Source organism: Procambarus clarkii, chromosome 49 (assembly GCF_040958095.1).
Source record: "Procambarus clarkii isolate CNS0578487 chromosome 49, FALCON_Pclarkii_2.0, whole genome shotgun sequence".
Classification (NCBI taxonomy): Eukaryota; Metazoa; Arthropoda; class Malacostraca; order Decapoda; family Cambaridae; genus Procambarus; species Procambarus clarkii.
Window position 1 is genome coordinate 18,501,066 of NC_091198.1, and position 144,179 is coordinate 18,645,244.

The following is a 144,179-nucleotide window of genomic DNA, read 5'->3' on the forward strand; positions in this document are numbered from 1 at the left end:
AAGTTCACCTATAACATAAGAATTTATATTAGGCTTCTAGATATGAAGCATAGTACCATATTAACTATTTCCAACATTTATGCTTCGACATTTTGTTTCAATTATGATAATTTATAATTATAATTATCAATTAATAATAATTAATTATTATAATTATGAACTCATGAACAAAATGATTTGTTCGTCTTCCAAGATGTTCTTGCATGGCACGTCGAAATTCTCGAGAATTAATGGCATATCTTTCAATAAGATCCCTGATAATTATGACCCCCAAGACTCCTTCACAATCTGATTTAGCAATTTGGCTTTTGATGACCAAACCTCACACCAGAAGATGAGGAGACGACGACGTTTCGGCCGTCGTCTCTCTTTTTACCCCTTTGACTTTTTTATTTGCTTGGAATGTAAGCACTTAAGTATATAAATATATTAGTGGGGTTGTGGATTTCATCCCCTGGTGTGTCTTCCATTTGAGTTGTCCATTTCAGTTGAGTTCATTCCATTTCCATTTCCAGGACTTCCATTTGAGTTGAGTTCCATTTGAGTTGTCATTCCCCCGTCTCACATTGACTTTTGTTGTTGTTTTAGATTCAGCTACTTAGAACAAAACTTCCAAAGTAGCACGGGCTATGGCGAGCCCATAGTGGACTTACCTGGCACAGGAGCGGTGCTCTGCATGTTGACCTCTTACATTCCGCCCTTCCTCTCACCTCTCCCACAGGACAAGAACCGTGTGGAGGAGAGTCTGGACATCTTCGAGGACCTGCTCGACTATCCCCCCTTCAAGGCCACCCCGGTCATACTCCTCCTCAACAAGTCCGATATTTTCCACAGGAAGATCCAGTACCACAATCTCAGAGATTATTTCCCCAGTTATGATGGTGAGTAAGATCTTCAGTAAGCCAGTCAGTGTATCTGCTCGTAAGATCTTCAGGCACAACTAGGTGAGTACAACAACTCACTTAGTAAGTGAGTACAGCAACTCACTTAGTGAGTAAAGCAACTCAGTAAGTGAGTACAGCAACTCACTTAGTAAGTGAGTACAGCAACTCACTTAGTGAGTACAACAACTGAGTATAACAATTAAGTGAGTACAACAACTAGGTGGGTACAACAACTAGGTGGGTACAACAACTAGGTGGGTACACACAACAAAAGAGAGCAAGCTTGGCTACCAAACACACACTTCCTGTGAACTAGGTGAAGAATCCACCTGCTATTATAACTCATACTATATATTCCATTTGTAAACTTATACCTTTATCTGTGTTCGCCATCTTCTTTACTAATAAAAACAAAAACATGGGCAGGATGAGTGGGATGAGGTCGTGGAGGTGGAGTGAAGTCTCTTTGTTGACCAGACCACACACTAGAAGGTGAAGGGACGACGACTACTCAAATCGACTTGAGAATGGTCCAGGACGGACCGAAACGTCGTCGTCCCTTCACCTTCTAGTGTGTGGTTTGGTCAACATACTTTAGCCACGTTATTGTGACTCATCGCCTGCATGAAGACTCTCTATTCTCACCCCTTTCTTCTCCCCCCCCCGTCCCTCTATCTACCCCTGCCCCTCTATCTACCCCTGCCCCTACTTCTCAACCTCCATCCCACGCCCCTCAATAAACTTCACGCTCCCTACACTTGCACCTGCAGGACCCAGCGACGACGAGCTGACGGGTCGGGACTTCATCGCGGGGCTCTACAAGGACGTGGCCCTCCGCCATGGGCGCCACTTCGTCGTCCGCTTCACAGAGGCCACCAACACCGAGAACTTCATGGCCATCTTCTCCTTCATCAGAGCTAACGTCAGTAGGAATATTATGAGCCGAGGCGGCCTCTTCTGACGCCAAGAACGGCGGCAGGAGAGCGATGAGATCGTCAGCGGACACACGTTGGGCTTCAACGTTCAGTCAACGATGCCTGACGTGCTTAATGTCCCCCTAGGATCAATGCAGCTTGACAATCAATATTCCGATATTCTATGCAAGATCAAAATCGGTTACTACTATGTAAATGAAATCGTCTATTGGTCTAAGTGTCCCGCAAATGGAAAAGACTAAATAAATGACATATAAACTGCCGTGCTGAAAGGAAACGCGAGGAATTACAGTGTGGAGTAGACTGTGGTGGGAGAGTCACACTGTGATGTGTAGTATACACACTGTGGCGAGCATGTGTGTGTCCGCCTGATGGTGGTGTCAGTGCTGGCGAGGTGCTATAGCTGCCTCTTGCTCAGGACCCCGCCTGATAACTCGCCGAGGACTCTGGAGATAACTTGGTGATGACTAGATAGATAACTTGTACAGACTCGATAGATAACTTAGTAATGACTCGAGAGATAACTTTGTGAAGACTCAGGAAATAACTTAGTGATGACTTGGGAGATAACTTAGTGATGACTGGAAATAACTAGTTCACTTGTGTGTCAGAAACTGATTATGGCGAAATAAACAAATAAAAATAGCCTGTTGTTGTTGCCCTGTTATGTATCTACTGTTGATTGTATTATAGGATGAGTGTATGCGAGGGCGACACAGCTGACCATATGTAGATGATTTAGAGGTTGTGGAGCGCCCAGACGGAGTGAGAGAGAGTGAGGCAGTGAGGCAAGTCACACTTTCCGTCACCTGAATGCTCTCTTATCACCGGAAAACCCTTAAGCGTACTTAAAGAGCTTTAAGACACAAGTAGAGTCACCACCCATATATGTGTATGTGTGTGTGTGTGTACTCACATACTTGTGCCTGCAGGATCAAGTTTTAGCTCTTGAACCCCGCCTTTTTTAAGCAGCTGGTTATCTAATGTAATGTCTTGTGATCTGTTTCTCTATCACATCGATCTGCTTTTGAAATTGTGAATGGGGTACTCTTCTACAACGTGATCATCTAGTTCATTCCATTTTCCCATTACTCTTATGCTAAAATAAAGCTTTCTAACATCTCTATAACATATCTGCGTCATGCCTTCACCCATGCCCTCTTGTTCTCTTGTATACATTTAAACAAATTCCTCTTTTCCACTATATCACTCCCCCCGAAGTATTTTAAACGTCCCTATCATGTCTCCTTTTCTTTCTAGCACTTGGGACAGACAACCTTGGACAGGCAAACAGATAGATAAACAGATGGACAAACTGACTTTATTATAGATAGAACGAGAACCCAGTTACACCCGCATCCCCCCCCCCTCCCCACAATTTTCACCCTTTTCCCCTATTTACCCCATCTCCTTTCCCCACTGGTCCCTCTCTCGTCCTCCACCTCTTCCTCCCCTCTCCCACTTTCTCAGAAGCTTTAAGAAGCACTGAAACGACTGTCTCAGAAAATATATTACTCAAAACTCAAGGTGGAACACACTAAATATTTCGCACGTGATGCCTGGAAGTGCATGCTCGTAATTCTTAAAGCATTTTACTTAGGCCTACCCTGGCCAGCCTATGGCCGTCCCGTACCCCCAAGCCGCGCTCCCTGCAAAGTTGGATGAAGCACGTCCTAAGCATCAGACCTCCAACCTTCGTCAGACAGACATAAACAGACGAACATTCACTCTTACTTTTTTTTACGGGCTCACCATAGCCCGTGCTACATGGACACTTCGTTCTGAGTAACTAAATCTAAAATAACAACAACAACGTCACTCTTACAGATACAGATAGTTCAAATTATTGCTACACGTAATAAGTGATTTATTGATAAATAACACATGATTTAAATTGTATCTCTGATCTAAATTTTACTTCTCATAACTTCAATTAAGACATAAACAGGCAATCCTTGTAGATAATAATGTTACGTTCTCGATAAAAACTATAAATATCATCGATATAAAGATAGTGTAAATATAATGACTCAAGTCCAGCATTCACTATTTTAATATACATATATACAGCAATTAAAATACAATACAGCATAAATATACATTGTGCAATTAACAATGCAGTTAGAATTAGGTTATACAATGTAATTACAGGATTACACAAGGAGCAACCGATAACCTATTACGGTAGTTTAAACATGGCCATTAGGCACTACCACTCACAGGATGAGTATGGGGTGCACAATAAACTACCGCTCACAGGATGAGTATTGGGTGCACAATAAACTACCGCTCACAGGATGAGTATTGGGTGCACAATAAACTACCGCTCACAGGATGAGTATTGGGTGCACAATAAACTACCGCTCACAGGATGAGTATTGGGTGCACAATAAACTACCGCTCACAGGATGAGTATTGGGTGCACAATAAACTACCACTCACAGGATGAGTATTGGGTGCACAATAAACTACCGCTCACAGGATGAGTATTGGGTGCACAATAAACTACCACTCACAGGATGAGTATGGGGTGCACAATAAACTACCACTCACAGGATGAGCATGTGACAAATTCTCTTTATACATATGTACATAAATTATTATACACATCAGAGATGCATGATAATTACAATCACAAGTATGTATACAAGTATAGTTTCATGTGTGTACACCTGTACACACATCCATGTGCACATTGTGGGTCTCCACATATGGTCAGGAGGAGAGGTCCAGGAGCTGAGGCTCAATTCCTGCAAGCACGGTAGCCTTCATGCGTGCGCGCGCGCGCGCGCACACACGCGCACACACACACACACACACACACACACACACACACACACACACACACACACACACACACACACACACACACACACACACACACACACACACAGCGACAGGTGTGGGATTACCCTGCACTCCCAAGCTCACCCACCACACCTGAGTTAAGTCCCACAGCACATTTTGGTCAAGAACCTCGAGTCTTGAGACTGATATCAACCTGCCGGTCATCCGGACTTCAAAGGACCGCGAGTGCTCGTAAACACCTTTACAGAGCGAATGAATTAACACTTGTTAAATAATGAACCTACTGCATGTGTGTTGAACACATGTGTAAGCTGTTCATCTAAGAACACTTGGGTCGGGAAATGCAAGACGCGCCATGCGTCATAATAGACAGTGCGAGAGCTTCAGTTCCCCAGCTGTGAGTTGCGGTTGATTATACCGTGCATTTCCACGTAGTGGCTTTCGGGGGGTTCTCCCTGAGGCTCGTCGAGCCACGCCTTCTGCTTCTGCTCCAAGAGGGAGAGAGGCTTAAAATTATCGTAATGATCACGTCTATATTCCGGCTCGTCTTCCTTCGCGTTGGCCTTAAGGTTCTTGTGTTGGTCGGTGGACGAGGCTCCCGAGGTGGCGTTGTAGCTGCCGAAGGTCTGGGGGTCGAGTTTCTGACGGAGGCGAGCCAGTGTGTCCTCCCCGAACTCCTCGTAGACAGGGTCGGGGTCGCTCTTCACCCGGCTCCGCCACAGCAGCTGTGGATAGAACGACAGCGTCAGTTGTGCGCTCAGTGATATATAATAACAAATACCGCTAAGACAAATGAATACCACGCGCGCACACACACACAAAAGCGTTATATGACAAAGAGTACTGGGAAGACGGGACACCACGAGCGTAGCTCTCATCCTGTAACTACATTTAATTACACACAGAGGCGCTGGTGGCAGAGTGGACAGCACGCTGGATACGTAGTCCTGTGGCCTGGGTTCGATTCCCGGCGCCGGCGGAAACAGATGGGTAGTGTCTTTCACCCTGATGCCCCTGTTATCTAGCAGTAAATAGGTACTTGGTAGTTATACAGCTGTTATGGACTGCTTCCTAGGGGTGTGTTTGTGAAAAATGTTAGTTAGTAGTTAATAACAGTTGATTAATTGACAGTTGAGAGGCGGGCCGAAAGATCAGAGGTCAACCCCAGCAAGCACTAATAGGTGTATACACACACAAAGAACGCCAGGGCGGTTATCTCACAAGAAGCTCTGACCGGAAATGCGCGTAAGTTTTTAATAACGTCATCAACGTTCTCAAAACTAGCGGACACAAGAACATACTTTTGAAATATAAATAAGTATCCTTTGAAAACATTATTTACAATGTGCGTAAGACCAGTAGCCGAGTATGTTGCGCCACCACTGAACACACTACCAAAAATAAAAATAAAATTTTGAAGAACCAAATAGCTTCTGGAAATAAGAAGCCTGAGCTACGATGACAGGCTAAGAAAACTGAGTCTCATACACTGTAGGAGAGACGACCAACAGGAGACATGATTCAGACGTATAAGATACCGGGAAGAATAGACAAAATATAATAAAAATAAATGTTTGTTTACAAGTAAAGAAGAATAAAGCATACAATAACAGTGAAGAATTCCTTCAGGAGTCAAGAAGAGAAGTTCTGGGGGTTGGTATCACACCAGACCTGTCCCTTGAAGCCCACATCAAAAGGATAACATCAGCGGCGTATGCATGGCTGCCGAACATGAGAACTACTTTCAGAAACTTGTGTAAGAAATTATTCAGAACCTTGTATACCTCATATGTCAGACCAATACTGGAGTATGCGGCTCTAGCTTGGAGTTCATATCTAGTCAATCAAAACGAAGTTAGAAAAGGTTCAAAGGTATGCCACCAGTCTAGTCCTCGAGCTAAGGGGCCTATCAGGGGAAAGCGCAAAGTCATTACGACTATATAGCACTTGGAAGGGGTCAGGATAAGGATTTGGGATGGGACGGAGGGGAAGGAATGGTTATCTTGAGGTTATCTTGAGATGATTTCGGGGCTTTTAGTGTCCCCGCGGCCCGGTCCTTGACCAGGCCTCCACCCCCAAGAAGCAACCCGTGACAGCTGACTAACACCCAGGTACCTATTTTACTGCTAGGTAACAGGGGCATAGGGCGAAAGAAACTCTGCCCATTGCTTCTCGCCGGCGCCTGGGATCGAACCCAGGACCACAGGATCACAAGTACAGTGTGCTGTCCGCTCGGTCGACCGGCTCCCTAAAACATTATTGTCAACAGCATTTGGTGTTCCCAGGCGGTCACCCATCCAAGTACTAACCAAACCCAACGTTGCTTAACTTCGCTGATCGGACGAGAAGCGGTGTTCTCAACGTGGTATGGCCGTTGGCATGGTGGTGCCCAACCACTTGTACGGTCGGGGATTGAACAACGATCTGCATAAAGCGAGACCGTCGCTCTACCGTCCACCCCAAGGGGTTGAACTGAGCTACGAGGAAAGATTACTGGAGCTGAACCACACAACACTGGAAGACAGAATAGTTAGCTAGGGGAGACTAGTTAGACTAACTACAGAATAGTTAGCTATAGGTAGTGATCTATCACTATAGATCACTACCTATAAAATTCAAAGAGCAACTGACAGAGTAAAGACAAACTATTTAGTACGAGTGGTACACGAACACGGGACACAGGTGTAATGAACACATGAACTAGGTGAACATTAGTTGATAGGAAATGCGCTCAACCATGTCTGTCCCACCCAGGATTTGAACACTTAAATCCAGAAATGTGTTAATTTTTTTCTTAATAAAAAACTTATTACCCAAATGAGCCACAGGGACGTTGGAAAGAACTTTTTCATGTGTCAAAGTAGTTAACAGATGGAATACATTAGGCAGTGATGTGGTGGAGGCTGACTTCATACACAGTTTCAAGTGTAGATATGATAGAGCCCAGTAGGCTCAGGAACCTGTACACCAGTTGAGTAACAGTTGAGAGGCGGGACCAAAGAGCCGAAGCTCAACCCCCGCAAGCATAACTAGGTGAGTACCGGTGAACACTGATAAAAGAGATGAGCCGCAGAGACGTAAGGAAGCACTGGCAAGAGTGTGCGGGCGTGGGGCGCCGCAGGTGGGGTGGGCGGGATGGACTTGAAGAAGACAATTGTAACGTGAACATTACGCGCCTTACACATATACAAATACAAAAGAGCAGTGAATGAGTACAAAGGGACTAGAAGAGAAGCAGATAAATATTTAATTGGAGGTCACAACTATGAACCAGACACACAAGCAATTACCAAAAGACATCAAGCCAGGAAGACTGCAACACACCATAGGTGCTGAAAGAGGTATCGGGCCGATTGAGTAGAGTTCTTGACGTCCTCTTAAACTCTTCACTGCAAATAAGTGAATTACCAAAGATATAATGCTAAAAATACACCAAGAAGGAAAGCAAGAGCCCTCAACTACAGGCCACCATCACTTCGAAGTATTTCCAGCATGGTGCTGGAAACACAGATACGCTACACGGAGGCGGGCACCACACTGGCAAATGTCCACACAGCCTTCAGGAACCTAAGGAAGGAAGGAAGGAGACCCGCGGGATACTATACAATAATGTAAGACCCGACATCAAGATTCTAGTTCCGGCCTGGAGCCCCAGTCATGAATGACACAGGATGAGACAGAATGAGATTTCTGGATGAGTTCCAGAGATATGTTACAAGGTTCGTTCCACAATTAAGACGACTAAACCACAGCTGGAGAGACTCAACCTCGCCACACTGGAGGAAACACGGGGCATATGATAACAAAGTACAAGATATTTAAGGGAATTGACACAGTTAACAACGAGGACTTATTCAAAATGAGAAACAGAAGGACTACCAAGAGCCAACCCTCAGGGCAGCCCCAAGAGCCAACCCTCAGGGCAGCCCCAAGAGCCAACCCTCAGGGCAGCCCCAAGAGCCAACCCTCAGGGCAGCCCCAAGAGCCAACCCTCAGGGCAGCATTATTTATGACTGACAAGTTTCGACTCGTCTGGCCGAGATTATATATGCCTACTGGGACGAAGTGTAGTTATTTATAGTTCAATTCAATCTTTATCAATCAAGTGTAGTTCAATATAGTTCAATGCGCAACACATTCATGTTTTGCTTACCATAGACTTTGTTGCAGGAGGGACCGGTGGGGCGTGGTTACTGGCAAGGCGTCGTCGTCTGCTGATGACAATGTAGACCCAGGTCAACACCACCACCAGCAGGAAGACCGCGCTCAATATACACCCCAGCAACACCAGACGATACTCCGCTTTAATGGGCAGAAGCTTGGAAAAGTCTGAAGTGTAGCAGTCGAACAGCATCTTAGATGGTCCTCGTACAGAGATGACGAAGCCCTCGAAGCTGTGGGTCCGCCACCACCGTCTGGAGTACATGGTCCTAGTCAGGGCTCCCACTGTCACTCGCAGTCCGTGTCTGTCTTTCCCGTAGGTGACCACGTGTCTGTAGTACTGTACTTCGACCTCCAGCCACGAGTCCTCAGAGTCAGTCTCCAATTCCCCTTTTCTAATGACGAGGTTCTCGGGTGACATGTATGGATCATTGATGTTCCAAATGTTATCAATCACCATGTTGAACACCAGTTCACGAAATTCGGGGTCTGGTTTGATGAAGAATCTATACTGGGACAACCGGACTTCTTTAATCTTATGGAGCCCCGATCCGCTTGGAGACTCAACTTCAGAACAATTTTCCACAGTTTCTCTCCTGCTTCTGACCTTATGTTTGGAAAGACTTAAGACATTCATCGCCAGATCTGTGTCGTACCCTTCTTCACTAATGCTGCCAGAGGCAAGACTTTCCTGCTGCTCTTTTTGTAGCTGGCTAATCAGAATATCACGAGACAATTGGCAATTTACAAGCGGAATACCCATCATTATACAAAGTAATAAAATCTTCAAATAGATCGTATGTGACGCGCTGAACTTTGTCGTTTTCTTCTCCATTGGGACGAGTTCGGGAAGAATGCGACGCACCGCCAGTCAACACCCTACTTGGCTACTTTCAGTGTCGAGGGCGAGGAGCGGCAAGCGTCAGTGGTGGACTGAGGTGAGGAGAACACGAGTGAAGACAGGAGGGCGAGAGCTGGGCCAGCTGCAGGATGTGAGTCACACAGGCCTCACCTCAGGAACACCATTGACGTAAACAACACAGACCAAGGACTTCGGTTTTGTTTCCGGACTCGTTTCGCCCGCTGGTCCTGCCAAGAGCTCCCAAGCCTCAGCTCTTGTGCTAGGTAAGTATGACGGGCTCACCATACTTTCATATGTGCTGCTTGGAACTTTTTGTTCCAAGTAGCTGAATGTAAAACAACAGCTCCCAAGAGGCATAGTATTTGGAGAACTCGACCCCATCAGAGTTGCACTCAACATTATTTACGTTAATTTTTCTCAAGTTCATTAATCTTAATGTGTTGTGAGCCGAGACAGTATTTGCATAAGCCTTGGAAAATTACACAGGCCCCATATTTTATAAATTTTGTCTTTATGAAAACACAGTCACGCATACTCATACTAGTTATCAAAATTTAGACAACATAGTCTGGCAATACATGACACCAAATTTGAGACAAAGTGAAACACAATCTCTTTGTCCCATCAACAACCAGCGCGATCGTTTAAGCATATCACCTCTTCAAAGATTAAAATAGATATTATATGAGGTTGGATCGGAAGTTGGGAATCATTCAGAACATAGTTTTCAAGAAGACAGGAAGGTAAACTGGAATGGAACGTATCCTGACGTAGGAGTGGAGTTTACATCATGTCGGGGTTTCTAAGCCTCGCGTATTGAATGAACCAAGAGCTATCTTTTGAAGTGTCGAGGACTCTAGGAGGGGGCGATAGTTAAGATGTTGTCCTACTAGCACTGTCTCAAACCATGAGTGCGTGATCCATCCCATGACTGGTTTTATAATTGATGGCGATCACAGTCACGTGTTGGTGCAAGATGGCAGTGGTCACGAAGTAGCTACAACCCTCCTACACTAACAGACTTGTGATCTGGAGGCTCAATACCGTTACAGGACAAACGTTTGAGCAACGTTTCCTTCCACCTGATGCCTGTGGTCACAAGCAGTAAATAAGCACCTGGGATTTACGCAATTGCACCGCTCCTGTGCCAGGGAAGTCCACTACGGGCTCACCATAGCCCGTGCTACTTGGAACTTGTTCCAAATAGCTGAATCTATAACAACAACATACGCAATTGTGGGTTGCATCCTAGGGAAGGGGAGTAGTTGGCCTAGGAAGACCTCAATGAGACCAACAGACATCCTGTCCCAGACTACGTGAAGCAACTGCAGGCAAGTCCTTATGCACGGACAGTAAGTGAACCTATTGTTAGCGTGCTAACGAGGTCTTGACGATCAGGTCTATTATATCAGAGATATAATAGCCCTGATTATATCATTCCCAGCCCTCCTTCCTCAGGAGCTGGGGTGGTCGTAAGTACCCCCTGACATACTACTGCTTCCCCTGGAGTAGCACTGCTTAAGCTAACTCTACTTATACAGCACAAGCACTCTTTAAACAGTGCCGGCAGCACTATCAGTAGACTAAGCTTAAAACAATTCCGATGCTCTATATAAGTAGACTAAGCTTAAAGAGAGCCAGTGTCATGTGTCAGTAGACTAAGCTTAAAGAGAGCCAGTGTTATGTATCAGTAGACTAAGCTTAAAGAGAGCCAGTGTCATGTATCAGTAGACTAAGCTTAAAGAGAGCCAGTGTCATGTATCAGTAGACTAAGCTTAAAGAGAGCCAGTGTCATGTATCAGTAGACTAAGCTTAAATCGTTAATTATAAAATCGCGTCAGCAAACCCATTTGTTCTCTTACGTCACAGCAAGTTGTTCATCACTTTTTCCGGTGATACTTCTTGGGTACACACGCCCTCCCTCGTGCTGTTGTGGCTCCCTGGGTACGCATGCCCTCCCTCCTACTGATTTTCTCATTATACATCACGTTAATGTGATCTCTGTGATATGCGATATATGATATATATTTTTTTTATGACCAAACCACACACCAGAAGATGAGGAGACGACGACGTTTCGGTCCCTCCTGGGCCATTTTCAAGTCGATTGTGTTAAATTTACTTGATAATGGTCCAGGACGGACCGAAACATCGTCGTCTCCTCTTCTGGTGCGTGGTTTGGTCATCATATATCTTCAGCCACATTATTGTGACTCATCGCCTGCATACATATTATATATACTGAGTGTGAGTGTGAGTGTGTGTGAGTGTGTGTGTGTATATATTATATATATATATATATAATATATATATATATATATATACAGTATATATATTGTGACGATAATCTCTTTCAAGAGAGATTGAGCCTGCTCTTCCTTCCCTACATAAGTACGTAAATATACAAGATAATATAGAAGATACGTCCACCAAGTATCGCCAAACGTTTCGCCCAGAGAGCAAATCGTATCCAGCACACCGTGACACCTGCTACCACCGCCGTAACCAGCAAACTGCTCATCCTCTGCCTGCCTGTCACTGATTGGCTGGTGTCTCGTCGCACCTGCCCTCCGCCTCCGCCACAAGTCGACGTCTGGGCTGCAGTGCGCCAGTATCGTCAGAATATCTCAGTGCTCCAAGCAGTTGACATCTCTCGCTGGTAGACTAAGCCTTGGCTTTCGTGTACTAAGGGAGGTGGCAGCTCGAAGCCAGTATTCAAGCACCACTAATATTTTATTTTGCTATCACTGTAACTTACTTGTCTTAACGTAACTTTTCATTTGCCAGTGATTATTCATATTATTTTGTTTATTGACTTGTCTTTCATATTTTTATGTAATTAACTTTATTCATGTCTTGTTTTTCTAGAGTAATTAAAATTTCATTGTTTATATACTTGTGTTTTGTGTGTCTTCCCATTACCTTACCACAGACGAAAGGACCAACTTTTCTCTTTTTTTTTTTGATTATATGACGAGGCCCTGCCCCTAGCTTTTGAAACAGCCGAACACCAACACTTTACCGTCATATTATATATATATATATATATATATATATATATATATATATATATATATATATATATATATATATATATATATATATATAGTGTGTATATATATATATATATATATATATAAAATATATAGCATTTTTATATATATATTTATGTTACAGGTTCGTGCCGATAGGCTCTGAGACTCTGGGCGCCTGGGGTAAATGTGCACCTAAGTTCCTGAAGGTGGGCGAGGAACTCATTGGGAAAACTAGAGACCCAAGAGCGGCCAATTTTATGTTCCAGCGCCCGAGTGTCGCTGTTCAGAGGGGAAATGCGTGCTGTATCTTGGGTACGCACACGACCTTCGAAGAGCTGGACAAGGTCTTCGAACACTGATTGTTATATAAGTGTGTGTGTGTTCTTTAAACTGTAGCAATTGCAATAAAATCAAATAAAAAATATTAAAAAAAAATAATAATAGGGGTGGTAGGAGAGGAAAAGATTAAAGTATTCAGTGAAACTCCACAAGGACTTCTCTTAACACTATTTTCTTCTTCGAGGATGTGGGTCCCTTTAATTAAACCAGTGGTGGTACCCCTAAATTAATTAAATATATATATATATATATATATATATATATATATATATATATATATATATATATATATATACATATACACAAAAATTCTTACATTAATGTACAGCCACTAGCACGCAGAGCATTTTAGGCGAGTCTTTAATCCTAATTTTCCCTGGAATACGACTTGCCAAATCAATTATCAGCTAGGTACCCATCCACTGCTGGCTGAACAGAGGCTAGTCAAGGATTGGTGTCCAGTCAGGATACAAACCCAGGCTAAATCCCTCACGAAGCCTGCATGCCACTTCTTGACCACTTTTATGTGGGTGCGAGTATTTTGGGTCATCTTGCTGAAGTATCAGCATGATGCAGCATTCAAGGATACTTATTTATACTAAATAATACCAACAATTTTATTGTTTTCCATCATATACATTGGTGCATTCATATTAACAAACAAAAGATAAACAAAATGTACCGAAATAACCAAAAATGTCAAAACATGTGTCTCACAAACTTTTACCTTTATCTGGACACCCAGAGGTACCAATTGGTTCTGATAATTGAGGTTGCACTGTACTGTATACAAATTTGAAAAGAAACTTCATTGAAGATGTGACACTGACTGTAAGAACGTTTATCAAATCTTACATTTCATGCATCATCTTTAACTACTGTGTAGCAACTTTGTAGAGAACTCTGCTGTTTCTTATATCACAATCAGTACTTTGTGCTGTGTTTAACTTAACTTCCAACTAAAAAAACCATCTCTAACAATGTTGCCTGAGAAAATATCACAAATAAGTTTTATCCCTCTTGTGATTCAACCAACATAAATCATCTTTAGTTAACTTCTGTTACTTAAACTTTAGTCCCACAACTACCCACCACTGATTAATATTTTATGTAACCATTAGAACATTTCCATCCTAATTTTAAAACTTTAGCTATATTTATGCACAGAGCTACTGCTTCCAAAACCTTTAATGATAACAAGAATTGTTTTGTATCTTAATAGTCACTTAATGAAGTAGTACGTGAGCGATAAACATCTTTCATTACCTACACTATAGTGGTGTTGCAGTAGCCTCCTTAGCCTCTGTAAGAGCACGAGGCTTATGGTACAATACTGCCACCTTGACACCCTGGGGAAAAAATATAATGAATGAAATGAAGCGCCTCTTAGTGTTACCATGGTAGTTCACATATATACAATAAAATACATATTATATATGGGGTGGCAGAAGACAATATGTGAGTACGTGGGTGCCCCACAAGGCTCCCCGGGATTCTACATATCCTCTTCTTCGAGGGTCCCTACAAATGCAACCAGTGGTGGTACCCCCCTATACATATACATATTTTATACAGTACATGTATAATAGCTCACCTGAGAACCACAAAATGAGATCACAGATCACCAAGAAAATAGAAGGCAATACCACAGGTGCACTCAGAATCATAACCAGCGATAACACTATTGCCCCCAGGAACGCCACGACAGCACAGGCTCTACAAGACAAACACCCATATTGAGCTTCAGACAGTAGCAGGGATATCCAGGAAAATGTTACTGGCATAGAACTCTTAACTGTTCAAGAATCTGAGGTGTACAAAGCAGCCATGTCTTTCCCAACAGGTTCAGCGGGGAACTTCATAGGCCTAAGACCCCAGCACATCAAACATGCTGAACCCAGTGCTTCGAGATGCCACAAAGCTCCTTCTAGTGGAACTTACCAGATTCTAAAATGTGTGTTTGGCTGATGGCATCCCTGAGGACATCAGGCCTCTCTTTTATGGAGCAGCACTCTGTTGAAAAAGGATGGAGAAATCAGGCCCATTGTCATTAGCAACACCCTCCGACGCCTCATAGCTAAGGCTGCAGCGAGATCAATTAGCCAGGAAGCAGCCACCTTACTGAAATCTAATCAGCACGGGTTTGCGATCCCCCCTAGGATGTGAAGCTGCAGCACATGCTTACATTGCTAATATCTCGGACCAGAAGGCACTAGTAATGCTCGACTTTAAAAATGCCTTAAGTCAGAAGAGACACTGTCCTAAAGGCTGTACCATTTCCTTCTCCTTTACCCATTCATCCAATTGTGTTGCAGTTGGGACTCAAGCTTCTTTTTTGGAGAGCATGAAATAGACTTCTGTGAAAGAATTCAACATGGTGATCCCTAAGCCCCCTCCTTTTGTGCTAAGATATCAAAGAGGTCACCAACAGTCTGGTAAGCAAGCTAAACATAGGGTACCTGGATGATGGCACCCTCGCTGGAATCCCAGATACCATTTGGAGGATATAAGTAAAATCCAGGAGCAAGCAGCAGCCTTGGGCCTCATTCTCAATGTATCCAAATGTAAAATAGTCTCCCCCTCCCCACACAGACATCATTGTCAAGCCACCTGACTGCAGCCTCCTGGGTGCCCTCATTGGCCTGCAAGCAATCGAGGAGGTCCTAGATGCAAAAATCACTAACCTAAGGAGAAGGCTGGACAGGATTGACAAGATTGATGCCCATGATACTCTCTTTCTCCTTACAAGAAATAAGGAGGAAAGTTTTCAGTATATCTATTGGTATAAATAAAAGATTTTTTTATATATACCAATAAATAGGTCTATTTGTCTCTCCCTAAGATGACTTACTTTCTGAGGTGTTCTCCATCCTACAGCAGCCCTAAATTAAATGAGTATGACACCCTTCTGCGGTCCATATTGTAGAAAGTCCTGAACCTTCTGTTGGACAACTCTCAATGAAAACAAGCAACCCTCCCTTTAAGACTTGGCAGCCTTGGTGTCCACATACCCCACAGATTGCTCTACCAGTCCCTTTCTCCTACCATGCATCGTACGCATCCTCCGTATGCATCCTCCCATGTATCGTACGACCTCGTGAGATATCCTACCAGAACCTGAATGATTCAGCAGGAATACACGATCCTGCTTTCACCAAATGTTCAAATCAGTGTGATGCTCTTGCAGCCCCAGCACCCTGCATAGATCAAACAAAACACAAACAGTCCATCTGGGACCACTCACTAGTGGAAAAAATACCCGATGCCATGCTCAGCGCTAAAACATCAGATAAGGACAAAGCCTGCTTCAGAGCAGTGCCTGCCCCCCATGCAGGGGACTTCCTTCTGGCAGAACCAATGTCAGCAACAGGCACGCATCTAGATCCAGAATCCCTTGGTGTAGCAGTGGCCCTCTGCTTTGGTGCCTCAATTCACACTGAATACAAGTGTATTTGCAAAAGGTTGAAGGAGACCAATATGGACTGCATGGGTTGGACTGCAGAAGCTCCAAGGGCTGGCATGCACGATACAACGAGATTAATGACATCATCAAGAAGAGCCTTGCGTCAGTTCAGAGAGAACCTCGCATCCTAGTAGGCCAAAACCCAGATGACCCCACACTTCGCCCAGATGACATCACACTATACCCCTGGAAGAAGGGCAAACAGCTGGTGTGGGACTACACATGTGTACCCACCCTCGCTGACACCTACATACACTTCAGTGCTGATCAAGCAGGTGGGGCAGCCAACCACAGAAAAATAGCAAAATCAGTCAAATACAGGTGATTGGAAACTCGATACACCTTTGTTCCCATAGCATCCGAGATGCTCAGCCCCTGGGAAAGGAAAGCCTTGGGATTTCTCAAAGAATTGGGTTCTAGGGTCGTTGACATCACCAGAGACCCAGGGGTTGCCAGTTTCTTATTTCAGTGCCTCAGTATGGTGATCCAGAGGGAAAACACTTGCTACATCCTCGATTCCTGTCCAGAAGTGAAGGAGCTTAAAGAGATCCATAATTTTTAAACACTCATTGCATTAAAATATTCTTGGGGTCTTGTCCCACTCTTAACCGCTCCTCTCTTATAGACTAAATAATTCCGAAGTCTTCTTGGCTCTTGAATATATCTCTAGCTATATAAAAATTTTCATCGCTACTCCAGTGAAATTGATGCTGTGAATTGGATAGTATCTTAGGTTTCTTTCCATATAATTGTTTATTTGTCAGATTTTTCCACATTCCTCATTACTGTACTAATATGGGTTTGTCGTTTAACAGTGGCAGAAAAAACAATTCTTTTACATACCCGATGTTCAGTAGACCTAACAAATCCTCCATTAGACGTGACAGTGATAGCCCTGTGAACGTGACCTGTGCCAAAGATGATCCTGGAAAGTTCACGCACTCTGCCTCCAAGTTTCAACTTATCCTGCGGAAAAGGCATCATTTGTGATATATATTTTGAAATTAAATTTACAAAGAATCTAAGAATGAAACTTAACACAATATTAATATATTAACTACAGTATATCAATGCTAAAATCACACTTTCAATATTATAAAATAATCACCTTAAAGTAATCTTCTCCTTTAACAATTCTTAGCCTGGTTACCAGTTCTTGAGCACGGGCTTTCTCACCTGCTCCTCCAATAGTATTGACAATCTCAAGAAAGTGACTAACAGCCTCTTGACACGCGAGTAGTTCTCGTCCTGAGGATTTATTAATGAATTACAATTAAATGTCATTGATGTACAGTATTTCCAAGAAATGGGCTATGTGCATGTCCAATAGTAAATGAAGTAGGGTAATGAGATATTCAGTGACCTCAACTATGCTCTAACCAAATTCGACAGGAGTAATAAAATCTTTCAAGATTTTTTACAAAGTATTTATACTGATTATCATAATAAATAGCAAAGTACAGTATCACAAATAATTTTACAACTCAAATCTATTACCTATAATATGTGCTTTTATGAATGCTTAAACTATTGTCTAACCTATACTTTATTCAAAAGTATAAATATAAAGTACCTAATTTCACCTTCATATTAACTCACCTTGTGCTATCAACTCACATAGCACTGTATATATTTTGTGCTACCCACTCACCCAGTATATTACAAAGTACAAATGCAACTTCACTATAATTTCATTTTCTCTCTATATGTATGTTTGTTATCATGTGTATTCAAATTCTGTTACAATGTACCTATCATTATGCTTATCTGTTAGCTTCCCAAAATACTGTGCTAATGGCTGTGCATGAATGTACTATTCATTCACATACTGCAAGAATGTACTTTAACAAGCCATTGTACCTAATTGCATATGAATAAATACAAATAAATTAAAAGACATGAAATAATGATAGGTTTTGGTATGTAATTCTGAACAAGAGACTGAAGATGTGTGTAATTACAACACAAAATAATAGCTGCAGGATGAGAGCCAAGTTCATGGTGTCTTATCTTCCTTATAATAATCTTCATATTAATGTTTGAAATTTCTGATGGTTTTGGTATACATTTTGGTATCTGAACAGCACCCAGAGAAATAAGTGAACCACGGAAAAAAAGGTAAATGCATCACTACCTCGACCAGTCCAGTCAAAAGGCATCCACCGTGAAAGCCTTGGGGCCATGTAGCCATGAATGGAGCCACATAGGAGGGAAGGCATCCGCTTATATTATACTGCCCTTAATTTCAAAAGCATTAAGCATCACTTCAATAATAGCATACCTGGTTCCAAATGTTCAACTTTCTGGGCATCTGGAAATCAGCACCAGGAATCCCACAGTTCAATGGTACATTACACGAGGACTTATATTGGTTACCTTTTGTATTTCAATATTTGACTCGACCACAATATATTCAGAGCTGACATTTTTGTGGCTTTGTCCCGTACGCTAGTGCAGGCACTATGGATTTTTCTAGGCGCTAGCATCTATTTACCTATGAATGCCTGATTATGGATAACTTTACGCTAGCCAGGTGGTCAACTACTAATTATCAGATACCTCACTGTCTATTTAAGGCTGAAAATAACTTTGAGCTAGATTTTGAGTGTTTATGAATGAATCTTCATGTGGTTCTTCCAGGCTGGACAAAGAAGCCTCCGGTGTCTCACCTTTCCCTATTAATGCCCCAACGAAAGCATTTTGAAAAGTCCCTCGCTGCACGAGGGAGTGAATCGTGGCCCAGCAAGTGTGATGACATATCCTTGTGAAAGCTGCATAATGCCTAAGGGAGCAAACCGAGTCGTTTTTAGCTTACTTGAACACACCAAATTACATGACTCCAAGGCTCATATTTGAATCTTGAAACAATTAATAAAAACATTAAAGAAATATTAATAAAAAATGTCTGAACCCCCAAGTAATTTTGTTATGACCCAATATATTTATTCCATAAAATGTCAAAACTGGGGACAATGGAACTCAAACTTATATTACTTAAATGTTACCTGAAGCCATCCCTTCAAGATGCTACCTGAAGCCATCCCTTCAAGATGCTACCTGAAGCCATCCCTTCAAGATGCTACCTGAAGCCATCCCTTCAAGATGCTACCTGAAACCATCCCTTCAAGATGCTACCTGAAGCCATCCCTTCAAGATGCTACCTGAAGTCATTTCTTCAAGATGTTACCTGAAGCCATCCCTTCAAGATGCTACCTGAAACCATCCCTTCAAGATGCTACCTGAAGCCATCCCTTCAAGATGTTACCTGAAGTCATTCCTTCAAGATGCTACCTGAAGTCATTCCTTCAAGATGGCAACATTAAAAGATACACACGAGGCCCAAAAACACAAGTCTGGCTGATGTAACAAGTCTCCCACCAACCATTTAACAAATATTCATTAATAGATAAAATAGAAACCTATTTCTTACCTTTAAAGTAATCTTCAAGAGTTTTTTTTACTGGATTGTTTCTTTCACACTCTGCTTGCTCTGTAAGAAATCTGTCCTTAAAAATAAAATTGGCACTGCCATTTGTTGTTGCAGTTACATAAGCAATCATTGCTGTTACATCAAGATTAAGTTTATTTATTGCTTCTTCATCCTTGCTCGTTATATTTTGGACTTTCAAATCTTGGACTTGAGCTGGAATTGTTGCATTTACTTCAGAACTTTGACAACTCTCTATCTTTCTAATCACTGTAATTCTGTCACTAGAATCCTCGTCCAATGCTGGTACCATATTTGACTCTACACTTTCTAATGAGCTGTCATCAAATTCACTCACTTTCTGCTTGACATATGTATTATTAAATTCACCATTCAGATCCATAAATTTCATTTGACTTTCCCCTTCAACTGCTACACTGCAATCAATAGTAGTTGTGGTTTTATTTTCATTGATATAGTTACTTTCATCACTTGAATATTCATACTCAGAATCAGAGTTCTCACTTTCTGTCTCCGAATCTTCCTCCACATAGTCGGGCAGCCCTAGTTCGTGATCGGGTATTATTTCTCCTTTAATTTCTACACCTTTGTCTTCAAGACTTCTTGCTAGACTCTCACTCACTCCACTACAGAACCAAAACACAATCTGAAATATATATTAATTATAATACTATACTACATACTTCTCAACAACATAACATTTTATTTGTCAGAGGTGTGTCTGTGACCCAGCGCTACAGACACTGGCGACACTGAACATAGAGTAATTATTTCTGACATGATGTGTATAATATGGGAAGGTTTGATATCCTAAAGTATGTATGATGGGGCTTGTCAAAATGACGCGTGACTTGTTTGTTTTTATATAGGCCTATATCAGTATCATATGATACTGTTTGTATCATGTCTATATAATCATGTTTACCTTTGGGGTTGAATAAAAAACTGGGTGGTGTTGTGCACAAATCAGGAAGTCATCAGCAACGTCATCAATAGGTTTGACACCATTCCTTCCGCCCAGAATGAACAGCAAATGCAGAGCTTTAGGGTTCCTCTTAATTACCTGTAAAGCAAGACAAACATCACTTTAATTCCTTAGTACAGTACTCAAACCTACAAAATTAATTAGATATATTTGATCATATGAGTATATATATGAATGAGTACATGATTGTTACGAGTTCATGGAGTACTGTACATCAAGAACAAAGAATAATGCATTTTAAGAGAATAATAAACTATTCATTTTACACTAGAGGGAATAGCAGCAGCAACAGAAGTCTTTGACTTAATGAAACCTTACTTAAATTGCTTTTCCTAGAACACGACTGTTAATCACTTTACAACTAGGTCCCAAAATACTTCCATGTAAACAGGGTAGAACATTGAAGGATTAGTGCCCAGTCTTCTGGACCTTGTCCAGGACCTGAATGAAAATTGTACTATGCTGGGATCATAATGAGTACAGTATAGAGTATAATGAGCATAGGATGATGATAACAGGACATTATACTCCACGTACTCACTAGACCTTGACCATAGCCTGTCAAGACTCGCGTACACAAGTTAATACACTCACCTTTATCCACAGTTTCCCGCCTTCTCCCACTACATCAACAACTATCTTTTCAAAGCCGTTAATGCAAAATGTTTGTAGCACTTTTGTGGCCTGAAATAGTCCAGGAATTTTATTAGCATCTTTTACGTGAATTGTAACAAAATTTACTCATCATAAAAATTAAATGATTAACATGTTTCCATATGCTGAAAACAGCTGCAAATATTGGGATTCAGTGAAGAATTACAAAATACCAAGACAGTATTGTCGATGCTCGGTAATCTGAATCATATGGGTCCCATCCCGATTCGAGTCGGCCAAACATTCGAGTAAACCAATTTTTGTCAAAACCTGCATGACACTCATGAGGGACATGCAGATTTCTATTTAAACTCACATTTGGAGTTGCTGCAGCTACTGATGCAATTGCTCCCAGCTGACCAAGATTGGAACACATCACATGCTCTTCTTTCAACTCGCTGCCCCTTTTCAAACCCTAAAAAGCAAAAAAAAAAAGAAAAGAAAAGCAAAAAAAAAACAATGCTGGTATATTTAATTATTTGCATATTTTCACTAAAAACTATAACATGTGTATAAATATGGGAAGAGAATAATCATAGCCAGAAAATATGAGGGAGCCAAAAACTAATGATCACAGTAAATAAAAAAGTGGAGGAAAGCAACAGTAATTAAAAGTTTATAAAACAGTATTTTTGGAGAGATACAGTATAAACTAAACATAATTATCTATATTTTTTAAAATACTGTTTCCAAACTTATCTTCCAGGATTATAACATACTCTTTGATATTACTAAACTATATACTGCATAGCAAAAATGCCATAAGGGACTTGTAAGCTTTTTAACCCTTAAAGTGTGGTAATTTGCTAGGGTGATGCAGTTATGTGTTGATTTTAATTATTATTACCCAAAGTTTATACAATGATGTAAATACTGTATTGCCATAATACATGTTTACGATACACTGTACAGTAATGGAGTTAACCTAGACCCATGACAAAAAATTCTGCTATTGCTTTTAATTGGTTATTTTGTGATGAGGATAGTGTGTATCAATAGCCCGCAGCTATTGTTATTATAATTTGGTTCCTCCCACCAGTGTTTGAATCTATTTCTGGACAACATTCTCAGACACAATAGCAGCAGAGAATTGGATTGCAAGACATACTGTAACCTTATTATATTTAGTAGAGAAAAATTATAATTTGTCTCAATGCTTACCTTATTCAGAAATTTTATTTCAGCTTCTATTCGTTTCCTTAATTTACTCGCACCATTAACACTTTTCATCTCTAAATTACACACTTGATCAAGTAAATCCTTGGCTTCATTTATCCTGTTTAAGGCTAGCTCTGCTGCTTTCCCGCCCGTCTGCTTGGAATAAATCAAGTAAATACACCACATTATTAATAATAATAATAATTTATTTAGGAACAGTACATACATAGTTGCACAGTTACAGTACAAACATTCTGTTAGATTTAAAGATAGAGGTAGTACATGCAATACCTAAAGCCACTAGTACGCATAGCGTTTCATAGCGTTATTATAGTTCGGTACATTACAAAACTATTTAGGACAATTAAAAGTATAGTACTGGTCTCATGTAGGTGATGTACAGTTATCAGTGTCTCTCCTTATTTACGTTCCTAAATCATGTTCAAAGTTTTGTCAGTGTAGGGTATTGTGGTGTTATCCATACGAGGGCGGGAAGTTAGGCTTGGTGTTATGTCCCCGTCCCCCCCCCCTCCCGTTCCCCGTGGCATTGCGGTAAGACACTGGTGTGGCGCTTCACCAGCGCTATGGCCTGGGTTCGTATCCTGGTCGGGGAGGATTGACTGGGCGCCAATCCTTAACTGTAGCCTCTGGTCACCCAGCAGTGGATGGATACCTGGTTGTTAAACAATATATCTGCTCGTATTCCAGGGAACATAGATTTAAGGACTTGCCTGAAACACTACGTAGTGGCTGTACAAGAATGTGAGAACTCGTATATATAAATAAAACACAAAATTGTCATCTCTGGGGTCTTTAAGTCTACATGTTGAGGTGTTAAGAGGGAGGTGAAGGACCTCCATAATCACTACTATAGTCGCCTCCAGTCATACTCCAGCTCTCCCAAGCATCACACTCAACAAATCAACATTACCAATTAGTACATTAATTGGTATATTAAGATAAACAAGGTTAAAAGCCCAGAGACTGACCATTGTGGTGGACGGAGTCACTGTGTACACAACACACCCAATACCTTCTAAGTCACTTCGTATACAACACCATTCGCCAGACACCTCTACCCTAATCTAGCTGGATACAAGACACTCCGTACATTGACAACATCGCACACTAATATTTTTACCACTTCGGACACCAGCTTTAGACGTTTCGCATATGTGTACGTGTTCCATATTAAAACGACAATATAATGCTATTAACAATTAAAATCTTCTATTTAACAGGCATATAGTTAATAAATGAAGTTTAGTGATGTAATAGACATAATCCGGAGTTGGTAAGGACGCCGCCCGCCAGCGTAAACACAACACACCCGAATGCCCACAAACACGATACAACGCACAAAACACAACACTTCTGTCAGTTTTTGGATAAACTCCTTTTATATTTATTATGTGAGAGTTATACATGTATAAAATGATAACTATTATAGGTAAGCGCCTAATATTTAATATTAATCAATAAAAAAGAAGTCAGAAGCCACACGCCTGTCTGTACATGTCTTTTGTGTAAAAGTATTTTGGGCGCTCATGTACTTGTGCGCTAGCTGGCGTTCACAACTGTTCTCGCCTACAAGCATTAGAATTAAACAAACATTTATTTTTTCATTTATATACAAGAAGAGAAGGCTACCCTTGAGTCTGTAATATTCATCTGATCACTGGTCTCCCATTTGGTCCTCATTGCTTTATCTTACTATTATTGAATGTCAATAACCGTATTATGCAATTTCAATTTCTTCTATTTCTTTCTTTATTATGCACCCCATACCCATCCCGTGGGCGGTGGTGTAAAGGATTACAGAGGCACATAATCAGTTCAGGAACTGAACCCTCTAGTTCGTTTAGCTAAGCAAATAACAATGTTTGACGCTAGTTACAAAATTATTAATGTTGTATACACATGTACACACACTCATACACACACATATATATATATATATATATATATATATATATATATATATATATATATATATATATATATATATATATATATATATATATACGTATACATATATACATACACATACATATTTAATCACCTACACAAATACACACATCAATAATTTTTGTGTCACAGGTGATCAACAAGAGGCTCACAACAGTCACTATAAAAGGCACTTTGCATCTATAGTGAGTCACACAGTTACTAGTCTTGCTGCAAACCCACCCAACTGGGCGGCAGCTTTACAGTCATGTGCTCCACACCCACCCACACCCACCCAACTGGGCGGCAGTTTTACAGTCATGTGCATGCATTACCTACAGTAAGCAAATTTTGGATTCTTCGCTAAGATTTCGGGCAGCATATCATTATGAATGAAGTACTTACACATTTCATTATGCAACTTTAATAAAGTTGTCCTTCAGCCTTTTGTAGTGTTCAGCTACCCTTATCTTCTGTATGTTCCTCACATTACCAGTATACACAAACATTGACATGTAGGGATAGAGACTCTCAGGTAAGTTAGTAATTTAAATGCACAGTAGCAGTCCTAGGCGTTCAATCCCCGATCGCCGTCCAAGTGGTTTGGCACCATTCCTCCCCATCCCATCCCAAATCCTTATCCTGATCCCTTCCCAGTGTTAAATAGTTGTAATATATATATATATATATATATATATATATATATATATATATATATATATATATATATATATATATATATATATATATATATATATATATTTATATATATATAATTATACCAGTATAATCTAATAATATATACTGGTCTAATAAAATAATTAGACCAGTTAATACTCTCACTCGTTCTGTTAGGATATGTTAGCTTGATAAAACTGACTGTTCATTGTTGAGAAATGTGTTAACAAACAATATATCTGACGTTATCAAGACTGTAGCTTGCTTAGCAAAAGGAACTTTTGGTGTCCAATAGCTGTTGCACACAAGAGGCAACAGCTTCTAGCTCTACAAGCGGCAATATAAAATAGAGAATAGGCGATTGTTTTCACTCATAGTGTAATAAACCCACGGACCCACCCACCCGCTGAAGCCGTAAATACCAAGACATTACTTCCGTTTAAAATTAAGCCGGAATAATCCTCAGGTATGTGGAGGATGAGGGAGGCCTTTGATCAACCGCCGACTTCCTGCCCCGTCGACGGGGCCACCAGCCCTCAGCCAAATTCTTGTGAAACACGTATGTGTGTGTATTAAATATTTTAATTTATTATTTCCAAGATTTAGCTGTTAGCTCTTGGACCCCGCCTTTCTAAGCGTCGGTTGTCTAATGTACCGACTCTCGGCCTCTTTTCCTCCATCATATCTGTAGCGAGTAGATTATCCCAATAATATACTCGCTCCAAATATAGTGTTAATATTCCTGTCAACCTTTGGAGATGAATGAGGTGAGGCGTTGCCCGGGCAACACGGTGAGGTGTTGCCCGAGCAATATAAGCAGCAAGAATAGCAAACATTAACTAGTCTACTTTCAAGTGTGGTCTAGAGCAGACACTTGCGAGATACTGTACCAACGCTCAGTGCGCTCAACTCACACCAACGTATCACCTGTGTACTTCTGTATATTCGACCAAATATATATATAGTATCTTAGTGTCTGTGTTTATTTGTCACCATACTTTACGTAACAATAGAACCGTTACATATCTAAACAACATATATTTTTATCTAACACACACACACATCCCCAAGATGCAGCCTATAGCAGCTTCCTGACTTTCAGGTTCCTATTTACTGCAAGGTGAATAGAGGCATTAGTATGTGTATGTTTGTGTCTGTGTGTGTGTGTGTACGTGTGTGTGCGCGTGTGTGTGTTTGTGTGTATACTCACCTAGTTGTGGTTGCGGGGGTTGAGCTCTGGCTCTTTGGTCCCACCTCTGAACTGGCAATCAACTGATGTACAGATTCCTGAGCCTACTGGGCTCTATCATATCTGCATTTGAAACTGTGTATGGAGTCAGCCTCCACCACATCACTGCCTAATGCATTCCATCTATTAACTACTCTGACACTGAAAAAGTTCTTTCTAACATCCCAGTGGCTCATTTAGGTACTAAGTTCCACCTGTGTCCCCTTGTTCGCCTACCACCCGTGTTAAACAGTTTATCTTTATGTACCCTATCAATTGCTCTGAGAATTTTGTAGGTAGTGATCATGTCTACCCTTACTCTTCTGTCTTCCAGTGTCATGAGGTGCATTTCTCGCAGCCTGTCCTCGTAACTCATGCCTCTTAGTCCTGGGACTAGCCTATTGGCATACCATTAAACTTTTTCAAGCTTCGTCCTGTGCTTGACAAGGTGTGTGTGTGTGTGTGTGTACGTGTATAACACACACGTACTTATGTGGTACGTATGTACTACATAATTGTAAGGCGTTTGCTGAATTAGAAAAGTCGGCTAGCAGTCCACCCTTAACGACACAATTAACTCATTACATAAAAAAAAATACGTGGCTGTGCAACAGTGTGTGGGAATTGGGGAACTGGTGTGCATTTAGACGACTGGTGAGGACCAACAATGACGTAGAAGGATGGCACCAGCGTCTGAATCAATGGGCAGTGAGGGACAACTTGGCTTTATATATTTTAATCCCCTTACTGTACCGTGAGGCGTCCCTGGTAACCTTGCAATACCAACTGGTTTCTGATCAAAAGCTAAAGTCCAGTCGCCGCAAGAGCAATGAAGAGAAACAGGAACATTTGTGGAAGCTTTGGGACCGTTACGAGGAAAAACAGATAAGCACCTCACAGTTCCTCAAGGAATGTTCGCGTTTTATCCCAGGAAGTGCCTGAACTAGAATTAGAAAACAGCAGTCTGTTTACTGGTTGTTATTTAACTTAAGTTAGTTGTAAATGATAATGTAAAAATAGCCACTGAGAACTGATGAGTTGCCCAAGACTTTTGCTCGTAAAGAGGGAATTGATTACAAACTTGGACTGCCTTTGAGCAGCCTGAGAGCAGCAATATCCCAGGAACATCAGCTAAATTTCGGAGACTTGAAGCAAAGTGAAATTCACACCAGTTACTCCATCTATCATCATTCTATTATGCAGGAAGAACCGCACGTCTATGGGTCATCCAATAATGTTAGCAGACTTCTAGATGTTACCACTGCTAGGCTTAGGTTCGGCTACAAGTACCTCTGGGAGTTTGTAACATCTGCTGATGTAGATTTGACTATCAAAATTTGCTTACTGTAGGTAATGCTGCACATAACTGTAAAGCTGCCGCCCAGTTGGATGGGTGTGGAGCAAATGACTGTAAAGCTGCCGCCCAGTTGGGTGGGTGTGCAGCAAGACTAGTAACTGTGTGACTCACCATAGATGTAAAGTGCCTTGTATAGTGACTGTTGTGAGCCTCTTATTGATCACTTGTGACACAAAGATTATTGATGTGTGTATTTGTGTAGGTGATTAGATATGTATGTGCATGTATATATGTATACGTATATATATATATATGTACATGTATGTATGAGAGTGTGTACATGTATATATATAATATTAATAATTTTGTAACTAGCGTCACAAATTGTTATTTGCTTAGCTAAACGAACTAGAGGGTTCAGTTCCTGAACCGATTATGTGCCTCTGTAATCCTTTACACCACCGCCCACGGGATAGGTATGGGGTGCATAATAAAGAAAGAAATAGAATTGAATTGGTCTGATTAAGACTTTATGACTATGTAATCTATGTTTTGCTCCACTACTTACTGGTTGAGTATGGGGTGCATAACAAATAATAGCCTCCTTCGGGGGCGCCTTGTTTCTAAACGTGTTAGTCTTAAATCCTTTAATCTCAAATCTTGCTACAATGTACCTCTTAATATATGTTATGTACTCTCGCAACCCAATGTACCTTCTTGTATATAAATAGATTTCAACTGTAAGGGGGTATGGTTTGCACCTTGTTATTCTAATAATGGATAAATAATTCTAATAATGGAAGCGCTAATTATATGAACAAATGCCATGTATTTATTCAGATGATAACAACAGCGAACACAAACCAGCGCATATACGAACGGAATGGTTTGTATGTACAAACTTCTCAGTGAACGAAGTTGTTTCTAGCCCGGTATCCGAAATTGCAGTATACGACTTGACCAGTCCCCATCTAGCTCAACCCAACCTAACCTAACCCAACTGAGTTCCATATATCATAACCTAAGGTAATACAGCTTAGCATAACAATATATACAATTTTAACAAACAGAAAAGAAGTTTAATCGAATCGTATTTTGTTCGAAACGACCAGTCCGTTGAAACCCAAAAGCACCCAAAGATACCCAAAGTAAAAGAAAGCTACTCAAAACTACCCAAAGCTACCCAAAGTCACTCAGAGATAACCCCAAACCACCCAAAGCTCCCCAAAGCCACTCAGAGCTTCCCAAAACCACCCAAAGCAGCCCAAAGTTACAAAAACCTACCCAAAACTACCCAAGTCACTCAGAGCTACCCAAAACAACCCAAAGCTACCCAAAGTCACTAAAAAGCTTCCCAAAACCACCCAGACACTCAGAACTACCCAAAACAACCCAAAGCTGCGCAAAGGTCACAAAAAACTATCCAAAACTACCCAAAGTCACCTAGTGCTTCCCAAAACCACCTGAACCTGCCCAGTCACTCAGAGCTACCCAAAAAAAAAAATAAATAAAATGTTTATTTAGGTAAGGTACATACATACAATAAATTTTTACAAAGAATGGTTGACTTATAGGTAGAGCTAGTACATACAATGCCTAAAGCCACTATTACGCAAAGCGTTTCGGGCATGATAAACTTAAATGACAAGCTTAATACTAATTGAGCATAATGAGTAGAATGAAAACAAGAAATGAAAACATAGATGAAAAAGCAGCACAAATACAATTATGTCGACAAACAGCGCTCTTTAAAAAAAACAGGCATTGGTTGACAATAGAAGGGTAAGGTAGGTTACAGGGAATTTATTAGGTATAGCTTCGTTTTTAACTTAAACTGGTTGAGAGAGGTACAGTCTTTAACATGGTTGGGAAGGTCATTCCACAATCTGGGTCCCTTGATTTGTAGAGCATTTCTAGTTTGATTAAGTCGTACTCTAGGAATATCAAAACTGTATTTATTTCAAAAAGCTACCCAAAACGACCCAAAGCTACCAAAAGTCACCTAGTGCTTCCCCAAAACCACCTGAACCTGCCGTCACTCAGGGCTACCCAAAAATACCCAAAGCTACCCAAAGTCACTCAAAGCTACCCAAAACAACCCAAAGCAACCCAAAGACACTCAGAGCTACCCAAAACAACCCAAAGCTACCCAAAGACACTCAGAGCTACCCAAAACCACGCAAAGCTATCCAAAGTAAAAAAAAAAGCTACCCAAAACAACCCAAAGCTACCCAAGGTCACTCAGAGTTACCCAAAACCACCCAAAGCTACCCAATGTCACTCAGAGCTACCCAAAACCACCCAAAGCTACCCAAAGTTACTCAGAGCTACCTAAAACCACCCAAAGTTACCAGTCATGAAAAAGCTACACAAAACCACCCAAAGCTTCCCAAAGTTACGAAAACCTACCCAAAACCACCCAAAGCTACCCAAAGTCACTCAAAACTACCCCAAAACCACCCAACGCTATCCAAAGTCACAAAAAGCTACTCAAAGTCACACGTAGCTACCAAAAACTATCTAAAGCTACCAAAAGTAACTTAGAGCTTTTTTGTGACTTTGGATAGCGTTGGGTAGTTTTGGGTAGCTCTGAATAAGCTTTTTGTAAAGCTTTACAAAAGCTCACCCTTAACATTGACAAAACGTTTTATATTCTCTTTGGCAATAAATCCTCTAATCAGATAAATCTCAAAATAAACAATACCCAAATTTGTAACAAATTAGATGGCAAATTCCTTGGCGTTCTCATCGACCACAAGCTGAATTTCCAGGGTCACATTCTAAATATATCAAAAAAAGTTTCAAAAACTGTTGGCATTCTTTCTAAGATCAGATATTATGTACCCCGCCCTGCCCTGGTTACTCTCTATTACTCCCTCATCTATCCATTCCTCAACTATGGTATTTGTGCTTGGGGTTCTACTACCCAAAATCATTTACGTCCTCTCATTACCCAACACAAAGCTGCTATTAGGACAATAACCAACTCTGGCCCCAGACATCACTCGGTACCCTTACTCAAATCTCTGAATATGTTAGATATTAAGTCACTGCACATTCTCTCTTGTGTATTATACATATATAAAACGCTGAACTGTAATGCCAATCCTGACCTCAAAAGCTTCATTGAAGGTTGTAACAGAACCCATGAGCACCACACCAGGAATAAATACAGTTTTGATATTCCTAGAATACGACTTAATCAAACTAGAAATGCTCTACAAATCAAGGGGCCCAGAATGTGGAATGACCTTCCCAACCATGTTAAAGACTGTACCTCTCTCAACCAGTTTAAGATAAAAACTAAACACTACCTAATAAATTCCCTGTAACCCACCTCACTCCTTTATTGTCAACCCATGTCTGTTATTTTATTTTATTATTATTATTTTTTTTAATCAACACTGTTTGTCAACCTATTGTATTTGTGCTGCTTTTTCAGTCATGTTCCCCCTTTTTTTATCTTTATTTGTATTTGTTTTCAACACTTTTTATTCTTTATGCTCAATTAGTATTAAGTTCTAGATATTAATGTTTTTCTTGCCCGAAACGCATTGCGTAATAGTGGCTTTAGGCATTGTATGTACTAGCTCTATCTATATATCAATCCATTAATGTAACATCACTTGTATGTATGTACCTTACCTGAATAAACATATTTATTTATTTATTTACTTTATTGTGACTTTGGGTAGCTTTGGATAAAATCCAAACTCTACAAAACCCTTCAGCTTAATATATTTATTTATTATTATTGTTGTTACTATTATTAGTATTAATATTACTATTATCAGTATTATTACTGTCATTACTATTATTCTTATTATAATTATTATTTATTATATTTCAGCGTAGAAAGAAAGGAACCAAGTGGCCAGTTGACTCAGCGTTTGTTTACCTGCTGTAGTCAACATGGTCGAGCTCGGATTTTAACTTCGAGATGTTTTTAATATAAAACTTGCTCTTTAGTAACTAGTAACCATGGCTGCTGGTCCGATAGCGGAGCGTAACCAAGGTTTGTTATGTAAATTTTGAGTTTAGGGTAAATTTTTGTTAGTTTTGGACCAGAAATGTTAAAGTGTTTACTGACGTGCTCGACTTGATACATACAGCTCCAAACAAATTAATATTAATTAGGTTTATATGTTGACCTGCTTAAGGCTTTTGATACCTTTAATTAAAATGACCTTCACAAACTACAGTATTATAGAGTTAAGGGGTCACTACTTATAATATTTGCGATCTTGGTGACAGGCATTAATTAATATGTTTCTGTGAATGGTGCTGCTTTTCCCACACTGCCAAATAAGCATTGCATAGTATATTTGGTCCAGACTTTCTCATTATATCAGTGACATACCAAATACCACTAAACACCTTAAGCGAATTCTGTTTGCGGACACAACCTTCCTTTTCTCTCGTGCCAACCCACTTACTCTAGACAGCGAATACTGAACTCAAAAGAGTTCATTTGTAGCCGACTGCTAACTCACACTCAACATTGAAGAAACTTATTGCATATTATTTGGAAACAAGTCCACCAATCAATGTAATCTGACAATTAACAATACTAAAATTTATAGCAAGGAAATTCGTTGGTGTTCGTCATGACAGCAAATTGAATTTAAGTTGACATATACAAATACATAAATGTAGTTGCGCTAGATTGGATGTCATACTCTGTACATGTGGATGAGGTGTGTGTTGGGTCAGCCTCAGGGAAGGGTTGGTTTACTTGTGTAAAGAATGTAGTTAGGAGATGGTCCAGCATCTTTTCTAGTGCATTTTCAATTAGATAATCTTTTAAAAAAAGATTAGCCTGTTAGCTGACACCTTTATAACATTTTGAAAAAGGCACTAAAATATAACTGTTTTATCCAAGAAAATACAATTTTTATGTGACTAATTGTGCCTTTTTTCTCCTCTAGATGCCACCATATATGTTGGAGGTCTTGACGACAAAGTGTCAGAAGGGCTACTTTGGGAATTATTTGTTCAAGCTGGACCAGTGGTGAACGTCCACATGCCCAAGGACCGTGTTACCCAGCAGCATCAGGGTTATGGCTTTGTTGAGTTTATGGGGGAGGAAGATGCCGACTATGCTATAAAAATTATGAATATGATAAAGGTGAGTGTCTCTTGAGTAATTTGTTATAAAATATCTTGGGGCTTGTTTATCTCTTTCATAATCTATAATAAGCTTATTCATGTTTGGAAATATTTTGCCATTTGATAAAGTAGGAAGTGAGGGAGGCATGAAACGCTATGCGTGCTAGTGGCTTTACAAGAATGTTAATTCAACTTATTTTCTATATTCTCTGTTAACCCCCAATGTAACTTCTTGTATATAAATAAATAAATAAAAGGGAGGAGATATGCATTAATATGGCCAGGATATATCTCATACCACATTTCTAACCAGACATGTGTGAATTGGCAACCCTAGTTTGCATGGTATTATAACCAGTGATTAAGGTAGTTATTCACTTTTATTCATTGTTTCAGATATGGAAAATTATACATACATTGCTGTGTTCCAGAATTTCATGGAAACTTGTGAATATTGCTTACATGTGCAATCTTTTCAACAGTGTAGCAATTTGAGGAAAAAATCAAATAATTTGATCTTGTTTGTGTTGTTAATCAGGTTCCACATGGGTATTCAAGGAATGCCCTCTGTTTAGCACAAGTTTAGCACAAGAAAATTATGAGCATTTCTTTTATTCTGAGTGGTCTCCTGAGTTGCTTCATGAGCCAACAGCCAGGGGCCACCCAGGACACTGCAAGTAGTATTGCCTTATAATTTAGAAAGGGGAGCTAGTGGAGTGCTTCCCCATCTCATTTCTCATTTATAATTTATTTCTGAATTTGCTAATTTGTACACTATCATCAATAAGTACATTAGTTGTACTAGCTATCATACTAACTGTTAATGCTATAGTTTAATGTGGAGTAATTATGAGATTGGCAGTGGCTTTAATTTGCAATTGTAAGCTACATTGGCACCCACTAATAGAATGGAAAGGGCCTTGATTCCCATGAAATGGGAACAGTCTTTTCTAGTTTGGATAAAGATGTGCTTGCTGGCACTTTCAAAATAACCATCTCATCCACATTGAACTCATGCTCAGAAAAGTAGCCAGCTTCAATAATCACTTTTATAGTACAGTATGTACAGTATGCGTATACAGTATGCTTATATAGTATGCTTCGCCATTTCAATAATCTTGGGTAATATAAATTTTAGCTTCTCTTAATATGAGCAAACCACCAAGTACTTAGACCAGATTTTTCACTCATTGCATTTTACTGGCTTAGTTCTCGAGGTCATGAAACAAATGATGCACCTACACCTAAATTAGTAATATTTGAAAGGTATGTACTCATTTAATTGTCATCTAATTATATCTTCCTAATTGTGCTTGAGGGGGGGAATGAGCTCAGGCTCTTTGGTCCCACCTCTCAATGTCATTCAATTGTTGAACAGGTTCTTGAGCCTATTAGGCTCTATCATATCAACATTTGAAACTTTGGTGTTGATTCTGGTACTGTACCCATTCTACATACCCAGCAACTTTTCCATATTTCCTATTAATGCATCTTCCTCATTAGCATAGCTGCATTTAAGTGGTATGATGTATTATGCCATGTCTTTAATATCCACAAGGTCCTTGTATAATGTAAAATTAATTGGTGGCCAGGCCCGGAGTTTTGTTAGTGTTGCAACATTTTTATCCAGCTTCAGAGTGCCTTATTATATTCTTTGTCATCCCTAGTGTCATACCCCTTCTCTTCATTTATGGAGCATCAGTCGTAGTCCATTTGCTAGCCTCTTGGAACCCTCAGTGGATGAGGTGGAGTGATAAGCTGTCAAAGAAATGTTTTAAGGAATTTTGTCATTGTGAGTGCAACAACACAGGCTAGCTGTAAGCTTTAATACAATTTAAACTTTGAAAGTTTGGATCAGGCTGAGTTTGTTGTATCGAAGTTCCACTGTATTACTTAGCTGTGGTATTGCGTAACTAGTCAGTTTTGGCTCTTTCCTTAGGAACCCTTTATCACTCACTTTGATAAGCTGATGAATTTATTCACATTTATAATTATCTGTGCTGTAATGTTAAGTGTAATATTTGGCACTGTCTTGGAGAAGCTGGTTATACCAATTCTTGAACATAACTTGCTTTCTAAATCTTGTATATAATTAGGCAGTTAGTATGTATATACCTGACATGTCATGCCATCTCAGACATATAGTCTAGTGGAGATAGCAGAGGGTGACTTAGGAAAAGGGGTTAGGATATCCAGAATGAAGGGAGAAAGTTTAGCAGCATATTTTTGTGGATTTAATTATATTTAAATTCCCACAATAATTCTTTGTGAAAGTGAGCCTTGAGAATCTTTCCATTTGACTTTTGTACAACTTATAAAATTTTGTTTGCATTGGCTTTAAATTTAACTGAAGGAGGGGAGAATAAACACCATAAACCTCCTGCCAATCCTACTTCATATTCATCAAGGCTTTCCATGCATCTTAAATTTTTTGTTTGCTTGTCTTCCCGATCAGCTTTTCTTCTTTTTATGAATGGTCTGTGCTACATAGCCTTCCCGGCTTGGTGCTTTCTTTGATGATTACTTACGAATGGTCTAACGTGTTATACATATTTAATAATGTTTTCAGTTATTTGGTAAGCCCATAAGAGTCAACAAGGCCTCTGCCCACCAAAAGAACTTGGATGTTGGTGCAAACATTTTTATTGGCAACCTGGATCCAGAGGTGGATGAGAAGCTTCTTTATGACACCTTCTCGGCTTTTGGAGTCATCTTGCAAACACCGAAGGTAACAAACTCTCGAGAGATTTTCAGTTAATTATCTGTCCAGACTCCTAAATTAGGATATTTCATGATATGCAGACGAGGAGTCAGAATAACGTGGCTGAAATATGTTGACCAAACCACACCACACACTAGAAAGTGAAGGGACGACGACGTTTTGGTCCGTCCTGGACCATTCTCAAGTCGATTGTGAAAATGGTCCAGGACGGACCGAAATGTCTTCATCCCTTCACTTTCTAGTGTGTGGTTTGGCCAACATATTTCATGATATAATTGTCCATAGTACTGTATGTTTCCACTCTTGCTGTGGCTGGAAAATCAAGAGGAGCATTGAAACACACCACTATTCTTCTTGTGTTTATTACTCAAGCAAGCTGGCACTAGGAAATCATCTTCATATTACCTTTATTATCTTCTCATCATTTCAGTGTGTCAACTTCCTACATGTATTACCTGAAATAGGTACTATAAAAAATATTATAATTTTGAACTTGAGCTGTAATTTAATTTTAAATATGTCCTCATGTTTGTGTGTTCAGGTATTGATTCATCTAAAGCAGTTTAGCATTAATCTTAATAAACAGGATACAGTAGTACACATTTGTACTATATTCTACTAGCCACACATTTTAAATATGCACAAAACCACTGGAGGTGACAGCCATATCTTGCACACACACATATATGTATGGACGTGGAGGAAAAACATTGTCCATTGACTTCGGACCCTTCTCTCAATTTAATGTGTACTAAATGTTAATTATTTTAACATGGCAGCTGTGGACAAATTTACGTATCTGTACTGTAGATGGAAGCAACATTAGAAGAAAGAAACAGCTGAAGAAAAGTATTTTTCTTGTCTTAAAAATACAAAATTCACAAAATGCATCCAGATGACATCTCCATTTTCAGTGAATCAGGGATAGTCCCATATTGTTTACCGAATTGAGGTTGCACTGTGCATTAAACAGCCAAGGGCAATTACTGTTACAGTAGTGGGAAAGCCAGATTGGGTTAGGAAGGATATGATGCAGAATTTTGAGGTTGCCATGTATGTGTGGGATGTTGCATGCTTCTCTGGCAGTTATAGTCGAGTTGGAGGTACAGTACTATACAGTACTGTACTTGGTTTTTCATTTTTATTTTTGTGGCTGAGCACCAAACTTTTTTTTTTTGTTCTATAATGCACCATTCTGGGTGTCTGGTCGTGTGTTTCTACAGTTTAAGGATCATACATACACCTGGAAAAGAGTAATTTGATGGTGATAAATTAGAAGTTGATTGCAGTCATGAAAAGCCAAATGTTAAAAATCTGCATTCCAACTGTTTTTCTTTAGTTAACTAATATTTCAACACATGACAGTAGTGCAATACTGTATATATTACTGGAAGAACTGGTGGCATTTATGTAGCTTCCTTTTATCCAGTAATGCAGAAGCTATTAGTTTTTTTAGGCACAAGTGATCAAGCACAAGCAACTAAACTACTGCTGTAGTCTTTCCTAACACATTTTATAGACATTATCATTATTGGGCATTACTCATTATTTAAATGTTTTATTTCTTTGCAGATTATGAGAGACCCAGACACAGGCAACTCTAAAGGCTATGCATTTATAAATTTTGCATCCTTTGAAGCATCTGATGCTGCTATTGAAGCAATGAATGGGCAGTATCTATGTAATCGATCCATTAGCATATCATATGCCTTCAAGAAGGATAGTAAAGGAGAGAGGCACGGTACAGCAGCTGAGCGTTTGCTTGCCGCTCAAAACCCATTATCACAAGCTGATAAGCCTCATCAATTGTTTGCTGATGCTCCTCCACCGCCTACACAGTCTGCTCCTCCTCCTCCTGCACCACCACCACCTCCATCAGCTGGAGTTGGATCAAATGCACCCCCTGGAATGTCTGTGCCTCCTCCTGGCATGCTAGTCCCACCTCCACCTCCAGTACCACCACCACCCGGCACTTCTGCTTCTGTTCCTCCTCTCCCTAATGTTCCACCCACAACTTCTATACCCCCACCACCTGGATCTGCTCCTCCTCTTCCTCCCATGCCTCCACCACCATCAAAACCACCTCTTCCTGGACAGCCCCCTCTTCCACCCTCTGGTCCCCCAGGGCCTCCTATGTCGGGGCCTCCAACAACCAACTCGGGACAGATGCCACCATATGGACATTACCCACCACGTCCTGGCATGCCTCCACCTCCTTGGCAAGGTGGGCCTGGCATGCCACCACCACCTGGTATGCCCCCACCACGACCTGGTCCTCCAGGAATGCCGCCTCCACCAGGAATGAGACCACCACCACCAGGATGGAGACCTCCACATCCAGGTGGCCCCCCAAGGCCTCCATTTGGAAGACCACCTTATCCTCCAAGAGGTCCTCCTGGGCCGCCACCAATGCCTGGAATGGGACCACACATGCGTGGTGGGCCACCACTACCTCCAGGCCCTCCCCCATCTGGAGGACCTATGCCTCCTGGTCCTCCCCCACGAGGAATGAGGCCCCCACCTCCTGGGGTACCAGTTACTAGTGGTCAAGGTGGACCTCCTCCCCCAGGCATGGCTCCGCCACCACCACCACCTCGTCCACCATTACCACCCCCTCCTCCAGGGGGAGAAAAGTAAATTCTAGAAATCAGTCTTTCAAGAAGTCTAACATGGAATGGGTTAATTTTCCATACAAAAATTTTAAATTTACTTGTACTGTATTGTAAAATATTCTAGAAGACTGATGACTATTAAATTGTACACTGTAATGTAAATTACATTTTTAATAAATAGTGCTTAAAGTAGCATGTTTTTCTTCACCATTTGTATTTAAAGCTGTCCAGTTGTCGTTCATTTAGATATACAGTACATTGTACATTTCATGATATATTAAACCAGTGAAAAGATCTTAAATATGTATTTACCAATCTTCCAGGGATTCTTTCTTGTTAATACAGTATAGTGTATTGCCTGAAGTAAAGCTTAAGTCATAGGAATTTTTCTTCCCACTAATATTTAAAACTTGAATTAATGATGTTCTCTTGGAAGGGACTAATGTGAATTAAATTTCCTAATTTAGATAGCAATATTTTGATGTGAGGGTATTTGTTAGTTATTTTTGTGTACTGTATATTGCTGAGAAACCCCTTTTTATGAAAGCTGGATGAGTTGCAAGGAAGCAAAATAACTAGATATGAATAATATGTAGAAAAATTGCCTGCCTGCATATAGTCCACATCTAGAGATACAGCAACTCTCTTTAAAAAGCATTTGCCAGTCTTCTGACCATTTGTGGCGGTCATGTAGACCTGTTTGAATGACCATCTTCCCACTTTAAATAAATCTTAGTGTCATCTGTGAATTTGATGATGTGGTTTGCTTGTAAGGAGTAACGGCTTCAAGCTCAACAAGCCATAATGTAGGACTGAGAACAGATGCTTTTCCACTCACAGGGTTATAAACCCATGGAACCGCCTACCCGCCGAAACCGCACATGCAAAACTGTAAACTTTTACAATCCAAATGGAAAAGATGAAGAAAAATGGGGGGAAAAAGCCGACGGCTTTTTGTTCTCGTAACCTGAACAGAAATTTACCTGTTCTCCCTCAGGTAAATTCAGGTAATATTCACCTCGTCATATTAAAGGTCCCGGTAGTACAGTCGGGTTTGTTCTCGACTCGCAATTGAGAATTCTGGGTTCGAATCCCGGACAGGACAGAAATGGTTGGGCACGTTTCCTATCACCTAATGCTCCTGTTCACCTAGCAGTAAGTAGGTATCCAAGAGTTAGTCAGCTTGTTGTGGGGTTGCATCCTGAGGATGGCCTCGATATAAGCCTAACGTGTATAAATATACTGGCTGCCTGTCCCGCGACACAATGAATTAAATATGACAAAAATGGTTGGTCCCAAAATGAACCCTTGTGGTACTAGCTTATCAAATAAGGAAAATTGATTTGTTTTTTATATTGACATAGTGATTATTAAATTAGGTGCACAATTTATAAAATATAATATGTTACTATATAGTTATGTTGGCCAAGATGTTTAAATGGTGCACGAATGAACGCCATCATTCCCGCCAATTTTGTTTTTTCAAATAAAACTAAAATTGCCTTGTTATATACTGTTTAGAATATTCATAGAAACAAATAAAGCTCATTATATTATAGAACACTACATAAAAATATAGTTATATATGAATAGCAAATAATTGCAAAAAATGTTTATATGAATGAACGAAATGGTGCGTTTAAAAAAACAAAATGATTTTACAAGAATTATGGTTATATAAAGAGCTAGTTAGAAATTTAAGTTTGTATATTAATATAGTAAGAAGCACTTTACTTCTATGGCGGCTCGTTATTGAGTAGTTTCCTTTTTTTATATAAGAGGGATAACATATTGGTGAGCAAGATATAAGAGTGAGGGCCAAGAGGGGCAGATACGCCCTTCTTACAGGTGGGTCACTCGGCCCAGTATTGGAACCAAACAAAGAAAATCTTGATGTGTCGCCTCGCTCTTGTTTGTTTTCTCCATGTAAACTCCTCGCAGTACCCAAGACTGTTTACGTAAACTTCCCTCGAGTGAGTAAAGTACGAGTTTAATAGGAAAGGTCAAGTAGAGGTGTTATAGTGATGGGGTAAGGTGGAGAGAGGAGCAAGACGGCCACTATAGGGGCTGAGCCTTCCTTCTCGCCTCATTGATTTAGCTTGTCCCATTACTTTAACTATCCCTCTCACACACACTTAAGGCACTCCACGGCCTCTTAAGTGCCGTGTATATACAGGTGTGTAGACGGAAAACAGGCTGGCAGAGCGCCTGTGTTAAGAGGCGGTTTGTTAATTGCCAAACTATCATTTCTAATTTCCCTCCCTCGGTCATCCCATTGATAACTAATTAAATGCATTAATAGATGGTTTTTACGAGTTGATGGTAGCTTGACAAGGCCTGCCACTGCCAGCTGTGTTCACTGCTGGCACTGTTTACATACAGGTTAATGGGGGTTATGTCGTATTTGGATTTGTTGTGTATGTGATCATCAAGCCATGTACTAGTTCATGTCAATAAAATGCACAATGGTGCATTCTACCACTGACCTGACCACACCACTGACCTCATGTCAGTGGTGAGGTGGTACTTGTAGCACCATAGACGTATGTTGATATACTGGGGTGACTTGTTTTGAGCATTTGAGCACATGTAGGCATAGTCCTGACATCGGTGTATCTGTGTTCTTTAGTAGTGTTTTCGTGTTTGTAGTGGCAATTTATTTTTCACCCTATCCCATGTGTCCAGAGGCTAATTACAGGATGTTCATCTACAGTTTGATTTTGTTGGTATTTGCATTTGATTTGGAGATGGTTGATTTTGATGTCCTGATGCTAGAAGTGGGGCAGATTTTGGTACCAATACTGTATGTGGATGTCAAGTATTACCAGTAATGCCTTTCTCTAGAAATCTCTAAGTGTCATCCTACAGTTTAAGTATTGTATGTGCACTTGATAATAAAATTAAATACATTAAACAAAATATAACTCCTGAAATTTGGTGATAGAAACGTTTTTGAGAAATATGTTCTGAGTTTTTTAAATGTTCAATTATTTATTCAGCAAGATTTCTACTCTATACCTTTTATGTTTCAATATGTTATTAAAGTACAGGGGTATGCCTCGGAGTTCTTGGTATTTGTTTGGTTGTCTATACTAAATATGCTACAAATTATTGAAGTTTCTAGTTCAGTAATTGTGCACATTTGCCTCCCATACATCTAGTAGCCATAGAGGTCCCAGATATGAACCATTTGTTGGCTTTAGATCTAGGAAATATATAGCTCTGGATAACTTAACACTTCTAGTATCTACCCTTAGGCCTAAATGTTAAATGAAAAAAAGGTGAAGAAAAGTGTTATTCGTTAATGGAGGGGCCACTATACTCTGCTTTAATTTCATGTCACAGCAATATGCCACTATATCGCATGTTGATATACCATATATCGCTCTTGCTCTTGTGCAATCTTACCATGTATTCTGTAGGTATTTAAGGTGATATGAAACAACCTTTTTTGTTTTGTTTTTAATGTAAATTTTCATTTTTGTTTAGGGGGAACTAATCATCTCCAAGATGGCAGATGGGATGCTGTCATTATCATGGAACAACCACAGCACCACATTTTGCCACATGCTGTCACAGCTAAGACATAAGGTAAGGTTTCATTATTGTTTAAACATTTAAATAAATTGCATTTTAGTACATTTATATATACGGTATTTTCTAATGGATAGGATGCACGGTTTTTTATCCACCACCAACCCAATATATATGTTGTATTAACAAGCACAAAATTGTATGTTTTCTCTCACAAAACTACTTAAACATCACTTTCAATAAATGTATGATGAAACATACTAAAAATGATATTCCCCATATGGTGCATCTTGTACACTGGCAGACACGACATTTTCATTTATTTTATATATTTTTTGTTAAACATATTTCACATTACTAACTTGATCTGTCCAGCTATATCTTGTTAACTTTTTTCCCATATCATCTCCCTTTTCTTGGGGCAATGGCCCCCATATAATGTAGTCCCCCTCTGTACAGTTCATGTGCCCGTTGTGTGTCGAACATGCCACACCGGGTACCCTGAGTGAGGCAATGGCCCCCATCTAATGTAGTCCCCTTCGTACAGTTCATGTGCTGGGTAAACTGCAGTAGTTGTAGGCATCTTTCAGTCTAAAGACTATGGAGTTGCGCCCTGACAGGGTACAAAGCCTGGGTAGGTAGATATGGAGGAGAAGCTGTTACCCATGCAGCAGGTCCCTCCTCTCCATGTTGCTGAAATTATCCAATAGAAAGGCAAATGCCAATACACATGGTTCCAGCAACGTCGCAGGAGCTGCCAGAACGAGGTTGATGTCAACAACGAACTGCCTTGGAGGCTCCAACTCCGGATTTTTCCTCGAGGTTGACTCCTGAAGCTTTTCCCGAAAATGGGGTATGGCCGCAAGGCAGCGGAGGTTTAAAATCAGGGTTTTCCTTCCCCTAGATGGGCTGCCTTCCCAGGCTATCGAGTCCCATCTACCCGGAGCAACTGGTTTTAAGGCGCCAGAGGCACGCTCTTGCCCCTTCTCCTGTTGGTAAAAGCAGTTCTGCCGGACTTAAAGACTGAGCCACCTGTGCAGGCCAGGAGTTGAACTTGGTTGTCAGAGGCTATTGCAGATGCATGCCGTATAAGAGCATTTTATAGGTCATGGGAGCTCGTCCCCCATTACCACCTCCTGGCTATGACAACCCCTTGGAACCCAGTATATAAACCTTGGTAAACTGCAGTAGCAGCTGGATAAACTGTAGAAGTAGCAGGGTAAACTGCAGGAGCAGCCGGGTAAACTGTGGAAGTAACGGGTAAAAGGGCACAATTAGCTGGGTTGTGGTGCAAAAAATTACGAATTTGTTCATTTTTAGACATTACTGTTAAGAAATTGGGCAAAGTCTTGTAACAAACTAGGCTGGTTGTGAGAATTATTCCAGAAGGTTCCAGAAGTTTCGTGTAGGGACCTGACCTCAACAACACACATTCCCCTGGGGATTAGCAGGTCTGAGTCACAAATGGCGGGCGTCTCTGTTCATAGTTGCGTATAATGAATCATCCTATAGTATTCAGTAATTTAGAGAAATTAGCCTTTTATTCATTTTGTATTAAAATTGTATTGTATAATATTACTGGGTACAATATCAAGAGTATTCTAATTATTGAGTTAAGTCACCATCAGTGACGTCACGAATCAGATCTAAGTTGTAAGGCGGAGTGACCTGGCGGTCATAGGTCATCAGAGTTGACATGTCTACTATTTCTCAAAGTTCAATTAACCATTTTGGGGAACGGGAACAACTCTGCCGTTAGATGCTTGTGTAATTTAACTTCAGTAAAATAATTCAACCAGTCTGGATCAATTAAGTACAACAGAGGTTAATTGTTATAACTTAAACCTTGCTAGTAACTTGGTAAAACTTAGACTATGCGGAAGGATACAATGCTCTAGTCTGGGGAAGACCAGACGAGGAGAAATTAGTGTGGACTCCAGATCAACTGGGGGAGGTCAACCCATCTCACCTCTCCCCCAAGACCAGCCCAACATCTTTAGCTGGTCAACATAGAGGTATAGTTGCTATTGTTATTTATAGGGATAGTCAACTCATTGCCGTTCAGGTCAAGTAGGGAGTGTTAAAGTGACAGGGAGTGAACATATTTAGATTTTGTTTTAGTTTTCTTTTAATAAATTAATTAGTTAATAATTTGCATTTTATTATTTCCATGTGTTTATGTGAACTTGTCCTGGTCACGTGGTCCACACGAGGCAGAGTTGGATTGGGCGCCGATTCTAACATCGAGTCGGAATTCATCATTCCCGTGTAATTAATTCCACACTCCAAGTTTCCAAGGTCATCGGTTACTAGTGGGGATCAAGCCCCAAGGTTGATTAATTAGCATGATCGATCCAGACCTCGATCATTGCTTAGAGTTACTGGTCTGGTGGTGGCGGCGGAGGCGACTCTAGGGTTTTGCTCAAAGTCTATGTCACGTCATACGGGTTGTAGAATCCTAAGTCGGTCAATCGTCTTAGGACCACGTGGCGTGGAGTCGGCTTTAGTAAAAGTTTTGGACTCCCTTGTAGAGAATAAAAAGTAATAATACGGGTAGAGAGGGAAAAGAAGGAAAGATAAGTCGAGAAACCCTACCCGTGTTACAGTCTTCAGCATTGGGACACAGCTTCAGAGCCTGTTGATGTAAACCAATGCACAGAAAAGCTACTGAGGCCATCCAGTAAAGAGCTTTTCATTACGTTTAACCCTTGATCATTATCACTGACGATTTAAAGAAAACATTATATACTTTTGTCATTTTTCAACATTGACTTGCATGCTCTCACAAATAGGGTACAGGTGGTAGTTTCTGAAATGCTTTCAACCTCTTGGTTCTCTGCTTTGAAAAGCAATAGACAAATAAAATATACTGTGATTAAATTCTAAAATAGCATTCTGGAAATTTCTTAAAAGGAAACCAGTCATTTGTGTATTAATAAAATATTCTATCAGTGAAATACGCTATCACATAAATTTTTCTCTTCCTTGTGAGAATAATCTTATGCCAAGTCTTTCTAGACATATGACTTCCTTTCAGTTCCTTCTATTGTTAATGACTTTTAAGATACACTTGAAAAATTTGCTGAGCTTCGTGTAATAGGTTGACTTCCACACACAGTTGCCATTTGCTTGCACTGAGAAACTAGAATGTGTATGGCTTAAATTTGGTATTGCTTTAGAAAACTAAAATTGTTGTAATATTGATTATTTAAGGCAATTCAATCCATTGGTCTTGATACATATTGATCTCAATTTTTTAAATATCACATTTAGTAGGACAATACTGTAAGACAATATTAAATGCAATATATATATTTAATAGTATGTAAATTGAGACAAAGACTGGATAAATGTTTATACTGTACTTTAAGTGAATATCAGTACCTGTACTCTTATAAAGAGCAGCTTATGAGATTCCATCACAAACTAGTGACAGTCGCATAGTTAGCCCACAGCCTGCCAAGTATTCATGTCTTGGTTAATCACTATCTTGGAGTATGAAGGAAATGGTACACAAGTGACATAAAAGAAGGAATATTAGGAAAACGACTGGCACAAGGGGGAACCTATTAACAGTGTATGTAATATATTGTGCTCAACATACTTGCATAATCATTATATGACAGCTTTGAAATTAAATACTGTATGTAATTTTGTTTCTTGTTTTAGGAAAAATATACTGATGCAACTGTGGCATGTGAAGGCAGATTCTACCCAGTACATAAACTGGTGCTATCAACTTGCAGCCAGTATTTTGAGGACATGTTTGAACACACATTGGGGAAGCACCCAGTTGTATTGCTGCAGGATGTGCGACGTGATGAACTAGAAGCTCTCTTAAGCTATATGTATGCTGGTATAGTGAGTGTTGCCCAGAGAGATTTGGCTCGTCTTATTAAAGTTGCAGAGTTGTTGCAAATTAAGGGCTTGGCTGTTCCAGATGAAATACCGGCTGATAAGAAAAGTACAGTGAATAACCGCAGTTTAAGCAGTGAGAGGTCTAGTCCTCAGTTAAAAATGGCTCGTGGAGTAGAATCTATTGATGACATAAACAGTCCATACCCAAAGAGAAGACGAAGAGAAGATAATGAAACCTCATCTCATGGAGGATCATCTCCTACACGTGCTTCAGATTCTCCCAAAGGATCTGCACATACTAGAGAAAGTAATCAAATGTTAGAAAATTCAAAAGCTAGTTATCAGGGTGAAGGAGAAAATCTAGAGGATGTGAAGGAGAGATTGGAAAGTGTGGAAGATAGTGCTTCTGACAGAGGGGACAATAGTGAGAGAACAAATGCAAACAAAACTCGGCAGAGAGGAGAACAGCAGCTCAACCAGAGACTTACACATCAATCTGGCTCCCAAGACTCCTCTAGAAATCAATATAAGGTCTGTAAATCTTTAATTATTACAACTTGCAACATTTAAATGTTTGTTTCATTTTGAATATTTTAAATTATATTAAATAGCAATCTTTTTTAAATGAATAACCTATAATAAAGTTGTTATTATTTGTGATAATTCATGTTTATTGTACTAGATTATATTATTTCTTGCCTCCTGTTGGCTTATATTTTAAGTCTTCCTCTGTACTGGTAGTGAGCGAGTACTGGGCTCCTGTTGTGCTGCCGCCTGGTGACGGACAGATGCTACTAGGAGGGTGCATGACCTAACACTTGGATGGATTGTTTGTCGAGTTGTTTGCTGCGCTGTTTACTTTTTGTGAAGCTTGCAGTTGTCTGTTTTGTGTCACTTCTTGTCTGAAGGGCTGCTTTTTCATTGAGTGATCATGGATCCCCTGCTCTCTGCAGCTTTTTTGCAGGGCCTAGGTTTTGGCCTTTGGTCCCTGGTAGGCATTCGGTGACTCACAAGGGCTGATATGTTTATAGGTGTGGAGCTATCTCATTGTGGCTAGCAATAGGCAGCCACCAAGGCCCCTCTAGAGAGAGGCATTTCATCACGTTCAGTAGTTTTCTTTGTACTGGAATGCATCCTTACTTTTAAGTAATGCCTAATTCAATTTAATGCCTAAGCAATCTCCATTTAATTACAGGATGGTGGTGATGAGGCGATAGTTATTAAGGAAGAGGCATGGGAGGATCCAGGAGATAACCAAATTAATTCTCTAAATACAAGTATGAGCTATGACCCTGCTTCGGATGAAATATCAGGCAGTGCCATTGATGGAGCTCAAGATGACTCCACCAAGTTATTGCTACCTAAAGAGTATGAAAGCCAGGGCCATCACGGCCACTTGGCGCAAGCACTGCCAGAAGTAGTTGTTGAGGCACTAGCTGGGCCCTCGGGCATGCATGAGGTTAGTTTAATATTGTATTTTCATGAATTTTTCTAATTTTCTCATCGAAATCTGGATATTTGTATAGTTGAATTAAATACAGTATACATGAAGTTTGCCAAATTATACTCTGGATTGTATTTTTGTTTACATGTACACCACAGCTGTATTTCCTAATTGTCATAGTTACTGCAATGTCTCCACAAGGTTCTGTATCACTAGTTTCAGGTGAAACACAGCAACTTCTCTTGTCTGAATTAATTTGTGCTAATGTTCCCTTCGTAATTCTGCAATTGCTGATACCTCAAAGTTTTCTAATTTTCTGATAAATTTTGTCACTATTTTAGACATGTTGAAGTAAATCTCGCCAGGAAAGCTACCTCAATCTTAACTTTCTTTCTAATATACTCTGTAACAATTGAACAGTCGTGTGTGATAATTTCAGTGACATGATTATAAGTATTCTTTTTACTCTAGTACCTTCATCTAATACCTTATCCAAATAGCCAAGAAAGCAGAGGAAGGAGTGGGTGTGGCACAGCTGATTGATCCACACCAGCTGGGCCACATCCACTTCTTCCCCTGCTCTCTCTTCTTGCTCTCTGGTCTTATCTAAGGAATATTGCATTAGTGGTCATTTCAGTGATAGTTTCTACTATTGCTGTTACATCTGGGTTACATTAACAAATTAGTTAATTTAGTGTATTTATTATGCACCCCATACCCATCTTGTTTGGGGGTAGTGGAAATGGTTACAGAGACACATAATGGGCTTAGGGACTGAACCCCACAATTCATTTAGCTAAGCAAGTTACAATCTTGATGAGCTAGTTACAAAATTCAATGCACGTAGTCACATCAACAATGGGCTCTAGACCGACCACAAGTCAATTTCTAATTTAAGCAACTGACATGTGTGGAGAGCTAGTGTCACAATTGATATGTTTATCCTGCACATTCCTCCCCATCCAGTGGACAGCGATAGGTAGGTTACAATCACTCGGTTATTACCTACAGTTAGCAAACTGGGAATATTTGGTCAAAACTTCTGGCACCAGATCCTTTTGAATAAAATATTTGTTGACTAGTCTTTTGTTGAGTCTATCACCAGGCACCAGGAAAATTACACCTAGTAATCTTCAAATACATACAATATACAGTATGTAAATGATCAGTCTTAACTGAATGTTATACTGTATTTCTTCAGTGGCTGGGTGGAGGAGACTTTACTGCAGGACTCTCAGGAGTAGAAAATTACAGTGGGGAAGGAAGTCCACCCACTGCCGACCACCCGCAGCAGCACCAGTTGGTAAGTGTTGTACCTCTTGCTTCACAGAAAAGGTTGCCATTGATGGCCATTTATGTGTAGATTTATAGATTCTGACTCTTAATCTTGAGAATATAGCCTTAGATCAATGGATTTATATATATTGAGCCAAATTCAATTTATTATCTAGTAAGATTTTGTGCTTATAAAGTTCTGTATATAAAGAACCATGATGGCATATTTTTCTGTTGTTGTTGTTGTTGTAGATGTTATGAACTGTGGCGAATTCACTTGTCATTCTTGACACTTGTTGCTTGTGACAAGCTTCTGTACTTGCACAGTCTTAAGTTGCAAAAAGCATGAGCTTGCCTGTAGTTAGTTCTGTTCTCGTGTTTGAAAACTAAATGTAGAATCATAAAACAGTTTGTGCTTTCTCCATTTTGGCAGACTTTGAGGCATATTACATCAGCTGATTATTCAAATTCAATATTTTGAATGACAAGTGAAGTTCCTTGTATATTCAGTGGTTTACATGTTTATTACTTGATTGGTTGTTGCTTGAGAAATGAGTGTAAACGTACGATCATCTGGTTCGGTCAAGAATTCGTTGGTAATGTAAATATTTATTATGTCATTTACTTAGAATGCTGTTGACTAAATCATTGCTGTTAGACTTCTTTTTAATATAAACCCAGAAATATATATGCCCAGGTAGGTAAATAAATTATTGCAAGCTTTGTGTTTAACTGATTAGAAAGTTCAATGCAGTGTTTTAGTCGTCGGCAAATTACGTAGAAATCATTTACAATACAGTATTTTAAAATACTGTGCAGTATTGGTTGATACTGATTATTGATTGTGTGTGTACCATCAGCTCTGCAGAAGGTAAGTGCATCATCACCTCTGCTGCCGTTGATTTGAATGAGTATTTAATTTTGTTGCCATGTGTTTGTATACATTTTCTTTCATCGTGCCTATAATTTAGTTTTTAACAATGCAAGAATTCTAGCTCAAGGATATATTGTCTTTTCTCTAATGTGTGTATTTAGACATATATTTATTGATTCATGACCCTTGCAGTTTTTTGGATATTAATTTCAACCACAGATTGAAAAATGAATGAAATGGTAAACTCAAAGAAGAGATATCAAAAGGAAATTTATTCTGCAACTTTGTGTATACAAAATTGTATATGTCTATATAACTTTTGTGTATACAAAATACCAAGATTATTTAAAATGACTGTGATCTTACATAATTGTTATAGATATGAATGTGAATTGCAAAAGAAAAAATGGAAATCACCCATTAATAACATATGTCTAAAAAAGGTAAATGTGTTTTAGATTAACTTGTTGAACAATGTGGGTAATGAAAAGTAATTGAAGTTCTTGACTACTGACTATACAATAAAAAAAATACTCAAATATTAATATTCTGTATAGTGTGAAGTCTAATATGTATGACACGTGATCTAATATACACATGAAAGCCTAATATATGCATTGTTAAATACAGTACCCTAGTATTGAACTGAATGAACGTATCCTGGCCGGGAAAGATTTATTGGGTGCAAATCCTTAACTGTAGCCTCTGTTTAACTCAACAGTAAAACGTGTACTTGGTTGTAACAACGATTCTTCGCGGCGGGGATCGTATTCCAGGGACCTGCCCGAAACGCTACGCGTACTAGTGGCTGTACAAGAATGTAACAACTCTTGTATATATCTCAAAAAAAAAAAAAAGATAATGGACATGTAATCAAAAGCTTACCGAATGCTGTTCAACCTTTCATAGTTTGCTTTTAGTCTTAAATTGCCTCTTACAAAGAGATTAATAAAGCTCAAAACTATTATGCTAAAGCACCACTTGGTGTACCAATGAGCCATCCTACTAGTTACCGTTTTGTTATTTGACATGCTGTTGGTGTGTAGCCTATTGAGATTGTTTATACTGTTACTAGACACAGGTTACTGTATAACCCGTGCGTAAAAAAGCAATTGTACTATACTAGACATGGGCATGACAGTATAACCTATGCATAAAGAAGCAATTGTGCTATGCCAGACATGGGCATGACAGTATAACCTGTGCATAAAGAAGCAATTGTGCTATGCCAGACATGGGCATGACAGTATAACCTATGCATAAAGAAGCAATTGTGCTATGCCAGACATGGGCATGACAGTATAACCTATGCATAAAGAAGCAATTGTGCTATGCCAGACATGGGCATGACAGTATAACCTGTGCATAAAGAAGCAATTGTGCTATGCCAGACATGGGCATGACAGTATAACCTGTGAATAAAGAAGCAATTGTGCTATGCCAGACATGGGCATAACAGTATAACCTTTGCACAAGAAGCCATTGTGCTATAAATACAGCTGAATACACTGTTTTAACTGAAGTTATTTGATATTCATATTTCAGTACTGTATAAACCAAATGAGTATCCAAGTTAATGTCCTCTTTACTACCAAAATACTCTTGCATCTATTGCCATATCAGACCATAAAATTTCATGCTCTCTAGCACATTCTAAATTCACTTCACTGAACATTGTGTTGCTCTTAACTCAGTTCACTGTAATCACTTGATTTTATTATATATTTATTAATTTGTTTACTGGTTTATTTCCTTTATTTATGCTCTTAAAGTACAGTAGTATGTCGTCAGACTGCTGAACCACTTCATCTCTACTTTTCGATTTTTGGCACCGTTGTTTCCTTAGCTTGAACTTATGACCTCTTGTTTTTTGAGGTTGCCGCTTTCAGGAATTCCTTTGTCAATTTGGTCGATTCCTGTTATTATTTTGTAAGTGGTGATCATATCGTTTCTTTATTTTCTATTTTCTAGTTTTGGCATATTTAACGTCTCTAGCCTCCCTTCATAGCTCTTGTTTTAACATTCAGGAAGTCATTTTTGTAGCATGCCTTTGCACCTTTTCCAGTTTACTGATGTGCTTCTGGAGATATGGGCCCCATACACCTGCTGAATAATACAATTTTGATGCTACAAAAGTCATGAACAGTTTCTTTAGTATTTCACCATCCATGTGATTAAGTGATTCTGAAGTTGGAAAGTGCAGGTATGTGCTCACGCACAATGTCCTTTACATGTTCCTCTGGTGGCAACCCATCGAGAACCACACTTAGATCTCTTTCTTTGTAAGAATTGTTTAAGTCCTTTCCTTATAATTTGTAGGTTGAATGTGGTCTATTTTCTCATATTCCACTTTCATAATTTGACATTTATTCGCATTGAATTTCATTTGCTACATTGTGCCCCAAGCACTTACTTGATCTAGGTTAATTTGAAGGCCATCGCAATCATCTAGGTTTCCTATCTTCCCTAGTAGCTTATCATCAGCACACATATTCATATAATTCTTTATTCATTCTGGTTGATCATTTATGTAGACGATGAACATTACTGGTGCAAGAACTGAACCCAGTAGTACTAAACTAGTAACACTCTTCCAGTCAGACAGTGCCTTTAATTGCTGCCCTCATCTGCTGGTCAGTTAGATAATTTGTCATTCATGTCAACAGTCTTCCTTTGACCCTTCTAGCATATTCCAGTTTCCAGAACAACCTCTTGTGTGGGACTGTTAAGTCTTTTTTTTGGGGGGGGGGGGGGTCCAGATACAGTCAACCCAACCATCTCTTTCCTGTAGTATCTCAGTGGCTCTATCATAAAATCTAAATAGATTTGTTATATAGGATCTTCCTGTTTGAAAACCATACTCTTATTATGTCATTACTCTCCAGGTGTTCTACCCATTTGGTTTTAACTATTTTTTCTAGTGTCTCCGAGTCACTGAACTATTTACATACGGTAATAGGTTTTGAACTGTGCTGTTTCTGTAGCCTCTTAGCTAAAAACACATTGCTCACTAGTCAGTTCTATATGATATTGCTGATTTGTTAAAGAGCAGAGTGTAAAATAGTACGACTCCTTTCTCCAGTAACAATGTATACTATATAGTTAATTTTGGATTCATATACTGTACCTATTTTCAACGAAGCAAATAGTTAATAACAAATAAGTAGGCAAATAATGACTGCCTACTATTACTATATTCCCAGCAGTCATTATTTACAGCAAGTGGAACTATTCGTTACTGCGTCTATATTCACAGTAGTCGTGATTTACAGCAACTGGAACTATTTGTTACTGCGTCTATATTCACAGCAGTCGTGATATACAGCAAATGGAACTATTTGTTCTGCGCTATGTTCACAGCAGTTGTGATTTACACCAACTGGAACTAAATTTCAATGTAGTCTGAACCTTGATCATGTAAGGTATTTTTTTCCGCTTATCATTGCTCTACAATGAAAAAAATATATGGACAGATTTATTGCTTGTAGTTTGACTTTGCATTGTAGACCTTAAAATTATGCAAATTAATTATAAATTGTGCAAAACATGTTCCAAGAAGATCTGAGAATTATGTTTGCATTATACAGTACTTGAAAATAATATGACAATTGTTATTGTGTTTAGTTGAAAAGTTGATAACTGAAGTACTGTACAGGTATCAGTACTATTAACCTAATACTTTTTTAAAGGAAAAGTTTTCAGTGATGCAATATGTTATACTTCATCTTGTAGAAAGATTTTTAAGTCATTAAGTTACACAATATATAATCAATACTTCTTAATATACTGTACATGGAAACTGTGTTGTGCGCACTCCAAGTTTCGCTACTTGTCATCGGTTATTAAGGGGTTTTCTTACTGCAAATAGTCGAATACATTTTTATGAGTGTTTCCAAATAATACAGTATATAAATTACTGTACTAGTTTTAATATAAAAATATATAATTTGAATTTTTTATTTTTTTTTAACACTTTAGTCCGGGCATGACGCAGCATTGTGTCATCCGTTTACTGTCGGTAATCTCGGGGATGACGCAGCATTGCGTCATCCACTAAAATAATTGCCAAAAATCAGGTTTTTATCCAATTTTTTTGGGACTGTTTGGTAACTGTCAACAAGCCGAATGCAATCTGTGACTACAATACAAACATGAAAGGTGTTGATCACTTTGACCAAATGATCAAATATTATCACTTCATAAGGAAAACTCACAAATGGACGAAGAAAATGACCATCTATTTTGTGCAAATGGCTATCTACAATGCTTATGTGATGTACAACTACTACACAAAAAATTACTAGACTATAATACTACATATACTAAAATACTAAATACTAAACATTTGTGGGCAGGAATTGGGAGTGTAGCTGGAAGGCGTCTGGGCGCTCACTCGCGGCTAACGAGTGGCCCGTCTTCAACTCGTCGGCGAATGGAGCGTGACCAGGTTTTTTATTTTATATGCTAACGTTCCTCTAGAGAGTTCTATTGCGAACCCATTGATACCAAAATGAAAGACCTAGGACAAAAATTGAGGTGACCAGAGTGAAAAGAGTGAACACATTTTATCGCTTTTGCGCGCTCCTGGGTAACTCGTTCGCACTTTCTCTGTTTGCTGCGGGTAATTAGCTGGGCTTTTGGAGTTTATATGCATTTAGTGCTGTAGAGAATTCTATTGCAAACACAATGATACCAAATTTATTCTCGTAGGACGAGAATTAAGGTGACAAAGTTGAAGAGAGTATACACTTTTCAGAATTAACGCGCGCTCCCGTGAAACCCTGGGACCCAAATCGCACAGTTGAGGGGTGGCGTGCGGGGCACGTCAAAGTGTTAATATAACCTTATCTTGAACTAATATACAGAATATTGAAATCTTAGCTCCTGATAATTTTTCACTAAGAATTTACCAGTCGAATTGCAGGCGATGAGTCACAATAACGTGGCTAAAGTATGATGACCAGACCCCACACTAGAAGGTGAAGGGACGACGACGTTTCAGTCCGTCCTGGACCATTCTCAAGCCACACAATCGACTTGAGAATGGTCCAGGACAGACCGAAACGTCGTCGTCCCTTCACCTTCTAGTGTGTGGTCTGGTCACCAGTTGAATTCTTTCTTTTAGCAAAGAACTCCAAGATACAGTATATTTAAAATATTTACAGTATATTTATAGAACTCCAAATACAATATATAGTAAAAAATAGCGTAGTTTTCCATTAGAGCAATAGGATATTAGGATATGAAAATTAAAAACTGATATAAACTAATTAAACTTAAGTTGCATAAAATTTTTCACACCCACAGCATTCTCCATCAATAGGTTCTGGGGATATTCTAGATCAAGATCACTCCCAACACAGTTCATACAACATAGATCTGACTTGAGTAGGACTCAAAAGGCCTGTCTGTAAGTTATATCTTTGTGGCAGTGGTTACTTCATAATTCAAAATATCCAGCTGGGGTTTTCCAGCTTTCTCTGCCGACTAGTCTTTATTCTACCCAGTATATCTGCTACACTATTATGTACTGTAAAACTCTTTAAGTTGTATTTCTTAACAATCAAGTTGATATTTCTGAGAAAGTTGGAGTGGAGTGGTCAGTGACAAGTGAGTGCTTGAGAAGAGTTGATTGACATTGCTGGATGGGCGATTCTGTGAAGACAAAAGGATGTCATTCAATTGTGAATTATTTCTCTTTGTGTTCTATCTGCTTTTACTCAAATTCACTTATTAAAAAAAAATACTATCTACTGGACTAAAATATAAGGTCTTAATATTAAATGAGTGTTGTAAATGTTAGTGATTAATGTGATTGAATGGGTATTTAATGGTTTCAACCACTTTATAGTGCTGCATTTAAGTTAAAAAGTCCTTCAGTATGTTGAACCATTCACTGCCGATTGCTTCATTTGAATTAAATGTGCAACACCAGTAATCAGGTCATACAATGTTTTTTTCCTGCTCTGGTTGTTGACACACACTAAGCTGGAGTATGTCCAATTTATGTGGTCATTTAATGTCTGGTGATAGTGTGCTGTATTTGTAAAAATACTTGTTTCTTACTTGGAACTTACCACAGTTAAATATAAGAAAAAGACAAATGCCCTTACTCATACAGTAAGTAAATATCACTTGAAGACCTGATTACACAGTTTAAAGCAGCATGGGATGGACCCCACACCTCAAGAATGGCAGCACATTCCTGCCAACTATGCAGCACTTATAGATAATATACTTTGAGAGGTTAATCCCGAGAAGATAGGCATGATTCAAATAATGCAGAGTACTTTTGCAGCCAATAGTTTTTGTACGATACGCTCGTGTATAGTCTCAGAATATTTTGATCACCCCGTAGGAATAATTTTCTTTGTTCAGCCTACTCTTGAGTGCTGGTTTGTAAACAACAAATACATTCACTGGGACTATGTTGGCAAGGCTTCATGTTGTGTGTATGAATTGGTTTGCAGCATCAGTCAGTGTTAGATGATCAGTGGTTGTTCAGTGAGCCAGTTTATTATTTGTACTGTTATCACTACAGTCTGTTTAATTACCGATTTCTTAATTTTTCCGCTACGTTCGGTTTATAAATGAAAGAACAAAAAAAGTTCGGTGCTCGTGTATGCATTAAATGTCTGCATAAAATACATACAGTACAGTATTTATAAAATATCTCTCGTTTTCTATTTTCTATATAAATTTATTTCAAATATTCTATCCACCACTCTACATTAATTTTCCTCAAGAAGCATATATAATCGTGTGAGTATTGTGTGTGGGACCAAAGGGTGGGATGATACTAGTGTTCTTTGCCGCACCTTCCTGCTGTATTGACACCACACGCCCCAACAAGGCCAACACCTTGTGCACCGGCAGTGTACTGACCCGACACATAACAAAGTATGAAGCTTGTACTCAACCCTCTAGCTTTTCTTTACTTAATTATTAAGTAACAGTAATTTATATTTATTTTACACTAAATTTGTATGTGTGAAGTTGTTTATTTGTACAGTACTTTGTGTGTGGAGGCAAGTGTTGTTGACAAGACACTCGTATCAAGTGGGGGGGGGGTGTTTTTGTTCATTTAATATTTATAAATTAATTATTAATGCTTAAAATATGTGAAGGCAAAGACTGCTTAATGTGGTATAACTTTATTTTTAAATATAATTTTGGTTTAAAATGTGTTAATTCAAAATATTTTGTGGTGGAAAACTATCAAGTGGCAAGAAGATTTAATCCAAATTAAACCATGGGGGTGGTGGGGATGAGTTTGTGGTACATGTGTGTGAAATGTAATTTAACAAGATTTACCACAAACTATAATTTATGCATAAATTTTCCATATACAATAGTGTAGCAAGTTAACAAGAGCCATGGAATGTGTTGTCTGAGAAGACAATTCAGCTTTACACTACACTACACTACACGATTTGTTCAATTCAGCCTTGTGTAAATCTCCATTAAGGCGTCTCTTTTGACTTAACATAAATCTATTACCACTTTACTGGGCTTGGGGAGTAGAACAACTCCGGAACCCTCTCCAGGTATACTTTTAATCTGTTCGATGGTGGATTCTAGTAATAATTATAATTAATAACTGAGTAAGGGGTTTGATGACCCTGTAAGATGCACACTCCTGGCCTGATAGTCAGGTGTGTGTGTGTATCTGATTTAAAAATTAAACAAAAAATGACGCTAGTTAGTTGCCGACGGCACCTGACACAGTAAAGTGCCTCCCAATACACTATACACATTGCTAACTAGCCAGAACACTGCTTTTATTATCAGAATCCTGGCCACTAAATCCTCAATATAAATTACTTCCCACAATTTTTTTTTTTTTTTTAAAGAAACATAAGGTCCCATTTCATGATGCATTCATGCACCAAAGCATGGCTGTGTGCTGTGGATGTCTACCTCATGCTGTGAACATCATAACCAGCATTGGGTTCAATGATACTTGAACCTTGTACATAATTTTTATCAATCAGGATCTTCTATTACCTGGTTGATACCTGGTTGATGGGGTTCTGGGAGTTCTTCTAATCCCCAAGCCCGGCCCGAGGCCAGGCTCGACTTGTGAGAGTTTGGTCCACCAGGCTGTTGCTTGGAGCGGCCCGCAGGCCCACATACCCACCACAGCCCGGTTGGTCCGGCACTCCTTGGAGGAATAAATCTAGTTTCCTCTTGAAAATGTCCACGGTTGTTCCGGCAATATTTCTTATGCTTGCTGGGAGGACGTTGAACAACCGCGGACCTCTGATGTTTATACAGTGTTCTCTGATTGTGCCTATGGCACCTCTGCTCTTCACTGGTTCTAATCTACATTTTCTTCCATGTCGTTTACTCCAGTATGTTGTTATTTTACTGTGTAGATTTGGTACTTGGCCCTCCAGTATCTTCCAGGTGTATATTATTTGATATCTCTCTCGTCTTCTTTCTAGTGAGTACATTTGGAGGGCTTTGAGACGATCCCAATAATTTAGGTGCTTTATTGCATCTATGCGTGCCGTATATGTTCTCTGTATTCCCTCTATTTCAGCAATCTCTCCTGCTCTGAAGGGGGAAGTGAGTACTGAGCAGTACTCAAGATGGGACAACACAAGTGACTTGAAGAGTAAAACCATTGTGATGGGATCCCTGGATTTGAAAGTTCTCGTAATCCATCCTATCATTTTTCTGGCTGTCGCAATATTTGCTTGGTTATGCTCCTTAAACGTTAGGTCGTCAGACATTATTATTCCCAAATCCTTTACATGCTGTTTTCCTACTATGGGTACATTTGATTGTGTTTTGTACTCTGTATTATGTTTATGGTCCTCATTTTTACCGTACCTGAGTACCTGGAATTTATCACTGTTAAACATCATGTTATTTTCTGATGCCCAGTCGAAAACTTTATTAATATCAGCTTGAAGTTTTTCAATGTCCTCAGCCGAGGTAATTTTCATACTGATTTTTCTGTCATCTGCAAAGGATGATACGAAGCTGTGACTTGTATTTTTGTCTATATCTGATATGAGAATAAGGAAAAGCAGCGGTGCAAGGACTGTACCCTGAGGTACAGAGCTTTTCACTGCACTTGGACTAGATTTTATATGGTTGACAGTTACCCGCTGAGTCCTGTTTGACAGAAAACTGAGTATCCAGCGTCCTACTTTACCGGTTATTCCCATTGACTTCATTTTGTGTGCTATCACGCCATGGTCACATTTATCGAAAGCCTTTGCGAAGTCCGTGTATATCACATCAGCATTCTGTTTCTCTTCTAATGCCTCAGTGACTTTGTTGTAGTGCTCAAGTAGCTGTGAGAGGCACGATCTTCCCGCTCGAAATCCATGTTGGCCTGGGTTGTGAAGGTCATTGGTCTCCATGAAATTGGTGACCTGACTCCTAATCACTCTCTCAAATACTTTTATGATGTGCGATGTTAGTGCAACTGGTCTATAATTTTTTGCCAATGCTTTGCTCTCTCCCTTGTGTAGAGGGGCTATGTCTGCTACTTTAAGTGCATCTGGTATCTCCCCCGTGTCCAAGCTCTTCCTCCACACTATACTGAGTGCCTGTGCTACCGGCACTTTGCATTTCTTTATAAATACAGTACAGTATTGAATTCCATGAGTCTGGACCTGGGGCCGAGTGCATGGGCATGTTTTCAATTTCTTTTTCAAAATTTAGTGCGCTCGTGTTTATATCAGTTATATTTACAGGGGTTTGAATATCCCGCATAAAGAAATTGTCTGGATCTTCCAGCTTCATGTTGTTTATTGGAGTGCTAAACATGTCCTCATACTGCTTTTTTAGGATTTCACTAATTTCTTTGTTATCCTCCGTGTATGAACCTTCACTTGTACGAATAGGTCCAATACTGGCAGTGGTTTTTGCTTTTGATTTCGCATATGAGAAGAAATATTTTGGATTTTTCTTTATTTCCTGAATTGCTTTCTGTTCTAACTGCCTTTCTTCAGTTTCATATGAGTGTTTCAATTTCCGCTCGATTTCTTCAATCTCCCTATTTAAATTATTCCTTCTTTGATGGGAAATTCGTGTCTGCATAAGCAGTTCCGTTATTTTTTTCCTACGTTTATAGTGTCGTCTGCGTTCTCTTTCTACGTTAGATCTCTTTCTGGCTTTCCTCAAAGGAACATGTTTCAGACAGACTTGATACGCTTCTGAAGTCAGTTTTTCTATTCCTTCTGTAGGACTTGTATTATTTAGAACAGTTCCCCATGGAATGTTTGTAAGTTCCCTGTTTATTATCTCCCAGTCTATGGAAGAAGCTGCTGTGACCAGAACAAGCCTCACATCTAGCTCCAAGCTTCACCAGTGTACCTTCTGTTCATATTACACTAACATAGCTAAATAATTGCAGTTACTTACTTGTTTCATCATTATTAAGTAATGTTGTGAACATGAGCTGCATGGTAGTGCTGTGAGCTGCTGCTGCATGCACTGCTTATGGTTGCTCTCTGTACTGAGGCACACTCATACTCATGAGGAGTGGCCAAGATTTTTTTTCCCCAGTTGGCGTCTACTGGGCTCGGGCAGTAAAAGAACTCCCGGAACATGCTCCAGGTATGCTCTGTTTAATGGTAACCTGAGGGAGATGTGAGCCCCATGTACATGCAGGAGTTTAAAATCTTACGCTGAACTGTTATAATATCCCAGACTGTGTCGCACAGCTTATGGATAATTAGCAAGAACATCCCTGACCCTGTTGTGCAGTTCAAAGGTTAAGGAGATGAATGAGATGAGATGCATTTATTGAGTATCCGGCAATGAATGGGTAGTAGAATCCTGCTAGACCTCTGAACTTTTGCATATCTTCGACAGCATAAAACATGGGATAGATTTGAACCATGTTCATCTTTGAGTCAACAGTGATGATGACCTAGAAATTTATCTCTTATTATTTCTTTTTGCTGATGCTACATGTACCAAGTTTGATATTCAGGATAGCTTCATCTAGTTTCTGAAGACCATATTCTAAACTTTGAAAGTAAGTCTGTACATCCCTAGACATGCTTTTGAGGTCACTGAGGTAAACTATGGAGGTATTACTGTATCGTCAGTCTTTGGAAGAAGTTTGTCATAAGTCTCGAAAAAGATATAGTAATGTTATGCAAGCCAAATGGCAGTGGTAATGGCCTTTTTATGCTGTCAGTCAGCAAAGTTGGCATCCTGTGTTTATAGATGCCAAACCACATAACCATGATGCAGTCTTTTAGAACACCTCCATCCACTAAAAATGTAAATATTTATTTTTATGTTTTTCTTAAATTTTGAATACAAATGAATAATTCTATTAGGTTTTTTTGGTTAATATTTATATTTTTTTTTTTGCACATAGTAATATTTTTTGGTATGATCATATATTTTTTGCTTTCTCCATAGCATTTCTCCATAGCTGGTGTCCAAGGGTTAAAACAATTAGATTTTGAATGGGCAGGTTTTATATAGACAAGTATAATATACTATTATTGAGATAATAGGACACGTAGAACAGTTACTGTTGAATATTGAAAGCATATCGTTTCAACTACGATACTATCATCATAAATCGTTAAATTTCGTACATTATAAAGCTTTCCATGTGATCCCTTACTCTTAAAAGGGGGGTCGGGTCTTTTGCTCCTCTGTTGACACTTCCTACCCATAAAATTAATTATTTCTTGTACTGTACTTCTAATTTGAATTTATTATTCATCTTTTATTTTTCTAATAACATTCTTGCACAATCTTTTTAAAAGCAATTATGTACCATTCATTTTTTTACACATGCATTCATTTGGATTGTTTTTGTTATTACAGTACTTTAATCTTAAACAATATGGTGCGTGCATAGCCCATATGTCGATGATTTTGTTGCTTAAAAGGCAGTAAAGGCTATAGGATTGAGGCTTTTAGACAAAAACCAAAAGTAACTTTGGACTTGAGAAACATATATATATATATATTTACAGTATATTGCTTACAATAATTAAGTGATAATGCTTTAATAGCTGAATAAATGAAATAATAAGTGCATATGATACACTTTCGGTTAATGACAATAGCCAAACATCTCCTACAGGCGGGAGATGACAGGGAGAGACCTGGTATGGAAGAAGCTGCTGTGACCAGAACAAGCCTCACATCTAGCTCCAAGCTTCACCAGTGTACCTTCTGTTCATACTTCACCCCCAGGAAAGACCATTTAATTATGCACATTCGTACCCACACAGGAGAGAAGCCATTTGCGTGTCCTTATTGTCCATCTCGGTTTGTCCAAAAAGGCACTCTGAGCAATCACATCCGTACTCATACTGGAGAAAAACCATTTTCATGCCCCTTTTGTCCACAAAGCTTTGCTCGAAATAGTCATTTAAGAAGTCATATGTCAACTCATAAAACTTTCATTGCTTCATCAAATTCTTAAGAAAAAATTAGTTGTTGTTAATTACATTTTGATTATACAATATAAAATAATGTAAAACAAATGCATAATAGTAAAGCAGGTAATAATATAATACAGCATACAGTATATGAATTGTCTTGCCAGCACCTGGAAAGGATCGTCTGTTAAACTTGCAGTAAAGAAAATGTTTTGCATACTTATTTCTATTTGTCACTCATTATCAGCGACTGCCATCATTTTTTTTTTATGCTTGATAAGGTGATTGGAGTACTTACTTATGGCTGTATTGCCACAGTTGAGAAGGCTTGTATATGATTTAGGTATTACTGTATGTGATTTTAAACAAAACTACAGTATTTCTGCTCTGTGAACTGTAGCTAAACGGTGCCTTATTTATTATCCATCACGTCGGTATTGTTGGTATTTGAAAAGTCAACTTGCATGTAAATACTTGGGGACTCTCCAGATAAGCAAGTCGGATTAACTATGATAATGTATATATACTGTACATAGAATTTTTTAAATTTTACACTAAAAAAATTAATTGGTTCTTGGCTAAAAAAAAAAAAAAAAAAAAAGGCTGTAATTCTGGTAAGGAAGGTGATATAATTTGAAGCATGAAGGAGTTGATTATATGCTGCTGAGAATGGACTGAAGCTGGTAACTGGTACCTTCTGCTAGAGGCATGGAGTTTCCTATATTGTTGACTGCTGATGAAATTAATGGATCACTTAAGGAAGCAGGAAAGTAAGGGTCACTTGAAGGAAATCCAGAATAGAACTGTGAGGAGTAAAGGTGCCATAGGCACAATTAGACAACACTGTATGGTCATCAGAGGTCCACAGATGTTCAATTCTCTCCCAGCACACATTAGAAATATTACTGGAACAAAGGTGGACTTGTTGAATAACCTATTAGATAAGTTCCTGCAAGGAGTGCAGGACCAACTAGTTTGTAGTGGATGTGTGGGCCTGCAGGCCACTCCAAGCAACACCCTATTAGACCAAGTTATCACAAGCTGAGCCTGGCCCCAGGCTGGGCTCGGGAGTAGAAGAACTCCCAGAACCCCCTCCAGGGGTTGAGGTATGCTCCAGGCAAGAAGCAGTACTTGATAATGAGAAATTTACCAAAGTTTTAACTGTAACCATGAAAGTCTCAAAGAGTTCCCAGCTAGATTTTCTGGCAATACAGTATATACTGTATATATTGCTTAAGATTTTTAATCATACCATGATCCATGGGCTGGTTCAGGGAAGTAATATTAATGTGAATTACAGGAAGAGACCTGATCCCTTTAAAGGCTCTAGGATATTTGCTTTTATCGATTGCCAAGCGTTTACTCTAGAGTATAACGGCTGCATTCAAACAGCACAAAACACTAATTATCTTAATGAATTATCTATTCTTTTTGTTCCTGCATAAATATTGGTTTTACCAGTGTGAGTTAAAGTGTAGCACTTGTAACCTGTTGCTATTTTACACAAGTCTTGTTTGCTCTATGTACCATTTTATTTGGTGCTTTTTATCATGCATTAAAAGGGATTTTAAAATATGCTATATACGTTCTTTTATCCATTAAACCAAGCCAGTATTTTTGTCTTTGATAATTAAAAAGTTTCTGATACTTTCGCTTGTTTTCATTACTGCAACTTCATTAATGCAACTTAATGTGCTAGCCTTCATTCAGTTCTTGGGCTTTTTATGGATATAACATAAGAGCTTGGTAATACAAATTTTGGTAGTCTATTTAAATTCGCATTCGTTGTTTTCCAGTAAACGGTTACCCATGAAACTGGGGGGGGGGGAGGGGGGTAAATGGTAGGAGAAACTGGGTTGTAGTAAAAATAATTGTGAATTTGTTAATTTTTGGACATTCCTGGTAAGAAAGCTGGCAAACTCTCATGGAGGTGGGCCCTGTATGATTCGGATTACCCAACATAGACAGTACAGTACAGATATCTGTTCTGTGAAATTTTAGGCCTTATTTTAGTTTTTTGTTTTTATTAGCACTAATATAAAGTTTTTATTTTTTAGCTTATTTGAGAAAATTTACATGTCGGAAGAGTTATTCATTTTAAATGAAACTAAAAATCAAATGTATGGTATGTATATTATATTATACAGTACCAGTATGTAGTTGCCTCAAGGTTTAAACCATACTTCTCTACTTCCAAAATTGATAGGCAATATAGTTATTATGCAGTCTTCCTTTTTTTTTGTTTTAGCACAATCATATACAATCATTTCAGTGCCAAAATTATAAATACAGTACTGTATAGAACAATTAGTTGCCGTACAAATGTAAAATAATTACATTATATAAGTCAAAGTTTGTTATACATCCAGACACTAAACAACCCCCTCACTTGCCCAGCAAGACCCTCCCTCCCATCTAGCCTCCCGCACCATCACCACTTGACATAGTACAGTACCTTTCATTTGTTATGGATTGTTGTATTAATGTAATTGTATTTCTCCTTTATGCAGTAGTTGCTTGAATTGCTTCAGTTGGTTTATCTTGGGCAAATACTCATTGTAAATACAATATGCATCATCACCTACTCTGGCAGCCATTTGTATCTTAGCAGCGAGTAGAATACTACATTAACAAGTATGTTCACGATGAGTCACAATAACGTGGCTAAAGTAATTTGACCAGACCGCACACTAGAAGGTGAAGGGACGACGACGTTTCGGTCCGTCCTGGACCATTCTCAAGTCGATTGTGAGAATGGTCCAGGACGGACCGAAACGTCGTCGTCCCTTCACCTTCTAGTGTGTGGTCTGGTCAAAGTATGTTCACTCCATCCCATACCAACTCTGCATCATACTCTACATGCCAACATCACCCATTGCCACTTTCCACATTCAGAAACAACTTCTCACACTTGCTATCAATCCCCACATATGCTGACACTCCTTACAGACACTTCCAATATTTGGTGGCACTTCTCATATGGAAGGGGTTCAGCTGTAATAAGCAAAGGAGACTGCTGCAGGCCCGAGCAACCCACTTAGGTAGCATGGAGGGTATGGTGATCGCAGCGTCTGCTTGAGAGTCAAACTCCACTTTGTCTTGCACTCCAAAGAATACTTATGAGCTAATGATATTCGTGTTAATGTCATCGCTCTCTCCTGTATTAGAAAATATTACAAGTAACAGTTTTTGTGCACAGTTAATAAATGGTTGAACAAATCCACAAGGGCTATTGTGATTTCTGTGTGTTATAAATGGTTGTTTCAGTTCACTTCATATACCTAGCTGAATACCTTATGATTTTAGCGTGTGACATTCTATTCATAATTCAGGCACATTGGATGCACAATTTTGTTTATGGGGCCCAAATCAATTCATTAATTTTGTTCTGTATTTTGTAAGTTTTAATGATGCTGTATTGCCATTTTAAAGCCTAGATTATTCTGAGCTTTATTTAAACAAAAATTGGTCGACCCTTAAGTATTTAATTTAATTTTTTTAGTCTCAAAAACATCTGGAGGGGCTGAATGGTGGCTCCCTGAAGCTAGCTCATTAACATATTTCCACACACATTAGTCACATTGGCTTTAAGCATCCTGAATGGCCTAATGGGGTCAAGAGCCAGAACCTGCCTCCCCCCCCCCTCTCATGGAGGAACAGGGAACATGGGATTATGCTTACCCTCACCAAGAAAATATTCAGAAAGTAAGAAAAGCAATACAAACAACCACATGGTTCACAGAGAAAAGAACTGAGGCAGTAAACACAAACAATTCACTCGTGGACTCCTCCACCTTCAAGTCATGGCTGGCCACCAATTGCTGGAAGCACCACAGAGGAAGCTCCCAGCTTCCATGTTATCAGACCCTTAGTCCTGTCGTTGATAGCCACGAGTGTGAGACCACCTGCTATCACCAGCTTTAGTGGGTCAAGGTTTTTTCTAAGATACTGTAGTGTGGGCTCTTTTCAATTCTGACCAGTGGGAGCCATTTGTTTTGTGTATGGTTTACAAATTTAGTGTTTGCTTCACCAGTACATTTTTCCATGCTCCATTTGTTGTGTGGACATAACTTTTGATTCCCCTCAAGCTGCACATGTTTAGGCAGCCCTTCCTTATTCGCTCATTTAGTGTTCCCCTACTATGACAGAAACTTCTCTGAAGAGCTCAGGAGTTTGCTCCTGAGAGACCATCCTATTGTGCAGTGCATTGGTCTTCAACTCCATTGCATGGCCCTGTGGGTGATGGAAATTAGGGTTTATTGTTATGGTGTGGTGCATTGAGGTTCAAGTGCTTGTATATATATGGCATGCTGCCGACACCCTTCATAACTGCATTTATCCCATAGGCCGTGTTCAGTGTCAGTTCTCCTGGCAAGCATTTTCAGTGCCTGGGTGTCCCACTTGGCCCTTACCATCAGATCCTGGCAAGCCCCATAGGTCTTTGGTGTATATTTTAACTCCACCCATTGAGCCTGCACTGGCTACTTGTGAGTTTGAGGGTTGTCTGCTGGTTTTTCTAAACTTTTTTTTTGTATCTTTCTCTCTCCCTGTTGAATAGGTATTACCTTTTACTCCATTGTTTGGAGACTGAGCCTAGATACTGGTGTTATCCCTGAAATTTAAAACAGCAGCATTTGCATCACTTCACAAAGGAGGTACAGTAGTAAAGCACATGCAAAAAAACTGTAGACCAGTAGCTATCACACATCATATATATCTTTGAAAGTGTGCCGAGAAATAAAATCACAAAACACATGGAATCATAGTGTTTACATAACCCTGGGTACAGGACAGGTAGTGATCCTGCCTCATACAATTCATACAATTGCTACACCACTATGATGTGGGCTTATTTGCCATGGAAGATAAGCAAAATGTTGATGATACACAGATTTTGCAAAAACCATCAACAACTGCTCCTCCCCAAGTGTCCAGTTAGGTTCTGCAGATGAATCTTGTTTCTGTCATCCCACTTTGTGCATTCGTTGGCACAGGCAGACTTCATTCAGTTCCTTCTGCGGGATCCAGACAACACTAACTTGGACTCTCCCCCCCCCCTTCTTGAGTTCAGGTCGGCTTCCACCTTTTGGCTCTGGTATAAGGTTCCTCGTATTTCCTTGATCGCTAACAAGTTTCTGTTTTCCTTAAGGGCTGAGCATGAGTAAAGTTATGTCCATTTTATTTAACAACTATGATGTTGATAAACACATTGGACACAAGTCTCTGTGGAAATTTTATTTTGTTTGTAACTATGAGTTATTAGATAATGTTCCAGTGGTGTGGTCAGTTGTAAGCTGTTCTCCATCTCTGAGGCAGCCTAGATGGCCTGGCTTCGGTATCTGTTAATTACCTAATTGTAGTTATAGGATGAGAGTCTTGTTTGTGGTGACTCGTCTTCCCAGTGTTCTTGGTCATGTAACACTTTTAAACTACTAATGGTTTTGGCTTCCACCACCAAATTTGTTCCAACCATCTACCACTCTGACCAGACCACACACTAGAAGGTGAAGGGACGACGACATTTCGGACCGAAACGTCGTCGTCCCTTCACCTTCTAGTGTGTGGTCTGGTCAACTTACATTAGCCACGTTATTGTGACTCATCGCCTGCATACGTCTACCACTCTGTTTCCAAAGGAGAACTTTCTAACATTTTTTCAGTACTTTTGTTTCCTTACCTTGAATCTATGACCTTTCGTTTTTGAAGTTGCGGATTTCAAGAATTCGACATGGTGATTCCTGTTACTATTTTGTATGTAAACATAATGTTGCCTCTTTTCCTGATACAGTATATCTACTAGTGTTGGCATATTTAACATCTCTAGCCACTCCTTGTAGCTCTTTGTTTTCCAGTTCCAGAAGCCATCTTGCAGCATGTCTTTTTCCATCCAAGGTATAAGCCCAGATGCTTGGGGCCAGGCTCATTAAACTTTGCAGGATGCCTGGTGGGTATTAGCGGGACTGTAATGTGTGTGTGTTTAAGGTGAGGTCGGCTTCCATGGCAACCTTTAGTGTTTCATCTGTTCACACATGTTTAATGCATGTTCTGATGGCAGCTTTGCATTCTGGGGTTCCCAACACTTAAGTGGCACCGTCCACATCAAAAGTGTCACTTAAGTGACACTTTTGGGTTGATCCGGGCACCATCCCATATAGTACCTACATATTATATATTCATTCATACAAACACATACATCATATTATGCTGTAGCATGCATATATTTTATTATTAGCTAAGGTTTATGGTAAACAAAATTTATTTCCAAAAATATAAAATACAGTATAAGAAATTTATAGAGAAAATAAAAATAATTTACAATTAACAAGAAATTAGTTTTAATACCCTAACTGTGCCATCTGGGAAGTACTGTATGTCCATAGGAACATTTATATATTATATTTTTCTCATAAGAAACAACTGGTTAAATATTATGTAAACTTGTGTATTATAGAAATATAATGAGCCAATACGCTACTTATTTTAATAAGAATTATATTTGGGCTTCTTTTTGTAGAGACGAGTACAGTAATAGTAAATGGGTTTGAGAGAGTGTGAGTGCCTTAGCAACACAGTAATTACTGACACCAGTGTTTGAATCGTCAGAAAGGGGGGGTACAGTGTATCATCACTGTAATGAACCCCTGCTGTAACTAATTCCTGGATGGTCTGAACAAATTGTTAGGAACTGTTGTTTTGTAGAATATAGAAATGTTCATTTCAGTGAGGATTGTTCGCTCCAGCCACTGCCTAGCCAGGCCATCATGACTCGTCCCTGCCTTACACTAAATGCGTACTATACACAGCTGTCCAGCATTGAAATAATATATTAAAACTTCAAAATAAAAGTAATATATGAGAAATTATGGTACACATTTTATTATCCCACATTAATAACTAAAACCTATACTGTACTGTACCTAAAATTGCTGAAACAGATGTAGTAATGTGCCAAAATTATGCTCATTTATACCTTTTTCAAATCTAGCATCATATGCAGTGTATATGGCTTTTTTAATAAGTAAGATTTCTCGCAGTAGAATTCATAATGCTGAAGGTGATAAGAAAGAGTGGAAATATTTGTATTGAAAATTTACATAATACCAAGTGTTAGGAACCTCCAACTCGCTGCCTGGATGCCTACTGACTGGGGTGGTGGTGGTGGTGGTAAGCAACCAGTTCCCACCACCTTCCTCCATCTCTCCCTCACCACCACTCATCAGACCATTCTTCTTAACCACTTTGTATTTTTGTTTGTCCTATAATTATATCATTTCTAGGGGGGCACCCCCCCCCCCATGTTGTTCTCTGAAGCTACCATCTCTGATAGTGTCATACATTGCAAAATATTACTCTATCATATGCCATAGTCAAAATGAAGAATTCATAATGCAGTACATGAAATTTTTCTAATTACAGTATATCAAGACTGATAGTTTAAATCCGTGCCATTATGTAATATACGCTCGCCAATGATTGCTCTATCATATACTAGTACCATGTTCAAAATGATTAATACGTAATAAATATAGATTTGAGGGATGGATTTGTACTTGCCTAAAAGTGCTTGAGGGGTTATTATGAAGATATTTCACTGCATTACTCTCCTGATAAGGTAAGTCACAAACCTTTATATCCATTATATTAAATGTAGGCCCATAGATTTTTTCCCCTTATGGAGGAGTTGCCTGGGGGGTTGACAGGTTAAATGAAATCCCTTATGGAACAGATCAGCCTCCCCACACATGGTTTGTTCAAACAAGAACACACTTTGTGTGGTTGAAAAACCTCACTACGGTGTCATTGGTGGTACCCTCTGCATGATCGACATGCCCATGAATGCACACTTTCGAGCAGCTGGACCTGGCGCTCTAGCATGACCACCTCAGACATCACAACTATGTTTGGCCTCACTCTGCTTGCGCTAACGTCACCTTCCAACCTGTCCTACAAAGAAAATCGCTTTTTGCTCATATGCATTACATAAGACCAAAAATTGTCGTACTAGAAAATGGATGTGGCTCGCAAAAGTGACAGACTGTTCCGTTTTCCGTTTCGGGTAGCCATCTATGCCGTCATTAAGCAGGTGCTTCCTCATGTTCACTGTCCATTTTTAGTAGAAATAGTGTGTTGGAAGGAGAAATTTTGTGACCGTTGACTGATAAATATTCCTCCACATCACTTAGGAACTCCTTTTTGTTCGAATCTGCAATAATTTCGGCCCAAGAGAGAGAGTGTGCGTCCTGTGCTCACACTTTGCTTTTTTTAGTTGGATATACATGTATCATACATGGTTAAATGACGAATGATTCGTAAGAAGGACACCTGGATATGCTTGTTTTTTTTAAGATGACAGACATCCCTTGTAGCCTTGAGGGAGTGACTGACACCCTCATAGAAATAGTGGGACTGTTGAATAGGACGGGACACTTTAAATCTCCTCCAGGTGATTTGTGCAGCGCAGCCAATCACCTGAGATTGATTGGAGTATTACAAAGGTTAAAGTTCTAAGTCACCATGGTTGTTGCAACATTTTCTAGGTGAGTGAAATACCCTATGTATTCTCTAAGTTGGATAAATAATTTAGATTAATGTGTGAATGGGAATGCTATTATAAGTTAAGTATTTTCTCTAAGGGTAGTTCTGGTAATTCAAGTTCTGCATGAGATAAACGTTTTGAGACTGTACATGGCTTTCAAAACCAAAAAAAAAAAATAGAATTTTTATGGTGGTAGTTTAACTATTTTTGTTTATGTAATTTACAGAAATATTTCAGTTCATAACTGGAATTAATGACATAATTGTCATCATTTCTGACTTTTGGTAAATGACAAAAGCCAAACATTTCCTACAGGCAAGAGAGGACAGTGATACACCTGGTGTGGGAGCCACAGGACCCAGGACAAGTCTTACTTCTACTTCCAAGTTGCACCAGTGCACCTACTGTTCGTACGCTACTTACAGGAAAGACCACTTAAAGATACACATTCGCACCCACACAGGGGAGAGACCTTATGCATGCAGTTATTGTCCTTCTCGATTTATTCAAACAAATGCACTTCGTAAGCACCTCATTACTCACACTAGGGACAAAGTAAAACTTCATCATTGTACCTACTGTACATATTCCACTCCAAAGAAATCCACTTTAATTATTCATATGCGTACCCACACCGAAGAAAAGTCATATTCATGCCAACACTGTTCTCTTCGGTTCTCCCATACTAGTACTCTTCAAACTCATATTCGTACCCATATTAAAGAAAACCTTGCATCGTGTTCATTGTGTCCTCAGATTTTTGAGGATCATGAAACACTAAAAGCACACATGTTAAGTCATTCATAATTGTTTTATGTTTAATGGTTACTTAAAGATTAGTGAATACTCTTTAAGAGTATTTTAATTGTTTTATGAAATGGCTTTATGTCCAAGCATTCCTTGTAAGTTATATTTAAATGTTCGTAGGAATGGTACAGTGCACACACCAACTGAATATTTATTTTCCTTACTGATGTTTCTAAGTTATTTCTTATCCATTTGGAACGATATTGTATTGTACAGTAGTTGAAATAATTCTTAGAAATATCTAGGTACCTGTACTAGTCTTCCTTCTTGTTCTTCAGAAATGTGTGTTTAATGTACGTTACTTTATGAATTAGTGTATTACCTAACACTGAAATAATCAGTACCTGGTTCATGTGTTGCTCCACAAAGTAATGTGTTGTGGGTACTTATGTGTTCATAAACATCCCCTCCTCTGCTAAGATAGTACATATTGCAACAATGGTGTCTGTACAAAATACAGACATATTATCCAGTAATTATTCTCATTCTTTAGTACCTTACTGTTTTGACATATGGGAAACAAACATCACATATAATACAAAATATATTTCAGCAGACCCTAAACAAACCAAAATCTAACCTCGTATGTATGTGTCAAGTTCTGTTTGCTTGATAGCAAGACCATTTTATGTCTTATACTATATCATTGCAGAAAATATTATGAAATACAGACTACATTGATGACATCAATTACTAATGGTTTAGTTTTGGTTTAGTTTTACCGATGTTGGCACAGTTTGGGAATAATAGGCATATGGTTATGTCTGGTTAGTTTTGAGTTTGAATATAAAAAGTCCATATCATGTATATTAAAACTAAAATATGTATCAATACACTAAGTTACAATTTTTTTTTAAATATAATATTTATAGTAATTAAATTTGTTGGCCAACTCTGGCTGTTAGCTGTGACTCACACAAGTATATATTTACAGTATGTAAATTGTACCTAATGGCCATGTTACCTAACAGAATATCCCTAATGATTTACTTAAAATTTTCAAAATTGTTAACTTGAATATTTTTATCTTTTATCTATTTTTATCTGTTAACTATAGATATTTTTTATATAAACTATTTTTTCATCTGAAGGTATGAAAAAATAGCCACCAGACTTAACCTAAACAAAAAATATCATTCCTTAACTATATAGTTGTAGGCAAAACTAAATAAATAAGAAATTATTGTAAACAATATAATTTGTGAATTACATAAAGTGCACAATATAGAGTTAAGGAGTTAACAGTTTTCTTTAGGTTAGTTTTGGATAAGAAACAGTTAATATAATTTGAACTTTAAAGCACTGGTTCTCTCCTGTATGGAATATTGTTCTATGCTCACATTCCCTTGCAAGGCACACAAAATATTGGTCTCTTTACTGCCTGTATAGATTCAGTCAAGCATTCAAACTATATGAACCATCCTGAGCACTCGATGTATATTTCTTGGTATGACGACAAAGGAGATCTTCATTATATACAAGTGAAAAAAGCTTGGAAAGACAAGTTCCAAAATTAAATAATAAAATTGCTGTATAATAGAGTGAAAAATATAGTAGGAAGTGTGTATTAACCCTAGCAAAATGTAAGTGGTGCCATAAGCACAATTAGAGAACACTGTGAACATCGGATGTCTACAACTTCAACCTCCTATAAGCAGATATAAAAGATAATGCTGGAACAAAGGTTGAAGCATTCAACATCTTCAAAACTTAGTGAGATTGTTTGGTAATAGAGGACACTATGAGCACAGCTCCGGTCCTGTAGCTGCATTTTGGTAACTGCACCCAAGAAGTTATGTTGTAGGTAATTAAAATTGTGCTAGCTTAGCGAGTTTTTTTTTTTTCATATTGTCTGGGTTGTTCATTTTAGATTTATGAATTCAGTGTAGTACTTCAGAGTATGGACTGGTTTTCATCAAATAGTTCATCTATTATATATGCTGTAGACAATTTGTTACAATAGACAGTATGAGCTGTCTTAGCAGTAGGATATAAACTTACATAAAACATAAATAGGATATTCATCATTAATAATAATCCAATCTTAGTGTTTTGTGTGTGTAACTAGAGTTTGTGATAATGAATGTTAAGAAATCAAGTTTACCCAAAAGCTAGTAAACTGAACATTGAATATTTGTATATGTTGTATATGACTTGGCCATTCCAAAGCATTTCTGACTACAACAGTTTTAAGAAACTGAAGCTGACAGTATTATGCAATAAGTATTTTTATTTAAGAATTATTAAAGTTTAAGTTTCAGTCAAAAAATATTTATTTTCTATTAGACATTATTTTACTGTAGTATTATATTATAATGTTAATAAAGTTGTATAAATTGGTGTCAAATGTTATGCAAATGAAAATAAATATATTTGCTTTTGAGAATTAACCTTTTTAACCAAAATTTCACACTTCCATGACACATGTCAGCATTCTAAGGTTAAGCTATCCTTATATATTCTATCATTTATCATCTGCATTTGCTGTCATAGAATACAAATAATTATTTATAATTTGTATTACAACCTGGCTATATAGTTTTCTGCTACAAGAAATTACACCTACTTCATAAAGTCTTTATTTAATTTATACACGACTAAATTAGGGATTCATTAGAACATGTAAATGATCTTAATGCAAAGGTTCATAAGTAGGTGCCCCAGGTAAAGATACGTTAAGGTTTTATATGGGTAAAGGAAAATGGTGGTGTCGGGCAATATATGAAGACCATCTCCATGTGTCGGGATCGTTCTTTCAAGGTATAGCAGTACAGTATATGTATACTTATGTACAATATAGCAGTACAAGGAAAGTTTCTATTTTTTTTTAGGCCTTGTAGCCCATTGGTTGCAGGTTTTAGAACTATCTTAACGTATTGTCGGAAGGATTTTCACATTGTCAGAAGGATGGGCTTGAGCATTACCTCAAAAAGGAATAAGCATATCTGCACCAAAATTTCTAAATACTGTACATAACCTGATACTAGGGTATTATTCCACAAGCCTTGGTTGTAAGTTGTTGACCAGACCACACACTAGAAAGTGAAGGGACTTCCCTCCAAAGGGAAGGGATCTCTCTCTCTCTCCATGTCCCTCCCTTCTCTTCTCTGCCTCTAACAACTACATGCTGCCGCTTGCTCCTAGTCATTGACACTTGCAAGGCACTGAAATTTGTACTTGCCATCGAGAATAAGGAACAGACCAGCTCACCAATTAGTATAAAAATAATGGCAAAGCAGAGGAAATACTGTAGTACAAAGTGGACATAGAGTAGTGAAATGGATGACAATGCCTTCCCAAGATGTACTAGAGATTTGAGGAGTACAGTTCTTATTTAGATTTAATGATATCCAGTACAGACTGGTGGGACCGCAAATATCACCACCAGGAACCCAAAGCAAGTCATTATTATAGAATGAAATACTGTATAAAAAATGATATTTAACTGGAAAGATAGGTGATAGCACAGTATAAAAATTTGAAAGTGGTTTGTGGCAAGGTGGTGATCCCTTTGTTTCCTTTGCTTGAATCTATGAATGCTTTTTCTTGAAGTTGCAGGTATAAAAGTTCCTCCTTATCTATTTTGTTGATGCCTGTTACTATTTTGTATGTTGTGATCATGTTGCCTCTTCTACCTTTGGCATGGTTAATACCTCCATCCTCTCCTCATTACTCATGTTCTAAAATTCCAGCAGCCATTTTGTAACAAGTCTTTGCACCCTTATTAATTTGTTTACGCTTCTTGAGATATGGTCATCACATATGAATATGCAACATGGCTGCTGCATATTCCAATTATGGTCCCAAATGTTGCTTGGACAGTTCTTTTAACATTTTGCACCCATATAGAGTACAGTGGAACCTTGAGTGATGAGCACCTCAATTTACGAGGATTTTGAATAACGAGCGCGCCGATTGCCGACAATTTGTCTCGATTAGCAAACTCTTGTTTGATTAATGAGAAAACCACATGGTGCGTTCATGCTGCTTCTCGCACATTCTTGGACGCCTCCATCGATGCAAATAATTTTTTTTTTTTAAAGATGCTGGGATGTAAAGGGGTGACTGCTGTGATGTTACAAAGCATTGAATTTTTTTGTAGAATAAACAAAAAAATTTAAAAAAAGAATAAATGTCAAAATGGTATGATCAGTATGTCAGGTAGGCTGCTCCATGTTTCTTAAAAAAATAAATTGAACAAATTTGAAAAAGGGAAAAATGTCACAAAGGTTCGTTCAGTGTGTGCCAGGTAGGCTGCTTCATTATTATAAATAAATAAAAAATACAAAACAAATTGAACACATTTGAAACAAAGAAAGATTGTCATAATGGAGCATCCTACCTGACAAACACTGAACAAACCTTTATGACATTTTACCTTTTTTCAAATTTGTTACAGTAATTTTTTTTTTTTTAAGAAACATTGAGCAGCCTGCCTGACATACACTGAGCGAACCTTTTGCTATAAAAAAATGAAAAAATTAAAAAAAGTGAACAAAGTTGAAAAATAACAAGTGTCATAAAAGTTTGTTCAGTGTATGTCAGGTAGGCTGCTCCATTATTTAAAAAATCGAATATCATATTGATGTTTTTCGGTGGTGGAACTGATTATTTTTATTTCCAATATTTTAAATGGGGAAGTTCATTTTGAAAGACAAGCATTTCACACGATGAGCTCGGTGCCGGAACAGATCAAATTCGTTAATCGTGGTTCCACTGTATTTATATGCAGTTCTGAAATTTGCAAGTGTAGCATAATGTTCCTCACAGTGTCCTTTGTGACCCCTGCTTGACCCTGCAAGTGGTGACTTTGCACATGCAGGGTTCCTTTATGTGACCCTGCAAGTGCAAGCAGGAGGCCTATTCAGGAACCAGCCTGCAGGGATGCTGAGCCCTGAAATCATTACGCGGTAACCCTCTGGTGACAGCTAACTATCCAGAACCACTCCTAGATCTCTTTCCTTGTGAGAGGGTTTTTAATATCTTTTCACATAATTGTAATTTAAGTGTGTGTGGCCTGCTTTCTCCTATTCTGCATTCCATTATGTGACATTTCTTTATATTGAATTCTTTCTGCCATAAGTTGCTCTGCTCATTTTTGTCTAGGCCATTTTGGAGGGCAATACAGTACAGTGATTTAAGTCCCATGACTACTCTTAGCAGTTTTGCATCATTTGCAAAAATATTCATGTAACTGTATTCCTTCTGGTAGGTCATTTAATATAAACATTGAACATTAGCAGTACTCTGCTAGTGACATTTCTCCAGTCAGATACATTGCCTGCCCCCTGATCACTGCTTACATTTGTTTTAAAAATATTCTCATCCAATTTCTCGGTCACTCCTCCAGTGTGTTCTAACATCCCAAAATTTCTCTTGTATGGGACTGCCTGTTAAAGGCATTCATCAAATCCAGGGGGTGGGGGAGCAAATTCACAAAGCAGTTACCCAAGTACTTACGAGAGTGTACATCTTTCCTCAATCTTCGATGCCTTTGGTTAAATTTATTAAACGGTTTACAAGCATGAAAACTTCCCAATCAACTGTTGTTATTGTTATAAACAGCCTCCTGGTGCTTCCGAGCTCATTAACTGTTTAATAATACTGTAGTAAACAAAATGCCAAAGATTGAGAAAAGATGTACACGTTCGTAAGTACTTGCATAGCTGCTTTATGAATCTGGGTCCAGGTACAGTACAGTATATGCAATTGGCTCAATCTTCCCATTCTTCCAACATTTCTCTTGCTTTATTATAGAAATAAAGTATTGTTACATAAGACATTCCTGTTCGAAATCCAAAATGACGGTCCATTATTATGTTTCCAAGTACTGTACCTGTACTGTAAGAGTTCAGTAATCTGAATTCCAGTAATCCTAATCTTCAGGTACTCCGAATGAATTTGTGATCGTTGTGCATGAGTAAACAATGTGAGTATCCAAGTTGTGGTAACTAAATTTTTTTTTAAATTTGTTAATTTTTGAACATTCCTAGTAAGAAATTCAGCTTACTCGAATGGTGGTAGGCCTCATATGATTCTGATTACCAAGCGTAGACAATAATGTCAATTTCATTTTAGTTATTTTTTCTAGTGCCTTTACTGTAATACTTGTCAATGATACAGATTATAATTTTAGTAAGGCACGGATCTTTGTAAGGACCCATCTGCTGCTTACACTGTCATTTGTGGCTTGTGGGAGATGGGTGTACTTTCTAGGATTGTTTATCTGAACTACAGTATATGGGAAGGACCCCTGTTGACCACTGTGTTCCTGGAATGCCAAGTGGTTTGAGCATCTTTTCTCTTAGTTACTTACATCATCAGAATGTCTTCTAGCATATTACAGTACCTCTTAAATTCAGTTTTTGGCTAGGGTATGGGGCACCTTACCCTTCTTGGGCTGTCATCGGTCCTACCCTGTCTCCCAGACTCTGCACCAAACTTTCTCTTGCAGTTCTCTGACATCTTTGTCCCCAGATAATTCACTTTCTAGCTTACTTCAGCAACTGGCTACAACGTTCATCATGAAAAACATAAATGCTCAGTACAGAGTAATTTCAAGAGTCAACTGCCAGTGGGTAGTCTTTGTCTCCTTGCCCATTCAACTCTTCCTAACAATTGTAACTGATAAATAGTAGTTTTATCTGTCGCCTGATACATTGTATAAGTTTAAGGAATGATATTTTTGTGTAAAAGTATTGGATTTGACTTAAAGTTATATAAAGAGTACACTTTTTATCCAATTACCCAAATATGTGTGGGACTGTGCCATGGCAAGCCTTTTCAAACAATTATATGGTAAATGAACAAATCCACAAGGGCTGTGATGAGGGTTCGAACCTACGTCCGGGATTAACCCAGACGTGCGTTATTGGAATGCCTCATCGCGGCCCATGTGAATTTGTTCATTTGATATATATATTTATCACGCTATTGTGATTTCTGTGAATTATACAGTAAACTTCCATTTGAAACATGGCCAATTATGCTTTACTGGTAACCAGTAATCGTGTTGCAATAACTATAAGTAACAAATATCAAGAGCTAAATACACTGATTTTTTATATTACAAATGGTGGCAATCTATCACCATGTTCCGCTGGGGCTAGAATATATATCTCTTAAGTTATCCTTCAAATTTTCATGTTTTATGGTATTGCAAGTGTGAAATATGCCTACAATATGCAACACTTTCATCAAAATATCAATCATTGAATAACAAATTAATTTATAAACTTTCACTAAAAAATGGTATAGACGTGTAGTGACCACAGGAAGCAAGAGCCTTCTGTGGCTCCGCCCCTGCATGGCGACAACAGTAGGGGCTCGCCATCTGCTTCACATTTTGGATTTGAGAATCACTTCAAATATTTAATATTTCATTGTTTGATACTCCACATTAATCAATATGGCTTTGGGTCAGTTGTGGGATCCAAAAATTTTGTTGTAATGGAAACTCAAGCTTTAGTTACAATCTTAATGCCATGCTCAGATTGCTTTAAGCTTTATATAATAATTTAGTTATTAGGACCTTACAGTAAACTGTATTGCTTGAGAGTGGTTACTTTGGTCAGAAATGGCTGTGAAAAGTTTTTAAAATACTTGGAATAAATACAATACAGTATAACATTTTTGAATATGACATTTAGTCATACAGTATTTTTAAGCATTATTTACTCAAAAATCTTGAAAATTTTATCTATGGTTTCAACATAAAATTATATTCAACATAAGATTATATTTAACTTTTTGACCCTAAATAAGAAGCCGTCTCCGACAGGGACGAGCGGAGAGTGGCAATGAGGGGCCTAGCAGGGGAGGAGCCATTGCAGCCAGGAAGACTGTCGTTCCCAACATCAAGTGGCACCAGTGTCCATACTGTTCTTATTCCACTCCACGGAAAACCCACTTAATTGATCACATTCGTACTCATACTGGGGAGAAGCCATATGTGTGTCCATATTGTCCATCTCGGTTTGTTCAAAAAGGCACTTTGAATAGCCATATTCGAACCCATACTGGTGAAAAACCATTTATGTGCCCACTGTGTCCTCAAAGTTTTGCTCAAAAGACTAATCTTAGAAGCCATTTATGTACTCACATGGGAAAAATGCCACCTGTTGGTCAGTTCTAAAAGATTAAACAGTAACTTTCACTAGGATTCTGAATGTCTTGTAAACTGCTACATTGTTAACAGCAAACTGTGATGCACATATTTGAATGACTATCATTTACTTTTCTATTTTTGGGCAATCTCCAAGGCGTAGTGGTAGAGCACGCACCCGGCGCTTCGCAAGCGCTTTGGCCTGGGTTCGTATCCAAGCTAGGGAGGATTGATGGGGCGTCAATTCTTAACTGTAGCCCTCTGTTCACCCAGCAGTGAATGGATCCCTGGTTATTAAACGATTTTGCGGGTCGAATTCCGGGGAAAAAATTAGGATTAAGGACCTGCCCGAAACGCTGTGTGCGCTAGTGGCTTTACAAGAATGTAAGAACTCTTGTATACATAAAAAAAAAATTACTTTTGATAATTTTTTTTGACTTGTTAAGCAACAGTAATTGAGCAATAGTACTATTTGGCTTTTATCACTTGACACAATTTCTAAAGAAATGTGAGTGTTGACATTCTGACCTTCAGTATGCTAAGCATTACCAATCTTGTGTTGATAAAGAAATACCAAGGCCAGATACTGGGTTCTGCAGGGGTTGCAGGGCTAATGGTTATCAGTTCCAGCATGTGTAGGAAATGCTCTGTCTGTTACGTCATATTTCATAATTCATTCCTTCTTAATTACAAAATTGCTGTATATTTAGAAACAAATCTACAAGTTTTGGAGCATCTATAATGTTTTCCAAGTTTTGTTGAATAAAAGATGCAGTGATTTTGAAGTGCTGTAATTACTGACCTGCTATTGTGAAGCTTTGACTAAAAGTATGTTTATACTGTATTTGAGTATAGTTTCATTGTGTATATGCATACATACATTTGTATATAATGCATATATTTTAAATTATATCAATATATCAGTGCACTACAAGCATAGTGCTTATCCTGAAGCTACTCTTAAGTGCATGTAATTGTGGAAAACACACTTGTTTAATTAGTGGTTAACTACTAAATCACTAATGACATTTGATTAGTGATTTTACAGGGCCTCGCTACTGAATGGACAGAGCTTGGCAGTTGTAGTCATAAGGGCTCAGGTTCGATTCCTGGCCTAAGCATAAACAAATGGGCAGTTTCTTTCACCTGGTGCATCTGTTCACCTAGCAGTAACTAGGTATCTGGGAGTTACAGCTGCTATGGACTGCTTCCTGGGGATGTGTGTGCATGTGCATTTGTTAGAGAGAAATACAGTACAGTAGTGTATATATAATAGGCGTAATAGAGGGAAAAATAGATTGGTTAGAAAGACGGGGTCCAAGAGCTAATAGCTCAATTCTGCCATTATAAATAATAAATACATGTGTTGTTTATTGTACTTACAGTATTCATTTTCCGTAAGACTAAAGATGTGCTTCGCCTACTAAGAGCAGGGCCAGGATTTAACAACATACATGACCACTTGCCAAGCCTGTATATCTTGTATCAATCATGGAGGCTCAGTTTGTTTTTATTACCAAAAATTATGAGCTGCAAGGTAGCCCATAACAATAACAACGGTGGGTCGAGAACAACCTCTCAGTGTTTACGAGCTCGTAAACTTTAATAAATACCGAAGCCGCTGCCATTATTTAGGAAAGATGCATAAGGGAACTTATGCATATGCCTAAGTTTCATAAGGGAACCCACACATGCTTGGTGAAAACTGGCCTTGTACTGTATCTGTACTTAGTTGTGTGAATCTTTGACCAATATAGACAAAGTTTACCTAATGATTAATTATTAATTTTATAAGATGTGTATAGAAAAAGTTTTAAATGTAACCTGTGTAATTTCTAGTAATTTGTATATTTGATTAATAATCATAATTTATACTAAATATAAATTTCTTTTTAAAATGTTTTTAAATTTAGAATGCAATACCTGTACTGTACTTTGAAATTTATTATTTGTTTTATCGTATGTAAGATTGCAAAAACTATTTTTTTTATATATTATAAATATTTGCTGATACAATACTGAGTATCTAAAATAAATTATTTGAAGAATCTCCATACAGGGTTTAAATTTAATTTGTACAGTTATCTGTAACATAGTCCTTATTTTTTCTATTATCTGCTTGGTTTTAATATTAATTTTTTTAATTATTGTTCTAGTAAATGGGGTTAAAATAATGTTTCATTCAATTATAGAAAATTGTGTTTATTGTATCTTACATAAAATTTTCAGAATTACAGAACAGTAATAAGAACTATCAACGAAAATTGATCAATAAAGAGTGTGCACATTACAATACCTTCTTAGGCTTCCATATTTTACTACAGTAGCATAAATGCCAATATATATTTTATGGTGATACTATTTTCACATGCTGTAATTTTGGACTTGTCCAGTTTAGTACCTAGTATGAAGGGCTGTCGTTGATGGATATTCTTTGAGAGTTCAAAAGTGTCATTAAATTACATCCCACCTGCATGTGGTGGGAAACTTCTGACCATAACCATATTTCTTCGTACTCTTGATAATGAGGAATTCTCGTCACTGTTTCTAAGTACAGTACTTTTATAGCAATGTTATGTTCTCTATTTTTCATCGAGACTTTCAGTAAATAAAGGGAGGGGACGGGATGGATTTAGTTAAGTATTTTATATAATATCCAGCCTCTTCTCCAAAATTCTGAATCAGTATATACTACAGTATAATGACATACATGCTGCATTTATAGTATTTCAGTATGTACAGTATTTCTTGTGCAGAATATAATGGTAATTAGTTCAAGATTAATGAAGGTGAAGAAAACCAGACAACCCTGACACACCTCTCATGTTACACGTTGTAATTGACGATGCAGGCCTCCTCTAACTGACGATGTTTGTTTCAGTCATCAGTGGACTATTTTACATAGCATGGGCTGGTTTTACATCAAAGCGAGTGTATGGTTACAAATTCCATTCATTGATGGCCTTGGCGATCATTTCTTTCTGTGCATTAGTAGTAAGATGCCCATCATCATGGGCACACCACCTTAGACACTTGGCAAAATTACAAAGATTTTGTAAGAATTGGAAGATCTTTCAGATAAGGAATGCAAAATATTATTAGTAGTACACTTAAATATTATTCATTAGACGATAAAGTAAGTGACTCTTAACAGCAAAAAAAGGGAGAGGCAGTGGGTGTTGGGATTTTCCTGATTTGTTGCAAGGGATTCCACCGATTCCTTGGGTTTCCTGCCTGTTGGACTACTGATGGTGTTGACCTGTCTTTGGTCTTGTCTTTGCAGTCCTGATCACTTATTGGGCTGAGAGCTTGTTTTGGAGGATCCACTGGGTGTTAATCTTTGACTTTACCTGAGGCGTCCCATGGTCTTGCTGCAGTTGTGTTGCACTTTCACTGTTTGGCGAGCTGTACAGTCCCCTCTGCCTCAGGCTTTCATTTGCCATCTTCTCTCAAAGGTCTGCTATGTCTGCTTTTCTGTTTCAGAATTGCAGGCCTCCTCTACAGAGGTTTCATTGTGAAATTAGTACAGGCTACTGAGGGTGGTCATCACAGAAGTCGAGCATTTTGGTCCTGGTTTTCTGTAGGCAAAGGTGTATCTCAGAGGCCTGGTGCTTCTTTTTCAAGGTGTAGTTTAGTAACACTTACCACAGGGTAGTTACTGAGGGCCCACTTTAAACAATGGCATTTCATTACATTCAACTCATGGCTATTACTAGCCATGAGCCAGGCCCCGGCTGGGCTTGGGGAGTAGAAGAACTCCCAGAAACCAATCAAGGTATTTTTTTGGGTGGGGGGAGGGGTTGCAAAGCTGTGCATTGTAAGACATGCTTTATGCACAGTGCAATAGTTAATCAAACGTAACTTAAATATTATGAGCCTGTGAGGGGAGAGGAAAATTATTTCCTTCTTCTGAAACACTTCATTAATGAGATTCCCATAGTTGGGGATATAAAGTTTGTGAGGCTTATTGAAGTCCTTCTAACTCAACTACTGACATTCAGGATGCAACCCACAACAGTTGCCCAACTCCCAGGTACCCGTTTACTGCTAGGTGAACTGAAGCATCGGGTGAAAGGAAATGTTGCCCAAATGCTTCAAGTCAAATTATTGTTTAAATTAAAAATTTAAACTTGATGCAGGATTGGCAATGTAATCTAATGCTGAGACTTGCTGTTGAGTGACGGGGAAGGACAAATATGCCTATTTTTAATATTATTATTTACTACAATGTTGTACACTACCATAGCATTAGCTGATTTTTCTTTGTCTGAAATTTAAACCTGTATGTGCCTTAATATAATAGCCATAACAGTTGATAAAACTTTATCCTAGTTAGTTTCCTGCTTTTATTGTAATTACCTAAGTGTAGTTACGAGATGAGAGCTAAGCTTGTGGTGTCCCATCTTTCTAGTACTCTTTGTCGTATAACACTTTGAAATTACTGATGGTTTTGGCCGCCACCACCTGCTCACTTCGATTATTCCAACCATCTATCACTCTGGTTGCAAAAGAAAACGTGTGTGTGTGTGTTTGAAATTACCTAAATGTAGTTACAGGATGAGAGCTATGCTTGTGGTGCCTTGTCTTCCAAGCACTCTTTGTCATATAATGCTTTGAAATTATTGACAGTTTTGGCTTCCACCTTCTCACTTTTTTGTAAATGTACTTGCCAAGTTGTGTTTGCAGGGTTGAACAATACCACCCTAGCCACCCTTCCCATCTCCTGATCGACTAATGCAGTGACTTTAATTCCTTCCGTTTCTTGCATTTCCTTTTGAAATTGCTTGTTGAATTTGAGTATATGAGCTCCTTTCATTGTCTGTTCTATTTACCCGAGTGTGTAATTACCTAAGTGTATTTATAGGATTAGAGCTACACTCGTGATGTCCCATCTTCCCATCACTTTGTCAAATAATGCTTTGAAACTGCTGACAGTTTTGGCCTCCACCACCACCACCACCTTACTTACCGGTAACTTGTTCCAACCCTCTACCACTCTGTTTGCAAAAGAAACTTTATAATTTTTTTTGTCGCCTGTTTCCTTAGCTTGAATCTATGACCTCTTGTTCTGGAGTTGATGGTTTCAGGAATTCTTCTTTGTTCATTTGGTCAATACCTGTTATTATTTTGTAAGTGATCATATCACCTCTTTTTTTTTTCTATCTTCTAGCTGTGGCATATTAAACACTCCTAGTCTCTCCTCGTAACTCTTGTTTTTGAGTTTGAGTTCCGGAAGCCTTTTGTAGTATGCCCTTGCTCCATTTCCTGTTTATTGATGTGCTTCTTGAGATATGGGCACCATACAACTGCTGCATATTCCAATTTGGGTCTCACAATACTTGTAGTTATGAACAGTTTCTTTAGTATTTCACAATCCATGTAATTAAAGTTGAAAAGTAACACATACACTTCTCGCACAATGTTCTTTACATGTTCCTCGGATGACAGCCTACTATCCAAAACAACTACTAGATCTCGTTCTTTATTAGAGTTCTTTAATTCCTTTCCACATAATATGTAAGTTGTTTGTGGTCTATTTTCTCCGATTCCACATTTCATAACAGAGAACTTATTCACATTGAATTCCATTTGCCACATGTCACTCCATGCACTTACTTTATCTAGATCAATTTGAAGGATATAGCAATCGTCTACGTTTTCTATCTTCCCCAGTCAGTATCATATAGCATCATCTGCAAACATGTTCGTGTAATTCTCTCTTCCTTCTGGTAGGTCGTTTATGAAGACAATGAATCCGTTAGCAACACTTCTCCATTAAGATACATTGTCGATGATTACCGCCCTCATCTTTTTGTCAGAAAAGTTTTCATCCATGTCAGAAGTCTCCCTGTCACCCCTCCAGCATACTCTAGTTTCCAAAACAACCTCTTGTGTGGGACTCTGTCAAAAACCTTTTTTAGGTTCAGACAGAATGGTCAACCCAACCATCTCTTTCCTTTTAAATCTCTGTGGCTCTATTATAAAAACTAAGTAGATTTATTACACAGGATCTTCCTGTTCGAAAACCATACTGTCTGTCTGTTATGTCATGCAGCCAAGACATTTAATGAGATATTAAATATTATAAAGGAAGTTACTACTTTCCTGACCAAGTAATGATGTGATGATTAGTCTTTGAAATTACATTAAAAATTTAACAGAAGTACAACAAATTGTAACGTTATAGACGAAACTACTGTACAGTATTTTGGAACATTGAAAAGTACATCCTGCTTCTAGGTATATACAGTATACATTTAGTTTACTATAGCCTTGAACTATGTTTAGGACTAAAGTATACTTGTTGGGTGGTAAGTAAGCTATTGTGGTGGTCTTAATAACCCTCCCATGGTTGATAGTACTGTTCCTCATCCCAACATCAAACCAAGCCAAGTATTTTGGAATTTGTTAATAAAGAAATGGTTATTTATTCTGCTAATTTACATTGACCTGATGTTATTTTCTGTATTCATAACTTGATTACTGTACAATACTGTTTGGTGAAGAAAAAATTGCAGTAGTGATACCAGATTACTAAGGATTTTTTAAAGCAAGTTTGTTATAACTAGGTGAGCCGCTTGATAACAAAATTCTCATTTTTATGAACTCTCCTTTAGAATTTAATAATTTATAGTAAAATGGTTTTTATTGAAATTACCCAACATGAATGTGATTATTTTTTATGGAAGTTGATCTCTGATATGATCAGTCATTTTATGCAGTTTTAAATTTGGTCAATATTAGTTATCTAGATACAGTATCTAGTTATGTAGACTCATTCATCACTAGTGAAGGTTTATACAGTACAATACTTGAAACTTACATGTTATATGTATTACATTTAAAGTTTGGTGTTTTAGTGTAAGATAGAGTATCATGTATTACTTTTTCTATTTAAAAGTCGCATATTTTGCGACAGGTAGCGGTGGATAGTGGAAACCTGATGGCTAACATGGGCGGATCATCGGGACCTACTGTGACCTTCACCCCAGTCAGCGGCAAAGTACATCTGTGCCCATACTGTGCCTACTCAACTGCCAGAAAGCATCATCTGGATGATCATATAAGAACACATACTGGGGAGAAACCTTTTCAATGCCCCCATTGTCCATATCGGTGCTCTAAAAGTATAAATCTTAAAATTCACATTCGTATTCACACAGGAGAGAAGCCATATGTATGTTCACAATGTCCTTTCCGTACCGCTCAAAAAGTTAACCTAATCAGACATTCTTATATACACACCAGGTAAAGCATGTACTTTTCAAGTAAATAAAAGCCACTTGTACAGTAATTCATCCTACTCCCATTATTTTAGGCTAAGTTCATTATTTTCAGTTAATATATATATTCATACTATAATACTTTGTCTAAACTTAAAGTGAGACATTTAAAACTAGTGAATTGTGCAATTTAAAAATAGTAGTACACACAGAAATCACAATAGCGTGATATATCAAATGAACAAATCCACAAGGGCCGTGATGAGGGTTTGAGCGCAAATTCAATCCCTCATCACGGCCCTTGTGGATTTGTTCGTAAATATAGTAATTTAAACATGGAAAATTCTATTCCATACTGTACAAAACACTAATGATCTTTCATTTCACTTCTCATTGTTGATCGACTGAGAGATCATAATGACTTTTCATTGTTGTAATGTATCCATGCAAAAAAAATTGCAGTATTATGCAGAATTACTTCACAATATTATTGAATATGTCAGTGCATTTAATATACTGTATTGCACATCAAACTGTAACAAGAAAAAAGTATTCTTAATTTGCGTTGCTTTCAAGAGTATTTAAATTGACATATTCAAGTCAATTTACTTCCTGACTAGTTATTGTGTGTGGAATTGTATTCAGAATAATTTTGTTACTTCTTATTCAAGTTCTAATTAAATTAGAACTCGCATGTTAATGTCATAAGCTACTAATTCAGATGAGGTATGGACTTCTCAAGCCCTATCTTCTGCATTTTGAAGGGCACCACATTAATTAGATATCCCTAAGTATGAGAGGTCTTAAAAGTTTATTGTTTGTATGTACAATATTTATTTATTGTGAAATTTACCAAATATATTTATCTGTTATTGTTCTAATAATTTGCTTTTCTCTTTCGGTTTGAATATTTTATACTGTTGTCTTCAGTATACTGGAATCATATTACTTCTGTATGTGATCAGTCAAGGGGTCTGACTAATTGTCATCTACAGTCTGAGTCAGATTTGTATTGTTTTCCTTAGATGAGGACAGGAAGTCTGTTATACTGTACTTAATGAGGTTTTCCTAGACCAACGATTTCCCCTCAAGGTGCAACCCCTAATAGTCGACTAGCTCCCAGGTTCCCCATTTATTGCTTGATGAACAGTGGCATCGGGTGTAAGGCGACGTGCCCAATCATCTCTTCCTGCTGGGAATTTATTCTGGGACCATTCAGTTGTTAGCCAAGTAATAATAGTTAAATATTTTTTGTTTAGAAATTCTAGAACGTTATGTGGTAGGAGTGGGAAAACAGTATTATCAAAAATTTGTTGCTATTGTATTGGTGTGGAGAGTTCACACGGTCATAATCAGAGGCAGATTTTTGCTGCCACTTTTCCATTAGTGTGTTTATGCTTGTTAATATATGCGAATACTGTAATTGTAGAGTATAATATAAATCTAATATACTGTATTCTCTTATACAGTATTATATATCACAATAATAATTTCTGTCTACAAAACAATATCACTACTTATTTCCAAACAGAATGGAATTTTGTTGATAAGAATATATGATTTTCGTAACTACTGGTATTTACTGACTACAGAGGTGACATTATAATATGGCTGCTTTATGATGGCTAGTATCCAACAGTTAATGCTCTTCAAAATGCACACATTATTGTGCATCCTGCAGTCCAAGTGTTAGCCTGCATCGCAGTTATCTTGTACACACTCACCACATAAATTGTTCAGGCATTATTCAGGATTGACCTGGAATACAGATAATTTGTATACTCTCCATATATAGGAATGAGTTTAGCATTTCTTTACATGGAATGATTTGAGGCAGTTTTTGAGGACCAAATGTTCACATGTTTTTTACCACTACTATCCCCACTTACTTTACATCTTTTCCCCCTTCTTTCCCTTCAATTCTCTGCCTTTCCCCCATCCCCACTTTCTTCCTCGTATTAGGTTTCTCATTCTAGTCATATATTTTTGGTTTTGTTTTGAGTATGATGTGTTTAACCCTTTCATTGCTGCTGCTCTGTTTTGGCCCCATATTTTTCTTGGGTCTAAATGGGTTTGAAAATGTAATAATATTTTTATATTTTCAAAAACTACCACTTAACAGTGGTATCATTAAGACAATTGGAGATTTAGTTTTGTTCAAAACTAAATATTTTTAAGTATTTTCTAATAGGAACTATAATCTAATTAGCTAAATACTAGGCCATAAGTGTCCCTAGTACAGGATATAATGATAAAAATTCAACAAATAAGGATAATCAATATATTTTTTGTTTGTCCATTTTTATTAAACCTCTCAATTACAAAAGGGGTGTGCTCTTTTCATACACTGTACTGATACTGTACTATAAAGAAGTATAAAATATATATATATTTTTTTTTTTATAAAAAAATTAGAATAGTTTGCCATATAACGGAGAGAAAATGTCCAAGTAACTCGGTACCTCAGCCAAATGTGTTCTAAATATGGTATAAAATTTGTGTATTTCAGTTAAAAATACAAGAACAAATATTAATTGTCTCTTTTTCAAGAGAGATTTACACATAAATAGAGCTCATTTCATATTAATCATTAATTATTATATTACGCAAAAATATAAGTCTCTTGTACAGGAATAACATATTTTTCACGGATTTAGATACTGTATATCACATGGGTGATGTTTTCTTCTCTTGCCACCACACGCCTGCCCCTTGTTTCCACCAGCTTCCTCTGCCACCTCTACTTTGCCTAGCCTCAATTCACTTGGCATCTCATTCTTCCTCATCCATTCTGACTGCTCAGCCGTTTCAAACTGCAGGCTAACTGGCACCACTCCTTCCTCATCAACTTTAAACATTTACTCATTCATCTGTTTGTTACTTCACTGTTTCTAAATAGAACATTCCTTATGACTCGCACCTGTTTGTATTTGCCTCACTCATATCTCCTTGCTTCACTCACTCGTGCAGTTATGGTTTATTACTAACGGCACAATACATCCTCTGTCTTACCCATGTCTTCAGGGAATGGCTGCAGCTTCGCCGAGCTTGGCTCACTTAAAAGGAAGAATCACTAAACAGGCACACACACTTATTTTGAATTGAATAATTGAAGCAAACAAGCCTAAATGCTTGCACTTACTTGTATATAATTTTTTAGCAACTGAAAGAAATTACTATACAATAATGGAAACATCGCTCACCCCTTAAAAATTAACCACTATACTGCACTTTAGTTTAATTTGACATTTGCCCTATGCGTATAAAAAAAATTATTCTCCTCCCAAGTTTTTTTCATTCTAATATTGTTAAAATGCATTCTCTGATCACAGGAAACTAAAAAAATATATATATTTGTATGCGACATACTTTGGCCATGATGGTGTGTGTGTGTCTGGCAGTACTTTGGTGTTGACAGAGAACTCGCTAGCGGCAGTGTGGCAGGGGTTGCCAAAAATATATTTTTACATAATTATTTCAATGTCATTAAATTTTTTTATGAATATATGTGTACTGTATATAGTACTGTATATTACAGGTATTGTTATTTCAGGATCCAAAGTTTGATGGTTCCACTGTAATTTAAAAAAGTCCCTTTATATACAGAAAGCTCTGACATGATATAATAAAGTAGTGTGAACTCACTTAAACGACTTACATGGTGCAAGGCTAAGTCATTGCATGGTGGATTTCGTTCAAAGTCACGGCCCCAATCCTGTGGTAAATTTTTGTTGTTTGGAGAGGGAAGTACCTTTTACTGTCTAAGTAAGTACTGTACTTAGGTAAGTACATACCTACCATACCCAACATTTGTCCAAATGCATTAAAAAATTAACCACAAAAAATTCATTACTATTCTACTGTCACATAGGATAGAGCGATCATAGGCAAATAATATTGTCACAAATATACTGGATCCAAAAATGTACAAATATTATAAAGTGAGTACAGTATATGTGAGGGAGAAGTGGGTTGTGTGATAGAGACAACTGATGCAACGATCTCCCTTACACCACCACACTCCCTCACACAAATGTGGAGACAGCTTACAGCAGCTACATGTAATTAACTAAGTGTAGTTACAGGATGAGAGCTGCACTCTGGTGTCCTGTCTTCCCAGCACTTTGTCGTTTAACACTTTGAAACTACTAATGGTTTTGGCCTTCACTACCACCTCACTTATACTTGTTCCAATCATCTACCACTCTGTTTGCAAAAGAGTACTTAATATTTTTTTGGCACCTTTCTTTCGTTAACTTGAATCTGTGTCCTCTTGTTTGTGAAGTTGCTGGTTTCAGGAATTTCTCTTTGTCAATTTGGTCGATTCCTGTTAGTATTTTGTAAGATCATATCGCCTCATTTTTCTTCTATCTTCTCATTTTAGCATGTTTGACACCTCTAGTTCCCCCTCGTAAGTCATATTTCTCAATTCCAGAAGCCATTTTGTATCATGCCGCTGCACCTTTTCCAGTTTCCTTATGTGCTGCTTCAGATTTGGGCACCATACAACTGCTGCATATTTTGATCTCCCAAAAATCATGAACAGTTTCTTTAGTATTTCCCATCCATATACTGTACAGTAATTAAAAATAAGTCTGAAGTTGGAAAGCAATGCATACGCTCCTCTCTCAATGTTCTTTGTGTTCCTCTGGTGAAAGCTTACTATCCAGAAACCAACCCTAAGTCTCATTCTTTATTACAGTTTTGTAATTTGTTTCCACATAATTTGTAAGTTGTGTGTGGTCTATTTTCTCCAATTCCACATTCCATTCCACATTCCAGACCATTACAGCCAGTTCTATCCTACACATGATATGTGTGTCATGTTAAAATATTTCCAATTTCTCTTGCCACTTCCAGTGCCATGGTTGCTGCTGTAAGGCATCTGGTCAATCAAAAAAGGCACATACAGTAACAACTTTCTAGACAGCATGCAGCAGTAGCATAGGAAATATAGTATGACACTGCCTTGGCAATATTTTCGTATCTGTTTCGGCAATTTTTTTTATTGTTGTTGAATTGTTATTGTCTGAGAACAATACTTGTTTAGTAATTTGTTGTGATTATTATTTTTTTTTTTTTTGTATAAAGTAGTTTACGATTAGGCTGGATGGCCACATTCTGGTGGCTTGGCTTGGTGGTGGCAGCTTAGGTATACAATACTCAATAAAGCAAACATTTGGTTATTCCAATGAGCAATTTACACTACTGAACACAACCTGTTCGGACCATCCAGGAATTCACTTGAACATGGCTCATTTGAGCAACGACCCACTACAGTATAAATATGAAGTAGTGGTTCATGTACACAAATCTATCAAATTAAATTGCAGCGTTTTGGCATAAATTATAGCTGTAATTACCTAAGTGTGTGTATGTATGTGAGCTTAAGCATGCACATGTGCATTTTTATGCATGTTAATACAGTACATGTTATCCTATGAATATTCAGCTTATGAAAGTTAAACTGTTTTTTAAAACAAAATATAAATTGCATATATATTACTTAATTCAGTCACCTCAAACATTTAGCACCTGTGGCTTGTGTAATTGAATAATACAATACAGGTATTAGTTAAAGACCTAATTAAAGATGGCTGTTGTTTATTAAAATAGCATATACTGTACAGTAGTGTTTTTTGCATGTACATTATGTGTAATAGAAATATCAGTGTTTGTGACTACCTGCTCATAAATGAGACAGACACTTGTACCCTACAGGGTGGGCTGGGCCTTGAAGGTCTGAGGATTGGCACGGGAGAAGTGTTGGGATCCAGCAGGAGCCTCTCAACGATCAACAAGAAACACAAGTGCCTCTACTGTGCCTATTCTACATCAAGAAAGCACAGTTTGATTGTTCATATAAGAACTCATACTGGGGAGAAGCCGTTTTTATGCCCACATTGCCCTTATCGTTGTGCTAAGAAGATCAATTTAAAGATTCATATAAGAACTCATACTGGTGAGAAACCCTTTGTATGTTCTCACTGTTCATTTCGCTCAGCGCAGAAAGTCAACCTCGTTAGACATTTGCAAACTCACATTAGATAAAAAAAATGGTGAGGTGGTCAAACCGCTAGTTATTGTATGTAAATTAGTGCTCTAAATCTCATTTCGTCATGCATTTGAGATTATAAAGAAAAACTTGCAAAATATTTAGAGAAAAGTCACATTGTATTAAATAGATGTTTCTTGGTGGACTCGAATGTTGGCTCCTTGTTGCTAGCTACATGGATAGCTTCATCCAATTCAGTCCATACCAAAAATTTGTGAGTCACTGTAAGCCTATTGGGGACCAGAGGCCATAGCCTGGCCCCATCAATAGAGGCAGGAGGAGCTGGGATTATGAGATCACACTAACCAAGAAAAGGCCACCAGAAAAGTGAGCAAGTCAAAGGAATTAGCCAAGTAAACAAATCCTAGAAAACGAGAAAACAAGACCCTGAACTGAGTGAAGCTACCAGAAGCCACTCCCAGAAAGCCAGAATTGAATGTAATGAAATGCCACTTTCAAGTGGGTCCTTGATAGCTCCTTGGACCTTCCCTTACCTTGATAGGGCCTTGGGTTTTCATTTACCTGTCTAAATGACAGGCAGTAAAATAAATTAAATGATAGGGATCAACAAGCTAGGCATGCGGCTACCTTGATGGACACAGGTGTAATTAACGAGTGAACTGCATCACGGCTGGTGGTTTACTCAGTTTGGAGTCTTGTTTTCTAGCATATGTTCACCCTGCTGATTATCTCTTTTGACCCGTTCACCTTTCTGGTGTTTTTTTCTTGGTTAATGTGATCTTGTATTCCCTGCTCCTTGCACCTTTACAGAGGGCCAGGTTTTGGCTGCTGGTTCCCGGTAGGCTTGCAATGACTCGCAAGGGCCTGGCAAGGATTGAATTTCATAGAGCTATCCAGGCAGCTAACCACAATCACCCACCAAGGACCCACCAAAAAGGAGTATTTCATTACATTTAACATTTATTCCACACATGATTTCTTAGAATGTTAAAATATTTTAGTATGATTTTTTTTTTTAATTTAAAATTTTAGGTATAAATAATTTTTCTTTATTATTAAAGAAACTTAAATGCTGTATTATATCCAGAGATTTTAAGCTTACATTTTAAAGGTATATAAGGAACGAACTGTATATAGTACAGTATGAGTTAACCAAAATTTGGTAGAGCATTATATAAACCTGGAAAAATGAAGCTCATAAGTTACCATTCTTCATCCCAGAAACATTAAGGCATTATTGTTCTAGTGAAGATCATTGAAATTCTGGTATTTGTAGACAACAAATATAACCTAAATAAATACAACTTCTTGCCTTATTCTTACATTCATCCTATTCTTACCTTTCTCTTGCCTGCCCCTCACCTCACTTTCTCACCTTATATTTGCCTGTACCTTCCTCTCTTCTTTTACACGACTTGATAATGATCCAGGATAGACTGAAACGTCAACGTTTCTTGGTTCTGATGTGTGGTCATCATATCTTCAGCCACATTATTGTGGCTCATTGTCTGCATAACTCTTAAATTTAGTATTGTAATACCCGTAATACTGTGTTGAAATACAGTAGTAAAATTACTTGTCTTTGTTATTGAGTTTCATCTTCTACTTCTTTTATATGATTTGTTTTGAAGTATTGTATACTTGAAGTTGTAAGAGTTACTAATGTTACATTTCAAGTACTGTAGCTGTGCTTAGAAATAATGTAATTCAAACATAATGGATGCAAATTTATTTTTGTAATGGATGATAGTGCACTTCTGGGAATCACTTCCCTAATTAAAGGAAAGAAAATAGCCAAGCTTAAAATGAAAACCACACCTAAGATCTTTTCCCCAACCAGCCCCATTAATATTTCTATAATCCAAGATTTAAAAAAAAAATTATTAACAGGATGAACCCTTACACCATTCCAATCACTTCTTGATGATTCACTCATTATTACAACCTCCTGGAAATGATTTTGCAGAGCTTGAGTATGTCTTGGTGGGTGTTTGGTTACATATCCCATTTCAAGATGACTGACAATCATCTGTCATATTGGAAAAAAAAAATCCCATGAGTCCTAATTTTATTTGTGGGAAAATCTGTAGAGCAGGATGTAACCAGCATCTTGGGCCACACCAGACATGTGCCTTAATCCATGGGCCACACCTGAGGTGACCCAGGACACCAGTTCCACTCCACCATCCTGCTCCAAGTATTTTCTCATATTTAATACAGTATCACGTTACTGTGATTTCAGTATGTATTCATTCGTGGGCCTTTGTAAACAGATGCACTGTGTCTTGTGCATCACCTAGCTAGTGACTGCACACAGCACCTTATTGTTTTAGTCGAGCCTGGCCTCACACTGGGCTCGGGAAGTAGACCTCCCAGAACCTTCTCCAGGTATGCTTTCTTCAGAATTGGAGTGTTAATAAATTGGTGTTAATGGTCCCAAACAACAATGTTTGGGATCATTAACACCACTGGTGTCAATGGTCCACCTTACTTCAAGGTAAGGATCTTAAAGAAGCTGGAAGATCTTAGTGATGGAGAGGAGCACATAGCAAGTAAATATGTCCCTCTGGAAAAGATTGGTAAAAGGTCAAATTTTGACAAAAAATGTAGATAACTATAGGAGGAGGAGGATTACAGAAACACTGCAGAGGAGGGGGGGGGCAACAAATGTCCCCACAAAGGCAGGCAAACCATCACAAAGATAGCACAAATTAAAACACTCATTACAGAATGAAGAATTAAAAAAAAAATTCATTCAAGAAATGACAGAAACCAGAAATACTTCTTTACATAAGTAAACAACAAATAAAGACCTTTGCAAGCACAGACCCCTTACAAGAAAAGATACATGTCCCAAGATGAGAAATCTCAAATCCTGATGGAATTATGAATTTGTTTAATAAATCAATGAACACATTGAAAGTGAAAGACTGATAGCTTATTCATAAACTTAGCCTACACAGCAAGGCAGATATTACAATAAACTCCACAGACTTTGAAAAATAAACAAACAATACAATTTGTCTGTGTACCCAGCTCTAGTTCCAGGTTCCTGAAATTCATTGTTTATAAAGAAGTGCAAAATACCATTAGCATGGGCACCGAGCATTATATGGAGGAAAAGCCGAGACACAAGTGACACCACCACTGACTTGACACTATCACTTTACACTAGCCACCACTGACACCACCTACTTACCCCTCTTTCCTGAATACGATCAGTTGTCTGGAATAAAATGTTGTTTGCACATTTTTTACTCGTACTGTCTGAGCTTGCTTATCTGAACAATATGGGAAGAACTCCCCATTGGATAAGCAGAATTCTTATAGGGGAAGTTCAAATATGATCATATTCAAAATTTTTTGTACCACAAACACCATAATTCTTACTTCCACACACACTATGAATGAAAAATATAATTTAAAAGAGAAACTTCAGCTTACCTTGTACTTTGTCTTGTGTGATACTGTAGATCTTAAAATTAATAGTTCTTGAAAATTTACATAACCGAATATCTCCAGTTATCCGAATTTGTTTGAATATGGTGAAGTTTAGCAAAAAATTATCAGAGGCTCGATTTTGGCCGGATAACCCAAATATTTGGTTCTGTGGGCTTTGGATAACTGAGCTCATACAGTGTATCTTCACAATTGGTAACAATACATTTCTTCTTCGACATTCTGCTAGTAGAAGCGCTAGTCGAGACATTCCCAGCATTTTGAGAGAACCTTGTAGAAGGATGCTGATGAGATTGTGTGATACAGTATATCCAAGACATGGTTGGGTGTCACTGAACCAAAGTTGAGCCAAAAACAATACCAGGCTACCCCTCATCCTTCCTTGTGCCAGCTCATGCACACCTCTAGGTATCCTGCCCAGCAGCCATAGGTCTGTGTGTCTCGCATCTTATTTCTTGTGGTTGAAAACTAGGACCAGCCGAGAACTGGTATCAGCTGCCACCAGCCGAGAACTGGTATCAGCTGCCACCAGCCAGGGGCATAATCACCTTTGGCAATTTCAGGACTGTGTCAGCTGTAGCCCAAATGCAAGGTGTACAAGTACTGTACATAGATAGCACCTTGCCGAATACTGTGTTTTTGACTGTAAACATACAAGATTTTCTGTTATTTTTATGGTAGGGTATATGTAGCAGTAATTCACAAGCAGTGATTGATAGAAATTTGGATAAAATGTTTTAGCAACAATGTTATTTAGAGAACAATCTTTACTGTTTACTGTATTATTATTACATTATAAAAATTCTGGAGTAATTGTATTTGCATCATTATGGTGAAGCTTCAACCTGTCCTCTTAAAAAGAACGTCGCTTTTGGCCGTTTTTCCGTATGGCCGAATTTGGATGTAATTTGAAAATGAAAAAAAAAAACTGAAAATAAATTTGGGATTTTTTTTTCAACAACAGTAAGTTAAGGGTCCTCTGATAGGTTAGGTGGGCAGGAAATTCTCATAAAGTTTCAAAACGTTATGAAAAACGTTAATTTAAAGTGTCCTCTCATAACCTCTGCGCGTAAGCCGGACGACTCAAATAGAAAACGGAACAGAACGTCAGTTTTGTGAGTCAATTTCATTTCAAATTACGTCCAAAATTGGCCATAGTGCGCATATGAGCGAAAAGTGACGTTATTTTTAAGAGGACGGGTTGGAAGCTTACCAAATTTAGCCATTTTTGTTTCTGTAGTTCAAGTAATAGGAAGTTATGGTAATTGAAATAAAGAAAGCATTTAATGTGTAACTTACCACTTAATGTGGATATACAGAATATACCTTTAAAGTGTTTAATTAAAAAGGTTTCTAAACAGAATTTTGAAAATAGTTTTAGTTTAAAATATCTGGAAGTTGGTGTATGTATATTTTGTTATGTCTATAAACATGTGATGTATTAAGTGTTCACTCTGGTGAATGTGCTCACCTAGTTGTACTCACCTAGTTGTGTTTGCGGGGGTTGAGCTCTGGCTCTTTGGTCCCGCCTCTCAACCGTCAATCAACTGATGTACAGATTCTTGAGCCTACTGGGCTCTGTCATATCTACATTTGAAACTGTGTATGGAGTCAGCCTCCACCACATGGGAGGCTGACAATGTGCTCTCTCAGCTGGTCTTATTTTGTCACCATTACCCCCCTCCTATTAAATCATTATTCATTACAAAGCATTACTAGTCAAAACTGTTTTGTTATACTCTAATTTCCATTGACTTCTGCATGATTTGTTTAGTGGCAAACTGTGAGGCAGTGATGTACTTCAAGTAAGGAAGTTAATCTAGTATTTGTCTGCCATAACCCCGCCCCCCCCCCCCGTCTCCACCACCCCCACCCCCACCCACAAGATCACAAGCTATCAGAGTAAAATCATTAACTATTTTTCATGTGATTTATAAAATATAATTCTCCCTTTGTGGAAATGTTTTTTCCCAAGTATTAATAAAGAATCATTTAATTTTGTGTGTGTTGTCAAGATCATGACATAATAACATGGCTTTAATGGCCTTGCCCCACCAAAAATAGCTGGGTGTCCCACTGTTATGCAGTGTGTATACATGTGCCCTGTCATTACAGTACAGCTGTCACCGTCACAGAGTAAGAATTTGTTGTAATATCTTGATATTTAGCTAACAAGCAAAACTGCATTCAGTTTACATGGCCTCACAGTGCTTTGTTTTGTTTACATTGTTTCACAGTGTTCCATGATAGGATATATACAGTATGCTTATTTTATTAAAATATGTTTTTGAAACAATGATATTAAGGTGTTGGAATGTAACCACAGAATGAGAAAAGATACTTACTACTATACAGTATTTAAATGCAGCGAATACAAAAGAATGAGTTAAATCTGAATTTAATAATGTTATTTAGCTTATTGTTCGTAGGGTGGTAATCTTGTCTTGATAAAGTTATGATTATTATCATTATTCTTCATTGTCTTGTATTATTCTGCTAGTTATTTAAAAAAAGAAAGTTATTTTTTTATGTGGTACAGATTAATTGTAAACAAAAAAATCTGGAAAGTGTATTATTTACCACATTTGACTGTGTACCCTGTACTACTTGTATTGATTCCAAGCGAAATAAATTTCCTGGTTTATTTAGTATGTGCTAAAAGGAAGGTACAATATTTCTGTATTGAAGTCAATAATCAAGAATGCTTTTTTTTTTTTAATGGCAGAAAATAAAGCTTTAAGCTTGTAAAAAGCACATTCCTGATTGTCTTTGTCCTTTCCATAGGTTGTGTGCGCTATGTGCCTCAAGGCCGCAAGTCAATTTGACAAAAGAACGATGTTTTTAGAGTTGAATTTCTTTAAAATTTAACCTTAGCACAGGTATGGTTAATAAAAATTAGGTTTAAAAACCCTAATAAGTATAAAAATAATAGTGTATAGGTATTTATTTTTATATTATTTTTATTCATTTTTTTTATTAATTTAGGTATACAAATGTTGCTGCAGAGTTATTTTGTATTGATTATCATTAGAAACAGCAGACATAGTTCTATAGCGGTATTTGAGTAAATTTTTAATTTCTTTCCGAATAATAAAAAAATATAATAAATTAGATGCTTTGATTTTTCCACTTAACCCCCCAAAAAATGTTATAAAATAAAAAAATAAATACAAATGTAAAGCTTCCTGGGTTGTGTATTGTGTGAAAATTTAATTAAAATTCTATGAAAATTAACAAACTGAGATGGAAAACCTAAAACTTTGTGTTGTGATATTTGAATATTCTAGCCAAAAATTCAGAACTACAAATCCTCAACAATGTCCATTTCCGCTATATAACTTACTTTGTAAATACTATTGTATTTAGTTAATCGGATTGTTTTATATTTTCATAGCAAAAAAATACAAAATATACTAGTTCAAAAGAGACCTCGACAAACACCTTCAAATGATACCTGATCATCCAGACTATGACTCGTATGTCAGGCTGCAAGCAGCCACATCGAACAGTCTGGTTGATCAAACTAGCATCCAGGAGGCCTGGTTAGAGACCGGGCTGCAGAGACACTGATCTCCGAAATCGTCAACATCGTTGGCAACTCGCCATTATTAAAGATTTTCTTGTAAATAAAAAATATAATATTACTGTATTTAAACATGCCAAAACTAGAAGATAGAAGAAAATAAAGGTGATATGATCACCACTTGCAAAATACTAACAGGAATCGACCAAATTTACAAAAAAGCGGAATTCCTGCAACCAGCAACTGCCGGAACAAGAGGACACAGATTCAAGCTAAGGAAACAAAGGGACCAAAAAATATTAGAAAGTTCTTTTGCAAACAGAGTGGTAAACGGAAAAAGTTGAGTGAGAAGGTGGTGGAGGCCAAAACTGTCATAGTTTGAAAGTGTTATATGACAGAGTTCTGGGAAGACAGAACACCACGAGTGTAGCTCTTATCCTGTAATTACTGTACACTTAAATAATTATATGGGGCAGTACCAATCAGAGGCACATCCTCACAAAGTTGCCCAGAGTGCCCTTCCATGGGAACTCAATCTTGCAAGACTGCCATTAGGTACAAACACGCCTTATGGTCATCCACAATGAGGGCTTAGCCTAGTCCCTAAAGAGACCAAGCTAAGGTTCCCAAGTGGAGCATAAGAACACCTGAAAGATGGAACACACCTGGCAATCAAGTTTGAAAGCCTTTGTCAAGCCCACAAGGAAAAGAGGAAGATGTCAGCCAGCCAAGTTAAATCCAGAATCTCACATCGCAGCCAATAAGCCAAGACAGACCAGTAATTAAAAGAGATCGGATCCATCAACAAAAAGAGGTCCAAATTTTGCAGGAGGTACCAAAACAAATCCTTCATGAACCATTGAAGGGAAAGTGAAAGAAGACGAAAACCTCTTGAAATATGATGATTTTGAGGCACCGAATGGGACCTGGAACTGAACCTGAAAGGTAGCAGCCAAACGATCATGCTCATACATAGGAGGAGGATATGAAAAGTTATACGGCTGAAGCAAAAGATCATCTAGAGAGGTAACTGACGTCCAAGAAAGATTGAAGTGTCCATGGATACTTCAGTCCTTGAAGCCCCAGAAGCCTGCCACAAAGGCTTCAAGGTAGAGCCATAGTCCTCGCCCAACACCTTGGACAGAAAGGTGTCCTCCAAAGGAGAAGACTTCGGGCTGCAGGGGCAGTTGTGAAGACAATTGCTTCAAAATCCCTGGCGGGACTAGAAGGCTCAACTGCCTCCACTGTTGATGTAGATGGGACTACCCTCGGGAAATGCCATGCTACACCTGGAGCTAATCCCTGCCCCAACTCTAAAACCATTTGATGCTTTAGAGCCGAAACCAGCAGAGGGAAGACTAGAAATAGGGCACACCTGCAGGTAAAGGAAGAGGAAGCGAGGACTTAACCAACTTCGGGGCAACCAACTGATCATAATGCCACAAATGCCTAACCCTAGCAGCTGCCTGAAAAGCTTCTGGATTGTAAGCTGAATCGGTCAATGTGGAGACCCAGAGGGAACAAACCGCGTTGAGCACTCAAGAGTCTTAGGTGTCACCGACCGAAAAGGCAGCATGGCAGGAGCAAAAACTAAAATATTGTAGTTCTTGAAAAAAGTTCTTTTCTTTTTCTATAGTTCTTTTCCTAAAAAGTGCCGGACCAACCGGGCTGTGGTGGGTATGTAGGCTGCTCCAAGCAACAAACAGCCTGGTTGACCAAAATCTCACAAGTCATCACAAATCTCAAGATCTCACAAATCTCACAAATCTCAAAATCTCACAAATCTCACAAATCTCTACAAGTTGGGGAGTAGAAGAACTTCCAGAACCCCATCAAGCAGGTACCTGTTGACTACCTGTTGAAGATTCCATGGATCAGTGTCCCCACAGCCCAGACTCTGATCAGGCCTCCAGGTTGCTGTTTGGTGTGGCTGCTTGCAGCCTGAAGCATGAGTCGCAGACTAGTTGATTACATATCTTTTTAAGGTGCTTGTCGAGTTCTCTTTCGAACACTGCGAGAGGTTGGCCAGTTACGTGCCTGTATGGTATGTGTATGGGGAAGAGTAGAGGAGGTATGTGGTATGTGTATGGAAAGAGTGTTGAAAAGTCTTGGGGCTTTGATGTTGACTGAGTTCTCTCTCAGTATGCATATTACACCTTTGCTCTTCAGTGGAGCTATTTTGCACATCCTGCCATGCCTTCTGGTCGCATGTGGTCTTATTTCTGTGTGCAGATTTGGAACCAGTCCAAATGAGTGTATGAGCATAATAGAATTTTTATTTATATTGCAATACTGTACAATTTATAAAAAATACTGGGAAAGTTACATTTTCAGCAATTTTGATGCGGAGGGATTTCCTGAAACTTTACCACCAGATTTACATAGTCCCATTGCAATTAACCAGTTTATTGATTAACTTAACATCTCAAGGTAAACATTTATCCAGCTAATTGGTGTTGTACTCTTCAGTATCTTGTCTTGGCGACTTGATAATGTCATCAGTCAAATTGTGGATTGGATACGGCACATGCACATCTTTTATTACCTGAAGTGCATCTTAATAGATCATCAGACAGATTACCCATAGATTGTGGTTATCATACGTTGACTCATGATGATGACCGCATTACCCTATATGTTGATTTTTAACTATTATTGTCTGGGTTTTACACCAATGCTGCTAATATTGATGAAATAGCTGTGTGGATATGGTGGAGTTTACCTTGATCTGTGAACAAATCCTGCAATCGTTCCATGATTGCTTACTATGCAAATGTGGTTATCACAAATGTTACCATGCCATTGCAGTAATCATGTTATAAAATTCCAGTATACAGTAATTCCATATTCCAATTATGTTTAAGTTTTTCACAATTCTGTATAGTTGTAATGAAGTATACCAGGTCAACCAATCGTCATTTGAACATAATAATAAAGAAAATACAGAAAGCCTATTTGCTCATACGAGGTAATTTCTATTTATATTCATGATATGACTAGGAGCTGTCTCATATGTTCCAAGAGGTCTTACACAGCTTCCTTAGTTCTTGTGTTTTTATTGATTGATTCATTCATTGATAAAAACATTTATATATACTGTACATTCATTGATACATTATTGATTCATTGTTAGCTTAAATACATTATCCTTATACTGTACAGTACATCAAAAATGTACACAATCCATGCTTTTGGAACTTAGATGTACATGAATCTAATTATTCAGCATAAATACTATTGGGAATAAAGTAATAAATATAAAAATGATGGCACAAACATCCAAGGTTAACGTAGTCGTCTACGATAAGCTTAGCTACTGTGTTATTCAGTTTATTTGCACCTTTTCATACAATTTGCATCCAAATTAATCATTCTATAAGGAGAAAAAATTGAACATTGGTGAATATGAATATCTACTCTCACAAGTCGAGCCTGGCCTCGGGCCAGGCTTGGGGGAGTAGAAGAACTCCCAGATCCCCATCAAGCAGGCAGCAGGTATCAGGAGGGTATTAAGTGTTAAAACTGTATATTCACCTGAAACCAATAGAAAACAAAATAAATAAATCATAACCTTTAAAATGTGATAACAAAACTTATCACAATTTCAGTAACATGCATTGAATTATAGAAACTGAATGTTCTAATATTTGTTTTTCTTAAAAATCTTTTATTCTTTAATATGGGTTGGAAATATATTGAAGATTTACTGTACTGGCATTTTTGTGGCTTCTCGTTCTCTCCAGTGGTGTATGCGCTATAAATTTCTTGGATGCCAGATACTGTATTAGTTCCTTTATCCTAGCCAACCCTCATCTTGTTATTACTCATAGCTACTGTAATTCTCTCACATACTCGCAAATCTGTATATACTGTACTGTATTAAACTTTACAAGTAATGCTGTTGTTCCTGTTTGTCTGTATCACTTCAGAGGCAGTTTTTTAAGATATACAGTATATTTGTATTTCTTTGCAGCAAACTGAGGCATATACATTTAATTCCAAAATAAGAAATAGCAAGAGTTCAAAATTTATCTGCATATCTAATGCTTACTCATACAACATTATTTTTTTTTTATTGTATATTATCTTCACTTTATTTTGTTGAAATTTGGACAGTAATATGTGACTATGAATAATGTGAGCATCTTCAACAGGTAGGAGTGCACAGTGACAGTCAGCGGACTGGTGAAGGAGCTGTGAGTGCAGAACGGAGTGGCCCTTCCCGAGAGTTGCACCAGTGTCCTTGCTGTACATATTCCACCGCTAGGAAAGACCACATGAAAGAGCACATACGTACCCATACTGGAGAGAAGCCATTTTCCTGTCCGCACTGTCCTTTTCGCACAGCAAAAAATAGTGATTTACACAGACATGTGCAAACCCATACCGGTGAAAAGCCATTTGCTTGTTCTCACTGTCCTTTCCGTACATCTCGTAAAGTCAATCTTAAGAATCATCTGCTCACTCATACAGTTGGGAAACCATATGCTTGCCCTCAGTGCCAATATCCATGTAGTGGTAAAGGTGCTCTAATGCGACACATACGCACCCATAGTCATGAGCCTCATTCCTGTCCATATTGCCCACTCCGTTTTTCTCGTCGATCCTTACTGAATAATCATATGCAAATTCATACGCAGTAAACAAATATTTGCCTTATTTATCAGTGCCTAGTTTAGGATAATTTTTACTGATTGAAAATATATGTAGATGTAGGTTTTATCAGATTATTCTCGTACTGTAAGGATACTTTCCCCAATACTGTAAACTACAGTAAATCTTCACATATTCGTGAGGTTGTTGACTCCAGATCGTTACTTGTTGATATCCGATAGACAAAATTAAAATTGTTTCCTCAAATTCTTATCAATTACAATATTTATGTATTTCATCATTATTCACCAAGTATTACTTAGCAAAGTTGGCCTTTAATTGATGACATAATGCTTAAATGTGAGGTTTCTCTTGTGCAAAACGTTATCCAGTACTGTAGATGCAAACCTTGCTCAATGCATTAATTTAACTGTATGTCATCAGTTTGTCAGTTATATCACACTTCACTAGTATTTGTTATACAAGTAAATAGTATGGTAATTTATTATTAATGCAGTATATTATATAAACACAGTACATTCCCAGGTCTCTGCAGGAATGTTCCCAGACACCTCGCAGTTAAGCAGTCTTAAGGATTGTATGGGTAAATTAAGATGTCTTCTAGGAAACCAAGATTTTTTAAACACACTAAAATATTAATCATGTACAGTATGATGAGAGACATCTCTTCAAAGCATATTGGGGCCTCTAATGACTGCTGGGAAACACCACTGAGTTATTGGAAATATACAGACTCAATTGGCATGCAAATATTGGCAGGAAAGCGTAAGTGATCACATGATGATTGCACCCATGTGAAGAATAGTCACACACAGTTCTGCAGAATTTACTTGACCTTAAGTGAATTGGTAGTTTGTTCTGGTTACAACTTTTTAAAGGCTTGTGATTTTTTGGACTGGTAGATTAGTAATTATTTACACTTTGTCACTCTTGACATTGCTACAAAACAAAACCTTATATTTAGCTGCCTTGAATCCTGAAGCAGTGATCTTTTCCTTGGAAATGTGTGCTTTCTTTATCATGCATTTATAAAATGTCAATATCCTCTGCATTAAATACTCTTTAAGTAGCAAATAGCCTTCGGCTACTACAAAAGCTTTCGATTTATTTAGGAATGCAGCAGAATCCTGCCTATGCAGCACTTACTGTACAGCATTCCTTGATGCTGAACTTGCAAAACCTGCTTTTTCTTGCCAAGTAAAGCTTTGAAGTTGCATTGATTTTTTCTCTATGCTTTTAAAGCTTTAATGTTTTTACATGGATCGCAGTGGGGCTTAAGGGAACGATTTTCAGATTTTTCTCTTTCAGCCAGATTGCTACATTTTTAAATTTGTTCAGTCAAAGGCTTTCTTATGCATTTGGTGAGCTTCACTGAGCCATCGTGCTTTTAATATGATTATATTGTTAATGGTACTGAGTGCAAGATTCATTCATGTTATACTCATGATAGATGTGGCAGTCGCCCCCTTGGAACACTACCTTTATATGTGGCATGGGAACATTGTCAGAATAAATAACCAGGAAGGCAGTTGTGTGTGGCTTGTGAATCTCTTCTTATGGCTAAAGGATAGGAGATAAACTAAGTGTGTTGCATCCTTTAAGGATGTGACCTGAGAGACCACAGATCCCCTCTGAACTCAACTCTTGCTGTTTAGGGGTCATACCAAAATTTGTGTGAAATCATTTATCACAAGTTATCTAGGAAATATTACATATTCAAATGATTTAATCCTCTGATGTATATTCAGGAAAAATATAGCATTTATAATTTGAAGTACAGTACATACGGGCATAGCTGGCTGACCACTTGCAGTATTCAAAAGAGTACTGGACAAACACCTTTAAAATATACCTGATTAACAGGTTGTGACTCATACGTCAAGCTGTGAGCAGCCACGTTGAACAGCCTAGTTGACCTGGAGGATGCTGATCCTCAGAATCATCGTCAGTACAGTACAATATACAATTATTTTAGTACAGTATGTGTATAAATTAGTGTCAGTTCCTAGAGGCTGTGTAATGAGTACAGTTGAATTTCTGAAACAAATTAGTTAAAAAAAATGCATTAAATTTAAAGCGTGTATGGGCTAAGTGTGTTCTCTTTTATGTGTGTGTATGTATAATTACCTAAGTGTAGTTACAGGATGGGAGCTTCACCCATGGTGTCCTATCTTCCCAGTACATATTCTTTGTTATATAAAGTTTTGAAACTATTGACGGGTTTGGCCTCCACAACTTTCTCACTTCTTGTTCCAACTGTCACCACTAAAGCTTGTGTAATTACCTAATTGTAGTTACAGGATGAGAGCTACGCTCGTGGTGTCCTATCTTCCCAGCACTCTTTGTCATATAACGCTTTGAAACTACTGATGATCTTGGCCTCCACCACCGTCTCACCTAACTTGTTCCAACTGTCTACCACTCTGTTTGCGAAAGTGAATTTTCTTATTTCCTCGGCATCCATATTTAGTTAGTTTAAATCTATGACCTCTTGTTCTTGAAGTTCCAGGTCTCGGGAAATTGTGTGTGTGTGTGTGTGTTTTATTGTCCATGGTCCACATTTTATATACTGTATGTATGTATGTGTATATTTATTTATATATAATATATATATATATATATATATATATATATATATATATATATATATATATATATATATATATATATATATAATATATCTTGAGGTTATCTTGAGATGATTTCGGGGCTTTTTAGTGTCCCCGTGGCCCGGTCCTCGACCAGGCCTCCACCCCCAGGAAGCAGCCCGTGACAGCTGACTAACACCCAGGTACCTATTTTAGTGCTAGGTAACAGGGGCATAGGGTGAAAGAAACTCTGCCCAATGTTTCTCGCCGGCGCCTGGGATCAAACCCAGGACCACAGGATCACAAGTCCCGCGTGCAGTCCGCTCGGCCGACCGGCTCCCCGCCGGTATAATATAATATGCAATTGACGATTACTAAACACTGATCATTTGTATGCGGAAAATCCACAGAGAAATGGGAAAGAGAGATGAATGTTTCAGCCGATCTGGGCCTTTGTCAACACCTGACAGGTGTTGACAAAGGCTCAGATCGGCCGAAACGTTCATCTCTCTCTCCCATTTCTCTGTGGATTTTCCGCATATATATATATATATATATATATATATATTTTATTATTATTATTATTATTATTATTATTATTATTATTATAATATGAGTGAGTGAGAATATCTATTTGTTCAAGGCTGAAGGCTAGACACTAGGGGCTATCCTCACCAAATTTTGCAGGGTGACTGATCTTTGCGCAGGGATGATAATAGGCAAGTCAGGGTCAAGCCCCATCCCCGCTCCTACTCTTTGCGTTAAATGGCAAATCGTACTAATTTTAATTTCACCTCACTAAGATTACAGGGATAAAGGGATGTGGCGAAGGGTAGAGAAGTTGTTAAGTGATAGGGAAAATGGTGAATACAGTGACACCTCGGCTTACGAATGTCCCTCTTTACGAATTTTTCGGGTTACGTGCCCAATTTCTTCGTAAAATCCGAATCGGGTTATGAACTTTGCCTCGGGAAACAAAGTTTGTTGATACGCGCATGGCCGACCTAGCGCGTGATGGCACGGCGACTGTGCCTCAGTTTACCAGTGCCTCCCGCCTAATGATAATAGCGCCTGAATTCTTTGTAAAGAGTTTGTGTTTTTCGAATTATTTGTATATTTGAACATAAGCTGTTGTTATTATTATATATCTCCATGGGTCTCAAGAAAGCCAGTGGTAAGCTTCAATCCTTAAATTGTCGCCTGAATGTGTTTCAGAACTAGACTTTGAGGGGTTTGAGCCTGAACCTGATGTGCATATTGTTGAGGAAATTGTTACTCTGGGCCAAAAATTGGGCTTGGAGTTGGATGGTGCTGATGTTAAGGAGTTGGTGGAGGAACACAGCAAAGAACTAACCACCAAAGAACTCCTAGCCTTTCACAAGGAGCAGCAACAAGAGGCAGTTGAGGAAATGTCTTCAGGGGAGGAGGAGGCAGTACAGAATATTCCTTCCTCAACAATTAGGAAGTGGTGTAGACTGTGGGAAGAAATGCAAACTTTTGTTAAAATGACTTACTCAGAGCAAGCTGTAGTAGGCCATTGCATTAACCTTTTAAATGACATGCTGGACTGTGATGCCTCACTACAGACAAGTGTTACAAAGAAGGGAAAAACAAACCTCTATGGATATATTGACAAAATCAATCGGTGAATCACAAGCAGGTCCTAGTGGTATGCAGGCAAAACGTGCCAGAGAGTGCACCCCCCAGAGAAGTCATCATTGCTTCATGTTATAATGGAAGGGGGACTTCCCTTTCAAACACACCTCTCCTCCTCCCTCCCCTGTTCACTGTCTTCCATACGCCAACAAGAGTCATCAATAAAGGTAAGCAATAACTTGTACATACTTTAGTACTGAAGAATTGGGTGAATTAGGTATAAAATTTACTTTGAAGTTAATTTTTTGGGGAGTGTGGAACGGATTAATTCAATTGACATTATTTCTTATAGGAAAATTCGCTTCGGTTTACAAATTTTCAGCTTACGAACTGTCTCTGGGAACGGATTAAATTCGTAAGCTGAGGTACCACTGTAGTAAGGAAGGTGGTGCAACCAATCAGTGAGTATGGGAGTGTATAATCTAGCTCTTTGCACCATGCCTCCTAGCTGTTTATACCTAACCCAGTAATTAACTCTTTCAGCCTTAGCATTTTCATCATATTTTTTCTTAGTTATGGATGGAATTGGCTTCATCAACCTCTTCCTTTAATACATTCCACTTGGTGGCCACCTGTACAGGGAATGAGTACTTCCTTACATCTGTTTGACTCAGTTGCATGTCTCGCTTTCACTTTTGTCCCCTTGTCCTACCTTTTTTTTTTTTTTTTTAAATAAGCTACTTTTGTCCACTATGTCTATTCCCTTTAAGATCTTGTATGTAGTTATCATATCCACTCTGTTTCTTCTCTCCTATAAGGGTGTGAGAGTGTTTTTAGCCTGTTCTCATGCTGAGGACAATCAATTTTGGTACTAATCTAGTTGCAACCCCTGAACAATTGGTGAATGGTTGGAAAGGTGGTGAAGGGTAGGGAAGATGGGAAAAGTGAGGGAAAGAGTGAAGGGTAAAGAAGGATGTGGGGTGTGGGTAGGAAGATGAGATGAGTTGAGATGTGGGTAAGGAAGGCGGTGACAAGGAGGGAGGGTAGTGAAGGATAGGGAAGGTAGCGAAGGAGAGGGAAGGCAATGAAGGTGGTGAAGGAGAAAGGTGTGTAGCTTAAATGGTTACAGTGTAGAAGATGGTTATAGTAATGAAGGTAGCATGTGGTGAAGATGTGGCATCTGTCACCTGAGCAATGACTGGATGCCACATCTTCACTACGTGCACTCTAGATCACTGGAACCATCTTACCTACACTGAAGTATCTGTCAACACTATAACTTCAATCTCCTTCACCGAGGTTGAGCATCGGGAGGTGGCTATGTTATCATACATGATCCACCTAATCAAAGTGTAAACTACTGTACAGTGCTTAAAGTCTTTTAATCATACTTAAATGTCATATTTTTTTACAAAATATATTACAAAATATGAATATATATATATATATATATATATATATATATATATATATATATATATATATATATATATATATATAAAGAACAGTAAATATTAATATGCTGCCATGTGCTATTAATGTTCATCATTACCCAAATAAATTTTAGTATTAAGTTAAAATATTAATAAAATATAGTATGTAAAAACTTTAAAAGTACGTAATACTAAAATACAACAAACTGTTACTCAAGTACAGTATTATTGCCATTCAGTAATAACTTGAAACTATACACAAAATTAAAACAGATACCTGTATAGTATACAGTATATAAAAAGGCTTCCAAACCAAGAGTGCTCAAACACCATTGATGGTTAGTTCATTCTTTTAACATTGGTTCATACATATGCATGGAGGCAAAAGGAAAAGGATATACTGTAATGAAAATAAAAAGTTTGATGATGTTTGAGTTGATAGACGATGTAATACCAGTGTGAAAAATGTGAAGGTCATGAGAGAAATGTCTGTGAGGTGATCATCATTCTGTAATACGCTACAACATTAGGGTAACAGGGAAGGGCAATTTTTCAACTAGAAGAAGAGTACGGCAAGTGTCTAAATGTAAGAAACTTGGAGATAGTGGTCAGAATTATAACATTTTAATTTTAGATGATGTACGAGAAAATGACTGAGAAGGTGAATGCAAAATTGGTACTGTATATATTAGGGATGTGACCTGTAGAAAAGGTGTATTCAGAGAGCTTGAAAGATTGAAGGTTTAAACACATGCATGTGAGGCAAATACTAAAGACTAGGAAGGATACATAAGAAAATTGCCCCCACAGGAGAGAGTCCAAAGGATGACCTTGCACATCTGGCTCAAGAATCTGTACACCGGTCGATTGACAGTTGAGAGGCAGGACCAAAGAGCCAGAGCTCAACCCTCGCAAGCACAACTAGGTGAATGCATGGAAAAGAAGTGGTACTTGCCACAGCTTGGCAACTTGGGAAGGTTGCCTTGCCATGTCATGCCTGTTGTAAGTCCTGTCATCAGCGACAGGACTTACTCATTGGTGATGCAGGAGCTTGCAGCTCCCAGGGTGCTACATGTTGGCAGTCATTTGCACTAGGGGATTTTTAGCTAGGTTCAAGCAATCCATTTGGGTTCAAATGGATCATTTGCAAAGTTGTCTGGCTGTTTGTGCTTCACTTTCTGTGAACCTGGCAGTAGTCTGTGTTGCTTTGCTTATTTTCTGGATGTTTTCTCAGTAAGGGTGATTATAATGGTCTCTGCTGTGTCTCACCATGAGGGAATGAATTAAGAAATTCATATACAAAATATTTGTATTTTCAAAGTAGTTTCTATTTTGTAATAAAAAACTAGTACAGTTCTCAATAAATAAACTACTGTACTATTTGGTATACAGTATATATATATTGCTAATACCTGTCTAAAGTCTATTGAAAGATAAACAAAATAATGTATGGTTTATAATTATAAGTACAGTACTCTATATTAGTGATAAGAAATTTACTTTGTTCAGAAAATGTAACCTGAAGCAGTCATATCAAATTCAGTGTTTAAATAGTTTTTTATTGTTGAAACTTTATTGAGCAATACATAAGTTAAAAAACCTATGCGATAAATGTTGCTTGTTACTACCACAGTTTTCTTCAAGACTCTTGTACTTCTTCAAGACTTGTAATTCTTTATGACTCTTGTACAAGTAAAACATTGCAGAATCTCAATTTGCCATGAATCTGCTGACAATGTATGTTCAGAGAATGACTTATAGTAAGAGTGTGCTCTTGGGTCACAGAAAAAATATAAACTGAAGAAGCTAATCAGATTAGCAAGAGCTGTCCTGTCTAATGATCAGCTGAGGACCTACATTTATACTGCCACATCTATATTTCAGAGCTGGTTAATTGTACTACTACCTAACGTATGATTCTAATATGCAGTGGTCAAGATCATGCTGTCACGCAGTTAAGCAGAATTACATACCACACAAGTACCACAGAGAGTTTTTCAGAAGTGCTAGTGAGTTCCTGGAGATTATTCAATCTAGTCAAGAATGACCACCATCACACGGCTCTGGTTAAATACCAACTGCCTCGTTTAGTATCTTTACCGATGACCACCAGGTGACAACACTTTCCCTACCTCTAACTACACACTCAAGTTATTCCACATACTGCATATTGTACTTCAAGATCAGCAGACTTAAACCACTTTTTAAATGGATCTGTTTTATCATTTACAAGGTCATGCCTAAGGTAGGCTTCCCGGGCATGTTTTTAGGGATCTGAAGGGTTATCTTGTTCTCTGGTTTAGTGCCTAGTGATACTTGGGGTGTATGTTGCAGTTTCCCAAATTTGTTCCCAATGTGGTACTTTCCCAGCTAATCTGGTAATTTGTCCTGCTTTTTTAGTTTTACACAGGTAGTGAGTGGTGTCCCACAGAACATAAAGGTATAGTGCTCTTGAAAAATAGGTGAGATAACAGGAAAGTGCTAAGGGAAGTGAAGAATCGGATGAGAAAAAGTTGCCCTAGTGTTTACAGTGCAGAGAAGAACATTCAAGATGGCCACTGGCAAGGGGAAAAACAAAACAGAGCTTGATTTTGAGGGATTCAATGAAGAAAGCATTGATATTAGTAGTCTACATAACAAGTTGGTAAATTTAGATACTATAGTGAACTCTCATGTAGAAATAATTAGTAAATTGAAAGAAAGTAATGACTATTTGAATAGCAAAGTTTTATGTCTTGAGGGTTTAGTGAAAGACTTGCGCAAGGATAAGAATCAATTGGAAACAAATTGCAAAGCCATGGAAGAAGAAAATAAACTCTTAAAAATAGCTTTGGAAGAAGTTAAAGTAAATTTAAACATAAATGACTACAATAGGTTAGGCAAGGAAATTCAACAGGAGAAACAGCTTTTGTCAGCACAGATGGAGGAAGTTACACAGGGAATAGAACAGTGCAAGAAAGATATGCAACTCACTTATGCACAAGTGGCCAAGGAGAAGGAAAAAATAGAAGAAGCAGTAAAGGAAGTCAAACACTGCAGCAACCAAGATAAAACAAACATTAGGCTAGAAGTGAGGAAAGAATTGGCATCTAACCCGAAGTTGGTGCAAAACACAGTTGATCGGAGTAAGTCCCTGATCATTTTTGGCTGCAAAGAAAAGGCGATAACATCTAGGTCAGAAAGAGCTGTAGAAGAAGCTAAAGTAGTAGATAAAATTGTTGGCCTCGTGGAAGGTCTTACAAACAGAGAGAATGTGTGCGACTACAGGAGAATAGGCAGGTACGTAAAAGGGAAAGATCGACCTTTGAGGATCACCCTAAACGGTGCCAAACAGATGGAAGAAGTACTAAGGAATGCTAGAAAATTGCAAAGGGATGAGGATGGGAAAGGGTGGTCGTTAAGACGAGATCTTTCAAAAGAAGATAGAGAGAAGCTGAAACTGAACCTCGCCGAGGCAAAACATTTAAATGAGAGCAGGAATGAAGAAGAAATAAATTCTTTTTTCTACAAAGTGATAGGGGTAGGCAAACCAGTAAAGTGGTACATAAAGGCAAACCAACAAAATCAATAGAGAGAGGGGGAGTGAAGAATAAGGAGAGGGGGAACAAGTTCCTGAAGATTGCATACACCAACATAGATGGAGTGAGATCGAAGATACTGGAGTTAAGTGATGTAATACAGCTGCAGACACCAGACATTGTTGCACTCACGGAGACAAAACTTGAAGATGTAATTTTAAATGAGGTCATATTCCCAAGGGGCTACTCAATTTGGAGACGGGACAGAAAAATTAGGAAAGGCGGTGGCGTTGCTGTGCTGGTAAAAGAACACCTAAAGGTGAAGGAAATAATGACTGCCAATCCACAAGAAGTTGACATAATAGCACTAGAGATCTGCTATGAGGATGATAAACTAATGATGATAAATGCATATAGTCCACCGCCAAGCAGCACATGGTCAAAGGAGGAGCTAGATAGTAAACGTGAAGGTCTTATAACAATAATGAGAGAGATTATAGCGAGAGCGGATAACGATAGATCACGACTGTTGATAGTCGGTGACTTCAACTTGAAATCCATAGACTGGGAAGCATATGAAGCTAAAACAGAAGATTTTTGGACCTGTAAATTTGTAGACCTCATCCTGGAAACATTCTTGTATCAACATGTTAAACAAGCTACGAGGATGAGGGAAGGGGACGTTCCCTCCATGCTAGATTTGATATTTACCAGGAAGGAGGAAGAGATATTTGACATTCAGTACCTTCCTCCCTTGGGTAAAAGTGACCATGTCTTTTTGGGAATAAAGTATGCAATGCGTTATAAGCTGGAAGAAAATAAGGAGGTTGAAGCAGTTGAAAAACCAGACTTCAGGAGAGGACATTATGGTGACCTTAGAAATTTTTTTAGTGAGTATAATTGGACAGACTTGATGCTAGGCAAGGAAGTGAATGAGATGTATGGCAAGTTTTGTGAAATATATGATAAAGGCACAAAAAAATTTATACCAAAACAGAGATGCAGGACCAGAAAACAGGATTGGTTCGACAGAAATTGTGAGAGGGCAAGAGACCAAAAGACACAAAAATGGAATCAGTATAGGAAGAGGCCAAACCCCCAAACATACCAGCGATACAAAGATGCGAGAAACAATTATACAGCAGTAAGGAGAGAGGCAGAAAGAAATTTTGAAAAAGGGATAGCAGATAAATGTAAAACAGAACCGGGCCTATTCTACAAATTCATAAACAACAAATTGCAGGTAAAGGATAATATCCAGAGGTTGGAAATGGGAAACAGATTCACGGAAAATGAAAAGGAAATGTGTGAAACATTAAATGAAAAGTTCCAAAGTGTGTTTGTACAAAATGAAATCTTCAGAGAACCAGACACAATAAGAATTCCAGAGAACAACATAGAGCGGATAGAGGTGTCTAGAGATGAAGTGGAAAATATGCTAAAGGAGCTCGGGAGGAACAAAGCAGCTGGCCCAGATGGCGTTTCACCATGGGTTCTGAGAGAATGTGCATCTGAGCTCAGCATTCCACTTCACCTGATCTTTCAGGCATCCCTGTGTACAGGAATCGTAGCAGACGTGTGGAAACAGGCTAACATAGTTCCAATCTACAAAAGTGGCAGCAGGGAAGACCCCCTCAATTATAGACCTGTATCATTGACAAGTGTAATAGTGAAAGTATTGGAAAAGCTAATCAAAACTAAATGGGTAGAACACCTGGAGAGAAATGATATAATATCAGACAGACAGTATGGTTTTCGATCAGGAAGATCCTGTGTATCGAATTTACTCAGTTTCTATGATCGGGCCACAGAGATATTACAGGAAAGAGATGGCTGGGTTGAATGCATCTATCTGGACCTAAAAAAGGCTTTCGACAGAGTTCCACATAAGAGGTTGTTCTGGAAACTGGAAAATATTGGAGGGGTGACAGGTAAGCTTCTATCATGGATGAAAAATTTTCTGACTGATAGAAAAATGAGGGCAGTAATCAGAGGCAATGTATCGGAATGGAGAAATGTCACAAGTGGAGTACCACAGGGTTCAGTTCTTGCACCAGTGATGTTTATTGTGTACATAAATGATCTACCAGTTGGTATACAGAATTATATGAACATGTTTGCTGATGATGCTAAGATAATAGGAAGGATAAGAAATTTAGATGATTGTCATGCCCTTCAAGAAGACCTGGACAAAATAAGTATATGGAGCACCACTTGGCAAATGGAATTTAATGTTAATAAATGTCATGTTATGGAATGTGGAATAGGAGAACATAGACCCCACACAACCTATATATTATGTGAGAAATCTTTAAAGAATTCTGATAAAGAAAGAGATCTAGGAGTGGTTCTAGATAGAAAACTATCACCTGAGGACCACATTAAGAATATTGTGCAAGGAGCCTATGCAATACTTTCTAACTTCAGAATTGCATTTAAATACATGGATGGCGATATACTAAAGAAGTTGTTCATGACTTTTGTTAGGCCAAAGCTAGAATATGCAGCTGTTGTGTGGTGCCCATATCTTAAGAAGCACATCAACAAACTGGAAAAGGTGCAAAGACATGCTACTAAGTGGCTCCCAGAACTGAAGGGCAAGAGCTACGAGGAGAGGTTAGAAGCATTAAATATGCCAAAACTAGAAGACAGAAGAAAAAGAGGTGATATGATCACTACGTACAAAATAGTAACAGGAATTGAAAAAATCGACAGGGAAGACTTCCTGAGACCTGGAACTTCAAGAACAAGAGGCCATAGATTTAAACTAGCTAAACACAGATGCCGAAGAAATATAAGAAAATTCACCTTCGCAAATAGAGTGGTAGACGGTTGGAACAAGTTAAGTGAGAAGGTGGTGGAGGCCAAGACCGTCAGTAGTTTCAAAGCGTTATATGACAAAGAGTGCTGGGAAGACGGGACACCACGAGCGTAGCTCTCATCCTGTAACTACACTTAGGTAATTACACTTAGGTAATTACAGGTGGGGTACAGAAACAGATAAATTCTGACACCTATTAGCAGATTTAGAGCTACAATATTCCCCTCCCATAGCTCATTGTAAGCCTTATCCACCAATTTTCCTGGAACATGATCCACCAATCAGTTAACAACTAGGTGCCCAATTACTGATAGGTGAACAGTCTAGGATTGGCTCCTGGCCCCTGGCCAGGATTTGAACCCAGGCCAAATAGCAAGGCATGGGGCAAATGTAATACCACTGTGCCACCACAGACAATGTTATGTGGGGATTATTGTGGGCTCCAATTGAGGTGACAGGGCTTGTATTGTACCCAGGCCCCTGGATGCTCCGTGGGTGTCTTTACTGAGCTGCATTACCTGGGAATGGATGGTTCCATGCCAGCATTCTTGGCAACCCTCATTTCCTGCCAGAACTTTTTCATCATCGGGTAAAAACAAAAACAAAAAAATATTGCATTATTTTATTACCATGTTTATTAATCATATTTACTGTAACTTATTTTTTACCTGAATTTACCTGTACGTGTAAATATTTGTCTTATCATATGGCAAATAGGAAATACTGTAATAATAATACAGTATACAAAATTGACTTTCTATGAAGTGGGTTTCTTTGTGTGGCTTTAGTTTATGATTTAACCCTCCGTCTGTCATTCTTTGCTGGTTGAGTTACTACTGGTGACAATGGCAAAATTTCTTGAGGTACGTGTGGAATACTCTGTGTGTCATTCTATCTGTATGTGATACTGACCATTGAACACGTGTGCTCACATCTAATGACGCACCAGAATGATCTTCTCAATACTGTAATATGCTTTTCATAAACGTGAACCCTGATATGAAAATGTTTAAATATTTTTATTAGAACTGTATTGGTACATATTAAAATGCATAGGCCTTATTTTCATTTGTCTCCAAATAAATCATGTACTACTGTTCTCCATACATGAGGTCCCTGTATAATACACACATTACCAATGGCAAACACAATTTTTCCGTTCACACAAGTGTCAAATAATAAAGTAAGTTACCACAGGATTATGTCGGCATGATTCAAGTTCCAAACACATAAAACTATGCAGTATCACAAATTCTATGACAACATTATTTCCATAAATTTTTTTTTTTTTTTTTATTAGAATTTGTTTTTCATAACAGCAACTCATCCTCAAGCTACAGCTTAATTGCTTATGTGTGAAAGCCTTGATTTTAAGGTCATTATTCTACAGGTACAGTATAAAATTAGAAATTTAGGTTCTAAATGTAGAGCAAAATATTATGAACTAAAGTGCTCTTTATGTATATGTTGTAATTGAAATACTGTATATCATTCATAAAATTTGAGTACTGTATTCCTAATCAAATATTAAAATGTTATGTCTTAAGCTTCAAACAAAATTTTCATATAATGAAATATTGCAGTTCCTTGTTTGTAATCTAGGCTTAGTTGTCTTAAAACTTAGAGCTTGACTTTGGTGAAAGTCATAGCCCTTAAATGGCTGCAATCCCTATCTGCTGTCACCTGGGCTCAAATTCCTATCTTCGGTCACCTGTGCTCATATCCCTATCTGCAGTCACCTGTGCTCATATCCCTATCTACAATCACCTCCTGTGCTCGAATCACCAAATGCATTTTTTTTACGTTGTAAATTATTTTTTTACGGTGTATACCATGGTATACATCATGTATACCATAATGTAGTACTTTGAATTAGTTGAGCCATTTAAGTGTTAATCATATGGTGATGCTTCTCCTGTATTGAATTTTATGTTCGCATATGAAGATAAATTGTATCCTTGTAATTTAGGTCTTAAAAATGTGGCTTGATATGTTGTGAAGTTCGATAGAAGGCGAGAAGCACTCAGAAAGTTAGAACAATGATAATTAGTTGATACACCTCTTACAGCTACAGTATATGCATACCAAGTACTATATATGTATTATCTTTTAATAAATATCACTTACACTTTTATTGCTATAAATTATTTATCCTCTTCAATATCAGTTCAGTGTTTTCTCAGAAAATTTATTAAGTTTTATAGAGAGCACTAGACATTGTGAGACAATCATATTGTCCAGTTAAAGAAATGGTTGCCTATGGAGTTTTCTATTCCATTGTGGAATAGTAGAATAGAATAGTCTGTCTAAATCATCACTAGTCTGTCTGAAAATATCCTGGGTCTTGTCAGCAAATCCATTATCTGCATCCTTAATAATGGGCATTATTGGGATTATACCCAATCATTCTTCAAAATAGACTGCCCGCTTAACCTCTCTCTAAAGTTTAGCCCATTTATAGATAGCTTGCCTATTGAATACTAATAGGGGAACCTGGGCCTACCTAGATGCCCTATTTGGGTGCTCTCAGAATACAGATCTGTCATTGGAATGTACATTTTGCATGTCAATATCAGAATACTGTAATATGATGAACAACTGATGAAAAAGTTGATTTAGCACCATACCGGACATTTCATCACCACCGATTCCATGAAGATATGGGGAAGGACCGACCCCTGACATCCCTGTGACCATCCCATTACCCCCAGTCACCCCTCCAAGCATTGGTGGAGCTATCTCCAACCTTTACAAACCGTTTGACTGTAGATTCCTAGTAATCATGACTCAGATATTTTTTGCAATTAGATTTTTCATTTTTGACATTGCCAATTGATATCTGGTAACCCTATTACCATTATCTTGGCTCAGAACCATACATTTATCATTTTTAAACTGCATTTCCCAATCTTGTGTCAATTTTAAAAGCCTAAGTGCATTATCATCATGTGATTTTAAGTCTTCTGAATTTAAGTCCCACCATATTTTTGTATCGTTGAAAATTTGCAAATGTTTCCATTCAATTTTATATCTAAATTGTGTATATATGTAGTAAAGAGCAGTAATCCCTGGACAGGGCCTATGAGTCTCTTATGAGGCACAGTATCAAAAGTTTTTCTAGAGTCAAGGTATAGAATGTCACAAGGATTTCAAGGATTTAAATATACAGCACTGTAAAAGAGAGTATATTTTGTTAAACGTGCATTGCACTTAGTAAAACCATCTTGTGAATTTTTTATTTATCTGTTTTTTTCAAGAAACAAATAGTTTTTGCAATGATTGATTCAAGCAATTTTCCTACAATAGGTATAGTATTTAGCTTATCTGGCCAATAGTTCAATGCAAGGGATTTACAGACTGTATCTCTTCTCGTAAAAATTGGTACCACATTCACAGTCCTCCATGAATTTGATACTCTGCTCAACTCTATTGACTATTTATACTATATTTAATATACTGTACATATGTACAAATACATACACACAATGTTTTAGTAAAACCTGATCTTTTTTTTTTCAGGAAGAAATGGAAAGGGAAAATCAGGTAATGAATGAGGGAAGCGAAAGGAGTCTCTCAAATAAAGATATGCATCATTGCCCCTTCTGCAAATACACTACTGTCAAGAAAGACCACATGAAGGAGCATATACGAACCCACACAGGAGAGAAGCCATTTTCTTGTCCCCATTGCCCACATCGGACAGCTAAGAACAGCCACCTCTTACGACATTTAAAGACCCACACGTCTGCGCCATATTCCTGCCCTTATTGCCCTTTTTTTACTACTCGACAGACAACGATGAAGAAACACATTTGCCCTAAGGCCCCAGAACTGACGTCTTCCAGTAAGGATAATTTTGAAGAACATGAACTTGGCCGACATTTATTTGTTCAAGGAGAAAATTAGGAAAATTCTTTGAAATTGCTGTAACTGTTTACTGCTATAGGTGAAAGTTGTGTGTTTTGATGCAAACTGAAAATGTTGTAGAGATTGGATAAAGCACTGTAAGTGGTACTAAACCTTTAGCTATAATTATTAATAGTATTTAAAAAAACAGTATACAGTTATGTGTGATCTGTTCATCCTAATGTTTAAAAAAAAATAAGTAATGTTGTGTGTTGGGTTGTGTGACTGCCCATATTGTGCAATTCTTGTTACCACTTAAATTGTGTATGGAATTAAGGTTAATACGAAATAGTTGGTAATTGAATGACATAAATTACAGTACAGTTGATCATTTTTAATATCGCACATGCTGAGAACTGCTCCTCAAGACTAAGCGAATATCTTTACTAGTATACAATAATAAACATGCAACCAGCAGCCAGATGAGTCAAAATAATTTAATGTTTATTAACAATCTGAAAATATTTTATATTCTCTTGAAGAGCAATTCCAAAAATAATTTTTGTAATTAACCTATGCTGAACATTATTACTGCACAGTACTGTACTTAATTGGCATCATGATAGGAAATGTTTAAATATTTGATTTTACATTTTTCTTGGCTCACTTCACATGTTATATACTTCATGTTGTTAATAGAGGTGTAATGATGTCTCGGTAGTGGTGTGATTTCTGCCTATTTAATAAATATTGGTACTGTACAATATAGGGTCTTTAGAATTCTATCCAATACAGTACATGTACTTCTATAGTTATTAATTTTTCACAAGTTTCTACAAGAGCAGATGACTTCTGACTCATATTAGCAGGCTTACAGCTTCCCCTCCCACAACCTCAGATTTACTATACAGTACTAGTTTATCTTTTAATACAATCTACCAATCGACTTATAACCAGGTTTCCCTTACTGCTGGGTGAACGTGGTTGAATGGTTAAGAGATCAGTGATGAATTGTCTCTGCCTTCCCAGAGTGATGTATTATAAGGAAACTAAAGGAATTAAACCTTATCTAAGGCCCATCCATCAGTTACCTGAAGTCATAACCAGAATCTGGCTAACTCTTAAGAGGCAAGGGGAAGTAAGGAATCAGAGATCAACCGCAGAACTTGGGAAAATCCACTAGAAAGTATAGATACAAAAGAAGATAAGATGCTTAAAGAAAATTAGACACAACAATACTAGGTAAACAAAGCAATCATTGCTGCTAGGTAAATACCCTGCCAGTAATTTGCCTGACTGCCAACAGATTGCAACTCAGGGTATCTGAGGTTTCACTTCAACATGTCCTCTCAAATGGCACATTGCATTTTGATGCAGAAATCCCTACTGTCAAAATAAGATGTGTTATAAATCATAGTGGCTCGCAAAATTGACGGGCTGTCCCATTTTCCATTTGTAGGTCCTCGATTAGGTTAGGTTCGGATAAATTTGTACATCACTTTTATGATGTGGCAACTCGAGAGAACAGGCTACTCACTCAGTCTGCTTCCCACTCCTTCACCTGGTGCAGCCCATGCATCACTTGTACCCTCTGCTAAGCCCATCATTGGCTTCTCATTTCAGCTAAACAATGTTAGGTTTCCCTACATGTTGATGATTCTGAGAATCAATATCCCCATGCTTCAGTCTCTGACCAGACCTCCTGGTTACTGGACTGATCAACCAGGCTGTTTGATGCTGCTGCTTGCAGCCTGACATATGAGCCATACCCTGGTTGATCAGGTATCCTTTGAAGATGTTCGTTGCGTTCTCTTTTGAACAATGTAAGAGGTCTGTCAGTTATGCCCCGTATGTGTAGAGAAAGTATTGGAAAGTCTTGAGCCTTTGATATTAATCAAGCTCTCTCTCTCTGTGCCTATTGCAACTCTGCTTTTCAGTGGGGCTAATTTATACATCCTGCCATGCCTTCTGGTCTTATGTGGTGCTATTTCTGTATGAAGATATGGAGCCAGATGAACCAGACCTTATAATTATGTAAATTATTATGTATCTCTCTTGCCTGCACTCTAGGAATACAGATTAAAAATCTTTAGGTGGTCCCAATAATTTAGATGTTTTATTGAGTGGATTCTAGCGGTAAAAGATCTTTGCATGCTCTTCAGGTCAACAATTTCTCCAGCTTTGAATCAGGATGTTAGTGTGCAGCTGTATTATATTCTAGAGAGCACTAATGTCATAAAAAGTATCAACATTGGCATAGCATGTTCCCATGTTCCATGAAACATTGTTTCATCAGAGGCCATTACAATACAATATTTTGTTTTTGTTTATGAGTCCCTACTGTGTTTAGGCCACCCACATTCATGAGCCCTAGCTTTCCATTTCACTCCAACTTTCTCCAGGATTATCTTTCCTGAGGTCTGCTTGGATTTTCTTGTACCCCGCCAGAGATACCTTCTCCGAGGGGTTTTAGGCTCAGACCTCTTCAAGCTGTCTTCTCTTAAGTCACCATAGTTCTGGGCAGTGCATGATTAATATTTATTCTTAATAGAAAGCAGATTAATATTTATTCTTAATAGAAAGCAGATTAATATTTATTTTTTATAGGAAGGAGATTAATATTTATTCTTGATAGGAAGTGGATTAATATTTATTCTTGATAGGAAGTGGATTAATATTTATTCTCAGTGATAGGAATGTGATTAATATTTATTCTCAATGATAAGAAGCTGATTAATATTTTTTCTTGGTGATAGGAAGCTGATTAATATTTGTTCTTGGTGATAGGAAACTGATTAATATTTGTTCTTGGTGATAGGAAACTGATTAATATTTGTTCTTGGTGATAGGAAGCTGATTAATATTTGTTCTTGGTGATAGGAAGCTGATTAATATTTATTCTTGGTTATAGGAAGCTGATTAATATTTATTCTTGGTGATAGGAATCGGATCAATATTTATTCTTCGTGATAAGAATCGGATCAATATTTATTCTTGGTGATTGGAGACTGGTGATTATTTTTTCCTGGTGATAGGTAGTTGGATTAATATTAATTCCTGTCGTGCTGATGGAAAACTGATGTATACAGTATTTACTCAAATTATTATGTCAGGAAACTGATGAATATATTCTTATTTTAGTGACAGGAAGCAGGTGAGCGCCTTCTAATTTTCTGGTGGCCGGAAGCTTGTAAATTTACTGCTATTTGGGCAATAGAAAGCCAGGGGTGCGGAACACAAACATTCTGAATGAGGAGGACAGGGCGAGGAGCGTGGTGCTGGCATCATGAAAGAGATCAGGGAGACTCCTCCCTGTTGGCACCATTGAGGAAATGAATGAAGAAAGGATGCATATTGGATGGTCCACCAGCTGGCTGATCCCTAGGAGCCTTCCTGTGTTGCGGCCATTGCTGAGTTGGGGATCACCGGATCACTGTACATGTGGTAGTGAAGGTGGATTGCTGTAGATGTTATGATGGTGGATTACTGTAGATGTGGTGATGGTAGATCACTGTAGATGTGGTGGTGATGGTGGATCTAAAGCGATGTGGTGGTGATTGTGAATCACTGTAGATGTGGTGGTAACGGTGGATCTTCACCGATGTGGTGGTGATGGTAGATCACTGTAGATGTAGTGGCAGTATCCACTTGATTTAAGGACCCTCTTATTTACCGTTCCACCGGTTCTAATGACCGAATTTTAGATAGAAAACTAGCGCCGTATTTACCGATTCATTTGCCGCTAAATCCGGAATACAGTATTGAGTTTACAGTCTGGTACATATTAAACTGGAGGCCAGTATTGTGTTTGTGACAACCATGCCCTCACTAGGCCAGTGGTTATATTTTCCCTAAACAGATTTCACTTCTCCTTTTATGCAACATGTAGTCAGAGGTAGTCATAGTCACATCCAGTCAGAGGCAGCTATGGTCAAGTCACAGTCAGTCAGACATTCACAGTCACACGTCACAGTCAGTCAGGCATTCACAGTCACAAGTCACTGTCAGTCATAACCAATCAAAGGCAGATAGGCATTCACAGTTGTGGTAGCAACCAGTCACAGTTTGTAAACAATATGAGTCTGATGTTGTTTACAGAACACCAACATTGTGTACTCTCATGAACCCAAATGTACTTTCTTGTAAATAAATAAATAAATTAATAAATAAATACAGCTGTCATGAACCGTCTAGACGTGGGTGGGTGGGTGGGGGATATCTCGGGGAGGGTCTGGTGTGGAGAAGTAGGGAGGGTAGGATGTAGTGGTGATGGGGGAGCTGGTGGGATGTGGCCCACCCACCCATCCACCTACCTACCCTGCCTGCTCTCCAGTCAGCTACTAATCCATTCATCCACCCACCCTGACCGCCCACTAGCCAGCCAACCCACCCACCATCCATCCTATTGCTCTCCCAAATATGACAACAGTTTCCAACATTTTAAAACCCCGGATTTAGTGAAGCCCCGGATTTAACAACCTGGGTACAGCCCTCATATGTGTCGTTAAATCGAGTGGATACTGGTAGATGTAGTGGTGATGGATTCTTCCTGATGTGGTGATGGTGATTCACTGTTGATGCTGTGATGGTGGATCCTTGTTGATGTGGTGGTGATGGATCACTATAGATGTGATGGTGAATCACTGCAGATGTGGCAATGATGGTGGATCCTGTAGATATGATTGTAATGATGGATCAGAGTAAGTATGGTGGCAATGGTGGATCACTGTAGATGTAGCGATGGTGAATTTCTGTTTATGTGGTGATGATGGTGGATCCTGTAGATGTGGTGGTGGAGCCCATTCTCAAAGTTTGATGAGGATGGTATGATGAGAAACCACATCCTCTTCAAACCACCTGGATAGTTATCTAGATATTTGTGATGGTCTGAAAGCATATTACGATTCCAGTAATAGTCTACATGTAAATTGGCAACTAAACTTTTGTAAACGAAGATTATTCTCAAGTTATAATGTTATTGTATTATAAACCGTTAGTTTAAAATATAAAAAGTGTATACTGAATACGTTTTCTGAGGAATTTAGTTTTTTGTAAAAAAAATTTGGACAAAATGAAATAGTTTTTGAATTTTGTATTTCACATTATCATCAATAATACACTGTATTAACATAACCAAAAGTAATGAAACCTAACCTAACCAAACCTTAATCTAACCAGTGGATAGAGAGTAGATAATATCACTGAATATGTAGTTGTTCCCAATCCATCCCCATGAGTGGATCTCTTCCATGAAGACAGGGTTGGTTAATACAGTGTATTTTGATGACAATGTGAAATATGGCATTCACAAACTATTTAAATGTGTCCGCAAATTCCATTTACAGAAAACCAAATTCTTCAAAGAAAAGGTTTTAAGCATACACTTTTTATATTTTAAACTAATGATTTGTAATGCAGTAACGTTATAATCTGAGAATAATCTCTGTTTACAACAAATGTTCATTTGCCAGTTTACATGCAGGTTATTACTGAAACTGTAATATGCTTTTAGATCATCACAAATATCTAGATAGCTATCCATTTGGTTTGAGGGGGGCAGGGGTATGGTTTCTCATTGTAATGGATTTGCTGTGAGGATGCGCTCCAAGGCGATGATGGTTACGTGTTGATATGACTATGATAAATCAGTGCTGATGGAAGTGAAGCCTGGGGTTCCCAGATAACAAAGTTCATAGACAGCCAGCAGAGTGGGCCGCCAGGGATCAGACAGCTTACTCACTATCACTTTAGAATCTTATCAGGGAACATAATAATGTGTTTAAGTGTGCCACCGTCTGGAGTACGTCTTGCTCCCTTCGACCTTGACAAGCAAACTACGCCAGGACGATTGATTGATTGCTTGATGTAGATTAAGCCACCCAAAAGGTGGCATGGGCATGAATAGCCCGTAAGTAGTGGCCCTTTTGAGCCATTACCAGCATCAAGAGTTGATACTGGAGATCTGTGGAGGTGCGACTGCACCCTGCGTAACAGGAGATATCTCCCCCATGTGTGCCAGGACGAAATTCTGAGATATTAAAGTACAGGAGTTCCAAATGTACCGTGGAAGGGGTGACTGAGCCACTGGAAACTGGTATTATAATAACATTATCCAGGTGTGATGAGAATGAACCTCCCGCTCAAACTATCACTCCTCGCCTAAACTCTTATTTGCCTCATTTAGGAGGTTCGGTGGATTATTTCAAGCATGGGTTAATGGGCATTCTGTAGTTTTCTCTGATGTTGTGAGAAACACTGTCCAACAGGTAGACCACTAGGACTGTCCAACAGTCAGTGCAAAAATTATGAGAAGAATCAAGACGGATGAAGATAGACAGAGACTACAGGATGACCTGGACAAACTGGAAGAATGTTCTAGAAAATGGCTGCTAAAGTTCAACTCAGGAAAGTGTAAGGTAATGAAATTAGGCAAAGGGAGCAGAAGGCTGAATACAAGGTACCATCTGGGAGGTGAAATCCTGCAAGAGTCAAATAGAGAGAAAGATCTGGGGGGTTGATATCACACCGAACCTGTCCCCAGAGGCCCACATCAAAAGGATATCATCAGCGGCATATGCTAGACTGGCCAACATAAAAACTGCCTTTAGACACTTGTGTAAGGAATCGTTCAGGACCCTGTATACCACTTATGTCAGACCAATCCTGGAATATGCAGCTCCAGCCTAGAGTCCATACCTAGTTAAACACAGACAAAGTTAGAGAAGATTCAGCGGTATGTCACCAGGCTCGTCCCGGAACTGAGAGGAATGAGCTACGAGGAAAGGCTAAAGGAGCTGAACCTCACGTCCTTGGAAAACAAGATTAAGAGGAGACATGATAACCACCTACAAAATTCTCAGGGGAATTGACAGGGTGGACAAAGACAAACTCTTCAGCACGGGTGGAACACGAACAAGGAGACATAGGTGAAAACTTAGTACCCAGATGAGCCACAGAGACGTTAGAAAGAATTTTTTCAGTGTCAGAGTAGTTAATAAATGGAATGCTCTAGGAAGTGATGTGGTGGAGGCTGACTCCATACACAGTTTCAAATGTAGATATGATAGAGCCCCAGTAGGCTCAGGAACCTGTACATTAGTTGATTGACAGTTGAGAGGCGGGACCAAAGAGCCAGAGCTCAACCCCCGCAAGCACAATTAGGCGAGTACAGGTAGACCACTTGTAATGTGCAACAGGCAATTTGCTAATGTTTATTATTAAGATAATAAAAAGGTTATATTGAATGAAACATAAATATGAATATAATAACGTATAAGACTGAAAAATACAAATCACATAATAGTTGTTGTTCTTAACTTGTCGATAAATTTTCAGAATTCAATAAGAAGTTATTTCAAGTCGTTGGTCGAGATGAGTAAGTTGACAATTGTTCCTTTTCATTGTTAATGACAGTGTTCAGATCAGTAATGTGTCAACCGTTGACTTGTTAAACCCGTTCTGGGGGTGGTTCCGTCGTTAACATGTTGATGGAGCATCATTCGGGACGTATGATTGGGGGTAATAGTCAAGGTATGGTAATTATCAGGAGAAAACACTAAGTCTATACACTTGGAAAGGGTCAGGATAAGGCTTTAGGGAATGGTGCCCAACCACTTGGACGGTCGGGGATTGAACGCCGACCTGCAAGAACCCCTTGCTCTACCGGTCCAGCGACATAGTAATACCGCTTATTAGCGGAGCCTGGGTCCAGATTCACGAAGCAGTTACGCAAGCACTTACGAACGTGTACATCTTTCCTCAATCTTTGACGGCTTTGGTTACATTTATTAAACAGTTTACAAGCATGAAAACTTCCCAATCATTTACTGTTATTGTTATAAACATCACACCGTTGCTTCGGAGTTCATTACCTGTTTAATAATTGTAAACAAAGCCACCATTGAGAAATGATGCACAGGTTCGTAAGTGCATGCGTAACTGCTTCGTGAACCTGGCCCCTGGTTGTGATGTAATTGGTCATGTCGTCGCACCGGACACTAACAACCATCTGAGAAAAATGTCGAGAAGCTGTGTGGTCTGGTTCATGTGGAATATATTGTTTAGTAACATTGTGTGCAGGTGTACATGCAATTCGCCAGGGACCATCATGGTTCTACATTTAAAATGGAAGCTGTACGTGTTAGCTTGCAACCTCTGAGTCAAACAGTGTCACAATGGCTGACTTGTTGTCACTCACCACATGCATATATTTCACACATTCTCATCTTAGGTATACACACAAAGTTATGTAAATTTGTTAATGTCGTCATCGGTCTTATTTTCCCCCACTGTCAAGAAAAATAAGAATAAGAGACTGCGGAAGGAATACGGGTCCATACGAGGAATGTCCAGGCTGCTACCCAGTATTATGGGCATGTTTCATGGCTGGGTTGACCAGACCACACACTAGAAGGTGAAGGGACGACGACGTTTCGATCCGTCCTGAAACGTCGTCGTCCCTTCACCTTCTAGTTTGTGGTCTTGTCAACTTACTTTAGCCACGTTATTGTGACTCATCGCCTGCTCATGGCTGGGTCATTTCTACCGGCGCTCTACCGTCTAGTCCAAGTAGCATGTCAGTGAATTAGACAGCCACCGTGTGAAAGTTACAGGCAAATAACTATTGTCTGATAGCCACAGACTGGTACCAACAGACATACGACAATTTAGACTAACAGGCATATATTGGTGACAACAGAAAGCTAAATCACCGGCAACCACAGACAGGCTGGCAGCCACAGATAGCTAAAGAGAGTATAGATATGTAATGACTGTCTTCTAGTTTAGGCAAAATTGTTACCAATACAGTAATTCATATTTGAATTTTGTTTAATGTTTGATGCAGTGTTGTGTCTGGAGTGAGTGCTGGCACCTTTTCCTGATATCTAAAAGTCTGGAGTGAGTGCTGGCACCTTTTCCTGATATCTAAAAGTCTGGAGTGAGTGCTGGCACCTTTTCCTGATATCTAAAAGTCTGGAGTGAGTGCTGGCACCTTTTCCATTGATGTCTGAGAGTCTTGAACGATTGCTAGCACCATTTCCACCTTTTAATTACCAAACTACATGAAGGATTACAGTGGGGTCAATACACTGACGTTTATAACAATATACCTAATTAAATATTATAAAAAAGAGCTACATCAAAATAATATCAGTGAAGGGAGAGTGTTACATTTAGAAAGTAGCGACCAGCGGTGAAGGCTGCTTGGAACTTATCAGCCGCTATGCATCTCCACTCACAGTTGATGAAACATGAAGCATAAGTTGCTTCACCCGGTGATTTCAACTCATCATAAAAACATTGGCCAAATGCGTGTTAATCCAGCAGCTAAACCCGCCCTGATTGTGAATGTAAAACACTTTTCAGATAAATCACAGAATAATTAATCACATGTGGCAATGCACGTCACATCGCATCATTGTAGTTACCCCGTAAATTGTGTCGTGGCCTTGACAAAATTAAAATGCTGACTTTTAACCTGTTTGAATATTCTCCGGTAATTGGTTGCTTAAATGGCTCATTTGTCGGTAATTAGGCCCTTAAGAATATATTTCGTTGGTGTTCGGCTCTATTAAGAACTTAAGAATAAAGGAAATTGCATTGGCGTACATGAGGCTTCTATTTATGTCCACCCAAACTCATTCACATGTGACTAACCTACACTTAAACGATCCCACGATTATTATGATAATAATCATAATAATATTATGATAATAATCATAATAATAATATGATGATAATCAAAATAATAGTATGATAATTATTATGATAATTTGGAAACTCGTCAAATCGAAATCAGTATTTATCCAGGTCTTTCCTGAAACTAAACTTATCCTATATATATATATATATATATATATATATATATATATATATATATATATATATATATATATATATATATATATATATATATATATATATATATATATATATATATATATATATTCATTGTTTCATGTTCAATTTTATGGTCACTATCTCCAGTGTTATACCATTTCATTCACTTATACCTCAATCATATCACCTCTTACCCTTCACCTTTCTAGAAATTTATGTCCATTCCAAAGGTACGGAGGTACCTTTGGGATGATAAGGTACGGACACCAAACTGAACTGCTTAATAAAAATGGGGCCTTGTTCAGGTACTTGAAAATTTTGAGTACAGATTCCCCCTCGGGAAGCTTCCTTTGGTATGCTTCCCATGCAGTTACTGTAACCAAGAGGATGGAGATCAGGCTAATTTCACCAACACCCTCAGAGTACAACTGGGTCTGTAGTTACTAAACTAGACAACTAATAGCTAAAAAGTGCATTCCAAGAGCTGAAACTCATTCCCTTCACACACAGTGAGTGAATATAATTGACAATTTACTGGCATGAACACACCCAGGAAAACTATCTTAATCAGGAGCTTAACCAACTTCGGGTCGTGATAAGGGTAGGTAACATGGGAGGAACACTGCAGTGGAGGCCATTTGGACCTAGTTTCATCATCCCTCGATGATAAAGATGATAAAGATTAAGCCACCCAAGAGGTGGCACGGGCATGAATAGCCCGCAAGTGCTATTGTATGAATAAATAGCATGTATGGCATGTATAGAAATGTATGGCATTTTATAGCCCGTAAGTGCACCCTTTTGAGCCATTACCAGTATCAAGAGATGATACTGGAGATCTGTGGAGGTGCAACTGCACCCTGCGTGACGGGAGATGTCTCCCGGACCAAATGGTGACCAAATGGTGCACCATCCCTCACTAACAACTTCACCATTAATCTGATAACCGCGCGGAGCAGGCAGGCCACTTAAGACACAGATTTTATTTTATATTAAGGCTATATTTATAAAATATTATAATGCAATGCAGACTAGGAGTCACAATAACGTGGCTGAAGTATGTTGACTAGACCACACACGAAAAAGTGAAGGGACGACAACGGTTCGGTCCGTCCTGGACCATTCTCAAGTCGACAATCGACTTGAGAATGGTCCAGGACGGACCGAAACGTCGTCGTCCCTTCACTTACTAGTGTGTGGTCTAGTCAACATACTTCAGCCACGTTATTGTGACTCATCGACTGTAAATTAAAATTATTAAAAAAATGAATTAACAATTTTGTAAATAAAACTCTAAATTGTTGACATTTGGTTTTACTGAGTCAGGAGGCTGCGTGAAGAACTTCTTCACATATATCAGCTTAAACTTTCAAGACCATCAATAAAACCCGTACAATATTCTAATTATTTTAATAACCAAACAATTGGGGGTTCAGTCATCCATACTAATTAACGAAAACAAAGTAGAAGCGGGTGAACATTGTAAGTTGAATACAAACTCTAAGATGAAATTGATAGAGTTGGTTCGAGACATGGGTACAGAATTTCACAAACACCTACTCCCAAACACACATATAAACATCTCTACCCCCATTACACACATACAAACATCCTTCACCCCCCCCTTTACACACATATTTACATCCTTTCTGACCCCCCCCCCCTCACCTTGAACACAAACACCCTCCTCTCCCACACACTTTCGCAAACAGAGTGGTAGACGGTAGGAACAAGTTAGGTGAGAAGGTGGTAGAGGCCAAGACCGTTCAGTAGTTTCAAAGCGTTATATGACAAAGAGTGCTGGGAAGACGGGACACCACGAGCATAGCTCTCATCCTGTAACTACACTTAGGTAATTACACATACAAGCGAGGGTTAACCAAACTGGTGAAGGTGAAGCCTGCAGCTGGGAGAGGGAGGGCGGGAGAGCGTGCTGCTCGTGACGGCAACATAACATGATCTGTGAAGTTTGAGATCACTTGCCGTGGGTTCACTGACCCATACAGAGAGAGAGAGAGAGGCACATGGATGCATCAGTATATATATTCAACTTATTTACGAAATATATAGATTTGATTATATCCATGAATGTACACGTGTTTGCATCATACATATTACAAAAATATATATTCACGAAATAGTTGGGATTTTATAATCAACTTGTTTTGCAAAACAAATGACAATACATTATTCATTTTTAAAAAGTAAATATATTAAAAGCCTAAACTCTGGTGATTCAGTACATGTGAGTGTAGTCAGCGAGGCTGCGCCCACTGCTAATGGAATATATTCACTGAGAGGTATACTCTGCGTCTCGGTGTATATACACTGAGAGTTTACTTTCGTTCTGGACAATGTTCAGGGTTAAAATATTGTGACGTGACTCAGTAGTGCGGCTATACTGAGCAGATGGAATGTGGCTCTCACGTCGCATTAAAAAAAAATCCGCGTTGCCTTTTGCAGTGTGAAAATTGCACAGATTTGATGAAAAACTGTACCCAAATGGATCCATGAGCAGGCGATGAGTCACAATAACGTGGCTGGAGTATGTTGACCAGACCACACACTAGAAAGTGATGGGACGACGACGTTTCGGTCCGTCCTGGACCATTCTCAAGTCGGATCCATTAGTGTCATCAGGGGTTGATCAGTCGTGGAGCTTAGTTAATAAGCACCAGGACTGACCAATCCTTACAGACGATCAAGGGTTCGGTGGTCACGGTACTGTGTACGTTTAGAGGTGATCCTGGACGTCATGGGTTCGAATCCTGGCCAGGTCATATATGAGTTCTTAGTGATCTATGGCTTGCGCGTTCATGCAGCCGTTCTTACGAAGATAGTTAACTTATACAAGATAGCACAGTAAAGGTGATTATAACCAAATTAAGTTATTGATTGTAAGTCTTCGTGAGAAGAACATTTAGGAAGGACTTCTAGGAGCGACCTTTGCACGTGATGCTGCAACTGATGCAACACTACTTGCACCTTACACAGCATTGCATGTTAAAGGTGAGCCAAAGCTTCGCGTTTTGACAAGCGTCATTTATAGTCCTTTGGTCTAAATTTAGGCAAGTCTCCCCTTTGCCAAAGGTAAAGTGCGATATCTTAGTCATGCCATCGGCAGTGGAACTAGCCAGTATACTACAATCTAAAAGGCAAGAACGTAGAAATTCTGACTATTTACGATCGTCACAATAGGTACTATATATATATATATATATATATATATATATATATATATATATATATATATATATATATATGTATAGTTGTATAACACCGTATACAGTTGTAATAAAGTGTGCAGTCTGTACAGTTTAACAGAAAATGTATTGTAGAGTTGAGATTTAGGGTCAAGTGAGAGCAGATCCAGCAGGCTGTTAGAGCACAGACTGGCTATCACAGTATATAGAACAACAGATATATTATAGGGGTAATGTGACCCTAAAATGGTATAACTCACCGCTCACTGTCTTGGGTAGACTTGTGTTACCAGCCGCTCTAAGTGTCATCTTATATAATGGAGAAAACATAATTTAATGTTGAAATAGTATGTGTAAATGTTATTGCCAGACTGTTTTATAGTTATATATTCAATAATAATTATACTTTTAAATATTGAGTTTTATAGTTTAAAAGATATTTTGCCTTAAAGTGAAGCAACGTCATTCCAAGAGCATTAGACATACTTTACTCATAAACATATGCTGACTGAACCACATTATTTTATAATTTACGTTGTATTTTGATGGCATTTCATATATACTGTACTCTTAAGTCCAGTCACTGATGGACTTGTTTGACGAGAGAATATGCACAATGTTGGACTTCTCCAGCATGTCGACCCCACATGACGTTATCTAGATATATATTTAGCACGATTTTAACTGAAGCATTCCATATTATCAATACTGATACGCTATACAGAGTTTGATAGTTGCTGTTATGTGAAGTAATCATTGTCTTAATAAGGAGATAGCCATGGTTGACATCCACATTTAAATTAACAATTTTAAATCTGAGACTGCGTGGCATCATAGACCGACAAGACTAAGCACTGGACACCCCAACAATACCCATTAAACGCTATTCAACCCGACGTAAAACCCAAGATAACCATATTGCAGCCCGCCCTCCAAAAATGGGGTGGTAAATGTAAGAAGACAAATAAGTGCAATTATGTACTATTCATAGCAGTTAGGAATTGTACTTATTTTCACTTAGTATTAAATCGTACTGTCAAATATATTGTGAATATTTGAGTTTACCTGAAAAACTGAATAGAAAACCACAACCTCACCTAACCGTCTTATTTTTTGAAGATAGTAATTTTATTGCTTCTTAATTACAATTAGTACATAACCTATAGCTATATTGATATTACAGTTTTATAAAACTAATAAAACAAAACTAAAATATATCAATAAATTGTAAAGTAACTCAGGATATTTTAAAATTTTGTATAAAATCTATATTGTTTAATAAACCTGAAAAAGAAATTCCTGATATTTAAAACTTTAATATGACAAATTAATATTGAAAGCTTCATCCTAAAATTCTAAGCGTCTTAACAGAAAACGAGGAGAATGAAATCGGGGAGGGAGTTTGGTAAATGTAACAGCCCCATAAGTGCAATTATGTACTGTTTATGACAGTAAGAAAGTGTACTTATTACACTTAATATTAAATCGTACTGTCAATTTGGAGGATGGGTTGCCCAGGGTTGCCACATTCAAAGTTGGGCGTCATTATTGTTTAATATATGAAAATTATTGACTTCTAATTATTTACCCGGACACTGCTAGCGTGGCGTGGCCCACGCTCAGGGTAATAAGGTCATACTCGCCAGCATTTAGTAACTCTGGCCACTCAAGGATTTATCTGATTCAGTGTGAAACTCACTATAAGCATTATATCTAGGATAACCTCAATTGTTTTAAAAAGGAAATTATATACTCATCAGGCCGGCCCCCGAGGCTTGAAGGGGGGTAGGGGGGGTCGGCCACGGCTTTAACGAGCCTATCCTGAGGACGCTAGGTTGTTCGTGGTCTCGTATTGGTCTCATGGTAATTGTCGCCACTGAGCGTCAGTTTTCAGCATATGCGTTGTACATGGTGCATGCGTGCAGTAACTTAATTGTAGCAATTACCCGTAGTTATAATGACATTACCAGCAGTAACGCAACCCACAGCACCAGCAACTTGTAGTCTTCATGCCATCAACGGCTCTCTCTCTCTCTCTCTCTCTCTATATATATATATATATATATATATATATATATATATATATATATATATATATATATATATATATATATATATATATATATATATATATACAGGCTGGCTGTCCGATGAATATCTTGCTTGTGGGTTTTGTTATGCTTCAGCTACTGGGAACAAAAAGTTCCAAGCAGCACGGGCTATGGTGAGCCCGTAATGGACTTATCTGGCACAGGAGCGAGGTCTGTGGAGTGTTGTTTTAGATTTAGCTACTCAGAACGAAATGGCCATGTAACACAGGCTATAGTAAGCCCGTATATGTGGGTTTGAGGAAGCCTATTATGTACCTGTTCTCCGTATGGACTGGGGGACTGGTTATAACTGGGTGGTGCCCCCCACCCCTGGCCGCCTGTCCGCTCTGCGCACCTCTCCTGCGCACCTCAACATATCAGTTTCTCCCAATTTTCTCTCTAGACACAAATAACTGCTCTTGGGAGTCTGTATTGTAAAGATAATTTCAACATTCTGGTGCATTGTGAAACACACTCAAATGGAAGTGAATATGGCCACCACTCATGACTGACTACACCTAACACGTGTGTTACATCATTCATCCACTACACAGGAAACCCGCCAACACCCCACCTTGAACACCTGTGCTCCCAGTACCACGTGATACCAGTTCGGGTTTAAAATACAAAATATTGCTTCAGAGGCTGCATTAGAGAGCACAGATGATCTCGTAGGTGAGGTATGGACGCAGGCGCAGTACTGGCGAGGAGACCACGTGAGGCAGCAGACGAGGCGCTGGCCGAGGGTTGGGCTACCTTCCCATTTCTGGGAATGGCTGCTGCCAGCCGGTCCTTCCTGACAGCTTTGGGAGGTTGTTGGGGATATAGACTGTGATAATCTGGCAGCTGTCAGGTATAAGCACGTCGAGGCCACTAGTGTTAGTGGCTCTCAGGTAAATAAGCGTTCAATGAAATACAAACAACAGTTTAATTGTAACATCATGGATTAATTCATATTTGTTTCATGTCAAAATGTAAATATTCATGTTGCAAGGTTATACCATTTGACGGGGAATGATCTAAGCTGCAACGTCAGCTTTAGGCAAGTCAAAGGCTTAGCCAGGATTAATTAGTGATATCCATCATCTGATGGCGAAATACATTAGATTAAACCCGAGAATTAACAATATTTTAAATTCTATAATACTTTTCCCTGAACTATCTTTAGACTTAAGTATACTTGCTGATTGGAAAGGAGGTTCTTGTAGAGGCCCTATACCCTGCCTCTCGAAGTTAATAGGCCTATAGCATAAAACCACTCTAAGGCTAAAATGTTTGAGGGCGATAATTGACATGTTGAACGGCTGTATATCAACTGCCTGTTATATGTCCACTCCTCCCAAACATGTTAATGGTTATCGTATGGGTTAATGACATGATCAGTAGGCCTACAACTATTGACTTGTGTTATTGGTGAAATTTATCAAATTGTTTAATTGTTAGGAATATAATGCAAGCCATAATTATGGTGCTATTAATAACAATAATGGTAATACTAATTAGCAATATCCCAATGATGACAATACAGTAATTTAATAGTAATACGATGAAGTTAAAAGAAAAAACAAGTGTATTAAAACCAAATTTTCAGATGTAACCCACATCCTTTCTCAAGGTGGAAGGTACGATATTCTTCATCCTTCAAAACGCTGTATACACCACCTTGAGAAAGTGTGTAGATTACAACCGAAAATTTGGTTTTTAATACACTTATACACATGAATTAGTTTTTCACCTTCATTAAAGCATTACGGTATTGTGTCTCCACTAATACTATATAAAATCTATAATTAATAACGGTGAAGATAATATGTAATTCTTCGTTGATCACACTTATGTTAGATTTTGGGATTTTTAGGCCATTGCTATACGACCTCATGATTGCGGGTTCGATTCTCTGGCGAGATAGAAATAGGTGGACACATTTCCGTTCACCTGAAGTCTCTGTCAGTCACCTAAAGTTCACCTAAAACAGGTAGTTAGGCAACAGTTTTGGGGTTGCATAGGATCTGTAGCCCCGTCTTGGGGGACGGGGCTACCTCAACACAAGCCTAAAGTACATATATACGAATTAAATACCGAAGAAATCATTTATATTTTTTTTATATACATAACTCATGTTTGTGTCCTCACACGGACGTATCGTCCTCAGCTGAAGAAAGAAGCGTAACATTAAGAGTTTAATAGCATATTGAATGTCTTGATGAGTTACCTTGTGATGATTTCGGGGCTCGGTGTCCCCGCGGCCCGGTCCTCGACCAGGCCTCCTCGAGTTAGAATACAGGTAGTATAGGGGTATGGTGGTGGGTAAGGGAATATAGGTAGTGTAAGGGTAAGGCAGCGGGTGGTGGTCGATGGTAGTGGCGGGTGGTGGTGACGGCGGCGGGTGGTGGTAGCGACGGGTGGTAGCGGCGGGTGGTGGTGGCGGCAGGCGGCAGCGGGTGGTGGTGGTGGCAGCGGGTGGTGGTAGTGGCGGCGGCGGGTGGTGGTAGTGGTGGCGGCGGGTGGCAGTGGGTGGTGGTGGTGGCAGCGGGTAGTGCTGGCGGCGGGTGGCAGTGGGTGGTGGTGGTGGCAGCGGGTGGTGGTGGCGGCGGGTGGCAGTGGGTGGTGGTGGTGGCAGCGGGTGGTGGTGGTGGCAGCGGGTGGTGGTGTTGGCAGCGGGTGGTGGTGGTGGCGGCGGGTGGCAGTGGGTGGTGGTGGTGGCAGCGGGTGGTGGTGGTGGCAGCGGGTGGTGGTGTTGGCAGCGGGTGGTGGTGGTGGCGGCGGCGTGTGGCGGGTGGTGGTGGTGGCGGCGTGTGGCGGGCGTGAGGGAGGCTGCCTCCCGGCCCAGCTGGACCCTGGGAGTCAGTGTGTGTCTTACTCTCACGTTGTCGGGCCGCAGCACTCCCGCTCCTCACAACCATGACTGAAGACAGAAGTAATTACAAGGAGGTCCCGACGAACGTGGAGGATGAGATCAAGAAGGACGATGAGGTGGTGGGCCTCAAGCCCAAGATGACCTTATTTAACGGCATCACTGTTATTGTGGGCTCCATCATCGGCTCCGGGATCTTCATCTCCCCGACGGGTGTTCTGCAGAACACCGGCAGCGTCGGCATGGCCCTCGTCGTCTGGGTCGCCAGCGGGATTTTCTCCATGGTGGGCGCTTACTGCTACGCCGAACTGGGCTGCATGATCCAGAAGACGGGGGCAGACTATGCCTACATCATGGTCACCTTCGGGCCCTTCCTGGCGTTCATGAGGCTGTGGGTGGAGTGCATTATCGTGCGGCCGTGTTCCCAGACCATCGTGGCCCTCACCTTCAGCGTCTACATCATGAAGCCCTTCTTCCCCACCTGCATGCCTCCGGACGACTCTGCTCGGCTCCTCGCCGCCGTCTGCATACGTAAGTCTGTTTGTTGTTCGTTTAGATTCAGCTACTTAGAACAAACGTTCCAAAGTAGTCCGTAGTGGACTTACCTGGCACAGGAGCGGGGCTGTAACTGCCTACGTAAGTCATTATTGTATTTCCCACTTTTGACGTTATTTTTGTCTAAATTTACGTGAGGTCTGCTCTCTCTTGGCCTCGATGGGTACAGGTAGTCGGCGGCTTGTTTAAGGGTTTACTATTATTTTTGAGGATTAATATTATTCCTTTTTGGTGCATGAATGTTTATGGAAACCAAAAAGTCCAACTACTTAGGACTGTCTCGATTACTTGCTGGTCGGCGTTCAATCCCCGACCGTCCAAATGATTGGGCACCATTCCTCTCCGTCCTATCCTAAATGCTTATCCTTATATCCCCTTTAAGTGCTATTCAAGGTAATCATCTTACCTTCTTAGACTGCGTATTTTGGTGTCTTTAAGATAAGTTTGAGACCAGTCCAGCTATGCATGTACGTTTCCCTATCGATTAATCATAACTGTGTTACCCGTTAATGTTATATTTAGTTCGTAATACGTAAAACAGTAAATAAAATGGTGTTGCAGTGATAGTCCCTATGGGTTAGGGAGGCGAGGAGCCACCCCGGTGCCTGTGGCTGGGGCGGGGCCCGGCTACTGAAAGTGACATTCACGTGTTAGGACCTTGTAGTTGTACTACCGTGTGCTGCCTGACCCTTTAATGCCTGCTTGCATCTTTATTGTATAACATTAATAATATTTGAAGTTACTAGCTGGTAATTATATTCAATTATTTATTAATTATAAAAGAAGATTAGGATGTAGATTTGTTTCAATGTTAAACAAGAATGTAAGAACTCTTGTATATAATGTTTGGTTTTACGGGGGTGAGGTAACTCGGAACTGCCAGACGTAGGAAGTGTGTACATTTTTATAAACTCCAATCATCTGAAAATAAAGCAAGTGACGACGTTTCGGTCCCTCATGGGCTATTGTTTGTCGATTAATATTTGGGCTGATGTTGGGCTCTAGGCCTAATAACCTCGGGAAGGTTATTTCAGACCATAGTTTATGTGTGTAGAGAAAGAGGAACATTAGAGCATGACATGTTAGACTGACAAAAATTAGTGATTTAGAGATAGAGCTAAACTCACGCTGCATGAAATCAAACCAATTTTATTACAAAAGATAAAATATCTGAAATCCTTGCACCGTATCTGTTTCGCTTCTAATAGTTAAATGACATGAGATTAAGGAGCTCTTATGTATTAGCAAAAAGGCCTATACTTAATGTATATACAGTACACAGTATATGCAGTTTACATACATATACAGTATCGCTCCCAGGATGAGTATAGGGGTGCACAGTAAACTAGCCGCCTCCGGTGGCAACCAGTACACATACACCAGTATGTGTATATTCACTTAGTATGTGTTACTAAGCCTAGGGCATACTTGGTTTGGTTGTTCCACTCTTTCATTGCCTGTTTACAAAATTAAGTTCGAAACGTGGTCTTAAATTTGTTTTGTGCAACAATCCATTTTGTTTACGTTCGGCCTATAGTAGTTGTAGGTACAGTACTATAATTTTGGATGACAGGTTAATATATTACAATATACATACATACATTACAGTATTTACTCCGGCGGCACCATACGGGACCCACGCTTTACCAACATGACAGAAAAAGAGAAAGTGAGAGAGAGAGAGAGAGAGACATGTTCACTTCCCCAGAGAGAGAGAGAGAGAGAGAGAGAGAGAGAGAGAGAGAGAGAGAGAGAGAAAATGAGAGAGAGAGAGACATGTTCACTTCCCCAGAGAGAGAGAGAGAGAGAGAGAGAGAGAGAGAGAGAGAGAGAGAGAGAGAGAGAAGGGACAGCGTACCAAGCCACCCACCATTATTGATTTGCAGACTGGCAGAAACCCCGTTAGTGCGGCTGGCGTGGCTGCAAGAGGGGATGCAACACTGCAACCTTAACAGTGTCTGGCGTAGGAGGGTACATTTATCACCTGACACAACCACCGACATGCACTCACATTTTTTGCATTATGTGTGTTGGCGCTGTAACAAGAACTGGATAGGCTATGTAATGAATATAGAAAGTCACACTTTAGTAAGAGTTTGACGTACTCACACGGCATAGATGAGTCTACATGATTGTTTTTATAAAACAAATGAGTAATAACGTAATAATATTGTTATGCAAATAGGTTATTATACAGTAACATTATTATTATTGTTACTCATAATAGTCTAAGCTTTTTCTTGTAATGAAGTGTATCAATGTTAAATAAAATTATTAAATTGGAAAACGAACAGGGAAGCTCTTTAGAGCCTAACGATCACATTGGAGATATGGGTCTAGTCCGCTTTTGGTTGGTGATGGGGGGTCGATAACTGATGGGAGTAGTTCTTACATGTTAATGTTTCCAGAGCAGTAACTGAGGTCTAGTCATGTATGCCCCGACTATGATGACGGGGATGGGATTGTTAGCCTAATGTAGTAATGGTGACAGTAGCAGTAGAGAACGGGCTGAGATAGCAGCAAACACCGAAGTCAGTGAACTCGGCTTTTTTTTCGAAGTCAGCTTTTTTTAGGCTTCTATTTTTCCGCCGACAGTCAGGAGGCAGTAGGTGAGGATTTGGGTGTGTTGGGTTGGTGGTGGAAATGTGTGTACTTACCTAGTTGTGCTTGCCGGGGGGGGGGGGGGGGGGTTGAGCTCTGGCTCTTTGGTCCCGCCTCTCAACTGTCAATCAACTTTTGTGCAGGTCCCTCAGCTTACTGGGCTCTATCATATCTACACTTGAAACTGTGTATGGAGTCTCCACCACATCACACGGAGACATGTGTGTAGTGGTGGTGCGGGGATTGTGTAGGTGTGGGAATGGGTGTAATCACGCGATAGGCTAAAGGGTGTGTGTGAACAATTGAAGTGCAGGTGGTGTTGTCAAGTAACGTCGAAATGTATAAATAGTTTCACCATAATATGGTGGAAGGGTAACATGGAAGTGCGTAGGTGTTAATGGACCAAATCTCAATTAGTTAACGATTAGCTATCAACAGCGCCTAGGCTACCAACACTGTCTACTACCATCGTGTCTAGAAAGGTGACCTCATTGTGTGAAAATCTATATTTCCTTGAGTCACGGCTGGCGACTCATTCACTGGCTTACTTTCTCGCTCCGGTCAATACTTACCGCTATGTGTATTTTTATTTTTAGAAGGGATGAAAATTTAGTTCGTATAATTTTTAAACTAAAGTTCTTAAAACGTAATTGGAGTAAATGTTATTTTGAGAGTGCCAGTTGGGATTTTATATTATTTACAAAAATTAACACATTTGATATCGTAATTTATTGAACAGCTTTTTACATATTTACGGCTGATGTTCAAAGGTGGTAAAGATGTATTGTTAATTTTGGTTTATGTGTACTTGGCTGGTAAACGTTTCTTGTTTTTTAGTATTTATATTTATCCCGAGCTTCAAGAAATCTTCCCTCAGAAGATATATTAAGAACGCTGAAGTTAGACTTCTGAGAGGCGTAGGGGATAGGCTCTAGGAGACTCGAATCGTGGACCCCAAAGCTCTATCGACCGGAAAGTTGAAAATTCCAGAAACAGCAGCACGCTGCTTCTGGAAACTTTCCTTATTAAGACCACTCAATAGCTCGGTTGATAGAGCTTGGGCTTTACATGCTTAGGGTCCAGGATTAGAGACTCCTAAAGCCCAGGTGAATGGAATGTTCTAGCAACTAACGAATCATTTAAAAAGACACTGTATCACTGACAGATGCGACCCAATTCCTGCTCCATGAGGATTGGTTAACGCCACTAATTTCTGTTAAGTAAATAGGTAAAAGTAACAAATAAAGAAGTATGAAAGTAACGAGGCTGGTGTACTTTTGGAGTAGAGAACAAGAAGACAAGGCAGCGCCTAGGGCCGCCTGCTCGTAGCACTATTAAACACTCAGCTGGTTAGGTCGTTTAAGTGACGTTCATATTAGCGTTGATTAACGAGTTACGTCATAATCTCAACGGCCGTTAAATTAACGAATCCATAATTCATGGAACAAATTTGATTGAATTTCTTTCCTTCTAGTAAAGAAATTCAAGAGAAACGTAAAATGACATTGTAATAATTAGTCACTCGGCAACACTACAACGCCAAGAAATTAATAATTTATTTGTTGGCAGTGAAAGGCTGAGGTTTTGGCAGTGAAGCGTATTTGCTGGTAGAGACCACGAGGATGGCAACATCAGTGCAAGTTACACCCCCCCCCCCCTCCTCTCTCTCTCTCTCTCTCAGCTGGCTTGGCTTATCTACTGTTGTATTTTTATTTGCTTGCTCCCACTTTTATTTGTGTCCCGTCTGTTGCCATGGATAAGAATTTAGTCGTAATCTTAAGCTGATTATCATGTGCTAATCGATAGTTTCCTAATCGCTTTCTCTGGGTGGGTATTTTTGAGAGCGTGTTACTGGGAAGGTCTAGTTTGTTAGACTAGTAACAAATACACAGTTACTTGTCTAACAATGTGTTTGTTTTATCGAAGTCATACGTCGACAGTACGCGGGTTTTGCCAGTACTGTTTTATAATGTTGATGGGACTACAATATATATATTGTCATGGATTTTCTCTTTGGTTATTTTATATTAGCCATATTTGTCCTTAATAACTTGTTTTAAGTAATTGAAGCTTCAGAGTTTAATAGTGAATAGCGGGCACAGAACTGACTGCGTTTGTAGGATAGGGTGTTCGTAGGATAGGGTGTTCGTAGGATAGGGTGTTCGTTGGATAGGGTGTTTGTAGGATAGGGTGTTCGTTGGATAGGGTGTTTGTAGGATAGGGTGTTCATAGGATAGGGCGTTCGTAGGATACGGTGTTCATAGAGTGTTCGTAGGCATTGCATGTATGGGGAGTGTGCACGTAGGTTTGGTTCAAGCGTAGGCGTTGGGTGCGTGGGGGTGGGTGAACCACACAGCCATCCCCAACCATCCGCCAATATTGTCCCAGCCAGTGAAAATCCCCATGATTCACTCCACCCACTCACCCATGCCTGAGTTGCCTAACCTCCAATACCCACGTGTCACCCATATCCACTCAATCCACTTGATACCTACATCCAGTCATGCAACTGATGCCCTCACCCACTCATCCACCCGTCACCATCACCCATGTCGACTCAACTACCAACTTCAATGTCAGGTTGGGTTAGGTGGTTTGGTTAGTCGCTCTTAATCTATAGGTCAGTCCATCCTCCTGAGATGACAGTTACAGCCCCGCTCCTGTGCCAGGTAAGTCGACTACGGGTTCACCATAGTCCATGCTACTTGGAACTTTTTGTTCCCAGTAGCTTAATCTATAACAACAACAAACAATCCTGAGATGACAGTACTTAAAGTAACTAATTTGTCTAAGGTACCAATATGTAGTGGCAGACCACCAGTAAACCAACAGAATCGTTACCAGATTTAAGAACATAGCGACATTCTCGAAGCCATTTCGAAAAGGCTTTGTAATTCTTGAAGTGACATTTTTGGAGGGACTAGACGGCTGTTAACATGATAATCCGGTATGACAGCGGGTGAGGAGGCTGTCTTGAGCTGGAACTTAAGTCTTAAGTAAGATAAGGTAATCAGGAGAAAGAGCTACATAACCTTGAGGTGCTTCCGGGGCGTCCCGCGGCCCAGCCGTCGTCAACCAGGCCTCCTGGTTGCTGGACTGGTCAACCAGGCTGTTGGACGCGGCTGTTCTCAGCCTGACGTACGAATCACAGCCTGGTTGATCAGGTATCCTTCAACCGGTAGTAGGAACCAAATAGTACTCACCTAGTACTCCCAAGGTCAGTGACATTGGGAGCGGATGTACATCCACAGCCAGCTGTATGTCG

The 144,179-nt window shown here is 38.7% G+C and overlaps 6 protein-coding genes, 1 long non-coding RNA gene and 1 other non-coding gene across 28 annotated transcripts in view; 5 read left to right on the forward strand and 3 right to left on the reverse strand.

The window, feature by feature from the left end:
* Nucleotides 1–2,464, forward strand: part of LOC123763154 (guanine nucleotide-binding protein G(q) subunit alpha) — an 8,645-nt gene extending 6,181 nt beyond the window's left edge. For both annotated transcript variants that reach the window (XM_045750125.2, XM_045750124.2), the window contains exons 5-6: nt 722–881; nt 1,655–2,464. In XM_045750125.2, coding sequence (XP_045606081.1) covers nt 722–881; nt 1,655–1,845 — 351 coding nt within the window. In that variant the 3' untranslated portion in view covers nt 1,846–2,464. The remainder of the gene's footprint in view (nt 1–721; nt 882–1,654) is intronic.
* A 1,390-nt stretch (nt 2,465–3,854) lies between these two features.
* Nucleotides 3,855–9,739, reverse strand: LOC123763156 (uncharacterized). The gene is made up of 2 exons (XM_045750129.2): nt 8,781–9,739; nt 3,855–5,352 (listed from the first exon to the last, which is right to left on the reverse strand). Exons 1-2 carry the CDS (start codon nt 9,621–9,623, stop codon nt 5,011–5,013), a joined length of 1,185 nt encoding a protein of 394 aa, XP_045606085.1. The 5' UTR covers nt 9,624–9,739; the 3' UTR covers nt 3,855–5,010.
* LOC123763441 (5S ribosomal RNA) lies at nt 6,888–7,006 on the reverse strand. The gene has a single exon (XR_006773455.2). It is a non-coding gene; the product is annotated as a 5S ribosomal RNA (ribosomal RNA).
* Nucleotides 9,740–13,627: 3,888 nt separating the features above from the next.
* LOC123763155 (UPF0415 protein C7orf25 homolog) lies at nt 13,628–24,174 on the reverse strand. 5 transcript variants are annotated; one of them, XR_011222438.1, is made up of 10 exons: nt 24,013–24,174; nt 22,736–22,885; nt 21,891–21,989; nt 21,515–21,604; nt 20,861–20,998; nt 19,918–20,581; nt 19,157–19,269; nt 17,596–17,735; nt 17,331–17,453; nt 13,628–14,373 (listed from the first exon to the last, which is right to left on the reverse strand). XR_011222438.1 is itself a non-coding variant. In XM_069303056.1 (9 exons), exons 1-9 carry the CDS (start codon nt 24,157–24,159, stop codon nt 14,296–14,298), a joined length of 1,629 nt encoding a protein of 542 aa, XP_069159157.1. In that variant the 5' UTR covers nt 24,160–24,174; the 3' UTR covers nt 13,628–14,295. The 5 variants fall into 5 exon arrangements, 2 of the variants coding, with proteins under 2 accessions (XP_069159157.1, XP_045606083.1); XR_006773401.2 differs by lacking the exons at nt 19,157–19,269; nt 24,013–24,174 and adding exons at nt 14,966–15,037; nt 23,722–23,863; XR_011222437.1 differs by lacking the exon at nt 19,157–19,269 and adding an exon at nt 14,966–15,037 and having other exon boundaries at nt 14,235–14,373.
* A 7,590-nt stretch (nt 24,175–31,764) lies between these two features.
* Nucleotides 31,765–38,514, forward strand: Spx (Spliceosomal protein on the X). The gene is made up of 4 exons (XM_045750130.1): nt 31,765–31,897; nt 32,811–33,010; nt 35,561–35,719; nt 37,286–38,514. The coding sequence occupies exons 1-4, from the start codon at nt 31,864–31,866 to the stop codon at nt 38,348–38,350; spliced, it is 1,458 nt and encodes a 485-aa protein (XP_045606086.1). The 5' UTR covers nt 31,765–31,863; the 3' UTR covers nt 38,351–38,514.
* A 1,625-nt stretch (nt 38,515–40,139) lies between these two features.
* LOC123763158 (zinc finger and BTB domain-containing protein 7A) lies at nt 40,140–120,537 on the forward strand. 10 transcript variants are annotated; one of them, XR_011222439.1, is made up of 7 exons: nt 40,141–40,298; nt 41,815–41,916; nt 45,529–46,248; nt 46,913–47,176; nt 48,363–48,464; nt 51,376–51,513; nt 61,387–61,506. XR_011222439.1 is itself a non-coding variant. In XM_045750131.2 (6 exons), exons 2-6 carry the CDS (start codon nt 41,836–41,838, stop codon nt 71,028–71,030), a joined length of 1,659 nt encoding a protein of 552 aa, XP_045606087.1. In that variant the 5' UTR covers nt 40,140–40,298; nt 41,815–41,835; the 3' UTR covers nt 71,031–73,403. The 10 variants fall into 10 exon arrangements, 9 of the variants coding, with proteins under 9 accessions (XP_045606087.1, XP_045606089.2, XP_045606088.1 ...); XM_045750131.2 differs by lacking the exons at nt 51,376–51,513; nt 61,387–61,506 and adding an exon at nt 70,539–73,403 and having other exon boundaries at nt 40,140–40,298; XM_045750133.2 differs by lacking the exons at nt 51,376–51,513; nt 61,387–61,506 and adding an exon at nt 119,445–120,537.
* Nucleotides 109,676–118,059, forward strand: LOC138351339 (uncharacterized). Its single transcript, XR_011222441.1, has 2 exons — nt 109,676–111,996; nt 116,088–118,059. It is a non-coding gene; the product is annotated as an uncharacterized lncRNA (long non-coding RNA).
* A 17,122-nt stretch (nt 120,538–137,659) lies between the features above and the next one.
* LOC123763160 (large neutral amino acids transporter small subunit 1) overlaps nt 137,660–144,179 on the forward strand; it is a 118,225-nt gene continuing 111,705 nt past the window's right edge. For 3 of the 7 annotated variants that reach the window (XM_069303068.1, XM_045750142.2, XM_045750139.2), the window contains exon 1: nt 137,677–138,289. In XM_069303068.1, coding sequence (XP_069159169.1) covers nt 137,806–138,289 — 484 coding nt within the window. In that variant the 5' untranslated portion in view covers nt 137,677–137,805. Of the gene's footprint in view, nt 138,290–144,179 lie in introns of all 7 variants that reach the window. The other 4 variants (XM_045750141.2, XM_045750138.2, XM_069303069.1 and 1 more) reach the window with 3 other exon arrangements.

Coding starts and splice junctions, on each gene's coding strand:
- Spx (XM_045750130.1), top strand. CDS start 31,864: ATGGCTGCTGGTCCGATAGCGGAGCGTAACCAAG. Junction 31,898..32,810: donor GATAGCGGAGCGTAACCAAG/GTTTGTTATGTA, acceptor TTTCTCCTCTAG/ATGCCACCATATATGTTGGA. Junction 35,720..37,285: donor TCATCTTGCAAACACCGAAG/GTAACAAACTCT, acceptor ATTTCTTTGCAG/ATTATGAGAGACCCAGACAC.
- LOC123763156 (XM_045750129.2), bottom strand. CDS start 9,623: ATGGAGAAGAAAACGACAAAGTTCAGCGCGTCACATACGATCTATTTG. Junction 5,353..8,780: donor CTCCTGCAACAAAGTCTATG/GTAAGCAAAACA, acceptor TTCTATCCACAG/CTGCTGTGGCGGAGCCGGGT.
- LOC123763158 (XM_045750131.2), top strand. CDS start 41,836: ATGGCAGATGGGATGCTGTCATTATCATGGAACAACCACAGCACCACA. Junction 46,249..46,912: donor CCTCTAGAAATCAATATAAG/GTCTGTAAATCT, acceptor ATTTAATTACAG/GATGGTGGTGATGAGGCGAT. Junction 48,465..70,538: donor ACCCGCAGCAGCACCAGTTG/GTAAGTGTTGTA, acceptor CATTTCCTACAG/GCAAGAGAGGACAGTGATAC.
- LOC123763155 (XM_069303056.1), bottom strand. CDS start 24,159: ATGTATAACTCTCACATAATAAATATAAAAGGAGTTTATCCAAAAACT. Junction 20,999..21,514: donor GCGGGAAACTGTGGATAAAG/GTGAGTGTATTA, acceptor CTTGCTTTACAG/GTAATTAAGAGGAACCCTAA. Junction 20,582..20,860: donor TTTTTTATTCAACCCCAAAG/GTAAACATGATT, acceptor TATATATTTCAG/ATTGTGTTTTGGTTCTGTAG.